Source organism: Lepidothrix coronata, unplaced genomic scaffold (assembly GCF_001604755.1).
Source record: "Lepidothrix coronata isolate B3197 unplaced genomic scaffold, Lepidothrix_coronata-1.0 Scaffold26, whole genome shotgun sequence".
NCBI lineage: Eukaryota > Metazoa > Chordata > Aves > Passeriformes > Pipridae > Lepidothrix > Lepidothrix coronata.
The window spans coordinates 3,155,011-3,299,189 of NW_016690206.1; the positions used below are offsets into that span (position 1 = coordinate 3,155,011).

The 144,179-nt window shown below is 34.4% G+C and overlaps 1 protein-coding gene across 5 annotated transcripts; it reads right to left on the reverse strand.

Annotated features, from left to right (window-relative positions):
- Positions 1–11,631: 11,631 nt before the first annotated feature.
- CDH10 (cadherin 10) lies at positions 11,632–115,275 on the reverse strand. 5 transcript variants are annotated; one of them, XM_017809396.1, is made up of 12 exons: positions 115,180–115,275; positions 66,433–66,811; positions 46,125–46,419; positions 36,662–36,781; positions 35,916–36,083; positions 30,783–30,970; positions 27,759–28,012; positions 24,859–24,995; positions 22,480–22,601; positions 15,721–15,829; positions 13,562–13,813; positions 11,632–12,703 (listed from the first exon to the last, which is right to left on the reverse strand). In XM_017809396.1, exons 2-12 carry the CDS (start codon positions 66,661–66,663, stop codon positions 12,210–12,212), a joined length of 2,370 nt encoding a protein of 789 aa, XP_017664885.1. In that variant the 5' UTR covers positions 66,664–66,811; positions 115,180–115,275; the 3' UTR covers positions 11,632–12,209. The 5 variants fall into 5 exon arrangements, with proteins under 5 accessions (XP_017664885.1, XP_017664883.1, XP_017664882.1 ...); XM_017809394.1 differs by lacking the exon at positions 115,180–115,275 and adding an exon at positions 111,973–112,115; XM_017809393.1 differs by lacking the exon at positions 115,180–115,275 and adding an exon at positions 111,600–111,942.
- Positions 115,276–144,179: the final 28,904 nt, after the last annotated feature.

The following is a 144,179-nucleotide window of genomic DNA, read 5'->3' on the forward strand; positions in this document are numbered from 1 at the left end:
GGGGGGAGGTGGGTGAGGAGTGGGTTAGGCAGATGAAAGACCTATAAATCAAACTAGGAGGATTTGAAGTCCATTAAAAAAAAAAAAGTCTTTTGATTTCCAAGTACAGAGCATTAGATTAGGTTGTGATCTTATTTATTTTCTTTGCTTACTTTAATCAACTGGCACATCAGTTTTACTGAAAAAGACTAGAAATATTTCACCATGTACTGATTTGTTATCCTAAAGCAAAACCTCACTAAATTAATTAAGAGTACAATACCAGTGCTTGGATATGGTAATATAAACATATTATTATTATTGGGTAACTAATTTTTTCTCACATGAAACAGTGTTGAAGTAAATGTTATAATTAGAAAGTTGCTCAACTGGTAATGATGATTAATTTTAATTTGTTGATTTTGTATTTGTCAAATTAGTTTGTCTACAGAAGAGATTTCAAATGTTCTAATTCATAGTTCCTGAGCCATTTCCTATACATCTCTTAGTGAGATAATAGTGTGTATGCCTTGTGTAGTCACAAATTTACATGACATGTTTCTTGAGCTATTCCATCTTTGTGAAATTGATACTTTTAATGATGTGCTGAAATGAGAACTAGATATGCTTCAATAGAGAGAGATTATCAGAGCTCTCTCTATCAGATAGGGATCATATACCTATATTGTGGAAATGTTATGACATATACTACTAATTGTGAAAAATAATTTCTTATATTCCTGTACTCTTTTAAAATGTGTCGTGCTAAAACATGATATGCAGTTAACATGGGATTCGGGAGTTCAGTTTTATACAAGTTCTTGGCAATATCATAATAACTGACATTTAAGCAGCTTTATTTTTTTTCATGTTGTAAAAAAATATCATTGCTACTTACTGAATATTTGGCTTTCTATTTAAGTATACTCAAGAAGATTTAACAGAAATATGCTGATTTTGCATTTTCAGAAAAACAGATTATATCTTGCAGAGACAGTAGAAATATAGAACTTCTTACTGAAAGGCAGAAATATTTGGTCATATAGAATGTGTTATAAACAGCTGTATCTTGAATCTCTCCTGTGTGGCTTAGGGGTGATAATTTTGAAATGTATAAGTTTCAGGAAGAGCAACCGCAAAGATCAAAAAATGGACCAGGTTTATATTATTTTTGACATTCTTTGGAAGCCTTCTGATTAAGATAATAGTAGCCTGTAACAAAATATATTAGAATCAAGTAATAGAAGTGGTGTGGTATTAAGATCTAGATCTGATTCTGAAAAACATTATGAAATATTAATAGTAACATTTTCCCTGAAATACAGTAATAATAGGCAAGAGAAGAGATATGGGTCAACTTCTGCCATAGTAATGCCAGCCAGAGATACAGGTAATCTTCAGTCTTAGTTTTCTGAGAGTAAAACAATTGCTATACTGCTTCTGATTGTATGAATCAGGAAAGGGCCATAGACTTCAGATTTCTATTGTCTTTTCCCTATTCTCGTTGTTCTCCTTATCCACCTGTGATAGATGCCACTAAAGTGAATTAATGATGCTTCTCTTCAAAGGTACACCAGGACATAACAGTAGAATCTATTACAGCTTTTCAAACTCAGTCCCCCTCATGCCTAGAACACAGGTTAATTAGTTCCCATCTCTGTTGAAGAAGACAATTAAAAAATCCACAGTCCAATGTTTTTCTTTTTTAAAACTCTGACTGTTCTTCTGTATTGAAAAACAAACAAGGGAATGGTAGAATTTCAGAATGAATAAACAAGTTGATTCTTACTTTGTACACACTGGTTTCTCAGAAACTATTTTAGTAGAAGGTTTTATTTGTTCATATGTTTTTATATTTGCATGTTCTACTTCCTTGATTGTGCATGACAAAAGCCACTATAGTTACAGAAGAGATGAAGCACTCAGAAGTCATAAAGTGAATGGTCCTGATTAACTCAAATTGGATGCTGCTGAAATTACATAAAAGTTGTCTTCTGACTTAGGGCTCTACTTTCTTTAACATCAGCAGTGGCACCAGAAGGGACAAGGGCTGAAAAACATTCAATTAGGCTTTGAATGACTCTTTCATGCTTGTCAGAACTGAACTGAATCTATTTGGGGTACAGCCACTGCAAGAAATAAAGCTGAAACCAGTGATAGAAGGAAACATCAACCATTTTTGTGAGTGACAAAAGAATATTTTATTGCTACGTTATTTTATTACTTTTTCCTGTAATAACACTGCACAAAAATCAATAAAAAACATTGTTCAGCTTTCACTACTTTTGAAATAGGAAGGAATTATATTCAACCATCAGTGGCTGCATGAATTGATATTAATTCATTTCACAGCATTTGGTTGTTAGGCAAAAACTAGGCTGCTCCCCTCCGCTGTCTGACATTTTCCTTTTAAACATGGATTGCTTTTTCCTTAATATCTTATGTAAGATAATTGCACATTAAATGGCTTAGAAATGCATAAATAGCTGACAGTGACCAGGAGGAGTTATTTTCAGTGGGCTTAAACAGACTTTATCTGCACACATGATTGTTGATTACTATTGCTTTTACTTACATTAATTAAATTAATCAATGTAATCACAGAAATATTTTGTTTTCATCGAAATAAACAAAGCTGATAAATAACTACAAAGTTGAAACTTAACTGTTCAGATTCTTGTAAACTCTGTGAGTTGTTTTGTTTATTTCTTACAAAAAGCTTTGAGAAAGTTTTCCTTTGTTCTTCCTGTTACAATTCTTTAATGCTACTCTCAAATCTGACTTGAGGCACCTTCGGTAAAGATTACTGGCATTCATTTTAATAGTGTTGAGGCATTCTGGAGGAATAGATGGGCTTTGCTTATTTTGTAAAATGCTGTACTTGATGTTGAAAGAACTAACATCCTTCTATAATGACATATCAAGTATGTTTGTCACTCTGGAACTACAAAAATATGAATTTAGAACGCTGATGCACCGAGGACTGTTTGCTTCCTAGCTAAAAAACACCATTTCAGATTGCAAGCATGTTTTACATCTGCAAAAATGTTGTTTCCTGAACAAAATGTATAAGACTACAACACTTTATGTAAGCAATTTCATATTATATATTTGATATTGTTCTGACAGTTCTTAGGAGTAGAGGGAAGGCCTATACTATTGGTGAGACCTATGAATAGAATGACAACAACAAGACAGTTTTATTTGGGGGTTTCTTAATGTGCTGTCAGAAAGGAATAAATAGAGCAAAATTGCTAAATCTATTTTAAGAATACTTGCAATTTATTATTCAATCCTATTTTTACTCTATGAACTGGAATTTTAGGAAACAGAATTTGCTTTTATGTCTCTGCTGATAGCAAGGTTTCCTTTTTTGTTTTATATTTGAAGGTTTGGGGTACTTTTTTTAAATCCTGTAATATAGCAGCAAAGAACTCCAAAGTTTTATTAATATTAAGAGAAGATTCTATTTTTCAGAAAAGAATAATCTGGTAGACCCTTATTTACATGAGACAAAGAAGCAAACAAGTTTTCCTTACATTTCAAATACACTCCAATTTTTAAAAATGTTAAAACTATAAGGGAATCTTGGAACAGTCACATTTGCAAATTTTACTTATGAAATGGTTCCTTACACATTACAATACAGGAAAACTGGAACTTCAGACAAAAAATTTGATTAATTTCATCACATACTAATGGGCATCATACTCAAAAACAGTATTATAGTTAACATAATTAGAGGCAAATTAAAATTGTAAAGGCAACTCAGGATATGTTGTTATTGAGGTTGTACTTTTTTCTTTCTTTTAGGTGTGTGGTTTTTATTTGTTTTGGTTTGGGTTTTTTGTTGGTGGGGGGTTTTTTAATTATTTTTTTTTGTTTGGGTTTTTTGTGGGGTTTTTTTGTTTGTTTTTTTGTTGTTGTTTTGGGTTTTTTGGGGGTTTTTTTGGGTTTTTGTGGGGGGTTTTTGTTTGTTTTGTTTTGTTTGTTTTGGTTCGGGTTTTTTTGTTGTTGTTGTTTGTTTTGGGGGGTTTTTTGTTTGCTTTTTTTTTTTCCCCAGAATGCCTATTGTGCTCAGCACTATAGAAGATGAGTGTTTGGCAACTAATTTAGTCATAAAAATCCTTATGGCCTAAAAGGTGTATTTATATTTCTTTTAAAATAAGAGCTGAAGAATAACTACTAAAGGATAAAGACACCTTCTAGCTGAGATATGTAGCTGTGAATTCACGGTCTTAAGGATTGATGGTTTTGCCACAAGCTTGGAGCTCAGAAATTCAAAACTATACAGGTTATGATTACTAATATTTATTTTATTTAAAGACTCTCTAGTTGAAGTAGAAATAGAAATCTGCTACCTGGGAAGTGTAAGGGGTTTTTTTGGAGCATTTTCACTACCAGTGACAATCTTGATATGAAATGAGGCAAATCTCTACACAAAATAGTCATTATACAGTAGCCTCGAACCATTCCCAAAACAAGTCCAGCTGGTGTGTAACTGAGAAAAATAGAACAAGATGAACTACGATAGGGGAGAGTAGGAGTTATCATAATATTTGGAATATAAGGAAATTTGCAATAAGGAAGAAGGTTTTTTTCTCTCTCTCAGCAGTGCACTAGTATGGAAGAAGGCCAGACTGAGCCCTTAGCTACAAAGGACCGTTTTTTTACAAGAACTGTTTTTCAAATGATATAATTAAAGGTCACAAGAAAACCTTCATGATTTTCTTTTTTTTCTGTTTTCTAGTCTCATTTATACCAAGGCTGTTCAGGTCGCTGTTCTGAGATGTTGATGCAGGAAGGTTTATATGTCTTTGGTGTAATTGTGCACAGGAGTTGTCTGAAGTGTCTCTGCTGGGAGTGTCATTTAAAAAGGTTACTGTGACATTTCTAAACGTGTGTCTTGTTAATAGGAATGAAATGTTTGTTTCCCTTTTCATGCATATATTTTTTGCACACGTGTACATATGTTTATCTAGAACACACATACATACCTGTACATATATATAGAATATCAACGTTAGAAATAATATTTTCTTTAGATTCTATTTTACCTTGAATGAATTGATAAAGAGTAGCAAGGAAACAATGCTTCCCAAACATGAGTAATTTGGAGGAGAGACAGATGGACAACAGTTTCCTTCCAGTAATAGTTTTCATCAGCCTCTGAGTTACGAACAAATTTTACCAACTTCTGTTACTAAATAAAGTGATGTTTATGGCAGCTAAATTAACTATATATCCTTGACTGTGTTTGATGGACTTTTATACAGAGTGAAATATTTTCAATGAAAATTTAAATTTAGTCACATTAAATCTAGTGTTTGTTAGCTGTTATGCCAGCAATGTCTTGAAAATGTACCCACTATGTTTTCTTTGAATAAATTTGTATTTTGACCCCACTTAAATTAAAACACACCTGTAATGAAGGGAAATTTAGCTGAGTACAGGTGAAATAGAGTTTTTCTATCAATGCCATCTAGCATGTTGTCGATCTACTTCTCTTCTGCTTCTGTTAGAACATTTTCTGGAAAATTATCCCCTGATGGTTCAGTAGTAGTTGCAGATATATAGAAAGAATCTCAAGGATTGTTGATCCGTTTGCATTGAGAATTATATGGTGGGATTTGTTTTTGATGGCAGGGGGAATGTCATAAAAATGAGAACATCATTGCACTAGAAGGTTTATTGAGCCTGTCTTTGATGGTGGCCAGCTGTGAGTGGTTAGGAAGAGTGTAAGCATAAAGTAAGCATGTAGTGATACTTACATATAGAAGTTACTTCTATGATCACCGTCAATAAAAAAGTCCAGGGCTTCTTATGATTATAACTTACATGGATGAGCTTTTGAAACATTTCTTTCAACAATTTTGTAATGTATTTAAGCAGTTAGCATCTATAAAATGTTGCAGAAAGTAACTCCACAACCTTAAGTGTCTTTTGTATCTGAAGAATAACTCTTTTTCTTCTTTTTGAACCTGCTATTTGTTGTTTTTACTAGAAGATTCCTGTTTCTATTATTAAAAGCACAGTGAATAGTAGATCCTCCATCTCATCCTTGTTTTCATAGATATCTATCTCTTATCAGCTGGAGAATGCTAGTCTGCCTTATTGTTCCTTATAAAGAAACCATTTTCTCATTTTGATCATCCCTTTTCCTCTTTATCTTTGCTAGATGGAGAATATCTTGTCTGGGGGAGAATATGCTAATGACAGCAATAAAACCTTCTATATAAGGGCATAGTCAGTAGCATAGGATTTTTTTATTCTTTCTAATAATTCTTAATATATTATTTCCTTTATTTACTTAATTCTGAGGCAAGGTTTTCACAAAATTAGCTGTTATGAGTACAAGATCTCATTTGTTAATAACTCTGTCGCATCACACCATCTCTTCACATTCTTTTGAATGGCCTTTTTATTAACTGGTCCTAATAGCAATCATAAATAAGCTGTCTTACCCCATTAGTCATCTCCTTTTCCAGATCAGAAGATCAGATCATGAAGAATTCCACTTCTGTCCTTCCTCTACTAGAACCATTGAATATCTACTCTATTTGATTTTCTGTATTTTGTTGAGGAGAAGACTTTCAGCTTAATTTCTTTAGGAGTGTTGATGACAGACCTTGTCAAACATCTTTGGGAAAGCTAAACAGACTATGAAATCTGAAATTCCCTCCTCTATATGTAAAAGTTATGACTGTCTTAATTCATGGCATGTAAATGTAAGTGGTCAGATCTTCTGACTTTCTGTCCTTGTGAACAAGCAGATTACCACACTATCCAGAAACCAACCAAAATCACAAAAATTCAGAACATCTATAATTGTTTACCATTATGAAATTCATGTGGGGATTTACATAATAGAGATGTACATTATGATGGAGGTATTCTTTATGCACCTATATAAAATACAACAATGTTCCTCTGTAAATTAAAGTTTCTCAACGGTGTTATGCCTTCCAAAACTTTTCAGGCATTACTGATTAGTTGATTTCTTGTGTTTGCTGCACTTTCTGTGATTGTAGAGCTGGAAGTCAAGTTACTTTGTCATCCTATAACCTATCACTTGTTTGGAACATAAAAGGTACTTTCTAGATTTAACTGCTGACTTCCCTCTGTTCTTTTAGTGAATATAATAAATTAGAATTTGTTCTGCTTCCCTCAAGAAGTTTTGCCCAAAGTTTCCACACACGGTACCTAAACATGGGTGAAAATGTATTTAGAAAATTCTTTCCTTCCAATTCTTAATCAATAATCAAAATATTGTTTTGCAAATGTTAATGGAAATGTACAGAATTATTTTTCTAGGTATAAGTTCAAAATATAAATGATCTCTGGTTTGTAGTCAAAAATCAAAGATGGGCTATTTCATATTTCTTTTCAAATAGATTTTTAATTTTCATTGTTCACTAAGGTTGACAATGAATTTTCTCAAAAGTTAAATGTTTTATTTTATTTTTTTTTACAAGAAACTCGTATTCAGAAAAAATGTTGATTTAAAAACTGTCATTTTGATCTCATGGTTGATTATAGTCCTTTAAAATGAAAACAACAATAGCTGTGAAGAAGAAAAAAAAAAGAATTTTAAAAAAGTCTGGCCAGCTTATTGTATTTATGAATTCTGATGTTGTTATTTCTGGATTTTACATCTTCTGTCATGTAGAAATGACTTTTCAGTCAGTTTAATTGTATTAATATAGAATTTAAATAAGGCTCTGAAAAACTGGAGAGACAATAGAGAAACCTACGATATTTTGTTCCCCCAAAAAATTGTATTCACGTCTCCTTATATTTGCTATTACCTCTTTATGTTTGCTATTTACGTAATGGTTTTGGACATAATAGATAACACTGTTATGAATAAATGAAATTGTTTTAGCATCTTGCGCATCTTGCTGTGAACAGATTACTGCTGGATGATTTCTGTGCTGTTCAAGTAATAGTGTTTGAAGGCTTCAGGTAACTTTTATTGTCAGATTTCTAGTTCACTTTTTCGACAAAAAGTAAGGAAACCTAAACTCTATTGTTGATATTCCTATATCGGATGTATTTTACTAAGTAGCTTCCTAAAAGGTTAGTTGATTTTTCTTTTCAGTATTTAATGATGTACCAAAACAGAGTATTTACTTTTTCCCAAATGTTGGACAAACCTAGAGAAACACTATCAAAAAATTTATTTCTGATGAATAAGGGCTAAACAGTCTGAAGCAACTCGGAGCAATGACTGGATTTAATTTTCTCCATCATTCATGATGGTCTTTGTGGGACCCTTCCAACTCAGAATATTCTGTGATTCTGCGATTAGCATAACAAGCAGCTCTGTAGCCAGTAACAAGTGTTTTCATAGTTAACCCAGTAGAATCAAATTATAAGAACAGAGTTGAAGGAGAATAATGTAGCAAATTTGGTTCTCTTTCTTTCAACTTTATGTGACATGTAGAATAAGAAGAATTTTAAAAAATCATTATAAGAATCTCTGATTCAAAGGCAACAAAGTCACACTGGACAATGAGTGAGAGGAATGAGGCGTAAACTCTTGACAGACAGTAACGTAATTGATAAATAGTTTGGCCTGGGAATAGTATTACATATGATTGAAGGACAAATTGTGAAAATGAGATACCTTATAAGAGTGAAAGAGTGAAAAACATCTGCATATACGGATCTGGCACCTGGTGAATATTGACCTGACCATGTGCAGTGTGAGGATTTTGTTGGTTTAGGGGCTTGTTTTATTCTCTTGGGTTTTTTACTCCGCTCAGACAGTTCCTACTATCAACCTTTTCCCTGAAGGCCCTATGAAATACTACTTTTTTCATTGTTGTTTTTAACATAGGATCTTGTACACATCTGCCTCCACAAAATCCATTTAAAAAAAGAATTTTTTTTCTTGCAACAAACTCTAAGAATTCACTGTCTCCTGGGGGTCCAGTGGCTGGAGTAGTTTTGATACAATTACGAATTTTTAAACATTCAGAAGATCTGCTTTGTAAGTAATTTGTAAGTTCCACCTGAAATGCAATATTAATGTATTTTCTTTGTTTTCTGTGGTCCTGTGACATTTTTGTCTTAAGAACATATAGAAAATTCATTCAGAGTAAACAATATCAGGATCTTGTTTACTATATGTTGTTATGCTTTGTAAAGTTTCATACAATCTTATGTAGCTAGGCTGAGGAGGTGCTGCTTGGGAAGCAAGTATCCTGTTTTATATTTCCTCCATTTTAAACTGTCTAGGAGTTTCACTTTCCAATTCCTCACTATTCTGACACTGTAAGAAGCCATTGTGATGGTGCCCTTGATTGCTTTCTTTTCCCTTTTCATGACATATGATACTCATGGCATTTATCTTTTCCTATATGGCCTTACACTTGACTAAGATGTTGTGACTCATCCATGGTGTATTAGACCTTGGAGAACATTGTGGACTATTCTGTTACTGCATGGAATATTAAGGACCAGAATCAGTTGCTCAAGTGATACAGGTCCCAAAATAAATCAGATATGACAATGAATTATGACTTTCTAATGATTTGTCTGCACAGATGACTTCATGTTCCTGTGCACACTTTCACTATGTTGAAGTATTGTGCAGTAAAATGGTATATCTATTTGTACGGTGAAATTCTACATGCAGAGTAACATCTATAGTGCTGAAATGAAATTTGGGTTTTAGCTTTTCCTAAAATGTGCTGGGGAATAAATCTCCAAGGATATGGCAACAAGTAAAAGAAATTTTCATTTATACTATTTATATAATAATGTTACGACTATGTTTATATATTGTTTATACTTTCATAATGTGATTCAGATTCTGCTGAACAGTTATAAAATAACTTCCTTAAACATAGTGGTTGACAAAAATTTCTATGTAGTTTTTATTTGGAAATTAGTACTGTAATGCAAATCAAAATAATAGAGTCTTATTTGACATTTGCTGATAACTCTGAAGAACAAGGGAGCTACTTGCATTTGTTTTTTCTTTCTGGAAACAAAACAGAGATTTTTACAGAGTTATATCTGAAAGTGTTGTCTGAACCTATTTAAGCAAAGTTTTGGTTTCAGTAAAGAGGTAAAAACCCAGCTGCTTTACAGTCTATTTTATTTTCTGACCTACTACATACTCAGTTAAACACTTAGGGTGTCACTGATCTCAATGTTGCTTGTAGATAGAAAATAGTTTTGAAATAGTCTCTTTTGTCTATTTATGATTTTAATGGATGAATATTCTTTGTTTATTTCTTCCTATTACATGTTATTGAAGGAGTAATGGAGATTTGAAAGCAAAAAAAAATTAGGTCCCATTCACTACATAATTATTAAGATCAACCGTTTGTATCACCTGTAAGACTTCTGCAAAGCTTTGTCATGCCGATCATGTAAGGTGTTTCTTAATATTTTCAGAATAATTTTCTAGTAAGAAATATAAAAAATCCTTAGTTAATGAAAATATTATTGAGTGAAATGAGGAAAAATCCATTATATTCACAATTTCTTAATAGATCAAATAGCTTAACTTGATATCAAGTCAATAAAAATTTGATCTCCATTGCACCAAAATAGCTTGCATAATGGTACTGCATTCGGCTTTCAACTTCATTGGGTTTAATCAGTCCATTAAGGAGACTGAAATATCCAACCAAATGAGAATGCAGCATTCCACTTTTCAAAGGACTAATATATTTACAATATATCTTGGTTTTTAAGCCAGTAAGTAAAGAGAAACAGAGGAGGGATTATCCTTCAAATGTGTTTCTCCCACAGTAACTAATACAGACCTTATGACATCCTGCTTTCGCTCTGATATTATTTAATCTCAGCAATCTTTCAAAATTGCAGTGTTTGTTTAGTATAAAATTTATGTAACCAAAAAATTGAAAGAAAAAAGAGAAAAGAGACATTTTAAAATGTTTTTGGATACCTCCTTAGTTTTGTGATAACTAAAATATAATTTTGGTTACAGTTGGCTCATTGGTCAGGTTTCTTTTTACTAGACTTTTCCAAAATATCCTAAATCTCAGTAAATTGAGTGGGGGCTGTGCTAGTTTTATTGACAGTTTCCCAGTCTTCAGACTGACAGCTTTAAAGGAGATTAGGTTATCCTTAGGTGGTTGTAATACAACACACAGTGGTTTGTCACCAAATGATTTGTCTTTGGAAAAATGGAGCTTAAAAATGATTATTTAAACATATTTTTACACTTTACCCATTGCAGTTACAGACCATCTCTAATGATGCAATTATGATTCAAAATGGTGAACTATAGAATAAATAAATTGAGATTTTGAAACTAATTTTATGTATCTGGATAGATTAGTTGTGCAGGCATGTTTTTAAAATAAGGCAATTCAAGTCACGACAAAACAGTAATTCATCCTTCTAGTCTAGAATATGATTAGTTGAGTGCAAAAATAAAAAAAAAAAATCTCTTAAACATTAAACTGTAAGAAGTAGCGCTTTTGAGCAAACAAACAAGTCTATAACTTGATACTCTCTCAGTGAATACAAGCACTTCAGGCCGTGTGGTATGTATGGTGAATACTGCAGCACACAAGTACAAGCAGTTGGCTTTGCTGTTATTGGAGAAATTCCATGTTCTCTTCAAGCTTGAAATTCATGGCCAGAACAGGCAGGCAAGCAGCAACATAGTTGTAAAAACTGGTTTATTTTTTAAAAATAAATACAAAAATATAAATATAAAACATTGGCAGATAGAATTTGATGAAATGAAGTTGCACAAACTTTTTTTTTAAACCAGCTGCATATTACACTTATTAACACCACGTGTACATTTTGTTTTATTTTAATGTACAGAACAGGACATATTGGATTTTTCTTCTTTGCCATCTTAAAAGCTGCACTTGCAGGGATAGGACATGTACCTAACAGAAGCGGCTTGTACATGAGGTTGCTTAAGGGATTATCACCCTGTTCAAATTTCTGAAGGTAAGATATTGTTTATTTTACTTACTAAAATGGACAACACTGACTTTCCATAGCTTTGGCTCTTGGAAGTTGATTAAATAAAATGCTGTATATATTCCAAGTGGCATCCTACTAGAAAGAATGAATGACATTAATGTACAAGTTTAAAACAAATTTTAAAAGGAAACCATTGTGCTGAGTGGCAGGAAAAATTTCCTGAATGTTAAATACTGTTGAGTGCAGAAGGTGTCTGTAAAATTACTTCCACTCAAAGGAAAAAAAAATGAAGCTACTGTAGGTTAAGAAGTGTCTTTGTCACTTTCTCCTCCACCGTACATCTCAGCTAGCTTATTAAACCGAGGGCCCCATTCTTGGAGGTAATCATAGTTTTGGTCTCCTTCAGTAGTACCTGACTCCAAGGAGCTCAAAGATTCAGCTATTGAATCGTTTCCTTCATAGGCATAGGTTGCAAGCGAGTCATACGGCGGTGCGGAAGGATCAGTGTCATGCTCTTTTAGCCTTTGGTTAATGAAATCTCGGACATCTGTGTTGTCTGGTGCCGAAGGAGTCCTGCGTGGTACAAATAATGTTTCAGGGATAATGTCTCGTCGAAGCTTCTTATCTTCAATAGCTGCAGGATTCCTCAGTGTGCCAATATCAAAGGCTTGGGTGTCTTCCTCTCCACCGCCTTCATCATTATAACTCACAATGTTGTCTCTGATGTCCTCTTTAGAGAGGATCAAAGGCTCCTTCTTTCGTTGCCTCTTTAGAGCAGCAAATAGCACCACTATAACTTAAAGAGAGAAACAAAGAATGGGTAACGATTTCTATTTAACAATTTCTTAGCAGTAAATTCACCAGGTACAAGAACTGTGTTTCAGCTACATTTCAGCAACTCATTTCTGTCTGATAACTGGATAAACACCTCTATCCGTATTATGGTAACACAGTAAGGTCTATATCAAAAAGTGCTATTTTGCACACCAATTGTGTGCTCTGCTTTACAGGACTGCAAACTTGTCTGCATGCTCCTTCTGTAACTGTAATGTGCTTTAAATAAGCCAGGCCTATTCTGAAGATATTTTCCCTTTTTCAAGCTCAAAGTACACTGTTAAAAACTGGGTTTGAGGTGAATTATAGGTCATTAAGTGATATTCTGAAAACCACAAAATAGAGGGTTTTTTAATTACAGCACAGAAACCTATAGATAGGCAGTGCTTTAATATAAAAGAATACAGTTTACTGTCTTATTATGTGTGAAATATATACTGTATGTTGACTTTAGATAGTTTATTAAATAGAGACATTTCCTCAAGAAAAAATTCAAATGAAAGACATGAAAGCAGTTTTTGATTATACTATTCCTCCTCTCTGATATTTCTTTTTTTGATCAACTTAACAAAAGAACATAAATGAGCTTCTGTTTGCACACTGATAGTTTTAACAGTCTGAGACTTGAATTCTTATTTACAGTGTCCAATTAACAGAAAAACAGAGTTTGCTTTTGGTTCTTTTCCTTTTCATTTCAAGCTATAGTTAAATTCTTGCAAAATCCATGATCATGGATTTTATCAACCTGCATAGCTTCGTAAAATGAATCAGGCCTGAAATATTTGTTCCTGGGTGGGGGAAGACGCATTTCTTTTCTTACCTAGCAGGATAATGATGCAGAGGAGAATGGCAACGAGTGCCCCTGTGCTGAGGCCGGCAGGGAGGAGCAAGGCCTCAGCACTGCAGGACTGCATGTTCCCCCGGCTGTCGCAGGCACACACTCGGATGGTCAGCGTGCCCGTGCTGCTCTGGATCGGGTAGTCGTTGTCCGATATCACCACTGGTAGAAGGTAAGTACTTATTTCATGTCGACTAAAGCCATTCCGTCTTGTCAAAATTCTGGCAGTGTTATCTAGATTGATTAAAATATATTGTTGTAGACTATATGAACATAAAACATACAATTTGTAGTAGATGCAATCCACCATATTTTACCTCAGCAGTTACACTTTGAAATAGTTCCTGATATCATGGTGATAGCTCTCTTTTTCTAACAACATTCCCATTTGATCAGAAAGCTATTTATAATTTTTTAGGTACATCTGGCCTGCGTGTCTGTGCCTCTGCATCACTTTTGCATGTGATTTGAAAAGAGGATTTCTCAAAGCTTAAAATGTTTTATAGATTAATGCATGTGGTGCGTGACATAGTTATAGTTCAGGGCTGAAGCCCTGAAATGCAGCGGCCAACTGAAAAAAAGTAACCTTCCACTTCACACAGTTCAACAAGCACTCTGCTCTGAAAGATTCTTCCTATGGATCATCTGTGACAACATCTATGGGAATGCTATCTGTCAACTCAGAATAAGATTTGCTACACCAAAACACTTTCAACACACTGTAGAACCATAAATTATGTACCTTAGCACATGGAGTAGATTTTTTTTAATAGAAATTGTCTTAGTAATTCAGAAAATGTGAAAGACAATAGATTTACCTGCACATTTTTGAGAAGTGAACTTACTAAACTGTATCTGTAGCAGACAAATCTTAGTTGTGTGCAGTATACTTCAGCATCAAAAGCTGTTCACTGAGCATCCAGAGGGAAGGAAAGGAAGAGAAGGAATGAATAACAGGGAGACTACTTCTTCTATTGTTAGAGCCACAACACAAGAGTCAGCCAACACCAGAGTTGTTAAATTTTTAGTCCAAAAGAGAGAAAATATATGTTTAGTCTCCACTAAAAGGAAAATTTAATTTTCATTGTATTTTTGGATTGCTTCAGCTCAGTGGTTAGCTATCTTGACAGCCAACTTCAGGCTGAATGAAAAGAACCCATGTGCAAAAAGAAAGAAAATCATTGCAGATAGCAAATATAGAGCAAGATCTATACCTATCTGCACTCAGGACCTAGTCACCAGGATATAATATTTGTTTAAAATATTAAATTTTTTATAGACTTCAAGATGTGAAAGACAAAGTTTTCCTTTATTGCTTCCCTCCATTTGTTTTATGTATTTTTATGCTATTTTTTTTCATTCAACATCAGAAACTATGCATCTGATGGATCTTTAAATACCTCTCCTGCTGGGGATTTTATAAGATACCCAAAGTATTTGATTTCAAGTCTTCACTTCCCTAGTGTTAGAATTCTTTTTTTCTGCTGTTGTTTGCAACCTATTACTTCCTGAAATCATCAGGATTATTCCCATTGCCTTTATGCGTGCAACACATTTGAAGACTGATACCATGTTCCCCTTGATTTATTTCTTCTGTAATCTGGAGTCCTCTCAATTAGTCATACTTATAAAGAAGGCCAAAATGCATAGTCCTCCTTTCCCAACAGAAGCTTCTGAAAATTTTCTCTGATAAAGACAGATTGCCAAAGGATCAAAAGAAAAGCCAAAGTGGCTATGCTCTCAAAACCATTATTTACATTAATGGTCAGAAAGAAGTAAAAGAGAAGGCCAAGGGAATCAGAACTATGTGACCGAAGGCTAAAGTGAAAAATCTCAACTTGCCAGCATTTCTGAAAGCTTTTTTTTTTCTCCTTTAGTCATGCATTTCATGTCTCTTTCACCCCAAGACAACACTTATACTGATTTTCTTTATAATTTGTTTTATCACGTTTTTGCCTCCCTTAAACAGATAAAACTGTAGAAGTCCTAAACCTCAAACATTCAGGTAAAGTATTTTTCTTGCTAGCAGCAATCTTCACAGCTTCTCTACCAACTGATAGACATCAAAAGCAAATACATTTCAGGAATGTAGTGAGACAGCAAAGATAAAACTCCTTCCTTGAAACAGGCGTGAATATTACCTTCATTATCCTGAACAGTGAAGTTAGGGTTAACGGCAGCTAAACTGAAGAAAAATTTTTGTCCACCAAGAGGGTCATCTTTGTCTACTGCACTTATGGTTTGAATAAGCTGTAGGAAAAAAAGCAAGCAAACAAACAACAAAAAACCCCACATACATCTAGATTTTTGATAAAGCTGTCTCATCAAAGAAGATTAAAAATATTAAAATAACAATATTCAGACACATTGATTTAACAATATAGTAACTGAACAAATATCAAAAAAAGTGTACTATATAAGTTTTTCCCACAAGAACATCTTTATCTTTCATGTGGTAGTACATGTACACCTATATTTTTGTACCCACATGTGGACAAAACTTGCTAAAAATAGTTTCAGCTGTAGCCTAAGTAGTTTTTATTCTTTATCTCTGATCCATCATTTTAAGTTCAAATCATAATCTAGGACAGTAATTCGCAGGAAGTTTTTTGGTTTTGTGATAAAAAAGGTATTTTATCAAACACATATTTCTGATACGGAAGTTAAAGTTTCAAATTAAATTTCAAAATTAAAACATTTGTTTCTAAACATGATTTTTCTATTTATTATCATAACAAAACACACCAATATGATTCCTGAGATGAAAAATGCCAGTTAGAGTATATTTCAACTCTTATAAAACATAGTATATTCTGGAGATACACCACCTCAGGGTGGGATGAGAATCAGGTGTCACAATTCTCAGAGTAAGCTACATCAGGTCAGTTCAATACTTCCGCTGAGTGTTTTCTCCAATGCTTACAAAAAATTGTGGGTATTTTTGGGAAAGTAATGGCAAGCCCTTTTATCATCATTTGTTTATCTGTCAAGTGAGTGAATGTGTGGCATTTTTCACTGAAGTTTCTATATCTAAGAGAGGAAAAATATTATTTCCCAAACAAATTACATTTTGGCATATTTATTGCTTAATTTCAGACTGGGACTTTTTTTATATCACAGCAATAAAAAATGAACTTATGGATGGATTTTTTGTGCATGCATGCTTGAATGTTCAGTTATGTTCTTAAGTTTAACTTCCAAAAATAGATTAATCTTTAGTCTAGGTCATTTTTCTTCTTCACTTCTTATCCATCATTTTAAATTGCACTGATTTTTCAACCATGGAATTACATCTAATTTTTAACACTACTCATTCCCTGTGGCATACTCGTTAAACCCTGTTTGTTTTTCCTCTTCCAATTCCTTCAAATACAGCCATTTCTCTTCATATCACAGCTTTTGTCAGGTCTGATCATCTTTAATATCAACAAATGCAATGTACTCCTGTTTGCCTTAACAAATGCATGACTAACTCCCAACTTCTCTATTGTCCATCCAGAAAACAGCAATAAATTTCTTCACAAGGCAAGGATCGTATTTCTTTTAATGTAGCAGCTTCCTTGCTTTCTCAACTGGCATTTTGCCTTTCTCTAAATCTATCTTCATACATGATATACAATACCTTATAAAATGAACAAAACTGATAATCCGAGCATAGAATATTGTTTATTTTCAAGAATGAATATTTTAATTATTTGAGTAGTTATTTAATTATTTGAATATTTTAATTATGTGAGTAATTAGCATATGAATCTTGAGAGATATCAACAAAATTAAATCAAGAAAACACTAGTCCCTTTTACTTCTTGACTAGAGACCATGAATACAGTCAGTTTTTGGTGTTACGCTGATGAAAATAAACTGATTTGCTAAGTGTCCACACTCGTAGTTTAAAAAGAGTATGTAGAATTGAAAGCATTATATTACACAGTTTGCAAATTATTTCCTGAAAATATTGGTTGCTTTTTTAATGTGATATAACCTGTTTTGCATGCGATTTCAAACACCGTTTTTTTCTCTTAGACCTGTCAACCATGGGAAACCCCTGTTACACCCACAGTAAGTTGCTTCTTCTTGCTATCAATGCTGCAAAGCAGTAACTGCAGGAAAGTCAAGGACTGTTTGATAACAGTCAGGAAATTAAGTAGTCATGAGGGTTGTTAGCCGCTAAAAAACTGATTACAAAGTGGAAACAAGTTTTCTGTATAGTCTGCTTATTCCAACAAAATTCATCTTTCTGCTTGTTAGGTCATCTTTGAGCATCAGTTCTATCAACTGTTTAAGTAAACTTTTTTTTTTTAAATACATTATATATTTGCTTTTAAATGCAGCACAAAGAACAGAACAGACAATGTACTATTAAGGAAAAAAAAAAGCAAAACTCTTTAGAAACTGTATATCAATTTGCAGTTCAAAAACTTTCTCTTACCAGAGTAAAAAAAGTAAAACTTTGTGAGTTTTTGAAAAAAGTAAGGCAAAAGGAAAATTCTGATACTAGTAAAACCACTGGAAGATATCAGATCTATGGAAATATACTGAAAAAACTATGGTAAGAATGAATCAGGGGACCTGGAAAAGAAAGAGGAAAAAAAATTTCAAGTAAATTGACCACAAATTGTAGTATGTCAAAAGAAAAGAGGGAGATGCAATAAACACAGATAAAAAAAGGCTTCAAGATCGAAGGATATAAGAAAGTTCTATAAAAACATCTAAAAATAAGAAGGGAAAATTGAATGCTAGAAAATGAAACCACAAGGAATTTAGTTTTGCAACCATTTTTAGAAAGACACCTGGTGAATATAACAAGGAAATTTCTGGAAATATAAAGATACCAAAAGCCATGTTTAAGCAAGGTTTTAGTAAGAAAAACATCCCTGATGAAGATTGTTATGTGGGTCAGATGAGTTGATATGAAGAGGAGCAACATAAAAAGAATTAATTCAAGAAACCTAGTGTGTTTATATAATCTTTGTTGAATTAAGTTATAGGAAAAAAGAATAAATCATTCATATTTTAAAAGGTCTCTGAAAGAGAACTCATTATGAGCTAGACCTCTTTATATAACAAAGGGACATGTGAAAAGAAGAGTGGGCGCGTATAGATTTAGCAAAATGAAGGCTAATAATAGCAAGATTGTAACAAGTGTGCTTGGAGACCCAAACAGATGGAAATACATCTTTCTTCACTACTGTGGAGGGGTTTGAAAGCTGCAGAGAGCCATGTTGTTTACCTACTCCTACCTCTGGTTCACGGAGGTAGTCCTTCAGAAAAGAACACAAAGGACCAGAACGCCACTAGGCACCCTTGTTGGTATGGGTCTACTAACACAAAACTGTATGTGGTTTGGTATATTTTAGGTATATAACCCTCCCATACACACACGGGGAGTTACAATGACCCAGAGTAGAAGACGGTGAATGGCCAAAGGAAAATGGAAGAAAAGTAAGCATTTTCCCATTTAAACATCACAATATAGTTGTGTCAGGTGCAGGTGCCCCCAGTGCTGGCAGTCTGCTGGTGCGGCCCCCATGGGTGGGAGGGAGAGAGCCCCGGGGAAAGCCTGGGCAAGGGAGGGCAAAACACTGCCCAGCAGCCAGGGCTGAGGGAGGGGAACCGGGTGAGAAACAGCCCTACGAGCCCCAAGGGCAGAGCGGGAGGAGGAGAGGAGGGGAGGGGAGACCCCAGCAGGGATGGGCCTGCGGCCCTGAGAGAGATCCCGGTGGGATAGGTGTTTCCCTGCAGACCTGGAGGTGACCCCATGCTGCAGGAGATTTATCCTGAAAGACTGCCATCCACGAGAAATACTCACACTGGAACGGGAAAAAGAATGAGGAGGAAGGAGTGTCAGAGAAGAGAAGGTAGATGAGTCAGTAGTGAAGGGGTGAAAGTGAACCTGGGAAGAAAGTGGGATGAAGGGAAAGCGTTTCTTTTCTTTTGTATTTGTTTTTCACCACCCTACCCTATTTTTAACTGACAGTATATTAATTTTCCCCAAGTCGAATCTGTTTTGCCAGTGATGGAAATTGCTAAGTCTGTCTCTGTCTCAAGCCATTTCCTTTTTCATATTTTCTCCCCCTGTACTGTTGAGGAGGGAGGAAGTGCCTGGATGGGCACCTGGAAGCTGTCCAAGGTCAGCTCCTGCCTTCTTTTCTTTTGGCGTATCATTTGCAAAGAGAGAAGAAGGGCATCTCTTCTGACCATTGCTATAGGGAAAAAAAATATATATAGAAAAATCATACTCAGCTTCCATGCAAAATCTCTCTAAAGCAGGACTGACTTCTGCTTTCTACACTGCTTCCTATCTTTTACACTAGAGGATCTTTGGAGACTGGCTGCTGAGCTGCCAGACGTGTGACAGCTGGGAGCTGACAAAAACCAGTGGGATTCCATCTGTCCAGATGCCCAGCTCCTGGCTCTTCTCACCTGGGGCCGGAGGACAGCTGAACTTCTTTGGTTATGGAGTTGCAGCAGTCTGAGCACGTTGCTGCTTTCTTTCCCTGAACCCCTACTGAGTCAGCTTTGTACAGCTCACATGAATGCCTGTGTCCTCTTTATGCCATCACACTAAGACTGTCCTCATTTTCAGAGGGTCGAAAGAACAGCAACCACCAAAATAGCATTCTGCCAGAAGTGCTGCTTGAGTTTTTTGAGATAGGATATTCACATTGTTTGTAAGGTCACGGTACAATCTGACATCAGCAGTAGTAGCAAGTAGGAAAACATCACAGGCCCTTTGAGCCATTCAGTCTACAAAGTCACATTTCTCTCTTGCTATATATTTGTATGTATGTATATATACATGTATATACCTGCACATCTATAGGTATCATATATAGTGTGTGGGTCTATATGTGTAAGTATGTATATATATATATTATTTAGGCTTCTTTATAAATTAAGTAAATGGAAAACTATAATATTGATTAAAATGTCTTTCTTTTGTAGATAGGAAATATTTAAATGAATACCACAAAATTTGTGACTGATGAATCATCATTATTTTCTGTGATCTAATGGAAGATACAAATTTGATCATGGATCAAAAGCAACTACAGAAACCTGAAAGGGAAGAAAGATAGTATAAATGTGGGAGGAATCAAGTTTAGAGAACCATGTTCAGTTGGGATTGATTAGATTCAGTCTCTCAGGACAGACTGAATTTGAAAATAACAAGTCTTATTTATGATCTACCAGTAAACAAGAAGAATATAATTACATTCAAATAGATTATTCATGTTATTCAGCATTGCATTTTTTCTCTTCCTGTGAATTGCTTTCTTTAAGCCATCATTCGCAATTCAGATTTCATAAGAAATGTTTATATTAATGATCATTTTAGTAAATTTGGTAGGGTTTTTTTTCTGATAAAAAGACACTTTTGAGCTCTATAACAATTTAAATAAACATTTGCGGGTGCATACACTTAATTAGCTTCTCATTTATCAGTCATAAATGATTAGTGTTATTTTATTCAACTTTTTAACTGACAGCCTGTTCTGAATGTAAACAGAAAAACAATGGAATGTAGAAATACCTTTTCTATTTATGTTTAAATTAGATACTGACTTAAATTTAAATTTAAATTTAAATACTGACTTCAATAATCTAGATAGTGGAGAACAGAGTTCCTTAACATACATTTATGTGGAACATAACTGTTCTACTAACATTTTCTGTACCCTCCATTATTAGTATCCTGTATATAACAGATTCTAGAACCTCAGGTGAGTAAAATTTATAGTTTAATGCATTTAGACTTTTTTTTTTTTAACCTAGGATTTTTTTGGGTGAAACTGGAACAGGAAAATTCAATGTTCTTGTTTTCCAATTCTTAACGCTCATGTCATATTGAAAATTATTAAAACATTATTTTAGTATTTATAGAAGAAACTACAACTGTCAAAATTTCTACATTTTTAGCCACTGATTTCCCTTTATCTAACAGCTTGAATTCTCTCACAACTGTCAAACCAGACAAATGCCCTTGCTCAGTACCTTTAGATATTTTATGCATTATAGATTTGGACCTTAAATCTTTTGTTCTTATTTCCAACTGGTGTCACTTTGGAATGAAGAAAGGCAACCTGAATGTGAAATTTGTAATACAACCTGAATGCCATACCTGTGAGACTCAAACAGTTAAGACAAGCTGGCACTTCTCCCACATTCTATTCAAAGGTACTGAAGGAGTTGTACTGAGCTATTACTGCTACAATTTTAAAGGCTTTATTATTGGATGATTGTGTTCTAATGTAATAGGAAAACATTTTTTTAACAGTTCTAATAAACAGCTGTCTATTAGGAATTAGATATTAAGTAGCACAGTCATTTCACTTAAATTGAAGTACACATTGTGTAGCCTCCAAGAGGCAAACCAAAATATTATGTTACCAGTTTAAAAATGTATGGTTGTTTTTTCTTTTCCTTTTCAGAAGTTTTTGGTATGATAATGAAAGATAAATCTAACAATTAAAAAAAGAAAAAAAGTGTGGCAGATGTAATTGTTTATAATCACCATCAGTGTGGATTGAAATATATCTGAATTTTGCTATTTGAGAGTTATTGGAAATATAGATCAAACTTTTTAGTAGTTACATATAGCATTTTACTTTATGAAATTTATGACAAAGAAAAATTATGACCATGTCTCTTGGACACATCTGGTCAGGATTTAACAGTAGTACAAGGTTAGGTAAAGAAAAGTGGTAATTAGCAAACTGATACTGTTGTAATATATTGAGATTTCACTCTAAGCCTCACCTACAGAACTACTTTGCTTTCATTTTCAACATTTCAGAAACTATTTCAGATATGATTTTTCCCGAGCAACAGGCAAGAATGATCTACAGTTGCATGCTGTAGCAAAACTGGATAGTAGGTAGTGTTTATCAGAGGCATACCTGTCCAGCTCTTGCATTTTCACATACAAAAGTATCGTAGAATACAGCGAACTGTGGAGCATTGTCATTAACATCCAGAATTCTTACATAGACAGGAACACGAGTAGCATCTTTGGGGTTGTCTGACAGCAGAAGAGAGAAAAAAAAAAGAGATTATTTTCTTACTAGGAATTTTCTGTTTTCTTCCAAATTTCTTGAACATTATTCTTGCAAGATTGGGTTCGAATCTGCTCAATATTTAGCATACAAACTGGTAACATGTAAGAATCAGGCCTTCTGAAAAATAAGGAAATTATTTGTTTAGAGTAAATAAAGTATTAGTATCTAGTAAGCAATTAAGATTTTACATGAAGATAGGGGCTGCAAATATCAATCTATTCAAATTTAGTATGTTAAAGTATGCCACTACTATCATAACAAATTTGATTATTTGGTGGGCTCAAGGTTTTGTAAGGTTTTTATCTTTAATTTTAAAATTATTTGTGTTCTGGTTTATTTTACGGAGAGAAGATATTATTGACTTTATGCATTATGTTGGGTTTCGCTGGGATATAGTTAATTTAGTTGATGACATGCATACATATTTTGAACATCTTTCAAGCCTGACTTTCCTCTCTTGTGCCTAAAGAAATTCCAACAAAACAGATGAAATTAACCCCCCAAAAGAATCTGCTACAGAACTTATTAAAATAAGAGTTTATATGTTTAAATGTCCTTAAAAAATATGAAGGTAGATTTTCAGACAGCAGCTTAAGAATAGTAACCTCCCCCTTGCCAAATACCAAAACTCTATTATTATTTAGAGTGCTCTTTTATTACTATGGGTTAGGTCAGGAATACAAGTGTCCCTGTTCTCACTTGCCATACGAAGAATAAGAAATAATGCCTAGATGTAAAATAGTGCAGCCATTTCTTGGAATTCTGCTGGATGGTAGCTAAGTACTATATGATTTTGCAACATTAATGGAATGGTATAACTAACAACAGTGAGAGATAATTCCAAATTACTGATTCGCCCCCTCCCCTCTTTTATTCTGCTTCAAATAAAACAGTAAACATTTAGGAGCACCTGGAATTTTATTCACTTGTTATCAATAAGACCTTTGCTAAAGGGTACGATGAGGATCTTTTTGACATCCTGAATTGTTTAAAATGCCAAGTTTATGACAGAGTTTTTCATAGCCTTTTGCATGTTTGTACTAATTTTCAAATAATTTCTAATCTTAACACTGCTTTCCCATTTTGTAATGGGTAAAATTTTTAAAGATTTAAAGACCTAAATCTCTTCCTTAACTTCTTTCTCCAAAACTAACACACCTCTTTGGAGAATGCTAGCTACTCCTAGAATGTAATATGTCCAGACTGTAAATTTGCTGTAAGTTTCATGACAAAGAAATGAGTTGAACACTGAGATATAATTATGTAAGGAGGCAAAGTTTTTGCAATATATAAATCTGAAAAGTATTTGCACAACATTTGACAGCACTCTGAAGGATTGCAAGCTCAGGTCAATGCATCACAAGAAAAAGAAAGACTTTAAAAAAAAATTACACTTGTTTATTTTTTGGGGTTTTCTGGGGTTTTTTTACAGAGTGTTTAATTGGCAGGGCACAATGTTCCATTTAGTTCTCTACAGTGTAGCTCTTACCAGTCACATTTCACTGCTGATCAGTGTTTACTTTTTTTTTTTTTTTTACTGACTTAGAGTTAATCTTAAAAAATAAGTGACTTTGAAAGCAAGTAATTCTTAGTAGTAGCTGATTTCAAAGATCAGAACTTTGTCCCTTAGAAAATATTGTGTCCACTGATTAGACCTAATCTCAATAACGTAGTAGGCTTAGGAGGACCTCTGCTTTTCTCTTTGTGCTGTTAACATGAAAATATCTACAGAGAGATGATTTAAATAGTCCAAGAAATGCTACAGTTTAGGATCAAATTGAACAGAACTTGTAAGATATATTGATTCCAAGAGCTGTAGGTGTAGGTACCACAGGAAGAAATAATGAAAGTACTTTTAAGGAAATGAAGAAAACAATAGAGACAAAAACATAGACTACCGTTCTAAACTCTGGTATTTTAAAAGCAAAATCATGTTACAGTCCTCCAAGAAAAGGAAAAAAACAGATTTACTCCAGTGACATTATTTAATTTGGTACATTTGAGAAATAACTTGGACAGTAAAGGTCAGTGATGGAAGCAGGTGAGGAAAAAAGCAGTGAGGAAACAGCCATTGTTAACTTCCCACAGCTTGATTTCCAGAAGATCTAGTAGAAAGGGGCAGGGAGTAAGGAAGGGAGGTTTTTTTACTCACAAAGTCACAAGTGTAACTCTACAAGCTAAGGAAAACTGAAAGGAAAAAGAAAAACCAAATTGGCTTACTGATCTCAGATGCTATAACACTAAGATTGTGCCATTGTGATATTTCACGGTCAAGTGGCTTAGAAGTATAGATGGACCCGTTTCCAGAATGAATGTTAAATATCCTGTCAAGGTCAGTGTGACGATCCAGAGAAAACCTATATATGATAAAGAAATAAAAAGTATTGTCGAAATTATAGAAAATGGAAAAAAGCATATATTTCACAAGTCAAAATAGATTTTACATTCTATATGTTCCATTACAAAGGTTAGTTTTGAAATGACATATATTTAGTTTCTATAAACACTTCTGAAAATTCTGAATGTTAGCTTCACAGAATAAAGAATGAAAATTGGAAGAATTTCAAAAATATGATTCAGTAGTGTAATATTTGATAATAAGAGCATTTACAGACATATATGAGAATCATAAAAAAGTCAGAATTTCAAAATAATAATTAAAGAATTTTTTTATCTTGAAAGTTGTCTTTGATATACTTTTTTTTCAGATCAAGACTGACAGTAATTCATGAGCTTTTCAGAAGTATTGCTATAAGTTTAGCTTCTACAATTCAGGATATAATAATTCACTAAAGATCAAGTTAAAAAAATCTGTATGCAGAACTTTCATGAAGAGAGGTTAAAGGATCTTTATACTGCTTCTGCAGGCAAAACAACTCCTAACATAATATGATGGTGTCAAACTAGTATCAGAAAATTGCTCTTTTCCCCATTTTTTTCCCTAATATTTAACACTGTTTTCAATTAGGATTGAACCTTTGATGTGGAATTTAATGTAGGATTTTGCCAAATACAGAGCATTTATCAGTGTATGTGGCAGAATAGGGCCAAATTTTTAAAAAAGTTAACTAGTACAATTGTACGGTGCAACAGAAACTGTTGTTCATGTTTCTATAAAATTTTATGAGTGATCTAAACAGTTCATCAAGTGTATCTGGTTTCACTTACAGTACTTAAATAAATTGAGCCAAATAAAAAAATGCTGTGATATGAAAATAATATTTATACAGTTTTGGTGGCTATTGTTTGCTCAATCTATCAGACACAATAGAAGGAAATACGTAAAACAAAAACGAAACTCCAGCAAACAAGTCAACACCAAAATGAATACAAAAACAAAACAAAAGAAAATTAGAACAGTCAAAGAAGACTTCTGAAAGTGCAATAAAAACTTGCTCAAACTATTTTTTTTTACTGTTAGCTCACAATAATAACTCTCAGTTAGAATGAAATAGAAATCTGCTATTTTGTAGAGAAATTATACTTAAGACTATTTGGTTTATATGATAAGCATTTCATTTTACTTCATCCATGGTATTAGTTTTTTTGAAGACAAGAAATTATATCAGCAGCACTCTACCTAACAGTTTTTCAACAGGCAATAATCACTTCTCTAGCTAACAAGATCTTTTCTACATTGCTTCATTAAAACATGAGATAAGCACATATTTTTACGCCATCATATTACTTCTAATGGCTTTCAAATGGTACCAAAATTATTATTTCCAGAAAATACCTTCATATTCATTGAACAGAAATAGAAATTAGTGCAACAGAAAGCTATTTGCACTCAATTTACAGGAAGTCTAAATTACATGTAGCTTTAATAAAGAGAAATTAGTATTTTTAAAAACAGCTAAACAGAAAAAAAAAACAAAAAACAAAACCTGAATCAATGCCACATCCTGAATCTATGTTGTTTGTTTTTTTTTAAATAACAGTGTCAAAGTATTATAGAAACTACTCTAATTTCAACATATGCCAGCCTTCAGACTACATTAGTTTAAATGTTAGCTGTTAACTTCTGGGGTAAACATATTGTACTTTGTATTTGGTATTGATCTTGTAAGAAATAAAAGCTTGTAAAAACTTATCCTAGGTAGTTATTGTTTGAATGAAAATACAAGGTTGCTTTGAAAATTGAGGAACAAAACAAATGTCATTCGAATTAAGTTCTTGTTTTCAAATAGATGACATTAAATGAAATCTGAAATTACTGTACTATGAATAACAATATCACATATATCTTTGATTTTTTTTCTTCAAGAGAACTAAATCTAGGTTCAGTGGTCCCTTTCAACATTTTACAAATTTCTTTGCTCTTGTAACTATTGGTTTTCTCCACCTTATTCTTCTAAATTAAAAATCAAAAGGATGTTAAAAAATATATAAAATAATCTTTAGCTTACTAGTCACTGTAAATAATAGTGGTGAGGGAAATGCCTACAACAGTTCTTCAATTCAAGTTGCGTCAGATACAAAATGAGCAAAAGCTCCAAGTTTGTTCTTTTTCAGTCACAATTAAGATAGTATAATCACTAAAACTGACAGTTGTCTCATGTAATTAGAGTAGATAAAGTTGCAGCGTTAAGTTATTTATATATTCTCAAATTTTAGAGGTGTGCTATTATGTCTTATCTTTTCCATAGACATGAATTGCCATAGGATAAAATAAGATTAATTTTCACTCTCTAATCCACCTGGGCCTTATGAAGAAATATGTGGCAATTGACTATAAAGTCAGTAAATAAGGTTCTTTTATCACAATGTAAGTTTGGTACTTTTTTTGGTATTTCAGACAGCATATATCCTTGGAAAGCCTTGTCTTACATTTTTCTTAAAGCTTAAGCATTATAGAAAAATAAACTAATATCCTCCCCTCCCCCTAAATATAGTTTATAACATACTTTGTGTGTAAGTGAATGGCTGTTCCCCAATGTGTTTGGAGGTTAACAGATTAACATAGTTCTCAGTTCTGTCTATCTACGGGACACTAATAAATAACAAAAAACACTACCACCTTATTCCTGTGAATAATGTGTACATGAAAATTCAAGCTGTATTACTATTTATCTTAATTTCTTTATCACATAATGGATTTACAGAATCTGAAATATTACCTTATTGGACTTGAGGCTGAATCAGGATCCCTTGCCATTACCGTTCCTATTATTGTCCCCAGCTCAATATCTTCATGCACCTCAAAAAGGTAAGAAGATCTGCTGAAAATGGGAGGTTCATCTACATCTTCTACAGAGATTTTCACAATAGCTGTATCTTTGAAAGGCCCAAGATAATAGAAGCGTGGATCCACATGGGTATTCTCAGCTTCTACTTTCAAAGTATAAAGTCGTCTTGTCTCATAATCCAGTGGCTAAAATAAAAATTGTGACAAAGCTTATTAAATTACATTTATATATTGACTGATAATGGAAACTGAAGAGGACTCAAGCCTTATCAGATACTGCCCTGCATTGTGGGAACACCAACACAATTCAAATTTTCCCCACCACAGGAATTACTTTGTCTAGTAAGAAATTTCCATGGTTTTTAGAGGAAGTGTCTCTTCCTAAACATTAGTTGAATTATCTCAGCATCAATGACAAAAAGATTTTCAGTGCAAATAAACCGATTATTTAGGGAACTTTGCAGCTGTTTCACAAGAACATGGATTTGAAAAAATCACAGCATTTAAAATACTTGACATACAGAGTGGAAATAGTAACAGTTCAGAACAAGGTACTTAATACTAATATTTCTCAATAAATACTGTAAACTCTTGGATAATTAAAATGGCCAGAGTATTCTTATTGTCAAACCTATGTAGCTGGTCTTAAATATCAGGAATGTTTCAGATGTCTTTTAAGGAATGTGTGTGTGTCAAAGCTCTCTATATCTAGAGAAACAGTAAGAGCTTAATCTTGTTCCTTTTCATTTAATTTAATGAATCCAACATCAGAGTTTTTTGCAAAATAAAGTTGACATTTTTGTCAGCAGTTCCTTTTTAAAATGGAAGGAGGAACGGCTCAGGGTTATAATTAGAAATCACTTTGGATAGAAAAGAATTCTATTCCTTCAAATTTTTCTAGCTGTCATAGATGAAAAATGTTAGCTAATTAATGATTCTGAGGAAATGAGCAAGATGAGAATTTACCTTTCTGACACAAAGAAGACTTCATTAACTCTAACAAAATCTCAGAGAAATATAGAACTAGTGGTTTTCATTCATCAAAATGGGTGTTTGAAGACTTATTTTCTTCCTAACTGCTTTTAAATACTAATTAATGTTCACAAAAGATGCAAAGTGACAGATTAGACATTTAAATACACTATTCAAGAGCAGAAAGATGCAGTCCAGTGAAAGACTGAGTTTCTTCACTGCCCCAGATTTGTTTTAAAAAAGTGGTTAGAGCACATGGTAGAATATCTGAATACGGTTGAAAAATGCAACACAATGTTACTATTTAACCTAGATCTGAGACTACTGGTGTGTTTATAAAGTGCAGCATGCTGCTGTTAAGGGATGATGGCTTCAAGCCTAGAAGCAAAGAAAAAATGCTAGTCCTGCCTTATTCTAGCTAGCTGGCTTAATTTGCCAGAATGTGCACAATGAATACGTAAACTTGCTACTACAACATACACATCCAATTTGGACATCTCTTCCACCTACACTGCAAAACATGAATATGAAACCTGTGGATTAAACAGGTATTCCAACCCGTTAACAGTAATGAACCAAACTGTTGCCCAAATATAAGAAATTGTGGCAAATCAATTATTTTGTCTGTGAGAACTTGTATAGAAAAAATTGTATAGAAAAGTTCTTTTACAGCAGATGTTAAAATCAGACTTAATAACTTAAGGGCTCAGTAAAGGAACATCAGCTATTTGTTGTTATTCACCACTAAAAAGAGAAATTACAATCAACGGGGATAAATAATAATAATAAAATCCCAGAATATTTTACTAAATCAATGAACTCAGCATTCTCATCTTCTCCCTTGCTAGTTAATGTTGTTGTCTATGGTATTCAATAAACTACTTATTCATCAATAGGAGAAAGCATCCTGAAAAATGCATATTCTGTCAGACTGTTAATGACAAAATCACAAGATCTTGTTCATCAGTATTTCGCAGTGACATTTTTGGAACTGCTGTATTATAACACAATTTTTTTTATGCTTGATTCAGCTACTGGACTGTTTTTTCAAGATTCTATTAGTTCAGTATAATAGTAGACCCCAAACTTTGTTTGGTCATCCTTTCCAGGTAAACTACTACAGTGACTATGAACACAGAAGAATAGAGAGATTGAAGAGTAACACTCTCTTATCTTTGCAGAACTTATCTTTTCCTTGGTTGCCATTATCAAGAGATGTGGAGATATATTTTATATCACTGTTTAATTCATTATTTTATGCTTAAGGAGATTTGTTTGAAGAGCTAGTATAAACAGTGCTTTATGATAGAAATGATGCCTGAACTCTTTAGAAACACATCTCAAAAGCCCAAATACAAGGACCAAGAGATTTCTGGAAAAGAATTTGTTGAGGAGCAGGAGAGCGGCATTTCTAACTGTGAGATAAGCACTTAGAAGATAAGCATCTGAAAGTGTCCTGACAATGCAAGACAGAGGGCACAACTAAAGCTAGCTCTGACACAAGAACACCATCATTATGTACACACTGCTCATGTGGTAACCATCTGATATGCTGGAAACAGGAACCTGAACTTGCAACTCAGCTTTCATGAGTGTGTTCTGGCATACACTGGTCACGCAAGGAGATGAGAATCTCACAGATAAGGAAAACCTATGTCTCCAAGTAGTGAGTGAACTGCTGATCGCTTGCTGAACAAAATAGGTTTCATGAATATGAAAGAAGTCTGCGTTTAAAAACACAGAGATAATTAGTGACTCTGGTCCCTTTTTTCATACTTTGCTGGCAACAATGCTTTACACCTATGCTGTATCTCAGCTATAGTTACCGACTTTTATTTCCAGTTCACCTTAAAAGGAAATAGTCCCTTTCAGTCAGTGATTGAGGATGTTAAGCAGTCAGCACTTCATCTCATGATCTAAGCAATGAGTATTTGTGATATAATATTAACACAAAAATCATTTAGTGAATGCTGTTAATAGACACCTTTCGCACAGTTATGATGCCTTCCTGTGTGTCCTTCTGTGTCACAATATCAAACATGTCAGTCCCATCGCCATCTATAATTCTGTACTCTACTTCTGCATTTTTTCCAGTGTCTGCATCTGTGGCTTTAACGCTGCCAATGGCTGTCCCAACTGGGGAAGACTCGGGAACACGGAGGTGGATGGTACCTGTCGAAGAGACAAAGAGCCACTCAGGACACCCACAAGCCGGTAGACATGCATTAAGTAGCATCGTGTCACACAGTAGCTGATAACATATTTTTGTGTATCTTTTATTCTAGAGACCTTACCATTTAATACCGAGCAGAGGAGCAAAATTTGAGGCAGAAAACTATGCAAAGGAAAGCTTTAGATAGAAGACTGCAAACAAAATTGTAGAAAAAACAAATTCATAGAAAAATAGGCTTGAGAAGGACCTCTATTCTATCTCAAAGAATCAACTGTCTGTACTTCTCTTGCCCTTCTTTTTCTTTCATTCCTGAAACATCATGTGGAAAGACTGCTTTGTGTTCTTGCCAGCTTTCACTCTACTTTTTACCCTTTAATATCTAATCTTTGGGATACATTTTACATCTATTTTATTTTGGAAGCAATACAAAGAACAAAATTCCTTGACTTCGCTGGTCAATTCTAAGCAACAGACTGACATTTCAGCTTTCAAAATTAGATAGTGGGATATCATACTAAATAAATTTGAGTAATATATTAATGCAGGGGTAGACTTTTGAAAATCCACAAGCAGGTGTGCCTATACTTGTTAAAGCAATTAATTCATATTTAAATGGGCTTACGAACATTGCAATTTTAGGGTTTTGCTACTTTTCTTAGCTCAGTTGTATCCCTTTATTTTGGTGTCATACAGCTGATAAAACACATGGGAATAAAACTCTCATCATTCAGATGTGCTGCAGTAAATTGAAATAAACATCTTACCATATATTTTAGTATTCTATGTCCTAGGCTTAGTGTGAAAACTGTAAATAAGATTTGAGATATTTGGTCCCATCTGTCAGAACATATGTTATAAAAACACGTGGGGGACATAATGCACTATGATGAATACTCAGAAAAAAGATTTTAAAATTAATGCAGATATGATTGTCATTTCAAAGATGAAAGTGAAGTCATCAAATCTCTATTGAAAAACATTTTCTTCTATGGCCTTAGTTAAGTTTTCCAAGATTTGCTGTTCTACTTAGGGACTAAATTGAGTGAGTTAGAAATATAGTTTAGTTGACAATAACAATAAAAGTGGAAGTGGAAAAGGCCAGCAACTACAACAGGAAAAAACTGAACAGCCTACCCAAAAGGCAGGACACATATACATTGTCATAAATAAACAGTACAGAGAAGTCCATAAGGGTTGTTATTAGTTTTGTGCAGTCAAGAGGAATCATGGGGAGAGAGCAGTGGCAAGGCTGTATTAGAAAGCCACTGGCGACATGATTTTAACATATCTTCAGGAAAACACAGGTGAAGAGTATTGGTGTATTACAAGTCAGCTACAGAGTGACACTCAGTGAAAAAACCCTATTATTCATCAGGTCATTTGAGACTTTTTATGCTTCTACAGAGCTAACTTACAGAGCTAATTTTCTGTTCTATTATTATGCTACCACTTGACAAGCCTAAAAAAACCTCCTAAAATTAAAATATAAATATGTTCACACAGTTTGCAATTAAATTTTGAATGAAAAATATTGAATTTTAACCTCTTCATATAAATTTATTTAGGCAGCTTTTAATACGAAACTGACATATAGCAGTAGAATGAATATTTTATGGCCATGTACACTTTGTGTTCTATTTACATGTATTTATTTTTGCTCAGTTACACTTTGGTGTTTAATCGAGTGATTTATCCTGCATTTGCTCTAACATTTTTATTACCTTTATCTAATACCTAAATCTGTATACTTTGCTACATTAGTAGAGAATCTCTTTAACCATTTATATAATGGTTAAAAAAGAAAAAAGATTTAAAAAAATGGCCTCAACACCCATTAATATTTAATCAGTACTACGTGAGACTATAGTGAAAGACTGTGGTTTGTTTTTTTTCCAGTTAATATTCATACACTATAATTATTTTTATGGAGTGCGAACTATTCTCCACATTTTTTTTCTGGAGTGCTTAAAACTACACCCCTAAGCTATGCCTTGTGGACATTACTTTGACTCCCAGTGCAATACCCAAGTCATTAATTTAGTCTACAAAGTGGTAAGAGCTCATATCTTGAATTGCTAATAAGGTAGTGGAAACAGAGAGTGAAAATAACCAGAAATTTATAATATGAAAGATAATTTTTAATCTAACCTATCCATTTATAGAAATCTCCACCATAGTATGAGACGCTTCATTTTATTATTTATGTCACTGGAGACATTTATGCATTGACTAAGTATGGGGTGCAGTGAAGCTTTATACACTTTCTCAGAACACATTACACTGAACTAGAATTACGCTTGCAAAACTCTGCCGTCAACCTTATTTCTCTCTTCTATGGAAAAGTAGTTTACTGTTTGCATTTACTTCAGTGGGTGATGTTTTTTCATTTGTCTGTCAGGAAAAGAAATGGGAGGATCAAGGAAAGGAAAACTTTTCCACATACTAAGGAGAGTGGAAATCAGCTGAAAGATTACAGTCTACACACTTTGGACTGCAAATACTTCAGTCAGTCATAAAGAATGAAAAATCAGCCTTATTTTTTTGTTTACCCTTCTTCTGATTCACTCTCGAATAAGCGTATAAAATAAATATTTTCATAGAGTACTACAGGCTATAGTCTCACAGGAGACATGGGCTGCCATAATTTAGTTGCACCGAGTTTCAGTCAGACTCAGGCTTCTAAGACCATAAATCGCTTATCCCTTTATTGTTGGTCAACACTATCTCCTTACTTCTGAGAACACTTGGGAAATATTACAGTTGAAATAGAGATCCAACATGTGAGGTCTTTGAGGACCTTTCTGCAACACAGTCAATTTTATCATGTTTCCTCAAAAGAAGAGCCACTGCTATCTGTATGGTTTTCAGCATATCTTTAGGAGGAGAAAAATATTCTGAAGACCCCTTGCTCCATCTTTTTTTTTTTTTTTTTGAAACTATGATAAAATGAATTATGTGAATTTTCCACAATTGTAATATGAGTTTCTTCTGGGAGACATTTAAGCTAGTTTGAAACATTTTATTGAAACATATAGCTATAATATGCTGAGTCCTGTGAAAACATAATGGGCATTTTAATACTTTTCCTGGTATTTCATAAATCTGATATGAATATTACTGTCTCATGAACCTATTACATCTGGATTTTTATTAATGGAACAGAATAAAAATAATTTAACTTAATCAGTTTCAATTCCAGTAGTCTCATGAAACTCTGTTAAAATCATGAATCATTATAATCTCTATTTGCATTTTGAGATTAAATATAATGATTTTTTAAAAAGTCAATAGCTATTTTTGCTTTTATATATATCTAATAAAGTGAGTCATTTTTATAAATGTTTTAGTTTTCACTACCAGTGAAATATACATTTATATCTAGCAAAGAAATTAGCAGAGAGAAAATAGAGAGAAAAATAAAACAACAAAAAATGCTCATAAGGGGTAAGACTAAAAGTTTTTTTTTAAAGCAAAGGACACATCTGATTTAACCTGACATTAAAGAAAAATGCAGAGATTCTACATCAAGTCCTCGTCTGACTCAAATATGATCTCGGACTTCCAGATAAATCAAGTAAAGATGGTCTAGAAAGTTGATTCCATCATTTTAACTTCTAATTTTACCCACTGTTTAAGAAACAAGAAAAAGAAAAGAATATATATACATGTTTGAACCTTATATGCTGTCTTAAATTTAACTGTTAAAATTTTCTTTTCTGTAAGGCTTTGAACATGACACCTCTTTGAATAATCTTCCTCAACATGTCCAGAGAGGAGCAATACAGCATGCCTCACCTATGCAGTGATGGAAATACCATAATCTTCTATATATCAATGAAAATTGTGAAAATAATAAATATAAAAGTTATACATAGAATACAGAAAATGATAAATTAACAAAAAATTCTGTCCAGAATAGGACCTTTGTGGAAATGCACAAATTCTAATTACTTGATTGTTCAGGTTTTTTTTATTTTGAGTGTGTATATAAAATCACGTGCTGATAAACGTCTTAGCTAAAACCATATATATTAACTGCAATATTAAATTGAACAAAGTTATGTCCTCTATTTCTGCCATGAAGAGCATCATTTGAAGTTGATTCTGTTATTTTGATCCTAAAGAGTGAATCTGTAACTACTGGATTAAGCAGAGTTACATAGAAGAAAAAATGGCTGCTGAGAATACTCTAAATCCTAAGTCCAAATAATCTTGTAAATATTACAACTTTAATTAATGCAAAAGGCTTTAAATATATTTAAAATACTTAACCTTTACAAGTTTGATGTTACATGGTTTAATATTTCTATGTTAAATAGAGACCGAGAACATTTTTATATTTTAGTTTGAGTATACAAAGTCTAGATAGCTGTATTATCAGAAGGTAAAAAGCATTATAAAAAGCTTCACTAAACTTAAGCTTAAAAAATTACCAAAAAAATTTAAATGTATTTTACTTTACTTTTGGAAATTTTCTATTAAGTTTTGTAGCTCTGCAGCTGAAAAAGTACAAATCTGTTTGATTCCCTTCAAGTATTTTTTTTCCCACAGTCTTCATGATTAAATATTTAAGCAGATACTACAATTCAAACATTTCTGCATATCCAGAATTACTACATGTTTTATTCTCTAGTGGGGGAGTGTGTGGGATTTAAGCAATAGGTAAGAAAAGAGAAAAACATTGTTCTAATGCTCTTATGAGTCCACCTACCACCCCTTCCCATACTCCTGGGAAGTATTCCAGGTTTACTGCAGTTATATTTGACCATGTAACTGTTTTCTAACAAACAAATGCTGTGACATTTAATATACTGCTTTAATAATCATAATCAGTACATAAGCCTTTTGTTTATGTGTGCCCCATAATCTAGGTTTACTCTAAATTAAACCAGATGGTGACTGCTTAACTCTTACAGTACAAGGCAACTGTTAAATGCAGCTTACTCTGGGGGAATCGAGGTGGATTGTCGTTGACATCGGTCAAAGTGATGTTCACGGTGGTGGTCCCTGATAATCCACCCATCTGGCCTCCCATGTCCTTTGCCTGGATAACTACTTGGTACTGCTCCCTGTTCTCTCTGTTCATGTTGGGCAAAGCAGTCCTGATGATGCCTGAAATAAATAAAGAATTAAAAAATAAAATTGTTAGTAATATCTTTATGTTTTATGTTCAGCAATCTGCTGCATCTTTTTTTTTTAACTAGTCTTGAAATCTGCCTCTAAAATGTTCATTTAATGTTTCAAAGTACAAATTTCCATCCATAAGTTTTATAATAGTCTTTTCGTACAAGCTATCTCTTGGCTGAAGTCTTAGTTCTACATCACAGCTCCCTTTCCAGTTTCATGCTAAAAATTACTCAATATATTTATGCACAAGGTTTATGAGTAGAAAGAAGATCTCTTATTAATCCAAGTAGAACCATTAAGAAAAAAATAACATTTTCTGCCTATATCAGAAATGCTGTTACTTAGTTTTTACACTATCAATAATATCGCTGTAAAAATTACTTATACTTCATAGTGTCAGCTGCAATAACTCAGAGTTTTTATATGTGCTACAAAAATTATATCTCATGAAAAAAAAACCCAAGAAATAATAATGAGTTATTTTTTATATGACCTGAGATCTTTTGAATGAAAGAAAAAGTTTAAAGTTTATGGTAAATAAAAATAATGAAAATTTTCCTGACCTGTTTCTGGTTCCACAGAGAAATATGGCTGTCCTTGAAGTATGCTGTAAATTATTCTGGCACTGTTTCCGTATGAAGGGTCATCGGCATCAGTTGCTGTAACTTGGACCACAGAAGTACCTTAAAGATTCAAAGTCAAATTAGTTTCAGATGGCACTAGGTGGAGGTCTAAGAGCATCAATTTCCGTTCCAACAGACACCAAAGAGAATTTCAGCTATGTCAACTGGATTTTCCAAATATATTTGTAATCTTATAGCCAACTCCAGGTACATTCTTCCTTATTTCAGGGTCTCCTACACAAATTTAATCTATACTTCCCTAATTCCATAAGTGTAATTAGTATTTAATTAGCAAATGTAAACAGTAGCTATGATTGAGATGAATTCTTACCAAGTTACAATAATTCAATGTAATCACATTCTTCAGAAGACATTTGGGTTTATTACACTAATTTTTCCAGGTTTGGGGTGGTTGGTGGGTTTTTTGGATTTTTTTTTTGTTTGTTTTGTTTTGTTATGTTTAATGATGCCAAGATGATATGAAATTACATATGCAGGAACATGACAGAAAAAGATGATTAAATAGGTCATTGGAACTTGAGAAAAACAAGTCATCAATTCTCCTTGCTTTCCAAGTGTTACTACAGATAGATACTACCAGAAGAAATGTTACCATATGAACTTTGAAATCTGCTGAATATTTAGACTACAGAAAATTAAAAATATAGGAAACAACAAAAAAAAAAAAGGAAAAAAATCATCACACACATGTGACTGGTTAGCCATGGGCTAATCTGATGATCAGAAGACTTCAAAACTTATTTCCCTTTTTATTGCAATTCTTTCAAAATTCTTTTCCCCACCAAATACTTCCAAATGTTACAAAATAAAGCATCCGTAAATCTGAGGCCCTTGTCACAGCTACTTATTCTCTTTCATAGCTTGACTATGCTACATATTTATTCTAATATATATAGAATGGCAAGTAGAAGCAAATGCTAAACTACCTCCATTTATTTGGAATTTCATGACATGATCTGCTTTTTATGTGTAAATTGTTCAATTATGGCACCAATATCAAGGGAACGAGCATGTACCTAACTGCTGAAACACCGATAAGTTCTCAGAAATGTTCAGTTTTCAACTGCTAGAGAACAGAAATACTTGTTTGAGTGAGTCCCAAAACCAACTTGCATTTTATAAACAAGGCAAAATAGGCAGATTCCTGGTTATATTATTCCATATTAAAATTGAATGAATCACAGATTTAAGAAAGCAAAGTCCCAAACGCAAAATAAAACAAAGAAAATATAAAAATTCCTACAGAGTTATAATGAAAATAAGATAAAAGTTATGAGTAGTTTTTACTGTGTTAATGAATGTCTAGTGAATGTCTAGACTATGGTTGAACATGAAAATCTGAATAACTTTTAAGGATAAGAATGTAGGGGTGATAGATCTGTCCTAAAAGCTTTGTCTCTTTATGATTCACGCACGTGAATATATATACCTTCAGCTACACTGCACTCCATTTGTAGATATATGTCTATATAACTGTTCCATTAAAAGATACTGAGGCATTTTTGTTGAATATATTTAAGTTCTGAGGATTGTTGCCTTGATTCTGAAATGTATTTTTGTACCATCCTACTATATAGTAATCTGCAGTGCTAGAATGTATACTTGCTCCTAAAGAATATTTTCTTTGAAATAGCAAAGATGTGTAAAAGAAAGATAAGAGAAATCATGTCCAGTACCTGAAGTGCTTCAAGCTTAAGAAGAAAGGCAAAAAAATATCAAACCACCAAGTACATTGACCAACATAGGATTATCCAAGTAAAGTTTACAACTCCTCCATTTTATATTCATAAAAACAGAACAGTTATAATCAAGGCTGTCCCAACAGCACAAGGCATTAATCAGAAATGTCTACACTGCAAACCCATGAAAGGCAATATTTTGTCTCTGATACATGTAACTGTACCATTTCTTGTTTCCGATTTTCACATTTCCTTCATATGTTCAAACTAGAAGTATTCATGAATAGGCCAATTGTATGAGATTTTTATTTCATGTTAGTTTAAAAAAACATGGAGAATCAACTTTGAAGGATAATTTGGAAGAAAACTAAAGAACAGGTTTCATAGCTCTAAAATATAATAGTTCCATTCGAAATGTAATAAGATGTATGTATAAAATAGTTATTGATGCCTTAGTTATGAGTGTCACAATGAACATTAATACTATTTTAATACACATACACGAAACAGAACAAAGTGTGTCATCTATTCTTCTCTGTAGCTGCAACGAGCATGGCAGCATATATACATCCAATAAAATCTGTCAGACACTTCTGAAAACTGTAGATTTGAAACTGTTTCCTTTACAATCTGTGGGAAGAGGCTTGTACTTTTATCACTATCACACAGTGCAATTTACTTGGAGGGATATGCTCAGGACAATGTACACCCCTTACCCAGAAGCAGTAAGGATGATCTGTACCTTTTAATGTTACCTCAGTTCTTTGGCTTTTACAGGCCATGAGTTAGGTACATGGCAGGGCAAGTGCAAGAGCACCACTACATTGCCATGTGCCATTCAGGGTACAGAACTCACCATTTTGATCTTTGCTCTTGCTCAAAAGTAGAAAAGAGACATGCTTTCTAGGCTTTCACAGAGGAATCAGTGATTCCTATGAAAAACCTGACAGAAACCATTCCAAGAAGCAACCAGGAGTAGTATTACCCATATATCAGTTACATTGTGCACATCAGCTGTCAAACCACTAGCTGGTTTTGCTTTGATTCAGTACACTGAAGATTACTGGTGCTCAAGAATATAAATACATTGTACTGACCTGAAACCTGGACCAATAATGCAAAGGCATTGAAGATGATCAATTATGCCAAGCTTTAAAAACTACATTATGGGTGTCAGTGAGCACTGCTTGGTGTGGGCCTTGGTCTATCTTTTATGTAGACACAAGTTGCTTCTGATGAAGTCGGTCTTTGACCCTCAGATCCTAATCTGAACTCTATAGGAGGACATGAATGACACAGTGATAATATACTGGAGAGCTGGAGATGGACTTTTTACAACGGCATATAGTGATAGGTCTAGGGGGAATGGTTTCAAACTGACAGAGAGTAGATTTAGTTTGGATATTAAGAAGAAATTCATTACTGTCAGGGGGGTGAGACATTGGAACTAGTTGCCCAGAGAAGTTGTGGTGACCCATCCATGGAAGCGTTCAAGGCCAGATTATGTGGGGCTCTGTGCAACCCTGCATCCCTGCCCACGGCAGGGGCAGTTGTAACTAGATGATCTTTAAGGTCCCTTCCAACTCAAGCCATTCTATAGACCTGTGAGTATGGCACCATCTATGTTATTAATAACACCAATGAATTCTGTTCTTTTCTCCTTGCATAATTGCAAATTTTACTATACCATAAATGAGAATTATACAGTGGTAAACCTGGCCCAGAAAGAAACAGTCTTCTGTCAGATTATTGTAGTTCTCAGAAGGCATATTTTAACATGAGTTTAATTATAATGTTTGAATCTCCCTAGGGTCTAGGACTATAATATTAATTAATATATTTGGCCCTTTTTAATATGTTCGGTGCAAGTATCTTCAAACACCACATAAGTATTAATGACTTCGACCTCAGAGCGCATTTATGATGCATATATGTTAATAAAAATCACTGAAGATAATTACTTAGGAAAAGGAATGCACAAAATAACCATTGTAGAGCTGAATTCTAAACTTTGATTTTATCTTTTCTTTGCTCCCAACTGAGTTATGTGATATTTACCTAGAGCAAGTACCCTCCATAGTAAATTATCCATACAAATAACAAGCCCAATTAATAGAAATTTTCTGCTCTTTCTAATGAAAATGAGAGGAAATAATAAGACATGTTCTCCCCTGAAATAAACTATTTAATGCTGCAGAATACAAAAAAACTTGAATGGGCTGCATATTCAGAGAAGTTGATGTCAGAAACCTCTTTGACTACATGGTACTCTTGTAACTTAGAAAATAGTAAGTTTGTGCACAAATCCCTTTCAATTCTTTTAAGATGTCCCTTTCAAGGAAAAATAATGTTTAATCTTGATGGGGGGGTTTCTTCTTTTTTTTATCTATTTTTTTAACTTTTTGTCCTATGTCCTTGCAGCAGGATTTGTGTGCAGAGTGAAATTGAACTTTGTAAAAATCTAAAATTATAAGAATCTGGGGTTTCAAAATCTATCATTATTGATATAGAATTATAAGTCAAAAGTTGCAAAAGGGTTCGGTGAGAGAACTCTATATTAAAAAAAAATCTACATTAATAGGAAACCAGAAGGAAATGATTTAAGATAAATGCCATGGCAGAGAGGACTAAGAATTGGGAATTGGTGAACAGCACTAATGAGGGAGTATATAGGAAGCCTAGGTAAAAAGTTAAACAATAGTATCTCTAACTGCTTTTGAGGAGAAAGAAAAAGTATAATGAGAGGTAGAGATGACAGGCTAGTTGTAGGGCACACAACCTGTACTTCACAGGTAAACTCAGAGGGAGGTTACATCTTCTGAAGCATATATTGATATCCCTAAATTAGAAGCGAAGATACAAGATGGAATAAGGATAAGGAATGATTAGGGAATATATAGGGAATAAAAAAAGTCTAAATCAAAAGTTCTGAAAGTTTTTATAAATATATTAGTAGGCAAAATCCATGGAAAAATCCATATAGAGGAAAATAAACTCATGTGCAGTTCTGAAAAGAAACCATCTAATGAGCAGATAGAGATATGGGACAAATATGATGGACAGAGCAGAAGATTGTCATCAAAACCATAAGAATATTCTGAGTCATAAGCTTTAAAAGTAAGAAAAGTAAAAAATGAAAAGATTAAATATCCAGTAATCAGGAAAAAGACTTCAGGAGAACAAGTCATCTTCTAGGATATTCACCGAGCTGCAAGATCCTGAAGTTGGCCCATTTATGTCTGCCTTTCCTACGTTTAATGAGCAGCAGAAGAAAGATGAGCAGGACAACAAAGAATTTGTGGGCCTTTGTCAATACACTCTACTTGATAATAGAAACAGCTACATGCTCAGGTATCCCTCTGGTTAATACCACATCTGAGTTAAAAATCAAAACTACTGTCTTTTGTCTGAAAAAGTCTGGTGTCTGGCTACAACATGATTTGATACCCTATGGATGGGGGTAGATGTAGTAGATAAAGATTTAATAGTCTGTTTCTTGCTTTCTAGCCATCTTTGTAGTACCTCATAGTAGAGGGTGTTTTAGGATGGAGCAAACCCTGTACAGCAAGGGTGCACAGATCTCAATTATTTGAAGTTTTTGCTACTTGTGCACTTCTTTCTTTTCTTAATGTGATAGGATACCATTTTTATCTTCTTCTATTCGGATGAGTGCATACAGAGTTCATATGAACATCTCATCACCATGGTTGCAGTACAGATGTAGATAAATTGACAAAAACGTGGCAAAACTGCAGAATAGTTGACTTTTTGACACTTCTTAAAGTACAGATAAGATTAAGCCCATTTACAACAGTGATATTCAGTACTGGGATTGAGAGGGCAGGCACCAGATAGCAGAGGTTTTGAGAATACAGTCTCAGAATAACATAAATACAAGGAACAAATACAAGCTGTAAGTTACTAATCATATTACAGACTGACCGGTACTTGAAGTACAACAAAGAAAAAAAGCACCCATATTTATCATCTATAAAACATCATTTATGTGGTGAAAATACATATAAAAGATTATGACAACATCTACAGGAATTGGAACCAATGGAAAAAAAGCACTGTTCCAGCCTTGCCTCCCCCAGTAAAAGGCAAGACATCTGACCAATGTTACCTGTAGCAGGTCCTGTATCATCTTTGGTAGTGAAAGAGCCATGCCTTTTCATTTGCTATCTGCCCCATTTTATTATTACCACTCACCAATACTCTTATATATAAAATGACCTTTCTCTATAAAGTTGATTTAAATAAATAAAAATTTAAAAAAACCACTGTTTGGGTATGTTTATGTGCCTGTCTAGGGGTCCAACCTTCACACCTGATAAAGTGGCTGATAGTAAACTATTGAACTTGGAGGTACAGACAGTAGCAGTAGTGCAAGACATTCTATAAACATTTAGATGTATTTTTAGTGAATAATTCTGTCGTAGTATACTGAATTGGAAAGGACCCATAAGGATCATCAAGTCCAACTTCCTGCTTTTTGCAGGACTAACTAAAACTAAATCACGGACTAAGAGAAGCATTCAAGATACTCTTTGAACTCTGACACTTTCCTGGGGAGCCTGTTCCAGTGACTGACCAATCTCTCAGTGAAGAACCTTTTCCTAACGTCCAGTCTGAGCTTCCCTTGAAGCTCAAATTTCATTCCATTTCCTTGTGTCCTATTGCAAATCAGCAGAGCGGGAAGATCAGCATCTGCCCCTGCCTATTATGCAAGGGCACCTAAGAATGTGGGGTAGTCACAGAAGAGACATGCCTGTGGGACTGGGCAGGAACTGGTCACCGTTCCCCCCTATCCCTTAAGTCCCAACATTCAGTGAATTGGAACAGTCTGAGGGTAGGGAATCCTTCCCATCGTGTTCTGTCTACCTCACAGACAGAGCTGTCTCTGTCCCAGGCAAGGTAGGGTGTATTTCCAGTAATCTAACTCTTGCTCAGACTCCCACCATAGTAATGCCATATTATGTTGACTATGCTGGATGAGATATGGAAAAGTTAAATGTTTCTATATTCTCACAGAGGTGATTACTACAGGAGACATTCAATGCAACAGTATAATTACATCCAAGACTTCAATTTCTCTCTGCATTCCTTACATCAACAAGTCTGACACTTTCTTAGCCCATGACAAACAGGAATGGACTAGTAAAGGGCTACTTGCACTATTATAACTAAAAAAATAAAAATAATGAGAGAGCGAATAGAGCAACGCAGGAATTTCTTATTTTTCTTCTGACAGGGAGGTCCAGTTGTCGTAACAAATATAGTAATTTCTTTTTTCATAAATTTTTCATGTAAATTTTCTCTACTAAAAATGCTTGAATTGTGTGATGTCAGAAAAAATACTGATTTAAAAGGATTTTGTAATTTGTGTGATAATATACTATTATTATACAAATACATGAAGATTTTTTACATATTGACTTTGCAATTTTTGGTTAATTATATTTGTCTCAGAAGTTTTATGCATCTTATTCTTGCAGAACATTTCTCCCCTTCTCCATTCAGTCTTTAGTTTTGAGGTTTCGGAGTAGGGTTTTTTAAGTTGGAAAATTAAACTAGTGTTATGAGGAAATTAATCAAATTTGATTAATACTTTATAAAAACATGTCATCCCCTCATGGACCACAGATGGATATACACCTCTAGGGATAAGCCATAAAGCAAAAATAAATTCTACCTATAAGGTAGGCAGTCAGTCAGTCTAGCAGCTGAATGAGCACATTTTTAAAATCTGGAAAAATGATAATATTTTAACTGAGTTACAATTCTCTAAATTATGGTAATTCTATCGACAGAAAAAGTCTACTTATTTCAGCACAACTATTTGTGAAAGATACAGGGTTAACACTAAATGTACCCAAGCTTTTTTTGTAGGGTTTTTTTTTCAGCCATTGGTGTTTTTTGGATATTTCTCGTATCATCTTATCTCTTTTGTTGTTGTTGTTGTTGTGATGCAGCAAAATTTGTAGTTTCAAAATCTGTATGATCTATGTAGATGTAAAGCTACAGTGGAACCTTACAGCCTGAATATTTTATAATCATTGAAATAATGCCTTGAATATTTGAAAACATTTAAAGAAAAAGATTATATTTATGGAATTCAGACTGAAAAAATTAGGAATCAAAAGAATATTATATAACAGCAAAATATTTAATAAAAACAATAAATCAAGTTCACAGATTTTTCCAATCACATTTTAAACAATGCCTCCTGGAATTTATAGAAAGAACACGAGGAACAAAATGGATATCCTGAGACATGTTTTTTCAACCCTACTGTAATCTTGCTGTATGCTTCTCTAGAAAGTGCAATACTGTTCTTTCAAGATACTTTGCCTAAAGCTATTTATTTTATGGAAATTTAGAGAATTGACTAGTAAATTAGTAAATTGGTATTACATTTTGTTAGATCTTGAAACGATGAACATAGGAGACTTATCAACTGTCTTCTTTATGAGAACAAGTTTGATGAGATTTCAGTACAACCTTATGCAATCATCTGTCAGATTACTTTCTCTTTCTTTTTTTAATTTATTTTCCTTTATAATAAAAACTGCTTGCTAAATGTTGGAACTATTAGAAATTATTCAATCAAAAACTAAAAACAGATTGAAATATCTTATTAGGCATAGAAAACTATTAGTATTATGCTTCCACATATTGCTGTACAACTTTCTTGAAACCATTATCTTTCAATAATTATGTATTTTCTTCCTCTTTTAAGATTTTCCAAAGCCCAGAAAGTAAGTACTAAATCTTCAATACCTGTATATGTAAAGCATCTCAAAACACTGTTTGATCTAGTTCAGGCAGTGGTAGTAATTAAAATGGTAATAATAGCCAAAAAATAAATTTATTGTTTGTTTTCTGAATATTCAGAATTCAATATTATTACAGCTACAGTGCAATACGATGAAAAAATAATACTAATTTTTAAAAGAGACTTAATTTATTTTTAAGTTTTTCAAAATTACTCCTAAAGAATTTTATGCATTAATTAATAACACTCATATTCCAAAGTGTTATTGTTTATAAATTTTACAAGCTGGCATGATCCCGGCCACAGTTTAAGATAGGAACTGCATATACATTGTAAACAGAAGAAAAATTAAACAACTGTTAAAGATTCTTGAAGCTGCCATTCACGAATGGAGTTAAGGAGGAAAGGAAAGCGCAAGATGGTTTGTCTATAGGGTAAAAAAACTGAAAGAAAAGAGAGTAAAGAGGGTGTCTACGTTCAGACGGTGCATCAACAACATGAGTCAATATATAATTTTCCTCAGCCTCAGGGAGAGTGAAAGTGAAGACAGCTCTCCATTCAGTGCTTATTACCACTGGCAACCTCCAGTGAAAATTAAAGAAAAAAATTTATTGAGCTTTCAAAAGGCTAATTTAGTCATCAACAGGTCTTAAGGAGGAGGATGATTCACCATTACCTACTTTCTATTTATATTTATATTCCAAAGCACTGTAAGCTAATAATTTGAATATTCCAAGTAGAAATAGATCTCAGATCATAAAAATCTGTTTCTGGATGCAATTCCAGGAATTGAATAAACAAATCAAAATGGAAAATACTTAACTCATCAGGTAGAATTCCACAAATGACTGACTTTTCAGAGGATGGGGAAACAATTTGTTGAGTAACATAGGACAGTATATGTGTCTCAGTATAAAGCACTCACCTACTACTGACATTTCAGGAACACTTGCAGTGTAAATTTCTTCTGGAAATGTTGGTTCATTGTCATTGATGTCATGGATCTTGATGACAAACTCAGATTCAGGTTCCACTGGTCTCAGAGTTCTTCTATTGATAGCTTGGGCACGCAGGGTGTAAAAGGCTTTCTCTTCCCTGTCAATTCTCCGAGTAGCATGAATGTCACCTGTTTTCTCATCAATTATAAAAAGAGTACCAGCCCCATCTCCTGACAAAATGTATTTGAGGGATCCATCTCCCTTATCCTGGTCAGAATGAAGCTGAAATGGAAGAAGAAAGCATTTTCTTTCAGAACCAATAAAAAGGATGGGATGTTTTCAAAAATATTAATTATACGTGAAATTATTCTCTGTGCAACAAACATGTTTACCACCAACAAAAGAAATTAATTTTCAGTCATCACTGTTTGACTGCCAGTGCTTCCTAACTTAGCTCGAAGAATCTTTTAACTTGACTGTTTTGGTAGATTTTAGTTTTGCAGCAACACCTGTTCTCTACTAAGAAACCTTTGCACCACAGTTCTTAAAGAAGATTTTATGTTAATACTGACCTTTTCCTTCCTAGAAGAGATTCTATTAAAAATTCACAACTTCTGTGCTAGTTGTAAACTCACTAAGTGTATAAAGAACATGGCTGAATACAAGACAATTAAGGAAATTAGAACAACTGGTTTCATGTCATAATAATTTTTTTTAAAATTTCATTACATATAATTTATATTTCTCCTAAATTGAAGAACATTTCATTTTAAGTCATTATCATTTTCTCTCCACCAACTAATGTAAATAGCCTAAAGGAAAAAAAACCTCACAAATTTATTTAGCATTCAGTATTGATTTAATACCCATTATATAAGTAATATAAAGCTTAACTTCACATATAAGACTCACAGTTCTGACTGTTTTAGACAAAAATTATTCAATTGTGTTGTTCAATACAGCAATGGGGATGGCTCATTTGATCTTTTGGATACACTTAGCATGATTTCTTTCATCATCTTGTTGGAAAGTTCCTTCCAATCTCCTTGGTTTCATAATTAACTGAGAGAATCTGGCATTCAGGTTTATTTTAACCACGAAATGTATTCTTGTATGTAAATTTATTTTTGGGTTCAGCAGAAGGATCAAATCAAGTAGAACCTCTAATTATAAAACTGAAGTGCAAATATAAACTTTTAAAAAATCACATTCAAGCAATATCAGAATATTCCAAAAAGTTTAAGACAGAACTAGCACATTTTTTTCCTTTCTAAAAATAGTTATTTGAACATATATTAACAATATCAACTAGATCTGCAGTAAGATTATATTCAGTCATGTAAAAAGGGGTTTTGTTAATTTAAGTTCACATTTCAGATAATAAAAAATGTTACACATGTAACTTAGTATAAATATCCCCCTTGGCATGCAACTATGAAAATATTTCTCTTTTTTGTCTGTAGTGCCCTCATATTGCCTTCCCTACCACCCATTTTAAGTATTAGAAGTAAAATATTCAATTATTAGGGTTTTCAATGTGGCTTTCCTTGCCTTTGTTGCTGGAATCAAACACAGAGAGTGGACTGGTGGGATAAGCCAGAGTCAAACAGTAAAGCCTCTGTCCTACAACATTTTCAAACAGTGAATGTTTCCCATACACTTCCAATATGTGGAACAGAAGGAACTCATGTGGAATCTTGGATCAAAACCTTTACGGCAGAAATTTGAAAATTATCATTGTTCTGAAATTTGATTTTCTACATAAACGTTTTTCTGTTTTCTCCCAGTTCAGAAGTAAACCTCGAGAAACACTTTAAATATTTAGACCTATTAAACTTTGCTTTCATTACATACATGTATGTTTACTTTACAAAATACACGTTTTCTTACTACTTCTTTTCATTCCACAATAAATAAAGAAATGGGAAACTCCATCAAACATGAAGAGTACAAAGGTAGACGTTAAAAAAAAATTTTGCAAATAAATCCTTTTCTTTCTTTTTCTTCTGTTTCTCTTGCTGACTTCAAACTGAAGGTTTCAAGCCATTCTCACTACTCTTTTGGGGAATGAATTTTTACTGTGAACTTTAATCCCTCATGCTCCTCTCTTGATAGCCCACTAAATTTGTGACCTTTCACACTTCTAATTAACATTCTTTTTAAGGGACTGGACAGTATCTTGAAGGTTGTGGCCCCTTTTATAATGTCATTTAGTGTGACTAGTCCTTAAGTGTTTTCTTCTCCACTTCTTCCTAGGATATCATTTTATCTTCAAAAACATTTTGGTCCTAGGAACTCACTGCTGGTCCATGACCATTTGATAAAATACTTTCACAGGAGAGTGATGAAGAGGTTGTTCTTCCTTAGGCATGTGTGACAGAAATACAAAATAAATTTCTGTTTGAGCAAGAAGGATGGAGGATGGGGAGAGGAAAAGAGGAATCTTTAAATGGGCATATTGCAGTTTTCCTATACGCTTTCCAAAGTCAGGTCTAGTATTGTAAATACTTTAAAAAGTTGACAATAGTATATCAATGCTGTAGTGCCTGTCCTTTAACTCAAAATTGGTTAGCGGTCTTGCAAAATCCATTCTAATAAGCTATCTCCAGAATAGCATAACTCCATGCAAACAGTTCCCAACAATAGTATCTGGCTAAATTTAATTTACAAATGATGGATGGAAATTGTTCGGAAGAGTGATATTTAGCAAAACCATGTCACGAACTTGTAAAATAATTAACAATCCCAATAACCATATATTAGTGCCTTAAAATGCTGCCTAGCACTAGAAACCTGAACAATGCTGTCAACAGAACTAAACCAGAAAACTAAGAAAATCTCTACACTAAAAAATATGAAGCTTTTGAACAACTATATTTAGATCCAATTCCACATGTAAATATCCTTTAGCATAATTTTTATTTTTATATGTAAGGTGCTATCAATGTTGATGGCCTTCCATTGCCTCACCTGTAGACATGTGTGAGTCTTAGTAAGCAGATATGGAAATGATTTTTATGCCACACATAAAATCATTAACCTCTTTACCTCTGCTTTATAGTTGAGGGGGGGTGTTGGCGTTTTTTTTTCTGTTTGGGAGTTTTTTGTTTGTTTTCGTTTGGATTTTTTTTGGGGGGTTGTTTGTTTGTTTGTTTTTGTGGCGTGGTCTTTCTATATTTTTTTTCTTCCCGCCTCCCTCCACCCCCCTCCACACATATTAGACACAATTCTGGAAAGGGAGTTGAATGTAAGACTTTGAGATATCCACATAAAAACTTCTAGGGAGCTGAGAGTTGTACATCAGAGTAACATATTTTAAAGGAATACCAACCTGGATAGTTTAAAAGAACACTTTAAGATGTAACACTTTGTACTCTCTAAAAAATGTTAATAATTTACCTTGGATTGGTAATCCAATTTAAATTATACGTATATACATATAACTGTCCACAGTCATTGTATAAAAACTTCAAATTCAGAATGACATTTCAGAAGGTCTTCTTGGGTGATCAGGAAACAGAAAACTACGGATACAAGGAGCAAGGTTTCCAGACATAATTCAAGGAGTGAAAACATGTACTATATATAAGCAAGGGAAGAGAATACCTCTCATTTAATTTTCTTTAGCTCTTAATTCAATTCAGATGCCATTTGAAATGTTACAATCTGCTTAAATATTGCAGAAAGAACTTTTAGATTCGAATATTCCCTTGAGCAAAATTAAAACTCATACAAGTTATCTGTTGATACCAAAACTGTTTTTATTAATTGCTAGGAGATGCAAAGAGAAAGAGGAAAAAATAAGAAAAGGTTAGAAAATGCTAAGATTACTTTTATAAGCAGAGAAAAGATTACCACCAAAAACTACCTTTGTATCCGAGTTGGTCTGTAGGGTGGGGGGGAAGAGAGAGAAGCATTTTTTTGCCTTTTTTTTTTTTCTCTGGTCTTTGCCGCCTTCCATGTGATGTTATCTCTTTAGCTGCACGGGGTCTTAGTTCTCTGGAATGCAGCCAGGATCTGGGCCTCCCTGTTGCTCACTCCGCTCACACCGGGCGGCCCCAGGCCGTGCAGAGGTCTAGGTCTGCACCTCTTGGCCCTCAGAAATATGGTCAAGGTGGAAAAACTCACGCGGGTAGCACAGTGGATCTCAGTCCACTTCAAGACGGCAGAAGTCCAGTCTCTGGTGACGGCAGGCAGCTTATGGCGGCAGAAGAAAAGGTGAGGGCAAGGCGGAGAAGAGATTTTCAGCTGTTATAACCAACTCTCTTTCTCACTCCTCTTTCCCTGCTCTTCCCAAATTTCTGTTCATCTTTTATAGTATTCAAAGGAGGTTGTGTGTGGTTTCTTGGCATGTAACCCTATTCAGATGTTCGCAGAGATATGATAACCATGAACAATACCAGAACCTTTTGGCAGGAAAACTCCAGTGGGAAAATCCTGGTGAGAACTTCTGGTGGAAAACTGACACAGAATTTTTGGTAGGAAGTTTTTGACAGGCAGAAACAATGACGAAACATAATTTTTGGCATCTGTATGTTATCTATCTGTTACACCATTAGAGGAACCAAGGTGGTTAAAGACTGCCCTATGTGCTTGACAGCCTTGTACAGTGAATCGTTACCCAGCTCTGAAATACATGAGCAGTGTGTCAATCAGCACTGCAAAGGTTTTTCATTTTACTCAAGTACTAAAAAAACATTCTGGAAAATATTTCCCTGCTACTTTTAGTGTAAAGTGTTTCCTATAGTTATTTTGGCTGATGGGCATCTGTGATTCATGTCAGCCAAGCTGAGAAATGAAGAGACATCTGTTTCATTTAGCAGTTTTATTGCACAAAATGATCAGCTGTGAAGATGTGGTTTTGTTTTCATATCTGTCACTGATATTTTGCAAACTCCTGTTTTAGTGAATTTCTTGCTGTTCATCTACAGAAATACTTCCCTTTTCAGCTCTTAGGGGTATATATATTTTATGTATATTTTTTCTCACTTTATAGAAAATCAGAATGTCTGTTGGTACTATTTTATATAGCCCTGTGTATCATACAGTAATTGCAATTACTGTGAAAGACATTTTTGCTATTTGGTCTCCTACCTGAAGTGGTTGAGCAAACTTTAAATTCAGAAGGATTTCATGTAAATGAAAAAGAAAGGTTATCTTAAAAAGAAGATAATATTTAAAGAGGGAAACAAAATGGAGTGTTATGTGAATACTTAAAAAAGAAATTGAATTACCAATCCAAAATAGAGGCAAAACCAGATTTTAAAAGTTGGATTTTCTTGTCTTAAACTGCAGGAAAAAACCCCCAAAGTTATTTAATATGTTACCTTCTTCTTCAAGATTAATGCAATTGTAAATAAACTGATTTATTGAAAAGAAGCCACAATCAAATTCAGTTCAATATCTTTTTAGATCTGTAAAAGACTTTTGTAAAAATACTTTCAGAAGACTTCAAATGAACAATATAATAATTCTGCTTCAAAAAACTAGAAAATTACAACACAGGAATTTTATGTTATTTGACTTTCAGCGATTTAAATCAAACCTGTCAAATACAGGATCTGGGGTTTTCCCTCCCTCCTCCTCCATGAATTCTACATGATTCTGAAATCTCCCAAATGAATATAAAAGTGGAGGACTTTTTTCCTAATATCATACAAAGTGCTAATCTTATTTTCACCAAAAAGCGGCACAATGCTACTGTGAAAAACAGAGAGAGGATTGGATTAGTTAGAGCTATTTTGTCATACAAACTAGTTCTGAAATTTAAATTAATTTATGACAATGCCAGCTAAAATCTTTAAAATTTGTCACACCTATTTCTATTCGAACTCCAGATTCAGAAGTTCCTCTGTGATTTTTCAGTGACCGGTATTCAAATAGACAGAGAACTGATAGGACTGTATTAAGAAACTGACCTTTAGTTTGGAAACTTACTGTAGGTATTAATACAGTTCATTTTTTTAATCTTAATTTTATGTTCTATAATGTACACCTTCAAATGCAGGTTATAGTTTTGGAAATCTTTACCAAATGATAGACTATTTCAATATTAACTTATTAAATGCATTCTTACTCTCTTACTTTATAGTAGTCATTTTTAACTGTATAATTTAGAAAAAAATTTTCTACTCTCTTCTGCAATATGTCCATTTTTTTATTTAATCCAAGTATCGAAGTAACAATGAGACCTCAGCACATTCCTGAATTACTGTATCTTTTAGATTTTATTCAGATAAGTCTTGAATGTCTCCTAATTCTGAGGGGAAATTTCTGGGCAAAATGTAATCTATTCTGTCTTTTCTAAGTGATTATATTAGCAACGTGAAGCCGAAACACATTGTGGAAGCATTTGCCTTTTCACTCAGTTTTCTAGTGCATATATAATATTAGCACGTTCATTGGACACTTAGTTGAATAATAATGATTGTCTCTCTAAGCAGATTTGACTTGAAATCAGCTAAAAATAATTGATATAGAATTCCCACAATAGAGATATTTGTTTTAAACATCATGAACTGAACTAATAAATGATGGAGTTGTTCAACATTAACTGCACTTACTTGAAAAGGTTTTCAGACCAGCTCATATCCTGTGTGGTATTCTCTCAGTTGGCAGATTTAACTGTCATGGCTTTAAGCCACATTTTACTCACCAAAGAGGTTCCCTTACTTAAATTTATCCTAAAGGTAACACTTTAAGCAACTCCTTTCAGTGATTCTGTAATTTGCACTAAGTTTTATTGAGACATGTCACACAGTTTTCTCATTCAGTTATGTTGTCAGTTTGCCAATCCTATGCTATCGTATGTTATTTAAGAGGAGACAGGCAGAAAGGAAGAAGGCATATTTCTCAAAGAATGTTTCGTGAGTCTGAGAAAGACAAACAGTGGACAAACTAAAATGCAAGCATAACAAGTAGCGCAAGATGAGTACTCTGAAATTCTTTTGCAACAAGCAGAAATTAAAAACTCCAGTCTGCGGTGCATTTTCAAATTATATTTATTTAACTTGATTCATTAGCCAAAGGAAAGATAAAAGTATTTTCCACAATTTTTATTGATAAGGATTACAGTAGTTCTTCCTGTTCAAAATTTTTGTTTGTTCTTACCAATGTTCTAAAATAGTAATTCTAATTAATAATAGCTTTATATTTAATATTAATTAAATAAAATATTAATTAAAATATTTCAATACTTTTATAATTAATAAAATTATAATTAATAAATTTTAAAGCATTTTTCCCCACATCCTTGGTGCAGTATTATCTATCACAGAAATAGAAATGTTCTTTTTCATAACTTCCTACAAACTTTGATACTGATATCATCTGCACTATTCTCAATTTCCAGAAACTAACTGTAACACAAAGGTATTTTTTCATCATTAGATTTGCATCTTTTCCCCATTATTGTAGCTTATTCTAAAGGGATGATTCATGGTATGGAGAAGGTATATGGTCTCGTCACTGCCAAACTATTTTAGGACTTCAGCTGAGAGAGGTAAGATTTTTTTTTAAAGACATCATATGAGGAGCAGCAAAGAGTCTTACATAGAACCACTAAGTCAACACACCAATACCTGATCTCCTTTCTCAAGCTGATGTTCAGAGGGTTAGAACATGGAAGTTTTAGCTTCACTAGGTTCTTGCAGCTTCTACTTCAGAAGACACACAAACACTGAGCTAAGATGAACTAGAGACTAATTGAATTCCATACACCAAAAAGTTCTTGCATGAGCCAATAAGCATCTTCTCGTCCAAATTTTAATGTAATAAATACAGTCTGCACATCAGGTGATTACAGTAAGTAGAGAACTGTCAGTGGACCTGAAGTGCCCTTACTTTCTGGCAGCTTGACTTAAGAATAGAATTCTTATGTTAAAAAAAAAAAAAAATCCTGACCTATGGCAGTCTTTCTCAGACTTTGCTGAAGTTCTTTTAACATCCAGATTTTTTATGCTTTAGGTTGTTTTGTTGGTTCTTTTCATGAAGTTTTAGCCCTTGTCTTGTGCACTATTAGCTCCTACTTTTTTCTTTTGGCAGTAGAAAGAATTCTACACTATCCCTAGAAAACTTCCTAATTCTCTTTTATGGTACACAGTCTTACACAGAACTTGAAATAGTGTTTCTTGCTCCTTTAATGACTTTGTTTTCTATGACATGTCATTATCTCTTCCTAGGAAATACATCAGTGTTATTGAAATCTCTTCCATTATTCTTAAATGTTAAGCCTTGATTAATCCTATGAAACTCTTTCCAGTGTCACAGCCCTCAGCAGTCCTCTAGCTATTTAATTTATTTTACTTGGCTTTTACTAGACAAAATGCCACTCTTGGCACATAGAGAATGGTGTGTCAAATAACCTGACCTAACTAAAGAGATAATTAAGCAATCAGTTTCCTTATCTTTCAACTGTATTATTTATATAGCAGTCTCATTATCTTTTTGAATGACCTAAGACACCCTACTGATTGCTAGAGGTATTTCCAAGTCCTCTGAGGCATCTTCAGTAGTAACACTGTGTAAAAATGTGGCCATATTTCTGCACAGTAGTTCTTCCAAAGGACAGGTATTTTTCAAAGTACAACATGAATGGAGAGTTCTGTGAAATTTTCCAAGTAGAAAGATTTATATCAATTTACAAAAGTCCTGTAGTTTTTCTAGCTCTGTCACCTCATAAATATATTTATTGCCATATGGCTATGCCCATTTGACCTCTCTTGAAGCTCATATATTCTATTTGTCACATTAATTTCACACTTTACAACTACTTTCACTTCACTAAGATTTTCTTAAATTTTACTAACATGGCCTGGAACACTGTTTTATTCTATCTATCTTTTTGGTTTCCTTCCTCAAAATGGATTGTTTCATGACATTTCTTTAAATTCCTACTTGTTAAAACAGAAAATTAAAAAAATAAAACTCCTTTTTTTCTCCCTGTTTACTTCACCTCTTACACAGTTGCATTAGTCAGTTTTCTCACTTTCAAAATTAAAAATATCAGTATCATTTTAATAATCTATTACTAAGATAGATATTTTCTAACCACAATTACCTAGGTAGTAATAGTTATTAATTATTATATTCACTCCAAAGTAATATTTCTTAAATATTCCTAATTCCTAAATACCCCATTTATAGTGGAATTAACAATCCTAAACATGGAGACTCAGAAATTTGAATTCATGCATATTCTACAGTAAATGTCATACCTCAAAAAAGATATGGAAAATTTGCAATTAGAAGATGAGGTTCTTATTATAGAAGGAAGAAATCTGTATTACTATTTCATGTTTCTGTATATCAAGTATAAATCCTTATGTTGTAAGATATGAACTTCTAAATTATATATAATTACAAAAAAGCATTTCATAGCATAAGGCAGTTTATAAACTAAATGGTAGGGAAAAGAAGTTGCATCTTTACTCAAGTGTTTTTGGACAAGGAAGGGACAAAGTTTTGTGTATACTCATCTCTAATGTATCCTGCAGGCTTCCAATGTTTTCTACAGAGTAGATTTTTTGGTGGTTTTTGATTTGTATTTGTTTGTTTGTTTGTTCTTCTTTTTCTCACCACAGTTTCACCCTGAAATATTTCAAATCATCGAGTCCAACCTCTGTTTCCTGTTTTGTTAATAAATATCGTTTGCTTGAGAATTATTACAAAGAGACAAATATTCTCTGGAAAAAAAATACAAAAAAAGTCAGAGGTCACCAAAATATTGGCAGTGAAGGATGGTATGATTACTCCCAATTTTACACCAAGAGGAAACTTAATATGCTCATGTCTTCTTCCCTCTGCTTTGAGATAAATACTTAGGCAAGTTGAAAGGAAAGGCAAGACTGAAGGAATAAAAGTTCAGAAGCAGAGAGAGGACATACGCTACTGCTTAAATAAAAATGACCCCCAGAAAAGTTAAATTGGTATGGGTCTGTGTTGCATGATAAATAATGCTAAACCCAGACAGCATAACTGGACTGAAGACTACAGACCTAGGAAACAGAAAAAGGCACAGAAGATCTGTGCAAGGCAATACAAAGAAGCAAGGCTTTTCTACAACTTGGATAAGGGGTAAAAAAGTGATGAAAATAATTGCAGTTGAGCACCAAGGCTTTGTTCAGTTGTTACATATTCTTGCAAGTATCCAGAATTTTTTCACACAGAATTTTTACATGCCCAGTCATCTAAGTCTTACAGTGCAGGTAGAAATCTTTGTAACTTCATAGTTTTAAAAAGTACAGTAACATGAATATCCCAGAACATAATCTTCCTTCATTCAGCTCATATTTTCCATCCAGCTGCTTGCATCCAGTCTGTTTGGACATAGCCTTTTTAGTATGTCAAGCCACCTAATCATTCATTAACAATTTTCTAAGGTCTTAGTGCGTTTAGATGTGTAAAGTACCTTTGCACCTGCATTTCAGACAAGTGGATGGTCTGTGAATTGAATCTTTGAAACAAAATTAAGACAGCTTCTGTTCTCAGACTTGAGTGTCGGAACTCATCTAGGGTTGTAGACTTAAAATAACTACAGACCAAAATATTGTCATAAATTCGAGGGCATTTTTGCCCCTCAATGGTCCAGGACTCCTTTAATGCTCTGAAATACATAGCTATTAAAAGACTCAGGAAGCAGAAATAATTGTTTGAGGAAGTAACACTGATGAGTTGGACAATGATGTTTGTTTACTCCTGAAAAGAAATCCCACTCTATCTGCCAGGTACTTCAGATACATTTTATTGCTACTTACTGCCTCAAAAGAGAAGGTATTAGAGATTTTGAAAGAACTTGCCATTAAAAAGTCCTTTTTCTTCACCTTTTAATTATCTTCAAAGGCAAAAACACTCTTATAAATATAAGGAAAACCTCCCAGCAGGAAGTCATTTTAAAAGAGTAAATATCAACTTTAACTTCTTAAAACTCTCTCCCTCATGGATATTTTGTTGCAAGTCACCAATTTTTTTTCAGTATTACTCCCGGCTCTTCCTTGTTATCTGGGTATACAGGATGTTTAAAAGGTCATCTGCACCTGATTTAAAAAAAAAATAAAATCAAGATAGTTAAAAAAAAAAGCCCCAAAGAGGCATCACCCTTTGACTTGCTGCTGAAACTATTGGCTATTTATACATTTATAATTTCAAACAAGGTGTAGGTCACACATTTCTAAAGATCCCTTTTCTATTATGTTTTTCATTCCCTTGAGTGAATGAATGTACTGTGATGAAATAGTCTCTACTTTTCCTGACTTGTGGCTTTGAATATAAATCATTTCAGTTTTATCAGTTCTTTCCTTTTTGGACTATATTTTTGTGACAAGCAGATACAATTTTAAAATTGAAAGATAAATTGAACTGAAAGGAATTGGAGAGTTCAGACTAAACTATTTCCCAGTTTCTTATACTATTTTGAAGCATTATGGCCTTTTAAGTAGAATGCAAAATCACATACAAGCTCTGAATGAAAACTACCCAAGAGAGCTATAGCTCTTCTTCATAAAGGAAGAAAAATGCATCTTATTAATGATTTTACACCTTCTGGAAGGATGCCCATAATTAGACTATCTTCCCTCTAAGTATTCCTGACAGCTGACAGACATTATTGCACTTTGTGCTTACACAGATCAGAATTATCTCTTTCAGAAATTAGTTCCAAAATGTTAGATTATTGCTACTGGGATTACTATCCCAGGAAAAAATAAAAATCAAACATTTTAACATAGTTTTCTCAGAGACTGAGAAAGGCAGTGGCAGGAAACCTATGCCAGTGACTAACAGAACAGTACTGACCACTCAGTCTCATTTACCACTTCTGATAAAATTGATAAATGACTTGCACTCAAATATCAATATGAAAAAGAAATAAAATGGAGAAGTCAAATAATCCTCTTCACTCTTGTATAAAAACTAGCTAGTTTTCATTAAACCATTTAATTAAAGCAAGCCTGCCAGAATTCAAGAAGCATTTGGTCAATGCTCTCAGGCACATGGTGTGATTCTTGGGGTTGTCTTGTGCAGGGCCAGGAGCTGGACTCAATGATCCTTGTAGGTGCCCTACTGCTCTCAAGATTCTAAGGTTCTATGATTAACACATTCTCAGTATTTTGCATTTACCATCCTACCTTGTAGCACTCGATACCATTAGATGTGTAGCTTCCAATTACTTGACAGAAAAAGGAGGATTTGCCCCTACTCATACCTGCATTAGTTTATGAGTAATTTGAAAAGTATTTGCATAACAGAATAGCATTTGAAAGTAATTAGATTAATAGATGTGGAAAAATATGAAGTGAAATCCCCAAATTGTTTTGAAAAGTGTTCACTCATAGATCAAAACTAAGTATGAACATAGTATGTAATTTTACAATACAAAGAACTATTGACACAAGGACAAGGAAATAATAAAAAGACTGTTTCAATATACAAGAGCTGAGCATGTTACCATATAGAGTCATGCCGGGATGTCCCTATGTGGGGTGGCTGGGACTGCCCTGCCCGGACACGGTTGGTTCCAGCAACTCCAGGGGCCCCAGCGCAGGGCACGGCTGAGCCCCTCAGCCACGGGCAGGTGGGCGAAAGCCCCAGGAAAAGCCTGGGCAAGGGAGGGCAAAACGCTGCCTGTGACATATGGCAGCAAATAAGAAATGCATTTTAGTGTTTTACCTCTGAAATTAAACATACCAGTTGTAGTATGCAAAAACTGTGCTTGAAATAGAAAACTTTTAAATGCCTACAAAGAGTCATTTTGGTCAGGAAGAACTATTACGTTCATTTAATTTTCAAATGTTTAACAACTTTGTTTGGCAGAATTTAAAATTTCAATGAGTATTTTACTCTACTTTGCACCTCCTACACGCAGTTTTAGTTTGTTTAAGGTTTAAGGATTTCCTTAAGGGGACAAAAATATTAAACCCACCTTGTGTTTGTCTATTGCAGCTTCTAATTAAAGACCATTAAAAGTGTTAAACTTATTAAGTATAATACTTATGGTCCTATAGAGGCCAAGAAGAAATAAGAACAGATTATAAAATTAGTATTTGCTTGAAAGCTGAGCAAATATTACTTTTAGAAATTATATCTCACTTCTTTCACTGTAAATCCTTCAGTTATTTGACCTTTAAAATTATGCAAAGTATGTCTAAAACTACCCGTGGAAGTGAAAAAGATCCAGTACTAGGCTTAGTGTTTTAACTTCAAGTTGTTGTCTATGAGCACATCTATATGTGTCTACCTAAGATATAGATATGTATACCTAAGCAATTTAGTGTCTCACTGTTCTTTTTTTTTAAATATGTTCTGCCTTGATGATCTTTTTGGAGTCTTGCAATCTCAGAGTGTGGTTTACATCTTCCTAGGACCGTGCTTCACTTTATTTACCAGTGCATCACTTGCCACAAGGGTGACAAAAGGTCCTCTGGCAATTGGCTATGTATGGATATGTGATGTGAGCCTGAAATTGGCACAAACCTCATTACCAGTGAAGATTTGATGCAGCTACAAACCTGGACCCACAGTGCTCCCATCTTTTTGTGATACCAGTTGGTAAAGAAGTCATATCCATTTGGTTAGAACTAGATTAACACTGTTAGCCAGACAGTTTTTTCCTTATCAGTACACATACCAGCACCAGCATGCTCTGAGCTCCTTCCCTTGTGTCCACGTAATACATTAATAAAAATATAGGACATACTACCTCTCAGTTCTGTCAAACCAGATCTTCTTTTCTAAACTAGAGATTAAATGACACCACTGCTAACAAGCCTATTGTTTCATCTTTTTAGTTTTTTTTTTTAATTTTAATTTTGCCTTCCTTCCTTTCTTCCCTCCCTCCTTCCTTCCCTATCTCTTCAAGTCATTTGTCAAGTACCTCTCTTGACAGTTTGAACTTCCAGTATCTTATGAGGCCCCACTGGTTTTATGAAACATGTCTCTTGCAATGCTAGGTGGTTCTGGTTTCCCCAGTCCTATTGACTGTAATAAGTAAGCTCCAAGTGATCTTCCTGTCAGATTTTTTAAAGGACAAACTAGAAGCAGAGAGACACTCAACACATCCAGTATTTCTCCTTAAAGGAACAAATACTGACACTGAACTACCTGAGAATGGCAAAATTGCTTTGGAACATCTACCTTCAGCTCTGTTGGATGTGGCCTGCACATATAAAATGAAGTCTAAAAGGACGGTAATCCATTCCAGTACTATTTCACTGTGAAACACTGGAGTTTCATTGTAGGTCTCTGTGTTTCCTCACGCTTTCTAAGATTTTACCAGTCTTAAGAGGCAACTAGGAGTGCTCACTTAGGTCTTTCATCGGCAGTGTGTTGCACATCTGAGCAAAATTTTCATCAGATAATTTGGATACTGGGGATCATCCCCTTAAGCAGTTGGGTTAAGTATGCCCTCAATATGCCTTACTCAAATGGCTTAACCTCTCTTTCTTTCTGACCAGAGAACACTTGAAAGAGACTTATATGCACAGACATCTGTCCAGGGCTGGGAATCTACAGTCTTTGAACAAATATATCTAGCTTTGAACTCAGGCACACATCACCTGTGGCTCCTTTGGTCTTCACTAAGACTGGTGAATACTCCAAACCCTTTTCATTCCGCAACAACTGTCTGTAAATTCCATCCTCTGCAATTCAGAAAAACCCAGTGTCTTGTAGGGATACATCTGGTACAGTAGCTAACAAATAATTAATTATTTATGAAAATAGAACATTACTATTAAGCCCGGTCAGCTCTTGGTCTCCAGTACCTTATGCCGCTGTTTCATGAAGCAGGTCAGACCCTCCAACATACACTGAGGTTTCCAAAAGAATAGTCCTTTTATAAACAGAAAATATGAACCCTCTGGACACTTCAATTTAGAGTAAATGATGAATCTAAGCAGTTATAGAATAAACTTCCTACTAAGCTGAGTCCCAACAGACTTTGAGAATGAATTTTTTCTCAGCACTCACTGAGAATCAATCAGCCTTCAGGACAATCCTACAGGAAGCTTTAGATACCTCTGATGTTATGGAAAAAACAATATTTCACTCTGACACTTTTGACCTGTGCTGAAATATCTATGAGGCCGCACATGTACACCCAAAAGCAAACTTTCATATGCTTGAAATGAATTGATGCCTTAAATAACCCTCTTCACAGCCTATGTTTTAAGTCTTGTTGAGAAAGAAATAAATTTCTAAATTTTATTGTCTTTCAAGTGTCAATTCCACCCCACTGCAGTATCTGCAATGAGGTGGGGCTTTTGAAGATACACAGCTGTACCGTCATTTTTCCTTCCAGTAGTTACACCAAAAACCCCTCATGAAAACTGTTAAATGACTAGCTGCCCTCTTTCACCTTGACAGATTCATTCATTTATTCACTTTGCAGAATATTCTGATCCCTGTCACACAAATCTGCTCTTGCTGAAAATTCAGCCTCTGCAAACTTCAGTGCCACATAGCTGATCTTCTTCACCTGAAAGGCATTTATACCTCAGTCAGATCTTCACACCAAATATTAAGCCTGCACATGAGCACTTGCAATTCAGAATCCTACTCTTTAGTCTTTTGTAGCACCAAAGGTCTTTACAAAAGAAAGAACTATGGTAGAAATACTCTTCAGGAATCAAAATACAGAAATGTTTAAAAGGGTTTGGTAAGTCTTCATCTTATTACTACAACAACAACACTTCATTGGGATCTTGTTTTGTCTATGTTGCACTTGATGGTGAATCCTTTAAAATCAAAACAACATGCTCTTTTCTATTACCTTCTCCAAAACCAGTCCTTTTGGTAGCTGCTTCTTGAGAAAGAAAAGACCATTCAGAATTCCTGCCCAGGATGGTTTCTGTCTCTCATTTCTCTTAGGAAATTTGCTTAATCTTTCCTTAAAACTGACTGTTTCTCCAACAGCAACAACCCTATACATATCTGATCTTAGCTAATCTTTATCCTTTTATGTTGACAGAACAAGAATCTTCAGGAAAATGCGTCTTTTAAACTCTGTGTCTTTTAACCTTCTGCTCTTTAAACCATCAAAGATAATAACTACACTTACAAGCATGCAATAGGGAATACTGCCAAGATAAACCTTTCTGGTAACAGTTTTAATATGACACATACAAAATTTTATATAAATTTAAGTGCAAAAATATTATAAATTATTTTTTGAGATAATAAAAAACACTACAGTGTAACTGAGAAATTCAGTCTGTCAAAGTACTGAAAAATTTGTGAACAATTGATCCTTTATGCAATAAACCCACCATACTGAAAATTGCTAGAAAAAATTACTACCTATCTCAGAAAACAAAGTGGGGAAAATATCTGCAAAACTCAATGAATTACAAGATCTGGTGAAATAATAAGGAAGTAAAATGAACTTTAATGTGGATAAAGAAATTATTAGTAAGTTTATTTTTAATGACTGTAGACTACGATATGATTGGTACACAGTAGTGCTTCTTTTAGGTAACAACTTCTTTAAAATAAGGTTTAGATTTAAAAGAAAAGTTTTTTTCTAGAGATGTTCAAAGTAAATTGAAGTTTTTCATAATAAGTTTGAAAATGTATAATACTTTGTAATTGCACCGCTTTATTTGAAAAATAATAAATGGGCCTTTGAAACTGAATATTAAGAAAAAGAAATAAAAATTATAAATCAGTTTTCCATAGAGTATACATAGAATTTCTGCAGAAAAAAAGACATAAAGGAGGTATTGACCGTAACTCTAATCCCAGATATTAATAAAGTGGGTTTTCTGATATGAGGTTTAAACTTCCTTTCGAATATTACTGCATTGTTTATCTGCAATTGGGAGAAGCATTTTTTTTCTCACAGTTACTGTCTTCTAGTATATTTTTGCAAAGATACCTCAAGGATAAATTGTGTAATATGTAGACAGGTTTGTTTTTTCACGTGGCTCTTTTTTACAACTTCAACCTGTACTAGAAATACAGTCTGGGGTTCTGTATATTCAAAATTCACTTAGATAATTTTTATTTCTACTCTCAGAATGCTGTGTATTACGTGAAGTAAAGGATAACCATCTTCTTTCTTTACTTTCCCACAATTTCATAAGGATCGTTGACTTGAAGGAATACTTCAGTTGTTATGGGATTACATGTCCCATTCATTCAGTGAACCTTATTTCCATGATATTTTTCTAGCTGAACATTCTCAAGGTGATCTAAACAGTGAACAAATGAATGCACAAATTGCATTGTAAATTGTAGACACTAGTTTCAAGAGTACTGTGATAGTCAACATTTTTCAAGCTTCTCTGACAGATATATTAGATACAGGTTAAGAAACAAGAAAAAATACATCGGTCGTGAGCTCAGAGAGCAAGCAGATATAAACCACAAATCCAAATGAATCTGGTAGTCTCAGCTTTGGAAGTTCTGCTGAAGGAATGCTTGTCCTCTAACTATTATTGTCAAATTTCAAATTCACGCTTAGTGCTTGTTTTTGACTGAAACCTCTCCATCACAAAAATTCTCTCCTAGTCCTCGACCAAAATCATTGAGTTCTAACTTGACCTCTTACTATCTCACATAATTTTCAAACACCATCTCCAAACATGTTGCAGAGAAATTAACAGGAAGGTAGCATTTTATGTCACACACCTATCCAAGTGATTTTATCTCAGGATAAGATCAGATAAAAGGAAACATCCAGAAGAAATGTTTTGACTATGGAGCTGAGATGGCCCTTGGAAAGGTGAGTGCAATATCAGGGAAAAGAGATAGATACTATAAATTTTATGTAGAACAATATTAATCTGCAATTATTTTTTTTTACCTAATAATTTGAGAATTTGGACTATCATGCTAAAACATTAAGTAGTGTAACAATCAACTTTTAATTCTGCATCTCTCTTTTCATTTGCTTTCTTTGAGTAAAACTCTCTCTCAGAAAATACAATGCTATGGTACTCTTTATTTTGTATGTGTTTTCTATTCTTTTCTCCAGCTTGTCAGAAAATTACTATAGGGCAACTTTATATACTTAGGTTAATTTTAAATTTGCTTGCTCAAATTAACAACTGTTTTATTCTAAGCAGAGCAAAATAGATAAAGTGTAGTCTTAACTGCTCCTCGAGTTTCTTTTCAGTTCTGTACTCTTAATCTGTCATTTTACTTATCTTTACTTATCACTTCACATTTGCAAACACTTATTTTCCCTCAGCCAAAGTAGTTCATTTTTATCAACATCTTTCTCTTTTTCTAATGCAGATGAGTTAACCTACATAAATGTTAACCCTTTCCCGTGTAAAGAGTCTTCCTTCACTTATTTATGACTGGAAGAAAATTATGAAGTAACGCTACTCACACTGTGATTTGGAACCATAAATGTTCAAAAATAATGCAATAGAAAAAAAGTAATCATCAGGTTTCTGAAGGAACTTAAATAATTTGAAACTCCAAGTGCTCTAGAAAGCTATTTGTTTCCTAGGACTTCTCTGAGCAATACACTTTTAATACAGTAGCATAGTGTTTTTATGCAGTGCCCCTTCTTGTTTTGTGGGCAAGATCAGTTTTCATCAACTATAAGCCTGATTTGGACTAAGGAGCAAATAAGAAAGGGAAACAAAAAGGCAACATCCTCATTCATAAGCCTGGACTCTTAAATTTTTACCTAGTATTTAAATTTCATAAATTTTAATAAGTGTTTCTTTTCACAAATCCTTCAATGTTCTTGATTCTTTCAAGAAACATTTTATAATAACCTCATACACCAGTACATGCTGGAGCCCAACTGGCTGGATAGCAGTTTTTCAGAGTGACCTTGGAGCCTTTGTGGACAGCAAGCTGATCAGGAGCCAGAAATGTGCCCTCGCAGCAAAGGCCATGAGCACCCTGGGCTCCATTAGATAGAGCATCATCTGGAGATCAAGAGAGATGATCCTTCTTCTCTCCTCTGCCTTGGTGAGGCAAGTCTGTAGTTCTGTGTCAAGGTCTGGGCTCCCCAGGTAAAGAGAGATATGGAACTACTGAAGGGAGTCCAGCAAACAGCCAGTAAATCGACTAAGGGACTAGGATATTTTTCATATGAGGAGATGCTGAGAAAGCTGACACTGTTCAGCCTGGAGAAGAGAAGGCTCAGCAGGAACCTTATTAATGTATATAAATGCATGTTAGGAAGGAGTGAGGGAGACAGGCTCAATTTATTTTCAATGGTGCTCAGTGACATGACAAGAGGCAAGAGGCAATAGGCACAAACTGAAATAGAAGAAATTCCCTTTAAATATAAGAACAAAATTTTACTGAGTAGGTGGTCAAACACTTGAACAGTTTGCCCAGTGAAATTATGGAGTTTCTGCCTGTGGAGCTATTTAAAATCTGACTGGACAAAGTCCTGAGAAAGCTCTAGCTTACCCTACTTTGAGCATGGGTGTTGGGCTAGATGATATCCAGAGATGCCTTGCAATCTCAGCTGCTCTGATTCTGTGATTTTCAAAAAGTCAGTATTTCACTGCAGTATATTTCAAGTTCTAAACAATGTAAGAAATGAAAAACTAGTTTATAGAAAATTGAATTTCTCTGTTTAGCACCAACCATTGGTGTTAACTGGTATCCATTACTGCTGACACCAATTTTCATTTCAAGAAATTTATAATTTTTAATTAATTTCTTGTACTTATTTGCATATTATTATGGCATTGCACGTTATAAGTTTTTCAAAAAATCACATGGCAAAACATAAACATGAACAGAAAATAATTTAAAAGACACTTTCAATGTCCTTTATGTGAACCTCTAGTATGCTGTGCAGTCATATGGGCCATTCTGCTGACTTCTACTGTAGTTTACTTCCTAACCACCTCATTTCTATCACATGTTTGTTAAAAAACTTTACTCATTGGAGTTTATTGAAATTCAGAGAGAGTGAAAGAGGTAGAATATTTTTTCTACAAAAGCAATTGCATTCTTCAAACATGAGCACGGAAAAAGAATGCAATATTTTGTAAGAAACATGAAATATTCGGAGATAGAGTTGAAAAATTATAATGATTTGTAAAATAATATGTTTTGATAAACACAACATACTGAGGGGGCTGCTGGTAGTAAAAATGTGCTGAAGAACATATCTGTCAAAGTTATCTGCATTTGTTTCATTCAAATATTTCTGAATAGCTCTAACTAACAACATTAATTTAATGATTATAGCAGGAGAAACAATATACGTATTGCCTGGAAATCTGCTTTTTACACATTAGAATATAACATAAAATCTAAGGCTCTGCAGAAAGAGAAGCAAACTTTAAAATTATATAGAAAACATAATGAGAAACCTACCTTGCCTACATACTGATAATCAGATCCTGTGTATTCCTCTAAAAGAAAAAACTGATTCCACATCCAGCCTCGCTTCTGGCGGTGAATTGCTTTCCCATCATTCCCTGATGCACGTCCTCCAAAGCTTTTGGTTCTGACATCAGGAGTCCTTCTAAACAGCATTTCTGTATGGCAGGGATGTGGCAGCCACATCCACAGCAGCAGAAGTAATAGGACTTGCTGTATTGTCATAATTCTCCACTGCTGATCCTCTTCAATCAGGTCGGCAATGGAGCCTTACGGTTTTGTTTTTCTTGACTTGTTTTTTGTGTCTCTAGTTGCTGATGCAGACAAGCAGTTTCCAGCAACTCATCTCTGAACTGTACATATTAACCAAATCCTGAAAGTAAACAGAGAAGAGACAATGTAAGTTGAAATGCATTCACTCCGTAATGTCCAATGTCTTTGCTACTGTACTCCGCAGATATAGAACATTATGACATAGAAAGCAACCTGGTTAGGAATATAAACATTTTTCATATAGGGAGAACTCTGTGAATATGTTAGGTAGCTGCTGTCAAAACACTTGATAAGAAAAAGTAAGGGTGCCATTTAAAACCTTTCAATTTAGAAACTTCTAAGTGTTCTTTATTTAGACTGGTTGATATTGCTGAAACTTACACATTAAATAATGCCTCCTTTGCTTCAAATGTTTTCCACCCAATTTGATTTACAAGAGTTCCAGTGTTTTATTAATCTTACTATCAAGAGACCTGAAACTCTCACACAAAGTAGTTTTAGAAATTATGAAATGGTAAAACATCAGTTCTCCAGGGTATTTTAAATGGTAAAAGGGAGCATCATATGCATCAGAAGAACTACAACATGACAAGAAGCAAACTTTTAAACAGAAAAAGTTCTTGAGTTGGTCTTGCAACACGAGGGGATACAATCTTAGACTTAAAATGCAGGAAGTGTTTTTAAAAAAATAAGAGTCTCTTTTCCAGGTATTCTGGATAACTAAACTTAATCTCATTGTGGGAAGTGATATTGCAGAACAAAGGCAAGCCTCTCCCAACTCACCTTTGTTTTGTCTCCACATTTTTTTGCTTTGCTTTACTTTATTTGATTTTTTCCCTTCTTCTAACAGAACCATGAGATGTTATTTCAGCAAGACAAATTTAGTCAGGTTCTTTTCACTTTATTTCCATTCCAACATTTAAAGAACAACACTTTTTGTTAGTGAGATCATTTGGTAATTGTTTCCTTCAGTAAAGCACAAAAACCTATAATTTGTCATCTTAATAAGGTATAGTTCCTGCAAATTATAATCAAGGTGGATTGCATGCCCATAGAAAACAAAATACATGGAAGGTGGTTGCATTTCTTTTTGTATTCTTCCACATGTGGCCCAAAACTTAAGTAGTAAAAAGCTTGGGTTGTTTTTTCTCCTCTTTGCTGATTTTGATAAGTAAATAACATTGTACACGGCAATACCATATGTCCTCTGCTTTCAATAACATTATACTCTAGTTCGTCATATTCTTAAATATCTTTATTTTCCAAAGAAGATGTATGTGAAAATTTCAGAAATTTTTCGTGTGTTTGATATTGATGTGCTACTTTATTTTCAGTAAGCCTGCATTCATTAAAAGATCTTGTGACAAAATGTCAGGAGTTTCAAGTGGACAGACTATGAAATATAGTGATATAGTTAAAAGACTGTGTGTCTGTGTGAAGGTGTGTGTCTATGTGTGTTAATAACCTAACAGATTCTTTTCAGCAACCAGCTGTTGTCTTCAGAGTTATATTCTCCCAGGAGAAAATTTTCCCCTCTCTCCCAATATTTGGAAGACTAAATAACTTCACAAAGCCACTGCTGTTAAAGACTTTAGCCCCAAGGCTGTTCATAGTAACTCACGGATGTCCATTTCCATTTATCTAAACCAACACCAAGTTACGTATCATTTAATTTACTCTTTCTTCCTCTCTCCTAGATTTTTGACATTTACTTGATTTGTGAACTTTGATTACTACATAGAACAATCTGTTCTAATATAAGCTACTAATAACGTGCTGAATTATACCAGCATGTAAAACCTGGAGATGTGGTCCTCTACCTAGGAAACTATTTATCACAGCTTGTATTTGTGTTCTTTTGAGACAAAGGTATACTGAGTGAGAGAGGAGGGCTATGATTTATTCTCAATTAGAAATGTTTCTTCTCAAAGACTATAAGAAATTCAAAGTTGAAATTAGCTCTTCAAGGTATTATCAGTTTCCCTAAAATTTGGAAAACTATTGAGTATTTTATTTGAAAAGGGCATATAGTATTTTCTATTTTCTTTTTATGTGGGTTTGGTTTTTTGTTGGTTTTTTTTTTTTTTGGTCTTTTTTCACTTCCTTGTTGGAGTTAGTACATATATTCCATTATACACACATTATTATTTGATGTAGAAGAGTTGTTAAATGCCTCTTGGGAAATAATGCTTCAATATTAGGGGTTGTTATTGAATTTCCTTCTTGTTAAATTAGGTCAGCAGAATAAAAGCTCAGATGAAATTTGTTAAACTTACAAAAGTAGCTAATGCACACGGACTTGGCAAGCACAGCTGCTTAATGGATGTACGTACCAGCAAGGCCTTTTTCCTCCTTTGAGACTGCTGTTGGAGTTCAGTTTTCTACTTTAAATGTAATGAGTTTTATAGTAGTGTACATTAAATCAGTAACATTTACCTTTAAAAATAAGCTAGCAAACAAGAGAAAATGGACTAAACTAATAAAAAGCACTGAATAAAGTTTGAAGGGAATTAGATGAAGGAAACCTTTTAATATATAACTACAGAAACTAGACAGAAGTCCGAGTTCTGTATTACGCTGCATAGCCGGATTGTGTGCTGGTGTGCCAGGCCTGGAAAAGTCAATGGAGGCAGATACTTTGGGGGGGTTGTTTTTCTGCTTGTTTGTTTTTTTTGGGTTTTTGTTGTTGTGTTTTGGGACTTTGCTTCATAGAATCATAGGATCAGCCAGGTTGGAAAAGACCTCCAAGAACATCAAGTCCAACCGTTGATTCACTACCACCACAGTTACTAGACCATGGCACTAAGTGCCACATCCAATCTCATCTTAAAAACCTCCAGGGACGGAGAATCCACCACTTCCCTGGGCAGCCCATTCCAATGCCTGATTACCCTCTCTGTAAAGAATTTCTTCCTAATATCTAACCTAAACCTCCCCTGGCAGATCTTAAGACCATGCCCTCTTGTCTTACTGATAGCTGCCTGGGAGAAGAGACCAACCCCCACCTGGCTACAGCCTCCTTTAAGTGAGTTATAGAGGGTGATGAGGTCTCCCTTGAGCCTCCTCTTTTCCAGGCTAAACAACCCCAGCTCCCTCAGTCTCTCCTCATAGGACCTGTGTTCGAGTCCCTTCACCAGCCTTGTTGCTCTTCTCTTGACCTGCTCCAGCACCTCAATGTCCTTCCTGAACTGAGGGGCCCAGAACTGGACACAGCACTCCAGGTGTGGCCTCACCAGTGCTGAGTACAGGGGAAGAATCACTTCTCTGGCCCTGTTGGCCACACTGTTCCTGAGCCAGGCCAGGATGCCATTGGCCTTCTTGGCCACCTGGGCACACTGCTGGCTCCTGTTCAGCTTCCTGTCAATCCAACCTCCCAGGTCCCTTTCTGTCTGGCTGCTCTCCAGCCACTCTGTGCCCAGCCTGTAGCACTGCATGGGGTTGTTGTGGCCAAAGTGGAAGACCCAGCACCTGGCCTTGTTGAACCTCACCCTATTGGTATCAGCCCAACTCTCCAGCCTGTCCAGGTCCCTCTGTAGAACCCTCCTGCCTTCCAGCTTATCAACACTCCCCCCCCCCACTTAGTGTCATCTGCAAATTTGCTAATGGTGGACTCAATCCCCTCATCTAAATCATCAGTAAAGATATTAAACAGAACCGGGTCCAAAACTGATCCCTGGGGGACACCACTAATGACCAGTTGCCAACTGGATGCAGCACCGTTCACCACCACTCTCTGGGCCTGGCCCTCCAGCCGAGAGGAGGAGTTCCTAACCCAGCACAGAGTGCCCCAGCCCAAGCCAAGGGCTGCCAGCTTTTTCAGGAGAATGCTATGGGAGATGGTGTCAAGGGCTTTGCTGAAGTCCAGGTAGACCACATCCACAGCCTTCCCCTCATCCACCAGGTGGGTCACCCGATCATAAAAGGAGATCCGTGATCTGGCAGGATCTACCCCTCTTAAACCTGTGCTGTCTGGGTCTGATCCCTTATCCATCCTGTAGGTGCTGTGTGATTGCTTGTTGGTTTTTTTTTTCCCTTTAATTCCTTGGAGAACTATTTGGAAAACTGTCTAATTTTTTTCAGAAAAACTGTCTTAGAAGAGGGTACGAGAATTCAGAAGAATTTTAATAGTTTTGCTGGCTTCAAGTATTTTTTTAAAAATACTTGAAACTGTTTAAAATAGCTTTAAATAGTTTAAAATGAAACTACTTTATCAGTCTTTCTCCTCAAATCTCCCTCTAATTTTTCTTCCAGAAGTCCACTTCTTGAATTTTTCCCAAAATAGAAAAGAAATAAGGGGAAAAAAAAATTAAAGCTTTCTAAAATCTATGATATATATCCAAGGTTCCATATTTCTCTCTAATATCCTTCTAAATTATATTAAACTTACTATGGAGGAACATTTTGCCTAACTGTGCTTCTTTATACGGGTTTTTGGTTTTGTATTATTTTTAATGAATTTTCTTGGAACAATCTCTAGAAGATATATCAATCATCATTGCAACTATGAATAATTTCGCCATGAGCTTTCAGGTAACAATTTTCAAGCCATTAAGCAGTACTTACTTTCCACAAGTTGATCACTTCTATATCTCTCAGAACTTAAAAATAATGTTTTAATGCTGCTCCAACTCTATCCACAGAATCACAGAACCTCAGAATATGCTGACTTGGAAGGGAACCATAAGGATCATCGAGTCCAAGTCCTGACCCTGCAGAGGACCACCCCCAAGAGTCACATCGTGTGCCACAGAGTATCATCCAAATATTTCTTGAACTCTGTCAGGTTTGGTGCTGTGACCACTTCCCTGGGAAGCCTGTTCCAGACTCAACCACCCTCTGGGTGAAGAAGCTTTTTCTAATATCTAACTTAAACCTCCCCTGATTTCAAAGGTAATTTTAACAAAATTTGTGAAATACTATATTTTGCTTCTCAGTCATGCAACCTTCCCCCTCCCAATAATATTAAAACATACTTCATACAGTTTGAAACTCATAAGATTTAACAGCTGTATAAAGGGCCATGAATGCCTTAAATAATGCACATCTCAGAATTCCATTTACTGGTAACACCAGGAGACTGATCTTTTACACTAGGGATGCTATTTCTATATTAAATTATATCCTCTTTTTGTCTGTTTTTTGGCATTAATGTATAGTTGTTTTTGGAATTCATCAGAACTAAATTTAAAGTAGTAACTTTAATATAGACCAAAAGCTTGTGTTTGTTTGTTTTCTGGTTTTTGTTTGTTTGTTTGTTTTGATAAAGAGATTTTAGTAAAACTCTTTTTCTTATGAAGAGAAAATTTGAACAAAAAAAAATTTACTTGGGATAGCTGCCATTTAAGAATTTTTTTGTGTATTTAACCTTGGTCAAACTTGAACTGAATTTTAATTTTTGACATTTCAAAAAGGTTGTGTAAGGAAAGATACTTATGCAATGCTCTTTCTGTTTTCTCCATTTCTGTTTCAGTTGGGAGACATTATCTATTCACAGCTCTAATCTTGTCTTTTGGTCCTTTTTGCTGTTTGTACAAAAGACATATATTTTTGGAACTGAAGATGCTTCCTGAAAAATTAGGTTAAACTACATTGGAATTTTATGAGAATGACATTTAATTTTATTACAATGGAAGGCACCAGAGTGTGTTTTGTTCTTGTTTTATTCTTGCTCTGCAGAATTGATACCAGTAGGGCTATTCTTATATACAACCACTGTGAGAAAGTTTTCTTATTTTCTGCCCCATTTCCCCAAATTTTTGGTCCCTCTCCAGCCACCAGTATAGAGTTACCACCACAGACTACAGACCTTTTGTCGTAGTAAGCCATCAGCTTACAGCCAAACTTCCTACGACTATCAGCCATGAGACGCAATTCCTACCATTTTGGTTCTTCCTTGAAGTAGACAACTTAGTAAGGTACCTCTCTATTTCAATAGAACTCTGATTCCTGGCTTATGATGTCAGAAATGAAATTCAGAACTCTGACTAGGTTTTGAAATAATAGGAACTATTTAACAAACCAGTAAAAATGGAAGTAGGAAGTCAGTTAAGTGCAGAAAAAGCTGCATTTTCAATAAGCCCCAGAAGAACCTTTAACTCAGCTAATTTAGTTGTTTTATTTGCCATCTCTTTATCAAAACCAGAAGTAAAGTTCTAATGCTTTAGAGAATAGTGTGATGAAGCAAGTACTTTAAAAAGACACCTTTACAGAAGACTCTAATTCAAAACACAACAAATATTTCCATCTGTAAGTGTAACCTATTAGTGTAAGTTATCCTTAGGGGAAAAAGAAGACAATACATTTTATGAATATTTTTAGAAGTACTTGAAACAGACAAATTAGCTCTGTCAAATGATCAATTCTTAATGGATTCTAATCTCATTATTCTTTGTATTACAGATTTATGTTCACTGCTTTTTGTATTATATCCCAATGAAGTAATCTGAAGTCATTCATAATTTAATTGCTTAGTTCTGAAATAAGGAGATAATTGGTAAATTGTCAATAAGCTGCTTATTTCATAGCCTGAAGCAGAACCCTTATACACCACAGTGACCACACTTCAAGTTATTAAATTATAACATGATTTGCAAAGTAGTCAGCTATACCTTTGAACTTCAGAATTCAGTCCTCTTTATGAAATCCTGCAAGCCTCGATCTGTTAGGAATTTAAATTAAATATGCATAGTCCAATGCTAAACTAAAAAAACCTCAGCAACTAACATTTCAGGAATTAGGTATTATAATTAGTAATACTAATCATATTTCCCAATCACCAAAAATAATTCTCTCAAAGGAGTGTTTTCCATGTTGTTTTCATAATTCATGGGGAAAAAGACTGAAAATCAAGCCGAGAAAACAAAGACAAAAGAAATGCTGCACGTCACAATTTTTTTAGATTTCCTTTGCCTTTGTTTTCTCGGCTTGATTTTCAGTCTTTTTTGCATTGGTCTCTTTAGCCACCAGTATGCTTGTAGTAAATGTGGATAGAGCCCTTCCCAGGTCTTCGTTTGCAAAGCCTAGTCATAACTGACTGACTACATTATGCCTTATTTTTAAGAATATTTATATACTACAAATCCTATTTGTTATTAAACATCCCTCGACCCCCAAGTTATCATGCAGTACATTGACTTCAAAGTAGAAGGCTAAGGATTCTATCTTTTTTCCAATGGTAGTTCAGTAACTGGATATCCAAAACTGTACTTAGGCAAACAGAAATGCAAAAAAAATTGGAAAAAGTAACTCCAAGCAGATAATAAACTGAAGAGGAAGAAATAATCAAACCTCATCTCCTCGCAGTTCCCTTGCTGTGGAGAACACAGTCCTCCACCCTGTAAAGATTTTTGGATGCTTCACCACAATCCTTCCTTGGTCTTCTTAAGGAAGAATGAAACCCTCAGGCTTAAGATATAGTGCAACATTGAAATGGTGAGCAGAAGAGCACAGAAAAGGCAGAAGATATTTTACTAGGTTATCTTGCATAAAAATTTTGACTGTTTATTAATGAGGCTTTTCTTTATTAATTAGATTACTTGGATACCTAACAATAATTCTTAACTCTCTGCATATGATGAACTCTCTTTTTCTCATAGCAAGACATTGAGAGTAGGACACTATTATGGTGGTTCTCTACATATACACTTAAATTTATCTTTGTCACTAAAATTTTGGAGGAGAGGTTATGAGAGCAGGACTGACAAATGGTAGGTGACTTGTGGACACATGAAATTTATATGAAACTTTATAATTTCTGTACCCTGTGAGGTCCCTATATCATTTCATCGTGTGTGGCACCTTGTCCTCCCTTCTAGATGATTCTTTCCTATCTGATTGCATATACTGAGTTAAGTTTCACAGGTCCTGGTAGCTACCCAGTATTTCTCTGCATAATTTGGATGAACAAATATAGAGTCTGGATAAACACTCTAAGCTGAATTAAAGAAAAAAACTCAAATTAAAAAAAAAAAAAAGAAAGAAAATATCTGAAATTTGCAGGGTATGATTTAAAAAAGAGTGGAAAGATCATTATAGGTTGCATAGCATAACAATAAACTGCTGTCTGAGTTGACACAGGCAGGCAGCCAGAACAACCACAAAACCATGGGTGACATGCAAAGAGTAATTTTATTTCATTACCTCAGTAACCAGAGGATCCCAAAGCAGCACCCAGATTGATTGTTAGGCTTAGTCCATGCTAGAGGGCCTGCTATTTGCACCAGTTTATCAAGGGCTCTTGCATGGGTAGTATACCATCATGCTGTGATCTCCTCTGCTTTTTTATCATCTCTGACCCTTGATCTTCTCTCTCCCAAAACAGGAAGCTCAGGAATGTCCATGAGAGTGCCTCTATGTCTCTCAAAACACCTACGTTATCTCTACACAGAAATTCTACTTCTCAAAACAGACAGAGGATAAACAGCAGTAGGTGTAACACATGGGGTTTCCCACACTGTTATTGTCCAGGCCTTGGCAATTCCAACTGCAAGGTCACTTGAGTGAATCTACCATCCTCCTTGCCATTCTTCTAGTTTTAACCCTCTTCTCCCAACTACCTAGGCACAGTTCTGAAGAAAATAATGGAGAAAAAGAGTAGAATAGCTCTGAACAATCTCAATATGGTGGGATTTTTATCGCTTATCAGAATAAAGAAAAAGAAAAAGAAAAAGAAAAAAGAGGGGAAAGAAGAAATGTGGATAGGATTATGATTCTTAAGAAGTTTAAGGAGTATGAAATAATCTTTCCTCTCAACTCAGCCTCATTTCAAATTCTATGTCCACAATTGAACACACATTTAATTATTTATAACATGTAAATTGTTAGAAATCAGGCTAGCAATAAAATGTTTAGGAACAAGAATGTTATTTTTGAGGCAAGAACTACACCTATTTACGCAGTCTACAGAAAGAATAGTAGACAAAGGTGGTAGGATTGTAGTTTTCAGAAACACTATTGAAAATAAGAAATTATTCTCAATGCACACTACAGATAGTATAACCAATTGACTTCACTCACAACCATGGTGATTTAGGCTAAGCAAGAAAATCTTCCTATATATTTGCAGGATTATTTGGCAGCTGAAATGAGGTGTGGCTGAAGGATTGGAAGAACAGTCTGAGAAAACTGTTTTCAGAAATGGGCTGCCTGAAGCCAGTATGACCAGAGTATTCCTCAAGTTGTTTTCAAGCTCCATCCCGTAGAAATCTATCCCTTCTTTTTCCATGTCATTATTTCTTTTCATTATGTCTTTCTACATCTGGTGCCCCTGCTACCAGTGGCCACCCTATTCTCCTATATATGAGCATCATTCTTTCCAGATCAACTGCACCTTTTCCATTTATCTGACTTCATCTCAAAAGCAGCTGTAGATTTACTTTTGTGGCTTGAAAGCGACTTAAATTCTCTTGCTTGCCAGTCAGTAGAGCATGCTTTTCCACATCAAATGATACAGTCCTAGACACATGGTTCCCCCCCATTTAGATAAGGTGTCACCAGTCCTCTGAGTTTCCTTCCATAAGATTTTGTAGTTGTATTTATCCTTTAAATTGTCTGCTATGCTCTCCCAGATAGTAAATTTAGCTCTTACCTCCTCCACCGTGAATTCATCCCATGTATTTCTACCTAAATGATTATTTCCTTTGTGTTTAGCCCATGTCCATGCTGCCTTCTAAAACATCCAAATTCCATTAGCAGACTTTTTTCTTTTACAAAAAATAGTCCTCTACTTCATATATTTTAGTATTTGATTATGCTTGCTAGCTTCTCACTTTCAATTCCTTCCTTCCTTTTCAAAAACAAACAAAAAAGCAAACCTAAACAAAACCAACCAACCAAAACAAACATAAAATACCTCTCACAATTAAAAAAACCTGTTGCGATATTTAGCATGCATGCTAGGTGAAGGGTAGAAGAGAGTGATGGTGGAGAGAAGGACAATGACCTGTTCTGAAGTGAACCAGTGAACAAGCTCCAGAATGTTGTTTTCTTCCTCTGAAGAAGAAAACGGTAACTTATCAGTGAAATTAAATCTATTTTCATCACTATCTTGTTGTAGTTTAGACAGAAGAATATGCTGAAAAGATTTTGTTAACACCCCATTTTCTTTCGCTTGTTCGTTACATTCCATCTTTGACAGACCATGATTTTTCTGGAAATAAAAATAGCAGAAAATTCTGTCTGAATTTTGCCAAGAACAAAACCAGAGAGATCACTGAGTATCTAGAACTGGTGACTTAATAGTCCTTCTTCTTGTGCTGAACTGTTTTCCTGACCGGGATGAATTATGAAGAATAACGCTGAACAGTTACCAAAAAGACATTCCTTTCCTTCAGGGCAGGTGGATTTTTAAATCTCCTAGCCTTTGCTATCCAATGCTTTCACCTGCCAGCAAACTCTAAGCCTTATTAGAGAAAAGAATAAGCACAGAAGCGTGCCAAATATCTAAAAACTCACTCTAATCTCATCAGGAGTTTATATCTTCAGCTCAGGCTGAAACCTTACAGCTTCAGAGAGCAGAGCCAGTTCACTAAAGCATAAAGAATTGGGGCATTGAGAGACTGTGCCTGCTTAGAAAACTGTGTAATTTAATAAAGTGTTCATTGATGTCTACACAGTGGCTCCTCAAACTTGTGTTAGTGCCTGTGCCTGCAGCATGGATAGTCACATTCCTGCTAATTAGATGATAGCAGAAGGATTACACTCTTTCTTAGCAATCAGGAAGAAATGGAAGCAACCATTTCTCATGAAAACTCACAGTTGAAACTAATGGGAGGATCACATTTTAAGAAATTTTGTTGAAGCATACGATTTGAATTTTCACATTTATTAGAATAAAGCTATAAATACTAAAAAATGCACTACATTATTCACAAATTTCATGAATATTTGGTATTTAAGAAAAATATCGAAGGATATAAAGGTACATTTGCAATACATTTGATTTTTTCCTGTAAATATTTCTTAAAGTGCATAGAATTTCATCTTGTGTTCAATTACTCTATAATAATTTTATAACACTAAGAAGTCCTGGTATGGCTTTTTGTATTGTTCTCAGTTTATATAGCAAAGAAGTCCTTTTATGAGGTGACTGCAGTTTCTTGGACCAGGATGACCTGACATTACAAAAAAAAAAAAAAAAAAGTTAGGAATGTTAACATCATTTATTATACTTGTCTAGTGTGGCTGGATCAAATGATCATAATTTCTTCACCCTTAGTGAGTCAGAATTATAGATTCTGCTTTATAACTTGGCCGTAAGCTGTTATAAATGTCAAAGCATGATAACAAACCTCCTAAAAATATACCATATATATTTATAGTGTATGATAATCTGTAGCCTTTTGTGCCCTACATTATACCAACTACAGTGCATTGGAACAAGATGAAGTACTGTACATCGTGTTTTCAATTTAGGTAATATAACATTTGCTATTACCTCTTCCATGTGAAACTATCTGTTGTATGAGGTATGCATGAAGAGCTAATTAGAAGATCACATCCTGCATTTTCCCAAGTGATTCTTGCTTTAAAATCGTACACATCAGGCGGCAACCAACATCTTTTCAAAATTAGGTTTACAGCAGAATTAACTGTAAAGACCTGTGATTCATATAATAAAAATTCATCTTTTTGCATATTTAAGTAATGAAAATGATGTGTATTGCCTAGTATTGCAAAAGGATATCTGCTCTTAAGTAGCATATGGACATTATAAACTGCTGATGGGCACGAGACAATTAGAAACTTTGGAGGCAAGGAAATTTTCACTTGAGAATGTTTCTGTGTACTATAAAACTCCACCTGTACTATAATTACACTTATACTCAGGAGTGCTTTTTATGTTCAGAAAACATTATTTATACATATACCAACATTGCTGTATAAAAAAATAGAGGTAGACATTGATCAGATAAATTAAATTATGCATGGTCTGACCCTGCAGTCCACACTTGGATCAAGAGTGTTTTGAATGCCTTCTGCAATATCTGTAGAGTTCTATGCTTTATATAATCTCTGTTAGCATCTCAGCTTTCAAGGCAAGAGAGGTTAGGCCAATGTAATAGCAAGCTTAGCTGGAAAAGTCTGTTAAATTTGTGGATTTCAGAAATATTCACTGGGCAAACCTACTGACATTTAAGAACATGTTTGTACAGTACAACTTCTTTTGATATATCTTTCATGGTTGACAGCTATACAGATATATATATATGTTGGTTTGCTGATTTTCTATATGTTATAATTTTTTGATGTTGACCATAGCATCTGAGAAAGCAGTAATAATATAGGACTATTGCAGAGATAGCCTGAAGACCATCACTGAATTTGTGATGAAAGTCAAATAAAGACATGCCTACTTTTCCTGTCCAAATATGATCTATGTAGAACACTTCTTGACAAAATACATACTTAAAAGTTCTTTCAGGAAAAAAAATCAATGTGCAGAAAAACATTTGTAATACCCACCTCAATAATGGGAAGAGGGACTCTTCTCAACAAGAACACTCCTCTGGAGAACTAGATAACTGAATTCTCTGTTTTTTAGTTTGGTTGGCTTGGTTTGGGGTTTTTTCCTTCCCGTAATGTAACACATTTCACACACTGTTATGTATGCTTTTCTGTGAAATACATGGGTGGAAATCAGCAACCACTTTGCACTGGAAACAAACTTGCATGGCTAATTGGTCGAGGTGCCACAATTTGCCTCCAGGTGCCACAAGTGACATTTTTTTCAGAACGATAATTTCACCTTTCTCTCCTGATTTTCAAGGGAAACCAACAAAACACCTTCAAAGACAAACCTGTAACAGAACTTCAAAACTCATCTGGAAGCCAAAAACAATTAACTCAACTGAATTTTTGGTTTTATGGAGCATTATATTCTCTCTCCCTTCCTTTTTAACTTCCATGTCTGCAGAATACAAACTAACTAAACCTCTCATTTCTTTGAGAGCTAAATGTCTCTTGTTATTCTCTAAAATATTATTTTCATAACAATCTATTTCATTGGTGACAACTATATATGCATATATGCATTCTTTATTTACAGACTTAATGTAATGTAGCTTTCTAATTAAAATTAAAATACTTCTTCAACTTCTGTATAAAATCCACTTTTTCTGTTTCAGAACCAAAAAACATCCTGTATGCCTGAAAGAATGTTTTGTTTTGTGGTTTCCTTTTTTTCCAAATACAGCAAGACAGGCTAGTAAAATATTTTGACTTTATTAAAAATGCTATACCTCAACTGTAACTTCTTGAATAATTACAGTTACAGCAACACTAGCAATCTTTATGACATTCATTAGTGCTTCATCTATGAGGCAGAGAAGGAATATAAGCTTTTCTATTACTCTACAGAACACATAATAAAATATTATGCTATTATTCTAGATCATCTGAGAGTGTATAGCAAGTATGTGACAGGCAAGAAGTCAAATTGCATCTTTTGAAGTCTCAGGATACAGTACTGAGTGGTCCTTCATTTATCCTCTTCTGAGAGGCTTCTATTTTGTATCCTGTAGTTATGTACCCCGTTTCAAGCCTGTTTCATGAGGTCATTAATATATGAATAGTAATAGATTTACTATTAGTCAAGTTAAATCATTTGGCTGCTCAGTGTGGTAGACAAGAAAACAATAGTAAACTCCTCTAAAGCTATGCTCTGAAGAGCTATAAATACACTGAAGTTGTTATAGCTGCATAACTCAAGTATTGATATAATTGAGTGTGGACTGATGAGCAACTACAAAATGTAACAACAAACAGAATCTTCCTAATCCATAGGAACACTGTCTTGCTTTGCTGTCCTAAGTGAAGAAACCTGTGTCTCAGATGAAACGTTGAGTCAAACTATGTGGATAAGCGTGAGCAACCTTTGTCTTCAAGAGATGTAAGGCAAATTCAGGACATTTGTAACTAGTGCATGAGCAGCTGCATCCTGAAGGCCTAAGAATGATCCAGGTGTCTGGAGAATCAATAGTTAAACAAGGCAAATATTGATAAATAGGACAAAGTGTAGAGTGAGAAGCAAGAAAAAAGACTGTAGAAAATCAGCGACCTGCATCTCCTTTCCCAGGCCCAAACCTTGCTTAGCAGCAAGTAGCAACATCTATGGTGTAAGGCATGAAGATATTCAAGAGTAATAACATTTTCAAGGAGAGGGGCCAAGTAGTAAAGAATAAAGTCTGACTCGTGATAAAAATTAAAAGGAATTATTGTCCCGTAGTGGTATACGTGCATATTTACTTGTTTCACTTTGGAAAGTAAAGATCTTCCACCATAACTCAAAGTGAATTAATGTAGTGATTTGACTCAAGAAAGCCTGGAATAATCCCATATGATCATAAACTTGTTCTTAGAAGGGCTGTAAAGGAAAGAAAACCAAATGTCTGGGAAATTACCCAGGCCTTGGAATTCATCTGAGATGTTTTCTTGTGGTCTGCAAAGACTGCCTGAAGGAGGAAAGATGGCAGATCTGAGAGAAAAGATCCGAGGTGTTGAATTTAAGTTTTGAATTTATCAGCATGGCCAAGAGTGCATTAAAAAAACCCCAAACAAATGAACAAGCATCTCACCTACAGTTGTAGTATTGCAATTTCTTTTCCTCCAATTTGTCTTACGTCACGGCATTAAGACATGGTTAAATATTGTAAAATACAAACTTTGAAAATTGTTAATAAAAGAAAGCAGGATTATTTAAAAGGTAGGACTTTTATTTTGTTTTTTCCCCCCCAGAATGTTTTCTCTCCAAAATGTAACTTCATTAACTCCAAAATCATTCTCAAAATCAGTACAGATGGCAGCTAATCAGTCAGAGATGTTAACTGAGGCCATTCCTCTCCAGAAGACTGTTCTGATCACCAAGTCTTAGGATCTCTCATCAGCCTCTCACTGAAATTGTTCCACACTGTAGACTTTTTTCATAGCTGATGAAACACAGAAAAAGAGGTAAGATGGCATGACAGCTGCCCAGTAAACATGTAGTTCAAAAAGACCTCAGAAGAAGAAAAATCAAAGTCAGGTAGAATATTATATTACAGTCGTTACTATATTCTGGCAATGTTACATTCTGGCAATCTCTCCCTGCTCTTGCCTTCTGCTTGCAACACCAATTAGTATCTCTAGGAACCACACCAAACAATGGAATAGAACAAGTTTTCCTCAATAATTTCCAAGGCACTAACACATTTTGAAGACATATTTTGAGACTTGCAAGACCTAGTTTTTTATGTAACTCAAAAAGGTCCAGTTACCCACAAATTTCTGGCTAACCACTTTATTCAGGGACTTGAAAACTGAAATGTTCTAAACTTCTGGACACCTGAACAGGTTTCCTTCTGACAGAAACCATTGTCCTTCTTCATTTCCCCATCCCCAGTGACCACTAGTATTGCTCTAAAACAGTCTGAAGCAATCATCTGTATTAAACTGAAAATATAAGATGCATTAGGTACCATAGTATTCTGTTTTTTGTTTTGTGGTTTGTTTGGGCTTTTTTGGTGAAAGAATGCCATAGAGTAACACATGCAGAATAAATTAGCTTTATTTTGTAATGCTCTGTAATAAAAAGAATGAGGTTTCAGCATCATTTGCAGATAACTCAAGAACTTTTGTACACGATTTCTTTACTACAGACAATTAATTCAGACAATAAAAGGAATTCTTAAACTTTTTTTGGCTTTTGGTATTTATAAAATGATTTGGAGGTGAGAACTTAGGTAAGGTTCACTTTGGTGACATGTTACCTTTTTGAAACACAACAGTTTTTGGCTAACCTGACTTCTAAACTGGAACACTGTAATATAGTGAATTGGCAATTGGCAGGTAACATAGAGCCCCTACAGCACCTATAGGTGTATTATCTAAAACAAGCACCTGTTGGAAAGTTTTCATCTATTTCAGTCAAGAGAAAGAAGAAATTCTCTTCCTGGATAAAAATGAATATTGGAGGAAATGAAGAAAATATTCATACAAATAAAATAAGGGCCTGTAATTATTTGCTAAAATTGTCAGGAACTAAGAATAATATAACAAGGTAAAGGAGAAAAAAAAAGTTTGAAAGAATATGGATAGAATTGGAATTTTTGATAGATTTTTTGTGTAAGCTGGTTTCTTCTTCATCTGAATTCTCTGAGACAATTTCATGAAAGGCTTTGGAATTGAGATTATAAAACTGGAGCTCTTCAGACAGTTAAGGCTTTATTGTAAGTGCTATCTGAGAGGTGGTTGAATGGCTGATAAAATTTAAAGTTATCCGTTTCTGGGTACAGTTGCTTGTTTGTTTTGTTTCTGTGCATATAAGTATGTCTGCATATATAAACTTTGCAGCTATAGGGATACTTATTCAGCAGAGTATATAGTAGTTGGAATATTATATGAAGATAGAAAAAAATCTCTTCTGAACAGAAACCAAGAGAAAACTAGAAAAAATAATCAAGACTTTGTTTTACTTTTTGATTTATATTTTATTGTTCATTCTGTTCAATATTGTATTTCAAGGAAACCCACTTGTATTCTGTTTCTCTAAGTCCCCTCCAATCAAGTGTGCTTAATTTGTTCTGCTTTCCTTCCTTCCTCTCCCTCTCCCTCCCTCCCTCCCTTCCACTCTTCCTCCCCTACGACCACACAGTCCCAGAGCCCTACGACATGTCTGTTGGACCTTCATAAAGTAGCAATCAATATTAGCTATTAAACAATCTTTTGCCTAACAGCTCTTTAGTCCAAACTGAAAATGCAAAGCAGCAAGGGGCTCTACTAAGCAGGGTCTTTGCCTCTATGCAAAGTGACAATGAGTCTTGCTATTTTCCTCCAATGATTCTCCTACTACACCCACAGCAGTCAGAAAACAAAATGCAAACAGTGTATATGTTGTCACATTTAGCTAGCAAGCATACAACTAAAACAGGCTGCCTGACAGCTTAAGAATACTATATTACTGCAAGGTAACTGTCATGGTCAAAGTGAAAATGGTTTCATATTTCATAGGTTTATCCAATTCCTTCCCTTGTTAAGCAACAAATAGTTTTAATTAAAATTATGTATTTCCACAAATACTGTCAGCTATAAAATCAATACTGGTGTAGGATTACATTTATCCTAGTAAAACTCAATGATTTATAGCAATGTACCTGTTGTAGAGCGAATTCCGTGGTTTTATATAAGTAATTATTTTATGATGCATGCAATATTTACAACATTTTTTAATTGTCTCTTTTTTTCTCTATTTTGAATCTAAGATGAATAAATTACTATTGCAATTTGAAACTGAATGCTTATAGTTCAGTTGTGATCAAAAGTCAATTAGGAGTCAAAACATATTTCTGTGTGAAAAAAACCCTGTTTATTTGTAATTAATGTGACTGAATAAGAATTGTACAAGAGAAATACAAGCCATTTAGAATACTAGAATAATTTATGCCTGTCTATTACCATCTAGTCTCTGTTTTTTGGGGTTATTTGTGGGGTTTTTTTAGAACAAGGGACTGTTTCATTACAGTACAAACACCTTATAATTTAACTTAAGGGATTTTTTAAACAACAGTAATTTTTTCAAACTGAAAGGAATTACCAGTGGTTAATGATGTATTGATCTTTGAAGTTTAAAAACTACTAGAAGTGTTATAGAGTGTTTTTACAGGGCCTTAATCCTTCCTTGTGCTATATTATATGCAATATTTTTATATAATTTCTGAAGGAGAAATGCTGTCCTAGGCAATATATACACATTTTTCTCTACAGAATATTCTTCTGTAAACTTATCAGATGTCTAGAACAGCAACCGAAATCTCCCTTGTAAAGATTACAAATGGGTAACCATGAGGAGACTGCAAAAAATAATTCTCTAATTCCAATTTTTTGAGTCAATAATGTCCACAAACTGTCAGCTCAGTTATAAACAGACTTCCATTCTCATAAATGAAAAGATAATTATCTATATACCACCCAAATCCCTGTGAAAGCTGCCCTGAAAAAAGGTCTTCTTAGGACAACGGGAGTTTGATATTCTGCGTATTTAAAGGCAAAGCCTTTAAAATCTCCATATGTGAAATATATAGAGATGCATGCAGCAAATAACTGAGCTTTTTGACACTAGCAATTAAGAGCTTGGACAAACACAAAATACTTCTGTAAAACAATTAAGACTTTAAAATTTTTTATCAGCTACAGAAAAAGTAAAGAAATCTCACGCTTAATCCCACTAGAGGCATAACATACTAGAATCCCTCAATTCATTTTTTGCTTTCCCTATTAAACCTTCTTTATGTCACTTTTATATCACTTTTACCCTTCTCTTTCTTTTCCCCATCCCACAGCAGGGGGAGTGAGCGAGCACCTGTGTGGTGCTTTGCTTCTTACAGGGTTAGGTCTTTAATTTTTTTTTTTTCCTTACAGAAAGTTATCTTAAATAAAGGTGCTTCTTGGGGATAGCAGGAACCAGATGATCTGTACGTTTTTACCAGCGGATTTCTTCAAATCTCTTGCACGGAGGGAAACAATATAGAAGATCACAAAAGTATATGTGATGGACACTTCTCAGGTTACAACGCCATCAGGAAAACCTAAATCTTACATCTTCTAGTAACACTATTGTCCAAAAGCTGGCTACAAAATAAGTCCATAAAGATACAGCTAGAAGAGTACACATACTACAATATATTCTGACACTTTCTTCAAAAAATATTATGGGAAGTGTCAATACAGGAAATGTTGACCATCTGTTATCAAAATCACTCCAGGGGAGTAAATCTATTTCCATCCAGAGCATACCATGACTTAACTAGGAGCTAAAGAATTACTGTTTTATCCAATCTGCTTTGATATTTTTACAGGATGGCATCCAGCTTCTCACTTCTGGAAGGCTTTTCAGACAGGATCTCTGTCATACTGCTACAAACATTATTTGTTGCACCTGCCAAGAAAAATGCATCAAACCAATGCTAATGTCAGCATGGGAAGAAGCAATGCTGAGCATTTAAAACTTCCTATTCTCATTTACAGTAAAGCAAGCAATTATAAGAAGGTTAGGACTTTAGACGAACACAGGAGGAAGGTTACTTGAGGTCCTACATCGATTTATTAAGGTCCAATGGATCAATGGTTCTAAACAGAAAGTAAGAGTGATTCTTAACAGGCTGTAAAGGTCATATAAATTAAATAGTAATAAATCCCACTGAGTGTTTTTATTCTTATGACTCATTGTGTTCACTTTTCCAATTTCCATCCAGTGTCACTCTTGAGTTACTTATTCTAGCCTATATTTTGAACATCAATTTTCATTGGCATGTTGACAGTTATCCTTTCTTTTCTCAATGTTTTCTTTTTATCCCTGGTGTTTCTTTTACTCCTTTTCCAAACACTTGTCTGAGAAAGGCAGACTGGCATAAGAATCTAATGATAGTGTCATCTTTATGTTACTACAAGAATGTCAAGGATTTGTTCTCAGTTTAATCGACAAAAAGCCAACTACTTAAGTGACTGAAGTATACTTGCTGAAGATATTCACTGATGCCACTCAGAGCAAAGTGTGATATATATTTAAAATGTATATTATGGTATCGAAAGAAACTATCAGATTTTTTCCTCAGTGATGAGAAGCACAGAACTACAATGTTATGAAATATATATATATAAACATCAGCAAAACTTAGAGGAAAAGTCAGGAAATTATTTCCTCCCTCTTCTGTAAATATTATTTTAAAATAAAAGAGATATTTCATTTGTAATTGCTATTATATGAGTGAAGATTTAAGAACTCAAGTATAATTTCTTCCTGTGCCTATGAACAAACCTTTCAACTACAATCTCTTCATCTTATTACTCAGTGCAACTCTCAGACAGACAGCTTTATGATAATGAAGAAAATAAAAATATCAAAACCACAGAAAGCATAAATACCAAAACCAGTTTTGAAAGTTTTGCACTTTTTTGGTAACTTGTGAGGTCAGACATCAAACGCTACCTGACAGACAATGAGGTCAGCAAGAAGTCATGTCACAGAGCAACCAGATCACAGCAGCAGCACTGCTGCTGTCATTTCTATCCTCCACCCTGACAGGTGCTTTATGTGTCCCTTCTTCTCTTCAATAGGACACCAGCCTCTTCAATACCTCTGTGACTCAGTGTTTTTCCAAATCCTGTTTGATAACCTTCTCCAATTTAATTTCCCCTCCAGGAGCTTTATTTATGCAAATTGCTGAGGTCTGCTACAAATGCTCATCTATACCAAAGTATGCAAGCTTTTCCCACAGTATCAAGATCTGTAACATCATTGTACTCTTTTCATTAGAAGCTCCTTTTATTCCTTATCTTATAGAGAACCTTCTCATAAGGAACAAAACATCAGTTCTATAGAACAATATTCTGGAAATAAATTCATGACCTCGACTGCTTAACCTTCCTCACTTAGGGGCCATTTTTCACTGAGGTATTAAATAAAGATGAATTCTTTCTTACGGGACCTGGAGGGGAATAAGGAAGGAAGAATTAGGTACTAAGTAAAAAGGATTATATAGTAAGATGAAACATGGGTATGCTAAAACAGACATGTAACTTAGGTATAAACAGGAAATAGGAAACCAGTCTAAGGGAGAGGAGGATAAAAAGAACAAGTGACAGCTAGTCAGAAAGGATGAAGAAGGTACTGAATTAGTCATCTATCAGATATCTTTGACATCTGTGTATTAATACAAAAAACACACTGAGTGAACAGAGAAAATTTTACGGTGTTTTGTTGTAAAAGTTGAAAATCATATGATAAGCATAATAGACAGCTGGTGCAGTATCCCATAGGACTGGAAGAATATGATAATATTATGTGCAGGAAAGCCAAGAAGACCAAAGGAGGAAGTAGTTTTTGAAAGAAATTGTATGGCACAAACAAAAGCTTTTGTAGTGCAAAAATGGCATAGGAAATGCAGGAAATAATTAGTGGCTAAGCCACTATCATTTCATTCAAAACATAGGGAAGCAAGCACCTCAAAAATATAAAATACACTGTATTGCTAAATATCAGTGTAAAGGAATAACAGAAAAAGAAAGAGGTAAAATGGACAAAGTCAAGGCACAGAAAGAAAATTCAGAGACATCTAGGATGAAATAATTCTGTAAGAGACTTAGAAACAGAATCAAGATTGAAAATTTTGATTCAATACTCAGTGGAGGAATAATATTTTCCAGATAGAATGAATGAAGTCAGAGAATATAGTGAGTCCTCACAGCAGCATTGCTTCTGAAAGTAGATATAGGACAGGTATCTAATACAACTCTTATTGGCAGCAACATCTCTGCATTGAATGGGAAGGATTAATTGAAGAACCTAGGTAAGAATGACCATGCTTTGCAATCCTGTGAGCTGTGTAGCAATATGAGCTTACAATCAATGGCCATGAGACACTGGAGAAATCCATAAACAATTCCTAGGTGGAAAGTGATGTGAACTCCCCCTGAAGTGGATAGAACAACGTTGGACAATGTATGCAGCTGTAAGCAAGGCAATTATTAAGTTATGGAGTGACTCCTTTAGTGAGAAGACATTCAGAAAATCCAGCAACCCAGTAGCAGTGCATTCTTATGTTGATAAAATAAAACCAACTCAGCATAGGAATCAACAATGCTTAAAGACCACACACTGTTCACTGCAATTTACAGGTTTTTAAAGCCCTGGGCCTAATGAATTTGCCATTACTATAGAACATGAATTGGCTGAAACAGTTTCAGAATAGTCATTCTCTGATTAAAAATATATATTTTCCACTCCAATTCCTCTCTAAATTCTTCCTATGATTGAATAATTATCATGCCTTGTGGACAGAGAAAAACTACTAAATGTCAACCATCTAAATGTTCATGAGGCAAACAGATCACTGAATATTATTTAACAGCATTGTCTGGATTTAAAAAAAGAAACCAATATATAAGGAGGATTACTACCTATGAGGAAAATAAAGTGTATCTTCATATATATATATATATATATGTCTCAGATAAGCATGGGAAGGGTTCAGCTAAAATAATAGATCCATTTGAACACCACACCTTAAGAGAGGTGTGGAGAAATCAGAGTAAAAGGGAAACTGTCATGACTATACTGGCACAAGTGAACAAACTGGTGCCTTAGGTTATTAAAAAACAAAGGCATATGAGACAGGAGAATAAATTATAACTTAGAAATATGAAAGACTTCAGTAAACAGGACAGGGGATTATCTGTTATCCATGTCTACTGAACAGGCAAGAAGTAATGGTTGAGATAATTTGTAGCTGAGAAAAAAAAAAAAAAAGCAAAACACAAAACCAGCCCAGTGAATTAATTTTTTTTTGGTAATTTTTATGATAATTACTTCTACAGACAGAACTAGCACACATTAACATAGTACAATTCATCTCTTAAGACTGTCTTGGAGATTAACTTCCTTTTCCACCTCTATCCATCCTTAATCTTGTAAGTGCTATACCCAAAAGACCAACTCTGAACTTCATTTTATTTAGACTGAAAAAAAAGGAATAAAAGGCTATTATGTAATGTATACTTTCAGATATCTTTCGTTTTTGCACAATAACTGAACAAAGTAGAAGAACCAAGTTTTTTGAGCCAATCTTAATCATACAGTTTTGTGAAATTGAAAATAATAAAATGTTCCGTTAACCTAGATTCAACTTCAGTAGTATTTGCAGGCTGGTTTCCACAGCCCTCTAGGGATATAAACATAATTTGAAAAACTAAATGCCTACTCATATTTTGTTTAGTAGTAGCTCACCGTCCATTTGCTTTTTTAGAGTTGTCACTTTAGACTACTGGATTTTCAGAAGTACCTTATAACATCACTGGAAACAGAAAACAGCCTGAGGGCCTGAACACAAAATGGTTAATGCTTATATACCCACTGTGTCTTCAAGGAAAGGAAGATGGAATGATTCCAAGCGTGCAGAAGAAATGCTGTCTGAAAGAGGAAAGGTAGTATGAAAACTGTAATCACACTGCTATTAAGGATGACCTGTCTCCAATATAATATTTGATTCTTTTAGATATTTCAACCATTTCAAATCACACTTAGCTCTAATGTGATATGTCCTTTATCATCAAACCTAAAATATTATGTTTCCAAAGAGATTGTGGTGGAAAGAAGCAGAGGAAACAAATCAATATAGCTTAATTTACAGAAAAATTCTTAAAAAAAAAAAAGAAAAGAAAAATAATCAACATTTTATTAAATTGGTAAACTACTTCCTAATCAGACTTGAAAGTTTCAAGATTTATTTTATTATGTATTGCATGTTTTTACTTACTCATAAAAATATGATACCTGGCCAGTGGACATGGATGAACCTGAGTGAGGGCAGGTTATTTCAAAACTCTGTGAGCAATTCCCCAGTCTTGTCTACTTAGTTTGTAAATGCCTTATATCTTTGACTGTCTCTAACAGGCCACAACATTGCTAGTCAAAGAATTCAATGCAAAGACTTACCAGAAGTATAAGAAAATTCAAGCACCTAGACTAGACAGTTTACACAGGTCTTAATGCTGGAAGCCCCAACACACTATAGAAAGATGTAATTTTTTGCTTTTCACTCCTGTGTAGTGTTAAATGGGTAAAGTTGCATATCTTCAGATGTTATGTGTACCCTGGGTTATATGTTTCATCTCCCATTAAACAGCTAAGACATCCTGGTTCTTCTCTCCCCCATAAACCAATTTTTCTCAATTATGGCACAAGACATCAAGGCAGATGGAAGGTTTTTGAAGAGGATAACCAAATTCCACCACGGTGTTTACAAGGAAAGAGCCACAGAGATTATATGTAAACCAGCTCAACTAGTAGGACAAATTCCAAGGATGAAATTGAGATAGAGTGCTGTTCTCAAAACCTATAAACTCATAACTGTATAATCTCAAATAAAAAGGAAGACTTGATTTTAAGTTTTATTTAGTATTTATTGGTAATAGCAGTGCTCCCTCTCTAGGCTGAATACTGATTGTTAGTTCAGTTTAAGTTCAAAAGAAAAAAAAAATCAGTTATGATATTATGATTTATTTTATATTTCACTCAATAACCTTCATGTGCTGCCCAACCACCTGTATAACTCAAATTTCTGGCAGGTAATAAGACCACAGACTAAGCAGAGTGGATATAGTTTGGGGGGTGGGGGGTTAGAGGTGGTTGTGTTCCTTAATTATTATATAATAAATGGACAAAAAGCAGCTTTCAGCAATTCTGAAATCTTTGCTGTTATGCAAACAATAAGGCAATGCACATATAGATAAGAGATCAGTGCTTATGCACAAACACTGCTGCAACTCAATAACCCCCATTGCTTCGCATACCTATCAGTACCTAATACGTGATATATGATAAAAAATTACTTATCTTTAATTAAATCTTCATAAATAATAGCCTTTATATACTGAAAATTATCCAGAAACTGTAGCTGTACATCATGAACACTGTTGAGCATTGAATATTTTTAAAAGCACTGGAGTACACTATAAAATCAATGTTTAAAAGTGAGTAAAAGAGTGAACACTAGAAAAAATATATTTGTAAGCATATGCAAAGTATCATAGCATCTCCAGAATTATCTGGATGTGTGTACTGATCCCTGGAGACAGTTTGTTCTTCCAGGTAGATGTAAAAGGACTTATCCCATGATTATTGATGTCTGAAAAATTTTTTACTGTTTCTCCTTGCTACTGTGCCACATTGTCTTTTATGTGATTTCAGGGCATTGTTACCAAAATTAGTTCTATTCAAATTTAACCAATTTTTGTGGATCCTGGTTATATAGCCCATGAAGATTATACCTGGAAGAGATATGACAGTACTTAGTGACACACTAAACCAGAAATTTTATATGCCGAGCCAGAATTCATATATCTTGATATAAAAAATAATTCTATGTTTCAGCTACATAATAAAATTTCTCACAAAGGACTTCAGGCTCTTTTTAGCCTGTCACAGTAAACCAGTCTTTCACAACAACCAGGATTTCAAAGCATTCAATTTTTAATTTGTTATATTACATCATACAGATGAAAGTCAAGCATCTGTGGTTGGCAGGAAACATGAAGTGAGAAGTAATGAACATAAATATGTCCTAAGCAAAGAGCATAACACATAAAAGGAACATCATAAGACGAGCCTCCACACAGCACAGAAAGAAAGTAGGTGATCAAGTTCTGGATAATAGTTGGGCAATATAAACACATTACAAAAATTTTGGTTATAACTTTGTGAACAGAAATATACAAAGGATGACACAACAAACATTGAAATTTTAGGAGTAAAATATGTGCATAAAAAAGCACATAAAGGAAAGTTTGTAATTTGATTTCCCTTATCATTTTATATTATAGTCTTATGTGGAAGATTTAATAATTCTAAAATATTTGGCAGCGGGAGACTTACAACACTGTAGTATTTAAGTGAGATAACTTGTTACTGTTTTATTAAATATATGATTTTATATATTGCTTTAGATGTGAAAATTTCTACTTAATGCATCCTGAAGCAAAAGCACAATTAAGTGCTTCCTAGGTAATAAGAATGATCAGCTACGTTCTCCTTTTGCATTTCTCTGCCAGGACAAGCTCTGATCACGTGTATTCTATGTAAGATTCATTCATTCCAATGTCCTCTTCATTTCATTACTTAAGCAGAATGTGCACTACGGTTCTTAAATCAATTAAACCAACTACCTGACAAATACTTACTGGACATCATTGAAAGGTTATGCAAAAAGACACTGCCTTCTAAANAAGGATGAAGAAGGTACTGAATTAGTCATCTATCAGATATCTTTGACATCTGTGTATTAATACAAAAAACACACTGAGTGAACAGAGAAAATTTTCTGGTGCAGTATCCCATAGGACTGGAAGAATATGATAATATTATGTGCAGGAAAGCCAAGAAGACCAAAGGAGGAAGTAGTTTTTGAAAGAAATTGTATGGCACAAACAAAAGCTTTTGTAGTGCAAAAATGGCATAGGAAATGCAGGAAATAATTAGTGGCTAAGCCACTATCATTTCATTCAAAACATAGGGAAGCAAGCACCTCAAAAATATAAAATACACTGTATTGCTAAATATCAGTGTAAAGGAATAACAGAAAAAGAAAGAGGTAAAATGGACAAAGTCAAGGCACAGAAAGAAAATTCAGAGACATCTAGGATGAAATAATTCTGTAAGAGACTTAGAAACAGAATCAAGATTGAAAATTTTGATTCAATACTCAGTGGAGGAATAATATTTTCCAGACAGAATGAATGAAGTCAGAGAATATAGTGAGTCCTCACAGCAGCATTGCTTCTGAAAGTAGATATAGGACAGGTATCTAATACAACTCTTATTGGCAGCAACATCTCTGCATTGAATGGGAAGGATTAATTGAAGAACCTAGGTAAGAATGACCATGCTTTGCAATCCTGTGAGCTGTGTAGCAATATGAGCTTACAATCAATGGCCATGAGACACTGGAGAAATCCATAAACAATTCCTAGGTGGAAAGTGATGTGAACTCCCCCTGAAGTGGATAGAACAACGTTGGACAATGTATGCAGCTGTAAGCAAGGCAATTATTAAGTTATGGAGTGACTCCTTTAGTGAGAAGACATTCAGAAAATCCAGCAACCCAGTAGCAGTGCATTCTTGTGTTGATAAAATAAAACCAACTCAGCATAGGAATCAACAATGCTTAAAGACCACACACTGTTCACTGCAATTTACAGGTTTTTAAAGCCCTGGGCCTAATGAATTTGCCATTACTATAGAACATGAATTGGCTGAAACAGTTTCAGAATAGTCATTCTCTGATTAAAAATATATATTTTCCACTCCAATTCCTCTCTAAATTCTTCCTATGATTGAATAATTATCATGCCTTGTGGACAGAGAAAAACTACTAAATGTCAACCATCTAAATGTTCATGAGGCAAACAGATCACTGAATATTATTTAACAGCATTGTCTGGATTTAAAAAAAGAAACCAATATATAAGGAGGATTACTACCTATGAGGAAAATAAAGTGTATCTTCATATATATATATATATGTCTCAGATAAGCATGGGAAGGGTTCAGCTAAAATAATAGATCCATTTGAACACCACACCTTAAGAGAGGTGTGGAGAAATCAGAGTAAAAGGGAAACTGTCATGACTATACTGGCACAAGTGAACAAACTGGTGCCTTAGGTTATTAAAAAACAAAGGCATATGAGACAGGAGAATAAATTATAACTTAGAAATATGAAAGACTTCAGTAAACAGGACAGGGGATTATCTGTTATCCATGTCTACTGAACAGGCAAGAAGTAATGGTTGAGATAATTTGTAGCTGAGAAAAAAAAAAAAAAAGCAAAACACAAAACCAGCCCAGTGAATTAATTTTTTTTTGGTAATTTTTATGATAATTACTTCTACAGACAGAACTAGCACACATTAACATAGTACAATTCATCTCTTAAGACTGTCTTGGAGATTAACTTCCTTTTCCACCTCTATCCATCCTTAATCTTGTAAGTGCTATACCCAAAAGACCAACTCTGAACTTCATTTTATTTAGACTGAAAAAAAAGGAATAAAAGGCTATTATGTAATGTATACTTTCAGATATCTTTCGTTTTTGCACAATAACTGAACAAAGTAGAAGAACCAAGTTTTTTGAGCCAATCTTAATCATACAGTTTTGTGAAATTGAAAATAATAAAATGTTCCGTTAACCTAGATTCAACTTCAGTAGTATTTGCAGGCTGGTTTCCACAGCCCTCTAGGGATATAAACATAATTTGAAAAACTAAATGCCTACTCATATTTTGTTTAGTAGTAGCTCACCGTCCATTTGCTTTTTTAGAGTTGTCACTTTAGACTACTGGATTTTCAGAAGTACCTTATAACATCACTGGAAACAGAAAACAGCCTGAGGGCCTGAACACAAAATGGTTAATGCTTATATACCCACTGTGTCTTCAAGGAAAGGAAGATGGAATGATTCCAAGCGTGCAGAAGAAATGCTGTCTGAAAGAGGAAAGGTAGTATGAAAACTGTAATCACACTGCTATTAAGGATGACCTGTCTCCAATATAATATTTGATTCTTTTAGATATTTCAACCATTTCAAATCACACTTAGCTCTAATGTGATATGTCCTTTATCATCAAACCTAAAATATTATGTTTCCAAAGAGATTGTGGTGGAAAGAAGCAGAGGAAACAAATCAATATAGCTTAATTTACAGAAAAATTCTTAAAAAAAAAAAAGAAAAGAAAAATAATCAACATTTTATTAAATTGGTAAACTACTTCCTAATCAGACTTGAAAGTTTCAAGATTTATTTTATTATGTATTGCATGTTTTTACTTACTCATAAAAATATGATACCTGGCCAGTGGACATGGATGAACCTGAGTGAGGGCAGGTTATTTCAAAACTCTGTGAGCAATTCCCCAGTCTTGTCTACTTAGTTTGTAAATGCCTTATATCTTTGACTGTCTCTAACAGGCCACAACATTGCTAGTCAAAGAATTCAATGCAAAGACTTACCAGAAGTATAAGAAAATTCAAGCACCTAGACTAGACAGTCTACACAGGTCTTAATGCTGGAAGCCCCAACACACTATAGAAAGATGTAATTTTTTGCTTTTCACTCCTGTGTAGTGTTAAATGGGTAAAGTTGCATATCTTCAGATGTTATGTGTACCCTGGGTTATATGTTTCATCTCCCATTAAACAGCTAAGACATCCTGGTTCTTCTCTCCCCCATAAACCAATTTTTCTCAATTATGGCACAAGACATCAAGGCAGATGGAAGGTTTTTGAAGAGGATAACCAAATTCCACCACGGTGTTTACAAGGAAAGAGCCACAGAGATTATATGTAAACCAGCTCAACTAGTAGGACAAATTCCAAGGATGAAATTGAGATAGAGTGCTGTTCTCAAAACCTATAAACTCATAACTGTATAATCTCAAATAAAAAGGAAGACTTGATTTTAAGTTTTATTTAGTATTTAGTGGTAATAGCAGTGCTCCCTCTCTAGGCTGAATACTGATTGTTAGTTCAGTTTAAGTTCAAAAGAAAAAAAAAATCAGTTATGATATTATGATTTATTTTATATTTCACTCAATAACCTTCATGTGCTGCCCAACCACCTGTATAACTCAAATTTCTGGCAGGTAATAAGACCACAGACTAAGCAGAGTGGATATAGTTTGGGGGGTGGGGGGTTAGAGGTGGTTGTGTTCCTTAATTATTATATAATAAATGGACAAAAAGCAGCTTTCAGCAATTCTGAAATCTTTGCTGTTATGCAAACAATAAGGCAATGCACATATAGATAAGAGATCAGTGCTTATGCACAAACACTGCTGCAACTCAATAACCCCCATTGCTTCGCATACCTATCAGTACCTAATACGTGATATATGATAAAAAATTACTTATCTTTAATTAAATCTTCATAAATAATAGCCTTTATATACTGAAAATTATCCAGAAACTGTAGCTGTACATCATGAACACTGTTGAGCATTGAATATTTTTAAAAGCACTGGAGTACACTATAAAATCAATGTTTAAAAGTGAGTAAAAGAGTGAACACTAGAAAAAATATATTTGTAAGCATATGCAAAGTATCATAGCATCTCCAGAATTATCTGGATGTGTGTACTGATCCCTGGAGATAGTTTGTTCTTCCAGGTAGATGTAAAAGGACTTATCCCATGATTATTGATGTCTGAAAAATTTTTTACTGTTTCTCCTTGCTACTGTGCCACATTGTCTTTTATGTGATTTCAGGGCATTGTTACCAAAATTAGTTCTATTCAAATTTAACCAATTTTTGTGGATCCTGGTTATATAGCCCATGAAGATTATACCTGGAAGAGATATGACAGTACTTAGTGACACACTAAACCAGAAATTTTATATGCCGAGCCAGAATTCATATATCTTGATATAAAAAATAATTCTATGTTTCAGCTACATAATAAAATTTCTCACAAAGGACTTCAGGCTCTTTTTAGCCTGTCACAGTAAACCAGTCTTTCACAACAACCAGGATTTCAAAGCATTCAATTTTTAATTTGTTATATTACATCATACAGATGAAAGTCAAGCATCTGTGGTTGGCAGGAAACATGAAGTGAGAAGTAATGAACATAAATATGTCCTAAGCAAAGAGCATAACACATAAAAGGAACATCATAAGACGAGCCTCCACACAGCACAGAAAGAAAGTAGGTGATCAAGTTCTGGATAATAGTTGGGCAATATAAACACATTACAAAAATTTTGGTTATAACTTTGTGAACAGAAATATACAAAGGATGACACAACAAACATTGAAATTTTAGGAGTAAAATATGTGCATAAAAAAGCACATAAAGGAAAGTTTGTAATTTGATTTCCCTTATCATTTTATATTATAGTCTTATGTGGAAGATTTAATAATTCTAAAATATTTGGCAGCGGGAGACTTACAACACTGTAGTATTTAAGTGAGATAACTTGTTACTGTTTTATTAAATATATGATTTTATATATTGCTTTAGATGTGAAAATTTCTACTTAATGCATCCTGAAGCAAAAGCACAATTAAGTGCTTCCTAGGTAATAAGAATGATCAGCTACGTTCTCCTTTTGCATTTCTCTGCCAGGACAAGCTCTGATCACGTGTATTCTATGTAAGATTCATTCATTCCAATGTCCTCTTCATTTCATTACTTAAGCAGAATGTGCACTACGGTTCTTAAATCAATTAAACCAACTACCTGACAAATACTTACTGGACATCATTGAAAGGTTATGCAAAAAGACACTGCCTTCTAAAAATTTCCTGAGAAATTAAAATTACCCTTTTAATAAAATCAAGGTGGAAACCAGTGAATTGTCTGAAAAAATGATACATCCTAAACACAGTACTACTAGGCATCAACTGAGACAAATATGTAAGATTGATGGCTAACTGGAAGTTAAAAATAGTTAACCTCAGAAATACAGAGTTGTTTTATTCTTATTTTCTGCTAGAAAATTAGTCTCAAAACAAGGCACAGCTTTGATTAAGGACTAAGTTGCCCAAAGCACGAGTGTGTACATATCTGCACAGCATTAAAAAAAAAAAAATAAAATGTGCTAAAATTTATAAATCTGATCAAATCCTGTCAACACTTATGGAAATTAAATACAAGTTTAAATAATTTTTGAAATGCTTGAGTCTCCCCTGCATGTGAGTTTATCAACATGCCCTGGCCCTCAAACTTCTGCAGTTTTCTTCATACAATCTCCAAGTTTGCGACGCAGAGTAGGAGGTGGCTTTTAATCCTTCCTGGACGCAAACTCTTTCCCTCTAATTATGAAGAAGACATCAGAAATCCACTGACATTGAGGAGCTTCCCCAGTGCTGTCCAGCCCTGAATTTCCTGTTCTTCACATGCATGACTCTTCCACCTGAACAAGCACACAGTACTTCAAGCATGGTCTAATTGACAAGAGCACCTGACTGCTGCTGTTAACCAAAATGCCTTTCAGAGAAAGTACCAAAACACACAGAAAGAGGCAGTGCAGATTAACACTTACTTACTCTCCTTCGGGATTTTTTTTTTAAATGAGTAGGAAGAAAGACTAATATGGTCTTTTCAAAAACTGTGGAGTCCTTGTGGATAGCAATGTAGACTAACAAAGAGAAAGCAGGAGAGCTGATCACTGTCACCATTTCTTTCTCATGTAAATCAGTTGTCAGAAACTCAGAGGAGCTAGAAAAGAGCTGTAGCCTGGTCTAAGACTAGCATAAGGCCAGTGGAATATCTGGAAATATATTTTTTTCTTTGACTGAAAAGAACTTGATTGATTACTCTTGGAGAGGCAGTTCTAGAGACATAAGGGTTTATTTTCTCTGAAAAGGTTTCTGTCCTCATAAGACATCTTGAGGCTATTAAAAAATTGTTAAACTCTTTTTAAATGTGTTAAGGCAGGGAATTTTGCTTCCATTTTTAAGAAACTGCAATTTCTTTTGGTTTTTGTTGCCTCGGTTGGTTAGTTGCCAAGGTCGTGGGTTCAATCCCCTGTATGGGCCATTCACTTAAGACTAGACTCAATGATCTTTGCCGGTCCCTTCCAGCTCAGAATATTCTGTGAATTCCACTGACTATTTGCTTACTAAGAAGGGACAGTTATCTCCATGACAGTGTTTCATAATGCTTTATATTAGAGAAGGTGGATATAAATCCATTGCAGGAAAACATAGTTTTATTTCTGAAGCACATTGACTTCATTACATCAGTCCAATAAGAAATAATTTTAGTTTTGTCTTATTTCTGTATTCAAGCTTCAAAGAGTGTTTAAATTATTTCTACACTGTAAAACTTAGGGAAGGAAAAAATTTCTTTATTTGCAGCTAATGTATACCTAGTCTTCTCTGTCCATCTTCACGAGAAAACAACCAAGTTCACTTTGGTAAAGGAAAGATTTTTTAACCTAATGTCAAAAAGTACATATCAGTGTCACAACTCCTATTTTAGCACTTCTCTTTTCAACTTAAACAGCCCTTCTCAGTTTGCCCTGAGTATTGTAATCTCCAAAGGGTAAAGTCATAGCAGCAAACTCATACAGGCTGTTTCTGCAGGTGTCTGAAAAGACAGTATACCTACTTTTAGGATGTAAGAACAACGGCTGTGATTGTTGGGAAACTGTGCTTTTGTGACCTTTATGTCTTGTTTAGAATTTCTCTAGGCATGCAGGCCCTGAAACATGTCAGTTATATACTACTGCAGTTGTACAGCAGGATGGCTTTTTTTCTTTCACTGCCACAGTCAAGGTACATGTTGCTTAGACTAGGTGGTTGTCACACTAGATCTAAGTAATTTTGACAGTCAGGAGTACACACTAAATACACAAGTTCCACAGATCAGCGATCAACCTTATCTGACAGTCTAACCCCAGAATAAGTTTTAAAAAGCATTATTTTCCTTTTGATCATCTAGACAAGTTAGGTGACAGACACTTTTCAGTCTCTCCTTTATATACAGGATCTAACGGTTTCCAGCATAAATAATGTATTTACTTACCTGCCTAAAATTCTAACTAAATTATGCACTCTGGGATTGAAAGAGAAAAATCTACTATTCAACAGGTATAATTTGCAGAGAGGCCATACAAGGGATTTTACAACAGAGATGAGGAGATTCTAGCAATTCTACTTCTTTCAAAAACATATTCTGAAATGGGCCTCTACATATTTCCAGACTTTCCTGAATATAATCACAAAATAATTAATTTCTTGGTTTTTTTCACCTCTAGATGCTCCACAAATAGGAACAATCACTTTAATTGACCGTGTCTCCTCTTCCCTCTCTAACTTCAATGAAGATTTTGATTGGTTGAATTATTCATCTTTTCAAAACAGTTTCCTAACTATCTACATACTCTTTTTAATCCCTTCATCTTCTTTTATGTCCATCTTTTCCACATAGCACTGTCTGCAAATTCACTTAATCTCATGTCAAATTTATTTCTACTATCTGAATATCACGCTTCTTTTACATATGGCTTTATCCTTCCTTTATTGAAGGATGGTGCAGTGCATTTTCATGTGAATTAAGAGATGCAACCTTTACAACACTTTCTAAATTTCAAAACTCTTCTGTTCAGGAAATTAAGTGAATGCTTATTTGAAGTGCTTCAGGGATGCATATCAATCAATCCATTGTTCCTCCACAATGTCAACTGACAGTTATATTTCTGCTTTTTTGCACTGCATGAACACAATCACATCTCACTGGAGACTTTCTTTTTGGTAATTTATGACATTCTGCATCATCTTTCTGTATCTGTGCTTGATTTTTTGCCTGTCTACTTCCGTTTTTTTCATGTGAAGCATCCTGCCTGCCTACCTGAAGCTTTTATAAGTGAATATGTTTTAAGAAACCCTTAAACCAAAAGTACAAAACACCCCCCAAAACATTCTACATCTCCCCTCTTGAATATTCTTTAAAATATTCTGTGCTCAATTTGCATTAAATGTAACCACATGAAAATTATACTGACATGCTTACAAACGTGTATTAATCCAGAACAAGATGTTAAGTTGCAATTTGGGGAAATAACTTTCTAGAAAACTTTTTAAGATTTCATTTTTGAAGCCTTAAGCTTCACACCTTTCTGTCCATGTTTCTATCAAAACTGTGACATGCATTTAGATTAGTCTTCCTTGTAAGGAACTTCACACCATGTCAATTCACTTGAATGAGCAATTGCAACTCTTTCTTTTGTTAATTCACTTACTTTAATATTGTAGGCAAAGTGTACTATAAGAGGCAGATATAGAAGGAGAGAAAACCATTTGAGTGTGTTACTTGTTAGTAGAATTTTACTGAGATGAGGAGGAAATCATGGCATTATCACATACATGTACGAAACTGTTGAAATTCTGTATCTTCTTACATTAATGTTATGATTCTTCTCTCCATTCTCGCTGATAGACAACAGAGTTTTATCTCTATCTAACCCAGTTAACCTTAAGCAAAGAAATCACACTATCTCTAACCAAAAAGAATGCTTCAGCTGTTGACTGATTCATCACAGTGATGAGCTGGCACAGCATACAACTGTACCTCAGTTAGTGATTGTTTATTAAAAATCACATTCTAGTGACTAAGATTTTAATATATACCATATAATTGAGAGAAAACATATCTTGTATTGCTATTCCTATAATATTTTTATTTTCTGAACAAATTTAGAAAGCGTGTAATACAGAACAAGGCAGTATTGGTCATGTGTACAGAAAGCAGTGAAAGCATCTGACATTACAAAAATATCCAGTTGGAACACTACTTCTATTTCAAAGGTGAGATCTTAAACAGTGTTTTACTAATTTTGATTGATAGTATTTCCTCCCTCAGCTGGGAGGAATAATAACTCACAAAGGAATAATTTGCAATAGATTTTCAATGATGAGCATATTTTCATGTTATTTGAAGCAGACTATAATATATGTCTTTCAAAAAGAAAAAAAAAAATCAACCTTTCTTTTGAAGGAATGAGAACCCCTGACTTAAAAATTTAAGTATAAGCAGGAGTGACACCTTTTTTTTTTTTTTCCAACTCTTTACAGGGAGTAGTATTTTTGCATCTAGGAACTTTAATCAGAATGGAAGTTAGGGCTAAGGAATCAAATACGGACTATGACATAGAAAACTCCTTCAGAAATTGAGCAAGAATGTGATCTGTACTGATTACAGACAACTACAGGCATTATCTTAAAAAAACCCAAGGTATTAAATTAGTATTCACTTAGCACAAAACCAAAATCACTCATTTTGCTGAATCCCAGTGAAAATATCAGGAAAATATACAGCATTCTTGTGCTGTTACTACTTTTTTGAATGCAGGCTGGTATGAATTTTCCTGAGCTAAAACCAGAAAGTAAAATGAAAAACAAGAATGCTACCACAGATCTTAGCTTTCTGTTAAACATTTCAGGATGCTGAAGTGGATATTGCCTTGAGCTAGCTAAGTATTAAAGTATTCTACAGAGATATAATGCACTAATACAATAAAAATCTATTGACAATTGCCTTGAATCAGTTAAGGATTTAAGAGTTCTACAGGGATCTAATGCGACAGACTAAAAATCTATTTCTATGTGGTAATGACAGTCAATTTTTGTGAGGTTTCTCAAATTAATATTTATAGGCCCTTGCAAAGAAAAAAAAACCAAAAAGAGTTTTGTCCTGTGAATGATTTGGTTTCCCATTTTACATTCACTATTAAAATTCATACCTACATATCTATTGCCAAAGCAAGGAATTTTGCTGGTAGGCATAGAAACTGTGTGCTAGAAAAGACTATCCTTGTTTCATATAATTATCCTCTTGCCACAAGATGGCACTAAAAGATTAAAAATATCTGCATTCCTAGGGCTCCCATCTGAAAAAAATGAACAAACTTTTCAGGGAATTGCACAAGAAGTGTCTTAAGTATTTGACTTTCCATTTGGTTAGCAAGTTATGAATACCATTCTACTTACTTTGACCAAGCACTGAAATGCAGAGACTTACCATAGAGTTGATGAATATGGAGAGAAAAATTGTTTTACTAAAGCTTAAGTGTCCTGCAAATTGCAAAGAACAAGCAGTGGACATTCAGAATGACATATTTCCTTTTTAGGACAGAGAAGTAAGGACATAATCAGTAGATATATTAATAAAAAACTAAACAAACATAAGAAAAAACATCAAAAAGTTATAGTCTTCCCTAAGGAAAATTTATCAAAGTTCAACAATCTATGTATTAGGAATTACGTTTTACTCCACTCAATCTTCCATCCCAATTGCAATTAAAAAAAAAAAAAAAGAAACTGATCTCAAATTTAGTGAACTCTTTAAAAATCTGTATGGTAAATAATGTGAAGAATATTGAAGAAACTATATTTCTAGTTTATAGGATATCAGCTGGTCAAGTGAATGCTTTTCTATTCCCACAGCAAAACCTCATCCTTCACAAAGAGTAGTACTACATGACACAAACAGCTCAGAGTGGACTAACCACATAAAACCAAATTGAAACAAAAACCCAAAGCTTCATGTGGGACAAAAAAAAATTCAAAACACAATCACTTCCCTGGAAATTACTTCGTGTCACACATTTAATTTATCTATTAAATATCCAGCAAAGCAACTATTAAAAACAGTGTCAGAATTGTCCTGATCTTCATTGCCAATATTTTTGATTGTACAGAAGAATATTAAACTACCCTCAAACATTTTTTTCTTCACATCACTTCATTTTAGCTCACATATTTTAAAGCACTAATAGATTACTTGGAAGTCAGGGCTTGATTAAACATTAGAATCATTTAGATGAATTTTGTTTACTTAGAATTGACTTTAATTCTTTATTCTTTTTTTCAATCATCATACCATTATTACACTACAATTTTTTAATGCTATTTTCCTGATAACTAATAGCCCAGTTTCAAGAAGGATTTTAATATACTAGAGTTAGAAATGGACTCCAACCAGCATACCCAGAATAACAAGGAACCAGTCACATCACTAAAATCTAAAATGACCCAATAGTCACAGATACCTCTAAGACAAGACTGTCTGGGTGCTTTTCCAGAGATTGAGCTTGAACCATTTAACTGGCAGCTGTGGGTCTGATCCACCTAGGCTGCTTTTACGCCATTAGACCTGACTTTCACAGTCTGTTCAAGGGGCAAAACAACCTTAGGCCATACATACATAAGCATTTACTGGTTGGATCTCGATGGCTGCAGTCATGGAGAAAGGAACGAGCAGGTATTTTCTCTCCTGAATGTGCATAACCCAAAATTTAACAAGAACTTACTGCTGCATTAACACAGGGCTTTTGATCCTGTAATTTAGAAGGCTGAACTACTTTGAGCTTTACCATTTGTGTTTAACTTCAGCTAAGTGATTGTTGTTAGAAGTGAAAACTTAAAAGCTCACTTGTGCATGACTGTTTGTAAATTCAGTTCTAAAACACAATACAACAAACATCATTTAAACTTCTGAATGTGGTGAAATGCAATTATACTGTTACTTTTTTTTTTTTAAACCCAAACTTCTCATTTCAGAACTTAAATTATTTCTCCTTCTTTGTCACAAAATTTTAGGTATGCAGTTTGGAATATCTCAAGCCTAGTGACCTTTCTTAGTCACATTGTAGATTCCTAAATTTTCTTGAAGATTTATGCCCATCAAAACTTTAAAGGGATTATTACTATAATGCACTATACCTTAGGTCTTCTTTTGTTTCTAATTCTCATTATTCTGACCTCAAAAGAAAGCTAGAGGAAACCAAGACACAATAAAGATATATTCACAAACAGCACAAGTATTTCAGAGTGGTTCAGATGCCTTACTAACCAAGGATAGAAAGAAGAAATGTATGATTTTGTCTTATTTTTCCATCCTGCACGTATATTCCACATATATACATAAATTTTAGAGAAGATGTCAGTTTGTTCTGACCATCAGAATGATTAAAGACTGTCTAAATAATATAAACAAAGTAAAACATTTTCACCTGAAGAAAGATTTTCTCAAATTAATTAGTCAAATCAGGGTACTACTTCATTTGAAAACACTTAAGAAGGGAAATTTGAAGTTATTGTATAAGCTAGATAAAAAGAATGTATTTTATAAAAGAGTACTATTACAGGGGAAAATCCATTTGAGTATGTATCTGTACACATGTCATTCAGTCACAGCTAGAAGAAAAAAAGTAGATCAAGTCACACATAACACTTTTGCCTTAACTTCTGAATCAGAAGCTTAATAAAATGCCCCTAAGTATTAAGTCATGGAGAGAAGCAATTGTATCTAATATACCTGGGGCTCTGTTCACCCATTTTAATCAAGATGTCAGCTTCAGTAATATCTTCACCATGAGCAGCATGCTCTTACTCAAGGGAAAGGGCACATCTCAGCACACTAATGACAGAAAAAACTTTGTCCAACAAAGGAGAAAAAAATCACACTTCCCAAAATGGTTCTCACAATAGTGTTCTACATCCTGCTCTTTTATAGACACTACAGATTTCTGCCAAAAGCCTATGGAAACTATCCCAAAGGGAAATAGTATTAGAAGACAAAAAAACTATTTAAAACTTGGCCATGGGAAGTTGGGAGCAGTAGTGTATTTAGGGAACTTGGATATAACATGCTTAAGCAGATCTTAAACTATATTTCATGTTATAATGAAATGTTTTACTTCTCTAACCTTAGAAGGAAATTGTTTCTTTTGGGTGCAAAATAATTAGGTGTACACCAGTAATTAATTCAAAAATCGAGGTCTACAGTATTATTTACCATTTAATACAATACTATTTTAATTAAACGTTGCTTTTGCTTTGTTTTTTTTAGCAGAAAGTTATGACAGCAGGCTAGTAGCTCTGGATAGCCTATGTCACAGGATCAAAATTATGATGCAAGAAAAAATAATAATAGCAGACAACAGTATTGACATGTAAACATCTTTTCTGTACTAAATGAAATAAAAAAATTAGAAGATATCTGTACTCATAATGAACATATGATCTATAACATGATGTAAACTTTTGGTGAAGGGTTATTTGCATAATTTGCTATTAAAATTTATGTACAGGTGGAGAGGAAATAAGACCTGAATTACTGTCATTCTCTTGCTTCAATTCATCATGTTTGGGGATTTTTTTGTTTTAAACACATTTTGCCCATTTTTTTCTTTATATTCTTTCTATTTTTCTTGGATTTTCTTTTGCAATTATTTTTAAAATCTGACAATCCAGATCACCTTCTAAATAACCCCTACATTAAAAAACAACTAACAGTAACTTAAGAGTTAAATCTTATCAATCTGATTAGCATATGCAAACTTCTAGTAAATGTATTACTTATAATTTTCATAATGGAGAGAATCAATGACATTTTTTTAGAGTCACAGGAAACATTGGATTGGAAGGGACCTGAAAGACCTCCAGTTCCAACCCTCACTTGCCATAAGCAGTGATGCCACCCACTAGGCAGGTGGCTCAGAGGCCCATCCAACCTGGCCTTGAACACTTCAAGGGATAGGGCATCCATAACTTCTCTGGGCAACTTGTTCCAACGCCTCACAAGCTTTTGAATAAAGAATTTCTTCTTAACATCTAATCTAAATGTCTACTTTTAACTAATTTTCAAGTAACACACAAATAGAATCAATGTGCATTTATGTTTCCCAGTTCCACTCCCCGTGAAAAAGACATCAGGAAAATGGCAGGTCACTATTTGTAAGAGAAAGGAGTTTTAAACAATTACGGGATAATTTTTCTTAGAATCCTTAGAAGCACAATAAACTTGATCCTTGTCCCTCTATCCTGAATATTACTTCCAAACAGTTACACATACCTTGGATTCTTACATCTTTTCTCACCTTCATTTAAAAACTCAAAAATTTTCTCCATGTATTTTGCCTTATGTGTAAGATATGAAACATGGTCAAAACTCTCTTTGATTCCAGCGGAAGTAAGACTTGGCTGTGATACTTAGAGGAACCAGTGACAGAATGCACAGCATCTAAGTTTCCTAGACACAGGTTTATCTGTTTTATTTGTGTTTGCTATTGGGGCAGCATTCATTAAACAAGTGTAAATATCCTTTGAACTACTGAAGTGTGGTAGACACATGTACCCAATAAGACTTCAGTTATATATATATATTTTATGGTAGTTTAGAGTAAAAAAAATAATAGTCCTCTTCAACATTGCATTTTGAGCCTTGCTCGTAGTGCTTCAAATTACATTGGTATCCATTCTTTGTGTCCTAAAAATCTGGATATTATAGGATTGTAGAGTTCATGAGGTTTGCACTCATCTTTGAGGATTGTGATCTGATCTAGCTAAGTGACGGTATGTTCATGTTCTTTATGTTGTAATGCAAAGCACTGCAATAGGATGACACAATAAAACCAATCTCTAATGTGATAAGTGATGGAATATCAACAATAAAATCACAAAACATACATCTTTCATACAGGTATCTCATATCATACACGGTTCTTCATGAGAAAATATTCTGAGAGGTTTTTTTATTTTTGTAAAACACAGAAGAACACAGTTACAGTTTTTGAGCAACAGAACTCTGGAAACAGCTATTTACAAATAATGTTTTGAATCATTGCCTTTTCATAAACACACACACATGCCCTCTTCCCTACATGATTCCTTACTCTTTGAATATGATTCAACATTCACTTTGATTTACAATTAAGAGATGTTGTAATGAAGTTATAAATAAAAACATTATGTAAAGAATTATGTACACGTGGGAATAATATTAAAAAGGACACCTGCCATGTTGCTTTTCATTGTACCCAGTTAACTTCCTAAATCTCTGTATTCCCCTGATGCAGCCTGTTGGTACAGATATTAGCAGACTTGAGTTTGCATCCCAGAGCAGATGTCCTGTGACAGTACAAGCTGGGGAGAACCTCTGAGGTGTTGCTAGAACCTTATGTCTCCTGCTGGACACACTTCTTTAACAAACAAGTGATAAACATTATCTATTTCATATACGTTCATAAAAGTAAGAAACAGTAGTGGGAGCTTACAGAAAAAGTCAAGTAATAAAATGCTGAGATAAATTAAGAAAAAAAACTTTTACAGTATTCTGATTGCTAGAATGCAATCCCTATACCAGCTAAAGGTTGTCCCTGTTTTACCTCTGCTGTACACATACACACACACACATATTTGAGGTAATTGTCTCTGACATTTAATAATCAGGAAGATTGCATGTAAAAAGAAATGTGTATAAAGCTTCACCTGGCAGATTTTTGGCAGATCCTCCACATGTTAAAAAATAGACTGATAAACCAATAAAGAGAATATATAAGCTCAGTAGCCTTTGGTTGGGTGGTGTTCTGGCTTCCCACCAGATGAAAACAGAGCAAGGAAAAGAGCAGTGCTCAGGTCCAGTTGATTTTTTTTCTTCTGTGTGCAGTAACGCAGCCTGATAACACATTTAGCTCCCTAGAGATGATGATTTTTCCTATTGCTCTGCTGTAAAGTTGTTAACCCACAGAAACAGACATGTTAGAGAATTCACCACGCCAAGGATTCAAAGCTGAAGAGCTGTAAATCCAGGGAGCTAAAACCAAGCAACTTTTAACATAGGAGTACCTCTTGGCCTGAAGAGAGATTTGGGGAACATTTAGAGCTCACATTACCACTGTTTCTTCTTTTTATTTTTTTTTTTTTTGGCTTTCAAGTTTTTCCAGAAATTGGACAATAGAGGAAGTATGGGGTTTTTATCAAAAAGCACGTGTTGATATTAGTAGATCTGAAGGTACAGGATGTGCAGTGTGAGTGTTGTTTAGTCAATCAATATTTCAGTGAACTGTACCTCTACTTTCTACGGTCTTTTATTGATAGTTCCAAACTATTTGGAGAAATTGAAAGCATGTTATGATGGGGCATCCTTATGTGCAGTGAAGTCTCTCTTCATAATGTTCTACTTAGGCATATTTTAAACTGCTCATAAGAAAACAGCTTATATTCTTTTAATTTCAATTTTCCTCCTTTACAATAAATGATACATTGAATAGTATGTTATTAAAAAGCTCATACCAGAATGTTTCTTAAACCCTTATTTTTTTCCCAAATAATCAGTGTTTTGCTTCCATTTCTGTCTGCCACATAATACTGAAGAATTAACTATACAGTAGATTTTTTTCAATTTATGATGGACATAATGTGACGTTAAAGTACCTTGGTGTTTACGAACTTGATTTCAAGTGATAATAATTAATCAATTAAAATAATGTTATCATAACCCTACATTCATCCTATTACTACTATTCAACAGTATTTCAATCTTCATTTGACCCCCCTGTACTAGTGCTGCAACCCAGTGGTGTGATAGGGTACAACATTATTCTTCTTTGACCTGCAATCTGCCTGTAAATATGGTTAACAGACCTAGCAACTAAGTCACCTGCATAGAATTATCCAGATGAGACAGGCTCTATTTCATTCACATGTTTCCTTGGGAAATCACATTGAGATCAGGAAATTATTCTCTCAGAATCAGAGGCAGATATTATTTTCAAATTACATTTTCTTACTTTTCCATTTAATTATTTAACAAGAAAAAACCTTATATTACTCAGCTGAAATTTGTATACTGCTTTGCATGTATAAATGTGTATTTTATGAATATGTCCCTACATTTAATTATGTGCTCATTTGCTGCCATATAACATTATTTTTGTGTGTTTTTCAACTGCAACTAGGCACAGAAAAGAACAGTAACCACAGTGTCTACTGTGAGCACATTTCAGGATTTCATCAGTTTCTTCACAGATCCTTTGTCTACTGAGAACATGCAAGTACGAACTTTTAGTCTATCTACACTCATTTACTCTGAACCAAAACCAACAAAACTGTTTAAGAATATGTAAGGTCCTACATATATACTCTTTAAGATGTATTTTGCTATTTTCTTTTCCGTGAACTGTTACAAAGCATTATGAATATAAAAGGGTTGGCAAGGCAAGCAGCCAACACATATTTTCCAATGCTATCCAAAGTAACAAAAAATCAAATAATCAGAACCAGTTTCAAGCTTAAATATATGCCTTATAGTCAGCACTCTTCAGACGTTTCAAAGTTCCTACTTGAGTGTACAAAATTGTCTTGACACCACACATAAAAAACCAGAGAGAAATCTAACCTAAAATTAACAGAAGCTGCTAAAGAAATGACCTCACCTCTTCATTCAAACTTTTATGTAACAAAGTATATAAAAATATGAGAAGACTCTCTCAGGCACAAATTTGATTAACAGTTTATAATCAAGAAGTATTCCTCTCTTGACATAAACCCATATTGACTCCACAAAGCTGTTTTTCAACTCCTGAGGAAGACAGCTTATGTTTCCTTCTTGCTTTTCTTAGTTCCCTAAGTTCCTTCTTTCTTTTCCTCCTCTGAAACAGCACAGATTACTATTAAATTCAAAAAGTAAACAATTAACAGAAAAGTTTGAGTAATTGGAAAAATCTCAATAAATGCTTGTACCAGACTCATAATATCCCCAATAAACAGCATATTTAAAAAGGATTTAGAGATTCAGAAGTATGTTCCAGTCTCCCACTCTCTGCTTTTCCCCTCCAGTAATGTCACCATGTATATTTAAAGCCTACTAGCTTTAAAAAAAAAACAAAACAAAACAAAAAAAACAAACAAACAAAAAAAAAAACCACACAATTTTCTACAAACCTCATCCTGTGCACATGCACACCCATATATGCATATACACAAACATGCACAACAAGTTGTATAACTCAAAAAATACCTTAAAAGCAATGGGAATGCAGTTGGGATAATACAGATGCTTTTACTGAAATGAAAGATGAAGATTATAGGCAACAGCAATGATAGGTCAGTTTTAAAATGCTGGTTGCTACTTGTCACTGACTGCACGTGCAGATGCATTCTCCTAAGCCGAAGGACTGCTAGAGTTCTACAGCTGCAAGTAGTCTCATGTACAGTATTAGCCTATTGAAAATTCCTAACACAGCTGACAATGCCATCAATAGTTAGTAGTTGGAAGCATGGATTTAGACTTGTATTGTGCTGCATTAATTTAACACCACATCAAATATGGATTTTATTGCAGCAGTGACAATAAATGCTCACACAGGTGTAGACTAAATTTTTCCTCCCTCCACCTTTTCCTTTCTTCCCCCTCCTTTTCCCTTCTCCCTCCACTCCCTCTTTACTGAAATGTCAAACCAGGCGATATTTTCCCCATTTGCGTGCATATAGCTCTGTACAGATATTTGAAATATTGCCTGTATTCACTCTGCTATCCCTCTCCACAGGGATTTCCTTCATAAGAAGCATTTGCTGCGAGTGTGAGTGTGGATAATTTTTCTGAAATTCAGTTCAGGGCAGAACGAATAACAGTGAAAGCTGCAACAGACTTGCACAGGTATACAGTAAGCGAGGGCACATATGTGTACGTTTCATGCTATGTTCATAACTGTTACACTACAAAAAACTGTGCTTTTTTCAATTCAATCACTATTGTTCCCCCCACACTGAATTTGCAAGAACTGAATACAGATGGAAACTGCTACTTAAAAGAGAGCCTGCTTACTAGGAGAAAAAAAAAAACATAAAATGCTTAGTGTTTCAATCTTGAATACATATGATATTGGTTTAATTTGAGGAGCGAATGCACAGCAGTTATTTCCTATCCCTTGTGTCATTACTTCTGACACATATTTATAAAATGTAAAAAGTTGTATATAGTAGAACAAATATATGAATTACATTAAACACCATGCTGTAGCTCGTGCTATAATAATTATAATAATATCAATAGAAAGAAAATAAGAAAGGTTCCTACCTTTTATTCTGCTTCTGAGAAAGTCCACCCCAACCAAATGAAAAACGAGCTATTAGAGTCCTTTTTTTGGGTCTGTTTTCTCCTGTTATTTTTTAAGACTGATCCTACTTGGATCTAACTCAGGCTTTTTCTCCCAGCATCACTTAACTCTGGACAGTCGGGAACCGAAGCTAAGGGGGAGCTCTCCCTCCGACTGGCTTTCATTCAGAGCTCCAGATTGGGGGGGGGGGAAGGAACACCACCACACACACACACAGCGTGCCCAGATAATACACACACACACACACATACACGCACACACACACGCTGTCACTCTCCCTCCGAGGAGGGGAGCGGGAGAGAGAGGCGCTGCTGACAGAGCCGCAGCACTTACCCTGGGAAGGTTGGAGATCGGGGAAGTGCAGGCTTTTCCGAGCACACAGTGATTTGCAAGTGAATGCGGTGGGAGGGTACAGCAAACGGAAAGCTTTTTTTGTTAAAGCCTGTCGCCCTCCCTTCACTGCCAGAATGGTTCTCTGGTTTTGAAGTCTAAGCCTCATCTGCTTAGCTTGTCGTACTAATGAATACTGAAAACACCTCCGCTTTTTGTGATGTGTATTTCTTAATTAAATATAACCACTTTACTGTATCACCAGTGATCTTACAGCAATGTTTATTAAAATATATATGTACATATTTTAAAAAATAGCATGCTGCTAAGTTAAATGAAATGCTTGGAGGGCTCAGAAGAAACCAGAGAGTAATTTTGTTTGTTGAACTGCTTTTCCTATTAAATTAGAAACATTTTGTGATTCTGAGATTTTTCATCATACTTCACTATTTTGCCTCATGATTAATACAAAACAAGGTTCATATAAAATTAGGTATTTTCACATTTCCAGAGGTTATAAAAAAAATTCAGCATCACTACTAATTCCCCATAATATTTGCCCCTTTTGATACTTGTGATACCTCTTTTTATTTCAGTCACTGTATTTGGAATTCACATTTTGCAATGTGTTTCTTTTCATCAAGTTAATCTGAGTGGGTTTCATGTTTCTAATACAGCAAATTGGACTTAGTACAATCCTCCTTGGATCATATCAAGTTCAATCCTTTCATTGTGATACTGTAGAGGGTTATGTGTACATTAGTTAGAAGAGATTTAACAAATAGTCACATAAGATTAAACCAATGGATGTCAGTATTGCTCTATCTAAGAAGTGTCATAAGGGACTTTCTCTGGTTGTAGAAAAGTCTTCCAAAAAAAGAAAAAAACCTAACCAAATTCTCTTAAAATAGAAGCTGGAAAATGTATTTGGGAGTGAGGAAGAAAGTAACAGTGAAAACTATTTCATTGTTAGAAAATCTAATACAGAAATAGACTACTGGCTGTTGTTAGGCTGCTCTGTGTTACCTATTCTGCTTGTTCTCAGCTTCTGTCAGGAGAAAAGACAACAAAAAGAGAAAGGCAAGATCCTTATCATGACTGGTATCACTTCCTAATGTAACCACCTGCTGTTGCTTTCCCTTATTTGTAATAATTAGGAGGAACAGAAATGACCCATCACCTAAGCACAACCTTTTGGCAGATGAGCAAGTCAGCATTTAAGTAACATGCTATACTAGCATATGAAGACATCATCTAGAGATAGAAACATGTAAAGCAGCAAAAACCCAAGAGGAAGGGCAGGGGGAGTATTGTTTTACTACCATATATGAAAAGATTTTTTTCTGAAAAAATTATCTACTGTCACAGCTTTTTAATCTTTCGAGGAAAGCAATTAAATTCGTTGGCTTTCACTGTACTTGGGCACATAAATTCACAGTGCCATGTATAAAATTTCTGTAAAAAAAAATTCTTTCCTTCTCCCTTTCTCATTGTTGTATCAATATAAAAATCAGAACTGCCGTATGTCCGTCTGCTCCTGGTTTCCAAAGACTTTCATTCTCAGTCAGTTCAGAGGAAAGGAGAAGGCTGCAGAATCTCTCTCGAGCTTCCTAGTCTCTGACAGAATTTGATATTGCGCTATGTAAAGATACATTCACAACTCCCAGTAATCAATTTGGAACTGACAATATTGAGTCATCTATGCTCTCTTCCAAGTTTACCCATTTATTTGTGCAAAACTGGAAATGTAAGATTTTTTTATTTTGAACAAAGCCTATCACATTGGTCTGAAGGTAAAGTCCTTCATGGTACTTTCTTTTCTGAAAGTACCAACTGTGCTTTTGTCTCCTAAAATATTAGAACTAGGCTTTGAATCCATAGTGGAAAGCTGACGATTGTCTTAGAATAAAATGTTCACTTTCATTTTGGTATTACCAACAAATTAAATTATGATGAAGGGAGACATAAATATGTGGAAATATATGGAAACTTGAAACATGGCTTCAAAGTAGCTTTTTAAAGCTGGACTGCTTTTTGGACAATGAACAGAATATTAAGTGTTAAATATCAAGTTAAAAAATTCAGTTCCTTTTAACATTTTCTCTTCTGTCATTTAAGTTGCAACCAGGAAGTAGGTAATAAATGACAATTTTTGTATAAACACAAAAGTCTATCCTACACAAGCACGCGCACACACACACACACACAGAGGGAGAGGGAGACAGAACTATGCCACATTCTGAAGTCAAAGAATATAAATGGTCTAGTGGAATTATTCTGGAACAAGAAAGTCAGAGACCATGAATGTGTGCTTGCTCCCTTTTCTGCAAAGCATTTTGGTATATTTCTTTTAGGGTTTTATTCAGCTAGAGTGAACCTACCTTATCTTAGATGTATATTAATTTATTCTGGCATAGTTACTACAAGTCACACTTGCACCCTTAAACTGGACTGACTTTGGGAGTTAAGGTTTAACTCTAGAAAAGTCATACTTTGTAATGAAGTCTTGTTTCTGTTGATATGGTCAGTTGCTTAAAATCCAGTATCTATGTACACTGAATAGTATAGATGCACATGGGCATCTAAGGCAAAACAGTTATTCAACCATATACTTACTCATACACATGACAGTAACTTTAAAACAAGGTGGCATCATAACCTATTTTTTAACACTGCTTAATAATTCCCATTAGAAGAATCCTTTTATAGTTGCTTATAAATTTACCAAACAAATTATTTAGGATTAAATTTTCTACACTGATGGTCTGCCTAGGGCAGAAATAATTTAAAAACGTTTCAGCCAAAATGATACTGAAATTTCAGAGAATCAGGAAAAATTATAAAGCTGAAATTTTCTCACAACAATAAAACAACATTCATGCTTTGAAGGCAGAATGTGAAACTCCACGGGGTACAGCTGGCCTTTGAATCAGAGAAGCTTACCAATGGTGACAGATTAGGTCAAGGAGCATTAAAATAAAGAAAGAGTGGTAGGAGCAGAAGGAGCGGAGGCTGGGGGATGCATTCTTCTTGACCAGCAAAGAGAAAAAAAAAGCAACAACATATTTCTGATAAAGAAGCAAGAAGGAAGAAACAGTGGTGGAACAGGGGGAAGGAGGCTGAACAAGGAAACTTGCAGTGGGGAGAGAGGGAAGGGCAAAAAAAGAAGCACGCAAGATAAAATTTCAGAAAGAGAGATAAAGACCTTACCAGGGACTGTAACATTGCTTTTTTCCATCTCTGTCTTCAAGGTAGGCAGTTTTATCCTCTGAAGTGATATATCTAGTATAACACCCACTCAGACTGCAGTGGAGACACTTTTCTTGCTTTTCATTTCTGGTTGCAATACTGGCAGAGATCCAATAAGCCAACAGTTGCATTTTTAGGAAGATGAAAAGGTATATGAAAGATGAGAAAGAAAATATGTGGAATTAGACCCAGTATTTTCCTAAGCATTGCTATTGGCAAATCTTTGTCAAACTACTGAAATTCTCTCCACTCAATGTTGGCTCACATGGAGTATGAGAGCACATTAGTAGCTTCGTGAGCTCATGAAATAGTGATCAATGTGGTGCTTGTAAAGACTCCAAACCTAGCAATGAGTTGTATGTAACCTGATGATGCTATTTCTCCATAGTTCTATTGCATGTTTGATATATTTTTAACCTCTGTAAAACTGTACATAGAAACCTAGGAATAAAACTCAAGTACTCCAAAATTAGCAAAGGCCAGAATTGCTTGTTAATGGTAAAAAAAGTTAAAAAAAATTAAAAATATTATAATGCATAAATGAAAATAAGTCAATTCATTGCACACATCTCCTAATCACTTTCCATCTCCATTCATAAACTCCAAAAGCACCCTTCCTTAACGTACTGGATGAGCTGGTCTATGGGTAAATCACAGCATGGAAAGAGTTGTCTAGAAAATATTGGCTTTTGTAGTGTTGAAGCCAGAAAAATTGCCATAAACTACACTGAATAATGACATTGAAGCAGAATTTTTATTAAAGAAAATATGTGCCTTTAATACAATAATATACCAAAATATCTTTGTTCTTGTGCACCTCATGTTAGCTGCAGGATAAGAAAATAATTTTAACATTTCCCTAAGTTCTGCATGTTTGAATCTGAAGTCTTAGTAGCGTTACAATGATTGCATGCACATCAGCATATGAAATGTTTACTATTTATTCTTGAAATGACCATGAATGTACTAAGTACTTAGGTATGAAATATAGTTGGAGGGCACTAGTTAGTGGTATATGTCAGGGATCAATATTGGGTACAATGCTGTCGAACATTTTCATTAATGGTCTGAGTGTACCCTCAGCCAGTCTGCTGCTGACATCAAACTGGGAGGAGTGGCTGATGTGCCAGAAGGTCATACTGCCATCCAGAGAGACCTCAACAGGCTGGAGAAATGGCTGACAGGAACCTCATGAAGTTCAACAACGTGAAGTGCAAAGTCATGCATCTGGGGAGGAACAGCCCCAGGCACCAATATATGCTGAGGGCTGACCAGCCGGAAAGCAGCTTGGCGGAAAAGGACCTGGTGGTTCTGCGGGACACCAGGCTGAACATGAGCCAGCAATGTGCCCTTTCTCCAAACAGGCTGAACATGAGCCAGCAATGTGCCCTTTCTCCAAACAGGCTGATGGCTGCATTAGGCAAAATACTGCCAGCAGGTCAAGGGAGGAGATTCTTCCTCTCTGCTCAACACTGATGAGGCCATGCCTGGAGTCCTGTGTCCAGTTTTCCAGTACAAAAGAGACATGGACATACTGGAGAGAGTCCAGCAAAGAATGATTAAGGGACCGGAGCACCTCACATATGAGGAAAGGCTGAGAGAGCTGAAGTTCTTCACACTAGAGGAGAGAAGGTGCAGGCGGATCTTGTCAATGCACACAAATACCGGAAGGGAGGGTGCAAAGAGGACAGAGCCAGGCTCTTTTCTGAGTTGCCCAGTAACAGAACCAGAGACAATGGGTACAAAACAAAATGCAAGAGGTTCTCTGAACATCTAGAAACACTTTTGTAGTGTGAGGGTGATTGAGCACTGGCACAGGTTGTGCAGATGGTTGTGAGTCTCCATCCTTGAAGATATTCAAAGCTGTCTAAACACAGTCCTGGGAAACTGAGTCTAGGTGGTTTTTCCTGAGCTGGACTGAATCGGACAAGACAACCTCCAGAGGTCTCTACAACCACAACCATTCAGTGATTCTGTGAGAACACACAGACAAAAGTATGGGAAAAGAATGACATTAAATAGTAGAGAGAAGTGGTGGTAATAAAGGAGCAGAGGTTCCCATGTCAAACAGTCTAAGTAAAGTGGAGGAATACATAGATAGTACTAGGAATAAAAGGCTGCTCATAAAGGAAGGAGGTGCAAAATATTTCACAGTACATGCATTAAGAAATAAAAAAATCCAACAGAAGAGTACCCAGTCCAAAATGTTACTCTTCTAAAAGTAAATCACCTCTCCATTCAGTTCAGTAGTGTTCGTACCAGCTACTGCTCTAAAAATACCACCATTCCCTTCAATTCTCCATGTAGTCTCAGCAATGTCTTGCAATGCCCCAACTTCTATTATAAATCCCCTTTTATCTACTGTGATAGGTAAAAAAACCAAGAAAGTTATTTGACTTCTTTGAGTTTCTGGCATCTCATTCTAACCAAAACACATACCCTTGATTGCAGTTATTTAAAGCCATAAGTAAGTAGCTGCCTCCAAAGAATCAAATAGCCATTCTTTCATTTGTTGCAGTTATTCCATAGTGCACACATCCTGGCATCTGCTAAAACTCTTCTATTTTTATAAATCACCTGCCCTCCTACTCTTCTATCTTAGAGTGTATATTTTCTGTTGATACAAGTGAATTTTAGTACAATAAACTAAAAAAATTTACAGTTACCTAGAAAACATCCATAAACATGGGTTTATGTTCCATTTAAAAAGAGAATATAATTCATACAGAAGACTACATGCAGAAAAGATTAAATTACTACGAAGAATGTCAATAAAACATCTGTATTGTATAAAAAGTTTGTTTATGGTTTACTTAATGATTATGGAAAAAAATTTATAACAACCATAGAGACAAATCTTTATGGATTATTGGAGAAAGTCTTCAAATCACCCATCACTTCTATAGAATTTAGAACAGACAGACTACTTTTATGAAATAATGCTGTATTAATACAAGCAAGCAGATGTCTTTTGATAGAAGAGATACCCTCTGATTTAGACAAAAATTATTTCTGTATAATTATATGAAAATAAATATGACAAAAGATATCTTTACTTGACTTCACTAAAATTGTTCTGTGGATTTCCCCTTTTCAAGTCAGCTGGTTGTTTGTTATTTTTCTGTTAGCACTGGTTTGTGCATTGTTGAGGTTAACTTGGAAATATAAGATGTTACATGGTGTAAACACAACACTGCAATGCAAGATGTCCTTAGTAATAGTTATGTGAAGGTTACCAGATCCCTCTTTTCCTTGATCTTTCTATTTCTTAGTTTCCATTCAGTGGCAACCACACCAGAAATGTTAAAAACAATTCCAAAAGCTTGTTGTTTGATTCCCACCTAGCATTAATATGTCTCTCTGCATTCATAAGTAGATGATATTTTTATATTTGGGCTTATTCAGATATTTGCCTTAGTTGCATGGTTTTGATTTAGCTATCATATACCAATGTTTTATACATCTATCTATCTCTTCAGGTTTATAAGAAGGTTTAGAGTCATTCCATTACACTTAAATAAGAGTGTGATGTATACGCAATGGCAAATAAATGAACAAATACACAAGAAATCCTTCCTCCCTTGATAACATATCTGGAAGAACACAGATTAAATGTATCAATTTTGCATTTGGCAAGTGTGATGGTTGTATGTTAAGAACAGCTAAACCGCTAAACAGCTTTAGATCAATTGCTTACACTTGAAAGAAGCTATATTTCCACGGAGAACAAAATCAAGTTAAGCATACATTTTCAGTCTAAATAATACCAGGAATTACATTCGTAGACAAAAACAAACAGTAAACCATAACCTTGTTCAGAAAAAAAGACAAAAATACAAAGAAATGCTCCCTTTCAATAGCTTCATAACATTTGAATTCAGAGACTTAGGGATATTTTAAGCTCCTTATTCATTGAATTGTTCATATACAATTAGCAGGATCCACTTTGACTTTTTTTAGCTTTAACAGATTATGAAAAGTGCTACTCTAGTGCTACTCTTGGCTCTACTTGCCAAGAGATACACCTTCAAGTTAGGCTAGCATATGAGAAGTGAAATAAAGAAAGGATCTGTTCTTATGCTCTCCCTGATATAATTCAAGCTTCCAATGTACAAAGCAGTACTGTTGAGAATTTTTCTTTTATTTCCAAAGAGCCTGTCTCAAAGAGAATGACAAATAGAGGCCACAAGTTAGACAAAGAAAAAATGCAACAAAAACAATCTTCCCAGCTCCAAATCTTTCTTAACAGGTCTTAAATGATTTGCAGTTACCAAGTCCAGCTGCAACCAGCAGGTCTGGAAGTTCAATTTGTATTCTTTCCTGATTCTTCTGTTTGCACCTACAGATTCTCCCAACAGGAATCAGCCATGTGCTTGTACTCCACCTTTACTTTGAAACACCTCCTTAGTAGAGCTTATACCAGGGACTGGATGAGAATTCTGATTGACAATACAAAACTATGTAACAGCAGAGGTAATTTTTTTTCCTTTTTTTGTTAGAACTGGTTCAGATATCTGTTCTTTTACATATTCTATTTAAAAGAACATGTAGAGGGGAATGACTTCAAACTGAGAGTAGGTTTAGATTAGATATTAGGAAAAAATTCTTAACTGTAAGGATGGTGAGGTGCTGGAACAGGTTGTCCAGAGAGGCTGTGGATGCCCAGTCCCTTGAAGTGTACAGGACCAGGTTGGATGGAGGTCTTTGCAACCTGGTCACATGGAGTGACCTAGCCCATGGCACGGGGTTTGGAACTAGATGATTTTTAAGGTCCTTTCCCAAGCTGAACCACTCTATGATTTTATGATTCTTGATTTGCAAGCCTAAGCATATTTAGTCTCTTCTTTGATATCTATAGTTGCACAAGGAAAAACTTCATAGTTAGAGAGAAGGAACTTGTCTAACACCAGAAAAGTGATGTGGTATTGAATGTTTTATATTCTACTAAAAATAACAGTAATGATAAGTCCCTATGGAAGATCAACCTGGGCTTTTCCAAATAATTAAAAAAAATATTTCTATCCATTCTAGACAGTCTGGACAATAATCTAGTTTACTTTTGAGAATAGGCAGAGGGGGACTTCACTGTATAATTTCTTACTACCAAAACTCAAAGAGAAAACCAGATGTTTCAGTTCATATACTTAAAATACATGCATTTAAACACTACAGAAGTGATAAGACAGAACCTAGGGTCTTTAACAAAAAGTAAATCAGATTGACAAAATGCAAATAAAAAACTTCCAGATTCTGCTTATAGCTATTACATACAAGTCCAATATCATACATAGTCCAAGATCCAGATGTAAGAACTGAGACATTGGTAGTAAACTGACATAGCTTCACCTCCTGATGAAGTCTAGATAGCTAAAAGAAGAAATAGATAAAAACTTAACTAGAATATGATATGAACAGCAAATGATTCTCTCTTAATTTTGGGAAGAAAAGGTTGAATCCTTTCCATTATTGCTGTCACTGTTGAAAGTTCAATTTTATATTTCAGACTCACATATTGTATGCTATCAGTGGTGTTAGCATGAATTCCAGAACTGTCATGATTAAAGTCAAAAAAATTTGGCAAAAATTCATACAACAGCAATTTGCGCAAAAATCAAGAATAAATGAAATTAGGACGTTGTAGAACTTCAACAAATTTTTTTTAAAAATCATTTTACTCTAGTACCTGAAAATGGCATGCACATCTCTTAGGACACAATATGACAGTAGTGATTGTCTTATTGACAGTGTCAGAATTCTCCTAGACCTCACAAGATCTGACCCAATGATTAACAAAAGGGTTAAAGAGGAGGACTGCTACATATTAAAACTAGTTTTTAATTTCTTCAGTGTGAAATCTTATTCTGAGAAATGTGATGTTCATAATGTGGAGGCAGTCAAGATGCTCCGTAACTGCTGTTTTCAATGGAATATATAATTATTACTAGAAATTTTTATCTATGTTTAAAGCATACATCTAGGAGGTAGAAAGTATCAGTAATAATTGATTTCTTATGTTTTAATAATAAGTATATCAAAACCAAATCAGCTAATATTTCATAGAAATGTGTTTCTCTTCTACTAGAAGTCAAATACAGGTTTTATACATTTGAATTCATTAAACTCCAATATTCTGTCATATTGAAAACTATTTCTTGGTCTGATATTTTAGCTGTCCCTCATTGGAATTCTTGGACCAGACCTTCCATCTACATCCCACCAAATGTTCCCACTTTGACCTATTCTGCATTTTCAACCCAGGATAATATCTTCAGTGTTTACTGACTTCATCATCAGAAGCTTTTGAGTTGCTTGTATTTTGACAGAGACCTCAAGAAGCTAGTACACAACAGTGTGAGGCTCCAAATGCAATCAGATAGTCTGCAAAGAAACAAGGCAGACAATGGGTGAAAAGAAATAATGTAAAATTGGTTCACAATTTCAACTGGGACTGAAATTAAAAATTTCTGTTGCCTAGACTGATCCAATTTGGCAATATAGTGGCTTCATCCTTACCTAAAAGGCTGCAGTGTTCTTCCTTTCTACTTGGACTGTCATGTGATCAGGCTTTTTCACATGTAATGACAAATTTCTCCTCAGAAGGATATCCTTAAGGCCATTACTGTCCCTGATAGCTTTCAAGAAACTGAAACATCAAGAGATGTTAAATGCTCTGCTCCCTGACACTTATGTTAGACCATGGCAGTATGAGGAAGAGTCTTATTGGTCCCATTAGGCTGATGGAACTGTCCTCTACAAATGCCTCTCTTTGTTTTCTTGTGCACTAATAGGATAACTAATCCTAGAAAAGTTGTGCTTGCAATAGAGACTAATTAGAAGTGTTTCTAACTCAAGATTTGAAGATAATATGTCAGAATAAATAGAAAAAAATAAAAGCATCAATAAAAAATAAGTACAAGGGCAGGAAACTTGGAAAGGTAGTGAACACTGTAAAGAGAAGAGTAATATATAGCTTAACTAACACATTTTAGACTAGATGTAAAAGAAAATAAAAGGTGAGGAAAAATTAAAGTGCCACTGTAAAACAAATAAAATTATAACTTGTATAGATGGATGTTAAAAGACATGTAACAGCTGCAGAAGGAAGTTTTAGTATTTTTGTAGTAAAAGAACAAGGCACTGAAATAAATAACGTTAGCATCTGAGTTCCCAGTCACAAAGCTGAATCTCTTCTCTGTATGATTTATGTTGAATTAAGGTGAAAATGCCCAACAACAGGCTTCCATAAAATAGAAGGATTATACTTTAAAAAAAAACAAAACCAAAAAACAACAAAACAAAACAAAACAAACAAACAAACAAAAAGAAACCTAGCAGATAATTTACTTAAAGTCTGTATACGTGCTAAAACAATGCAACTGGTGCATATAGTACTTTTTTTTCTTTTTCCCCCCCCATATATTAGCATGTCTTGAACTTCCTCAACTTTGCTACAGGAATAGCAATATCTTTCTCTGAGGAAAGGCTAAAAAGACAAGGTCAAATCACTCATAGTAGTTTGCAAAACCATCATCAATATCTGCAAGCAGATTTGTTTGTTTTCTAACCTCTGTATTCACATTTTGAGTGGGTTTTTTTGGAAAATTTAGTGAAATCATCATCTCTATTCTAAATCCAATACCAGAGACAGATCAGTCAGGAGACTTGTAGGGATTTAGGTTTTAAATAGCACCCTAGATTAGAGTTCATGCTTTTAATATTTCAGTGGGATACAAAAGACACACAGAACTGCAGGCTGCAGAAGAACGACTCTCCTCACCTGGCGGGAAAGACTTCAGAGTGCAGGTATGTGCTCTACTCTAACCCCAAGGGCAAGTCACTTGAAGTCAACAAATGTTTCTATGTTTGGATGGCACAGTTGCTCCTCCTGAAACCTTGAAATCTGATCTTTCTGTATGGTGAAAAGAAAAACACTGAAGTGTCACCAAAAGAAACACTCATTTTCAAGTCCATCTGTCCTTTATTGATTCCAGCTAAAAGATCAGCACTTATGTTGTGTGCAGAACTATTACCATTAAGCTCTGAAAAAGATGTGTTAATCATTAGACAAGTTTTAGCCAAATAACAACATACTTAATTGCAACTCCAAATCATGTGATAGCTACAGGTAAGTCTCCTTTTAGAAATTAATGTTTCTGGAGTAGGGAAATATATACATAACTGAGGAAATGCCTATGCAGGTACCTTATACTAAAATTAAGTCTGTACTTAATATAAGAAGTCTTCACTATTTAATGTCCAATTAGTGGTTTAAATAAAATCACTTTGTTACTTGGACAACTGCCCAACAAATAAGTAGCCACATCATAAATATGCACACATAAAATCAGTACTCATTAGGGTAGCAACCTTGTCAACAGACTCAACAGAAAAGGAAAGGAGAATTGCTTAGGTGACAGCATAACCTCTGATGCCAAAATAAAAATGAAAAGACAAACATTAGCACAGAAAAGCACCTAGGAAGTCACATGAGTTTAAAATCAATCAATCAGTTACATTTGATTGTCCCAAAATCAAATGAAAGCTAATGCATGTAGTGTGTTGCTTCCTTGTTGGTTTTCATGGTTTAGTCAAAATAAGACAAGCGAAATTTCTTGCTGATAGTATAACAAACCACAGTTAAACTGATACTTTAAAGTCACCATATATTACTTTTGTGTATAGCTTTATGCTTCTTTGTATAAAATTGCATATTTCTGGCATTAACAAATATAAAAGTGCTAGTTTTGTGTTTTGTTAGATATTTTGGTAGCAACAGATGTAAATTATTTTCATCGCTACTTGCAACTTAGAAATTGTTAAGTTGATATTATTCTAAATCTAGCTGTAAAACTTTTCTGAGGTTNCATATTGTTACCACAATGCTACTAGCAACATATATGTTGCCACACATATTTTGAAAAATATACTGATACATATACTGAATAAAATTAAATAGATACCTTTCTAGGAACATATTCCTCTTTAACAAGATGTTTTTATGCAGGAGTCAGGAAGTGACCTAAAAGTCGTAGGAAAAGAATTTACCTTCAAACCCTGACCCTTCATCATTTCAGCACAATATGGCCTTTATTAACATAATAATATAATAGTATAAAATTCTAAACAATGATTCATAGTTCAATCATTTAATACTTTCTCTTTTTTTGTTCAAAAAATGTCACAACATAGCATAAAATGAATTCTTCATACAGCTTGCTAAAAGATCATAATATTCTAGCCTCAGGAAAATAAGATTACAAAAGGAAAAAAAAAAAACACAAACCAAACCAAACCAAAACCCACCAAAACAAACAAACAAAAAAATCAAGGAAGACTCAAAAGAGTCAAAACTCTTGTATAGCTTATATTTAAACCGCACATGAGACAAGAAGCTTGAGTATATTGTCTTGTCAGATCATTTATTGTGCTACATTCTGATCCCCAAAAAGCAAATATTCAAGAGTTCCAACTTCTGGCATTTTTTAATTATGCTTCTGTGCAGTATAACATGAAGTTATAAGGTATAATGAAGGCCTACGGGAGACTATTAGCATAGTTTTTTTAGGACCTAGCAAATAATTTTTAATATTCATTTTGTCATAAATGCCATATGCAGAATTAGCAATTAAGAGACACAGAAGAAAGAATATAACCCTGAAAAACAGAGTATCATAATTTAACATTTTTAATATAATATTGCCCTTGATTATTTTTTTATTTTAAGTACAAAAAAAAAAAAAAAGGAAATTTCTTTAAGATGTCTCAGGTCTATTAGGTCTCAGGACAGTTAAATTGTATGGAAAATAAAAACGCACAGTACACTCAGAGAGAATACCATGACAGCCTCCTAGGTTTCATTGTGAAGAAAAGAACACTCCTGAATTTTTGAAAAATTGGCATAACTTAAATGAGTTAAAAAATGTAATATTTAATGCTAAACTGTGAAGACTACAGGATGATGCACGGGACATCACTCACTATTAATAGGTACTTGGAAGAAGCTGATAACTGCAGAAAATCTCTTCTATAGGTATTATACAGTAGCTTAAAAGCTATAAAAGCTGTCTAGTCCAACAGCAATTACACATAGTAAGTTCTAGAGATAATAACCTCTATTCCATCTCCATCATAAATGCCTCTTTGGAGTTTTGGCCAATCACTTATCTGTGTTCATCACTATGATGGAGAGATTAATTACAGAATGAATATATTTCACCTTCAATTTATAAATTACTCATGCAAAGCTTACAGTTTCCTTGCATTTCTCCCGCATAATTAATCATTTAATTCTCAGCTAACAATTTTGTTTTCCACCGAAACTCAGGCAACGCCAGCTAATTTTTCTTGAAAAATGTATGATAATATGTGGGGGTTTTTTTCTGATTGTGTAAGTCTAGCTTTTAAATAATTGAAATTCTGTTACCGGCCAAAAAATATTGGCAGAAATATAATGGGAAATAATATCTCAGTTGACATTAAAGAACATGAAATAATTTCAGTAAGAACTACCAAATAATAATTGTATTTATTTAATTTTTATTCGTTGGTTTTCCCAAGACCTGTAAAAAGTATCATACTAACGTTCATACCATTCTATTAGAAAGCAACTGGATGTTAACCATAAGAGCTATAAAAAGAATTTATTTACAGTGACTATATGCTTTCTACAAAAGGTATTAAAACCATTATATTTTTATAAGATTATTTTGCTATTTTTGCTTTATCAGGGTCTGGAAGAACAATTCCAAGGTTTTCAGTAAATTTGGCAAACTTGAAAGATGACCACTCCCATTGAAACATCAAAAGATTTTCCCCAGAACAATCTTTTACTCCACGGTGAGAACCAAGACAGAGAGAGATGGAAATAGCGCTTGCAGAGAGTAGCAGTTACATTTTCACTGTGTCAAGTAATATTTAAATAGAAAATAGTGGCCAAAAGGAAAAAAAAAATCAACCCAAAACATTATAGCCTACAGAGTTGAGGTCGCTGCAAATGGATTAGACAAACCTTCTATGGACCACCAGAAAAGCAAAAAAAAAAACAGAGTAAGACAGCAGTTGTGTTCATTAAAGACATACTGTTTTTCTCAAAATGACATTCTTTCTGGGTCAAGCTTACAGAAAGTCAGGTTTTCTGGTGAATGCAATATGCTTTGTTGGTGTAACCTTCACATCATACAGGCAAGATACAATTTTGTTATTTTATAAAAGCATGTTATATTTAAAAGTTATTTTGGATTTAAATCCTTATTTCTCACTTTAAGTGCAGGAATAAGAGAGAGAAATTAATCTTATTAAAATAGCCAGAATATTGAAAGCAACACTCTTATATAACAGTCATATTCTGAAGTTTCAATCCTTTTAGAATAAGTATTTTTTTTTGTTTTCAAGGTATAAATTAGAAATGTCCCTTCAGATTCTGACAAAATAACAACTGAGAAGCAAGAACATTGTGCTTTATTACAAGATGACTGGTATTGCTACAGTTAGCCTCTGTCATATGACAGAGATACTACATTTAGGTCATGTACCTAGTGACTTTCCTTCAGATATGCTGTGAATATACAAGTAAGTGAATAGCCATATCAAGATGTGCTTTGTTTCATTGTTTAGCTTTCTGTGCATCTTTAATGTGGAATATTTTTAAAAATAAACTCCTTTACTTTGAATGGAAGCATTCAGAAAAGAACTTGAACATACTGCAATGGAAAGCCAATTTAAAAAGCACTTCCTTTAAACAGTAATATATGTACCCTTAATTTCAAAATACATTCATCTCAGACTTATTTGTAAACTCTGAAAATTGAATTTAGCTTTATTTTCAAGCTAGAAATCATCCTTTACAATTCTTTGTTTTTGAAATAAGACAACCTAATCCTTAAAAAAAGACTATTTCATTATCTACTTACCTTGAGTATGCATTAGTTCATTTCTGAAGAACCAGCATCCAGTTTCTGCTTCATAACTGCTGTTGGATTTCTATTTTCCTGTGAAAAAGAATAGAAAAGAGGCATAAAGAGGGAAACTGCACTACAATAGAAGTAGTTGTTAAAAGATAGGAGTGTCAAACAAATTTAGGGAAAACCTTCATCTAAGTCATACATTGAATTTAAAAAAAAAAAAAAAAAAAAATAGAGCACTTCTAATCTAACCAGCTTTACAGAAATCATTCAGTTTCTCTTGAGCAATGCATAAGCAAATCAATTAGTAACCAGGGAATACAAGCTTAATTCTTGTATGTCATTCAGGAAAACAGCATAGTGTTTCTAATTTATTTGCTGTTACTTTTTTTCATGTGAATCAGAACTGAGAGAGTTTCTGCATGGCAAAAGAACTTTTAAACTTAAAAAAATTATTTGGGTTAAACTGTTACTGTTGTGTCATTTTCTGTAACAATAATTTTCTAATTGGGGGCCCCTGGTGGTCTAGTGGTTAGGGTGCAGCACTTTCACCGCTGCGACCCGGGTTCGATTCCCAGCCCCCCGGGCAGATGGAGCTCGTCAGCCCTGTAAGGCAATCCATCTAAGAGAAGGTCACTCTAAACAAACCTACGTCCTGAGGACCTCACTGCCACTGTCCAAGCTTGCTCGGCCCCGGCAGATGAACCTCAGGATTAAAGGGTGGGCTCAGTTCAGCGCAAGCTGTGTCTCACCTAAAAAATCCACTGCGCAGGCTCGAAGGGTTAATGACCTTTCCCAAATCTTCGCTCGCGAAGACTGGCCATACAATTCTCTAATTATTATTCCCAGAGCCCTCTAATTATTATTCCCAGAGCCCTAAGTTACTAGGTAGCCATATACAATATCTCCAGGTACGTACAATAGGTTAGGTCTAGGTTATGTATGCCCCAAAGCCTTTTCCTCCGTTTCAGAAAAAAGTCTGTTCATATGGAAGGGTGTTCTGCAGAAAACCAATACAGACAACAAATCTTTATTTTCGGGTTAGGAGGATGTATAATGTGGGTTTTCTTCTGTCAAGATGGAAAAGGAAGCAGTTGTATGTAAGAGTAACGCTGATTTTTTTTAACACTTAATAAGTTTTTTCCGTATAATTCTCTTACCATTTAATTGATAAAGAGGGGATTAAAGAAGTATTAGCTCAAGATGATTATGCAACAGTAACTAATTTCTAGTGTAAAAAACTGAGCCAAATCAGGATGCAGTATAGAACTGAAGTACACACTGTACTGCATCCTCAGATGTCCTATCATCTTGAGATGTAAAGACTCACAGCTTTTAAACAACAAAAAATACAGCTTTGATTAAAGTAAATCTTGTGAGTGAATCACAAGGTGGTCAAACAGTAAACCAGTATGCATAAGGTAAAATAGTTTCCAAATAAACTACACTTTTTAATCTAAGAAAAACACAGCTAGCTGCATATACAATTACCTTAAACTGCTCAGAGGTGATATTCCATCATTTTTGAGGGTATCTCTCTTCTCTTTTTGTGTCATTTAGATACATATGAACACACTAAATTTTGTGCTGTATATATTTTTGGCAGTTTACAGAAGAAATCACAGTAATGGACAAGCTCCTACACAGATTTTGTTTAATAAGATAATAAAAAAATATGTGCGTACAGTAAGACAGTTGTATATATGACATACATACACAATCTATGAAATTTCATATAAAAATATTACTAAATATATAATAAAACATCCCTCTGAATGTCAGCATATTTTGGGAAGGAGGAGTAGGAAGCTGTATGATTTGAATGTTAGATTAAAATAAACATATAAATTCCTAAAGGAATTAGAGATACCAAAAAAAAGTGATTAATACTAAACATTTTTATAATGAAAAAACATAAGCCTATGCATCAAAAACAAAGGAAACAGGGAGAAACCTAGCAGACATTGACAGTGGGAGTGTGTACCTCTGATTGTGTCACAAGATATGCTGACCAAGATATGACATTTGTATCATTTCTCCTGAATGAGCATTTTCTGGTATCTAAGGAAGGGTGAGTGCACACTAAATCTTTAGCACAATTTAGCTTAAAGAGTCAGCCAACAAGAAGAAACAAATGCACTGGAAATTAGCCTCCTACAAGCTCATAAGTCTTCCAATAACTCAGAGAACTATTACAAAAAGCCCACCTGTTTTTATTTATTTGATCCTCAAAAATATATTTTCTTATTTCTATTGTTTATGTCAGTGCAATATCTAGAAGGTCTCCAGTTCAGTGGCTTTCTGAAAACAAGTTCTACCACTAATATATTATTGTTGTCCTGTAAACACCTTATTTTGTTTGAGTTCTGAGGTTAGGTACCAAAGGGAATTAATGACTAAAAGAATGAACTATATTCTTTCCCTTGACAGATGCATAACTTTGCTTACAGAGTTAAGCAAAGTTAATTAACAAGTTAAGAGATCTGGAGTATTTATCTCAGTCTACTTTAGTAGACTGAGCCATTAGTTACAAAAACCTTTCCTGCTATTACAACTGAGATGAAGTAGGGAAGTAAATTTGTCAGTTTACTTCCATAATTTAAAGAAAACTTATTCCAGAAATAAATACATCACTTTGTCTCGGAAAAAAAAATCTACAAAACACAGCTGGCAGGAGGCATTATTATTATCCATTCAGTAATGACTGAAAAAAAAATCAGTTATTTGGCAGCCCAGGAGACATCTGCAAACTGATAATACTAGCATGAAAATTTATCATTCAAGTTGAATTTTTGGTAAATATATAATAGTAATATAATAGTTAACTAACAGCTAGAGAGGTTAGGACACTGGTACACATCACAAGCCATTACTTGGCACTAACCATTGCCTGGATTTGTCTACATACTGTTAGGTTACAATCCAGAGTGGACAGGTTGATTTTAAAGTGGCATTAAGGATCATGTGTAATGAAACATAATATTTGAACCTTGGTTACATTATTAAAAATTATCAAAAGTATATTTCACCTCTCCCCCAGGCAAAACTTGGTTTAATTAAGTTGAAGGTAAAATCTTTGATTGCGACATAATTTATCAAAAATCATGAAGTCCTTATCTGTGGAAGCAGAAACTTCTTCACTAGGACAGCAAGCACTTTTTCTTTCTGTTATGTTGAACTTCCACCTGAACATGAGGGCAAACTTCTTTACTGTGTGGGTGGCAGAGCACTAAAACAGATTACCCAGAGAGGTTGTGGAAGATATTAAAAAATTGTCCAGATGCAATTCTGTGCCATGTGCTCTAGGTTGACCCTGCTTGAGCAGGGAGGTTGAACTAGATGACCCACTGTGGTCCCTTCCAACCTTATGCATTCTATGAATCTGTGATTATGTTTGTTTGTTTGTTGTTTTGGGGTTTTATTTGTTTTTGAATGTTAAAATTATTCCATTTAAAATATATGCAATTTCAGCATGATGTCTTCATTTATTTTTTTGTTACTTAGAGGTGTGCTCCCTAAAAGTCCAATACTGTACATATTAATAACCGTCTGGTTACTTTAGCTCTCTAAGAATATTTACTACTTACATGGAATAAGAATACTCACAGCTATCTATTGTTTTGATAGTCAATACTTATTGACTATCAAAGCATATTGATGCTTATATATTGATATATATATATCAAACATATATATCAAATGTCTATTGACTATCTTCTGCATCCGAGGTACACAGTTGCTTATCTCTACTTGGACAAGTCATTGGTTTCTGTATTTGAAGCTACCCAGAAAGGCTGCTGTCAGTGTCCAGCTTCTTTTTCAAACCAGCAGTACACTCTAGGGTATTTAAAGTCCCTTGAGACACATATTCTAGAATTTAGAGAAAAACAATACAGGATGGAAATAAAACTGATGCGAAGAAGTTATTAATATATTTAATAATGCAGAATCTCTTGGTCTGTAACCAAAGGAGAAAATATTTACACTGTTACTGACACCTTTTCTTCTCTCATTCTTTTTAGAAATGAGTAATTTCTTCATTAACAAAAGTTACAATGGATTTCAGTATTAGGTAGCATAAAAAAATGAATTAATTAACTTGCTTCTGACTTAAGTTAGGAGGCTACACAGAGTAGTTAATTCCTTGCCTAATTTATCTTGGAAAGGTGTTGTAAAAGTGTTTAATTGTCTTGTTAACCTTGTGCATTTGGAAGACACATTAAATAATGCTGTTTAACGAGTACACTTTTATACACTTTTATATATAGTGCATTACATAAAAATTGTATGTATTACTTTGGAGAAAATTATTTCAAGAAAGACTGCAATTATATCATATTTTGTCCCTTTCAAAGCAACTGTTTGCAAGAAAATCACACCATGCATTTTATATCTTCATGATCTACATACATGGCCAATTTTTTGAGTCATTAACCATTAACATTTCAGTCTCTCACATCTAGGAGAACTAAAAACTGCTGAAACTGAAAACTAATTACTGGAAAGCAAAGGAAGGAACATTAATAAGTAGGAGAAGTCTTGTGATTTTTTTTTTGCCCAATAAAAAATCTCCAAAATTAAGTACCTATACTTATCTCAAACCATTCAATAAAGATAATTTAAGATTTGGTTTGTAACTGAAACTGTGATATTTTATTAGCCAACCAAATGCTAGCTTTGAATAAACCTAATCTAAAGTTATGTTAAAAAAAAAAAAAAGCATTTTAGATATTTCAAAGTGTCTGAGGCAAGGGATAGAATTAAAAGCTTTTAAGTAACAAAATTAATGTGATATTTGTTCATTATTATGATACAATAAACTGAAAACTAGAAATGTACGGCAAATAACCAGGGGAGAGAGAACAGAAGGAGGACTAACAGATGCAAAAGTCTTTCAAATAAATGTTAATGTTAGCTTTTAACCTTAGTAGAGAGATAACATTCACAGAAATGGATATCTCAGTTCAGTAACAGGCACTTACAAGACCACATGTGGAATCTGTGTCCAGGTTTGGACCCCTGTACAAGGAAGATAATGCGCTGGAGTGATTCTAGCAAAGGACCACAAGGGTGGGGAAAAGTTTGCCTTTGAGAAAGTGTAAGGGTGATTTAATTGCTATATACATCTACCTTGAAGGGAGACGTGGTGGGTTTACCATAACTAATGGTCAGATGCCCATCCAGCCACTCTCTCACTCCCCCTTTACAACAGATCCGGGAGAAAAAAGGATGAAAAGGCTCATGAGTTGAAACAAAGACAGGGACATCTCTTACCAATTACCATCAAAGGGAAAAAAGAAAACTAAATAATTTCTAAATAAAAGAGATTTGAGTACTATGTGTCCGTACTGGGCAGCTGCAGCCACTCCACACAGGGTTTACCACCTTGTGAGTAAACCCATCTCCAAATTCTCCATCCCTTAAAGCCCTATCACTTAGGTGCTGCACAACATGATGTTGTTGGACTTGTTGTGAGCACAGATTGGACTGATAGACCCCTAGATGACTTGCAAACAAGCAAGTTTCAGGTCAATATATTTATTTACAAGTTGTACAGATCAATTTTGAAATACCTGCTTGGGGCTCTTAATAATGCTGGAAATTATTATACGAAATGAATCACTGGATGGTCAACACATTTCTGACCTCTGGCAAACTCAGAGTCTGGGAATAATGTAAAGTGTCACTAAGGTTTTTAGAGAGCCCAAAATTATTCTCATTTGCATACGTAAAACTTAAACTGAAGAATCAGTAGGAAACATATATGACAGATTTTACACCACTAGCTATTTTTGTGTAAAAGGGAATATAATAAAATAATAATAAATACATTACTTGTTTCAAGATCTGTGACATTTCAAGAAACTCGAAAGATTAGCAGGCCTGTAGGAGAGAGCTTTAGCTTCTTCCTAGTCCAGATATATTTGAGATTCCTTGTGAACTTTTGACTCACACTGCTTCAGCACAACTTTTCCTTTTTTTTTCCCAGCAGCTTGAGGGTAATGGCCATTAATTTGTCCTATGGCCTCAAACATAGCCGCCCTGCTGATACACATTTTTCATATGAATGTTTCACTTCTATCTAAACTAAGAGCTATTGTGTTGTTTTCTGGAAAAACTATGCAGAGACTATGTACAATACCTTTCTCTGTTCATGGGAAAAAGAAAACCCTTTATAATTAAGAAGTTTTATATTTCATGGGGTTTTTTGTAGCTTACAAAAAAAAAAAAAAGAAAGAAAAAATGAAAACAAACAAACACACAAAACGCCAAAAAACCCCACAACACAAAAAAACCTTGTCAAAAGACCCAATGACAATCCACAAGCACTCCACATTAAAGGTTAAATTGAAATACCAAAAAGCACAGTTTAAGTGGTTAAATGGTTACAGAAGGTAGCTAGACATGATAACACGGCAATTGTGATTATGCCATGGAAAGGAAGCCTTACAATTAAGCTAAGTTTCTCAAAGTTATAGTAGAAAAATAAGAAACTAAAAGTGCAGTCACAATCTAATCTGGTCATCCTTAAAGCCCAAGTAGAAATCAGATTTTACATGTGTTTCACATGCGAAAAGAAAAAGAAAAGAAGTACCTAGTCCATAAAGACATTTTGGAAATAAGAAGACTAAACTAAACAAATCTCAATGGTTCTGACAATCTAGGCAGTATTAAACTTCTGAACACTGCTCACAATTAATTCCCATCTTTCTAATTTGATTACCTTTGCAAATTCAACTTGCATCTTAATTAAGTTCTGGCAATGAGAATCCAGAATTTTCTCATGATAAGCCAGGCAAGACTTTACTTAATGAAATGTCACAGTGACATTGGTAATATTGATCTTGTTGCCCAACTACCTTATGGAATGTTAGTTTTAAAGAAGAAAAGTTAAAGGATCAGACCAGTTGAAAATGTTACGAGAGGAAATTGACTGAACTCGTGTATGTCAGGTTCCAATAATTATTAAGTATTCTAGTGATATTTTAGTTTTAGAGAATTGCAAAGTCTAATTTCTATCTTCCTAAGTGTTATAAGTCCTCATTCCCCTCACAAAGATATTAATTGTCTTTATTGGCAAGTTAGTTTTTCTGCTGTAAGAATGAAGATATTAGCTGCTTCTCCCTTTTTAAATGCTTCTCTCCCTCTAAAATACTGTATCCATCTCAATATTTCCCTCAAGATTTCCTTCTTCTTATGGTTTTTTTCCTTCCCATTTCTTTTAGATCACAACCCTTCCTCATCTCATCCAGTGAAAACAGTAAAATCTTTTCACTCTTTTTGCATTCTTTTTGTACCTCACATTTAAGTTTCCACAGTTCTGAAAAAAGCCTAACTTCCTTTTGGCTCACCTCATAGATGCTTTCAGTTCTCTGTTGTTCCACTTCTCTTCCATCTGATTAGGTTGCTCTTGGTTTCAGGCCATGTTTCCCCCGTAACAGCCCTGAAAGTTCAATTCTCAGTAGTCTGGCTCCTTTCCCCACACTTCAAGAGCTGAAGTTAAACAGAGTTTCAAACCACCATTGTTTTTCCTAGTTTTATAGTGATGATTTTCCAGTCAAAACATTTCAGATATTTTTCTCACTTTAAGGTCCTGGAATTAAATTAATTACATTTTTATAATAAAATTTGTGAAACTGTTAGATCTTTCATGTAATAGGCAGTATAATGACCTTTCCCAAATCTTCGCTCGTGAAGACTGGCCATTATTCAGACAATTTACATGCTTCTACCTATTTTGGTTAGGATCTTACATACTTATTCAGTGCTGACTGTCGATGCACAATGCACATACTTCAAATATTTTTCTCCAAAATTATCTATAGGCCTTTAATGTTCTGCCAACATTAAAGCTTAGACACCATCTTTGCTGAAATACTCTTGTTTTCTTCTTTTGAGGCAGATAAGATGAATCTACATAATTAAATTTTAAAAAAAATTCATTTACTTTTTAATCCCCTTGTATTCAGAAGATCTGGCTAGGAAAAAAAAAAAACTTTTCAGCTGAGTTTTAAAATTAATCTAAGGTGACAAAGAGAAGACTGTTAGGCAGCAGGAAATGTAAAACAGTGGGTTCTTTTACTAATGACACAGTGCAAGAGACCAGTACTGCATGAATCTCTGTAAACTGGTGTGGAGGAGGTGGTTCACAATTGCAATTAATAATCAAGTGTTTTGTAATTAAGTTTATAGTACATATTTAACAGAAAACAGTATGGCAGCAACCCACTGAGTTAGTAATGGTTTCTAAATATATAAACAACTTCTCTTGACAATATATTTTAGAACTCTTAAAGAACCCAATAAATTAGCATGTTCATCTAATATTATGACAAAGTTTTTCAATGGTACTTAGAACTTTTTTGAAGAAATTAAAAAAAAAGATACTCCTCATGTACTTACACAAATTTACTTTTTTTTTTTTTTTTTTTTTTTACAATAGACCTAACTCACAGACCAGAAAATTACAAGAAACAAAACAAACCAAGGTTATTTTACTTGGTTTTACTGTGGTTGTCTTTAATTAGAAATTAGGCCTAATTCTTTTCCTTTCCATCATAAATCAATATAAAATGCAATTCAGTTAAAAGAAAAAGCAATAACTGTTTTATAAATTGCCATAAATTAACAAAATATTTCCATAATCTATTTTACTATATATGCTTCTGTATATTTTCTCAAAATAAACTCTGGATATATGGCAACTCTGCACAAACTAAGAATACTTGGAATTGGTGCATGGTACTTTGAAAGCATGTTATGACTATAATTCCTTGATATGATGATCAAAATATTATTTCTGAATTGTGAGAGATTGCTATAGTATTACGAATCACGTTTTTTAAACATACTAGCTAAAAAGCCACAAGTTATCTGCTGGTGACCCATGAAGACATATCCACAGATTTAGGTAATGAGCTAATGTGGGTGTTTTTGAAGAAGTCTCCACTTAGTGTTTTCTTACAGAAATACCACACTTGATGCTGTCAGGTTTTTTTATTCTATGAAGTACCCTACACTGCTAAGAAAAAGGAAAATATAAAGCTAACAAGTCAGTCTTCTATATCAAGCCTTACAAAATTATTAAATCTCAAGTAATAATTAATATCTGTCCCTGACTACATGCAGAAGTAAAACCTCGAAACTGTTGGCTTATAAGATTTTTGATTATAATTTCCAGTACACGCATCCATGTATATATAGAAGTATTTATCTAACATGCACACTAATGCCTGTATTTCATAGGACTGCATAGATTTCATATGACAGCATAAATCATGTCTGATACATGATAACAAGAAACTAACAGTAATAATTTGAATTATGAATAAAAAATTTGCTCCAACTTTCTTTCCTCTATACTCTATGGACTTAAAATATTTACAAGAAAATTGTCCCTATCCTCATAAAATTCTTTTGCATTGCAGGGCAGTCATTTAAAAAGTTTAAAGTGGAAAGATCAGTTAAAAATAAAATAGAAATTTTTAATTTGTTTTTCACACCGAGAGACTATTGTAGCTTGCAAAACAAAACCTTCAAAAGCTAGAAATATTCGTGTCAACACTATCTATATTCAGTTAAGTTTCTTACAAACTGGTAAACTGTTTCTAAGTGACACAATGAAATTGTCTACATAAAATCTACTTCTTTCCCTTGATAGATAATATACTGCAAAGAAGCAAGAAGTTAAGTGTGAATAACGTCCTTCTTCAACACTGGTCATTCAGTGCCTTCATAAACGGATTTTTTTTTTTTTAATTGAGTGTCTGCAGTACTTCCTCTGCAGTAGAAACAAAAATGAACCATTTCTTAAAGACAGCATTCATGTGTCATCTTCTTGTCTTAGTCCCTCTGCATTCTACAGCTTCTTTGATAAATAAAGGCACTTGTGCTTGACTGAATAGAGGGTGCAATTGAAGTTGCTTTGAATTCTAAGTTTTGAACAGTGCAGCTTAAACAGTCTCTTGCATTAACATGCCAAATAACACATTGCATTAACATGAATTAGGCTATCTAGATGTTAAAGTGGTCTGCATTAGACAAATGCAGTTGGATAATGAGGAAGAATCAAACTGATTAATAAGACACAGTTTAGTCTTGCACCACTCAAATGACACCCTGGAGATCCATTACCATCTGGCCTGTCATCTTTTTCCCTGAAAGATGAGGAATACCTGTTTACTTACTAGCTGTTCATAGCTTGGGAAAGACAATGTGTTGCTACTGCTGAGAGTAGCTACTACCGTCCTTCTGGACACCGGCCGTACAATTAAACTTATATGGTGTCCTGACAGTTCCTCCCCTTGCACCTCTTTCCCTATTGCACACAGGAAAGACATGCAGGTTGCTCCTAATGCCAAGGAAAAGGAAAATGGTAAGTGCTTCCACCATATGGGTGGATGAAAAAATAAAGGAAAAAGAAATGGGAACAGAAATCTAGCCCCTGCAATTGCCAGTTTTGCACTGCACCAGTGCATGGCTGTGGAGATCTCATATGCCTGAGAGATTTCAGCACACAGTAACAAAACATACAAACAAGAATCATTATCATAGTGTCTGAAGGAAGAGATGTGACCCTTATGTTTAAAGTAATGGAGTCTAAGCTGACACAAATAAACAAACAAAAAGAAAAATTAGTACAACGGTACAAAAAGTTTCTTAAAGTTGCTTAATTTTGCTTTTCAACTTAGAGTACAATTTATTATTAAATAAATACATCAAATTTGGAGATTTAAGTACTTCCTCCTGCCTTAGATATTGCAAAACTCTGCAAATTTAAAGGAAAGTATAAAGAATCATGTCATTTACACATTTCAAATCCTCTTTTTTTTTTATATGTAATTCCTTTACTTCTAGCTCATTTTCCAGTGTAAATAGCTTGTCTAATAGTTCATTAATTTATTTTGTAGGATCCTCTGTTTCCTTTACTATTCATCACATCTTCAATTGTATATAACTTGAAAAGAAATTAATTACATTCCCGAGCAGACATTTATATTTTCATCATTTTATCTTATCTATGTATGAAGAATTCACAGAAGAACATTTTTTTCTTAGAAAAGTTTTTTAAATATCAAGAATTACTATATATTAATATTGATCTCTTTTTATTTTCACTTTTTTAATGAAAACTATGAAAAATATTTATGAGGGTAAGCAAGTCCTTAGGTCTGACATTCAACATATATTTCATGCAATCCCCTACAGAGGCAGGCAAGAGGTTCATATATTTACAATAATAGGACAGGCAATTGTGATAGAATGGTGATAACTTGCTGTATTATGGTCTGTTCAGTGTAGACATAGTCACAGGATCAGGTGTCCTCAGTCAGAAAATGAAACAGACCATTCATATTCAGAGAAAGGGAGTAACCACTGAACTAGCTGATATGAATTTAACAACCAAACTGCCCTACCATATATTTTCAGCTTGAAGGATGCTAATAGTCCTAAATTTATAAAGATTTGGAGGTGGGAGGAAATGAAGGACACTGCAACATACAGTGAATCGACAAAAACCCTCCACTTCAAAAGTATATTATGATGTTCACATACCATCATTATTTGGTTGATCATAGTGAAAATAACTTCTCAGTGAAATAGTTGAATACAGTTAGAAATCTTAGATTAAAAATTTAGCTAGGAATTATGTGCCTGATTTTTCAGCTGAAATATCAATGCATTAATGTTACACTAAATATGGGGTATAGGTAAAGTTTTCCTGTGTGTTTAAGAGAAATGAGAATGATTAAATAGTATCTTACCTTGGATAAGAGACAGTTATATTCCAGAATTTTACAGAATATTCTCTAGCAAATAATGCATCTACATATGGTTTCTTTTACATAAAAAAGTCATGCTCAGTAACCTGGTAAATATGTCTTACAATAATTGCTAATCTACTAAGTATCATTAGTACTAAATAAATAGACCTCAAACATTGGCATGATTAGCCTCAAATGATCTCTCAAATTAAGAAGCTGAATTTGGTTTGGTTTTCCCCTCTGTATTAATAAATTCTGTAAAAGTGTTAGGCAGTTCCAGTTATCTTTACAAACTACGCAACCCAGTACATAAACTGTTACAGTAAGCATAGTTCAAAACATCTTTGAAGCAAAAAGCTACAGCTGAAATTAGACTTCAGAATTCTTTTCTACCTTATAATATATTCTGTGTAGAAAGAATTTGGTTTAGGCTGATTGAATGTCCCATTACCAATTCACACTGCAGATATATTTTGCAACTGAGTCTGCAGAAGTGCTGTGTGCTGTTGAATGCAAAGTGGTGTTACAGGCTTTAAGAAATTTAAATTAGAATATAATAACACAAATATATAAAAAGTTCAGTTTTAGATTTAAAAACTCCATTTCTTTCACCAAAATGTCCCGCTCTCCTTAGAAAAAAAAAAAAAAAAAGGAATGAAGAGAAAAGAAACTCAGATCTTGATTATATTCTCTTGAAAATAAGTTAAAATATTAAGACACTGATAGCAAATGCAAGAAGCTCGTAGAATGTACTGGGTTGGAAGGGACCCACAAAGATCACTGAAATCCAACTCTGGCCCTGCACAGAACTGCCCCAAAGTCACAGTGTGTGCCCAAGAGTATTGTCCAAATGCTTCTTGAACTCTGTCAGGTTTTGAGCTGTGATCACTTCCCTGGGGAGCCTGTTCCAGTGTCCAAACATCCTCCAGGTAAAGAACCTTTTTCTAATATCCAACCTAAACCTCCCCTGATACAGCTTCATGCCATTCCCTCAGTTTCTGTCGCTGGTCACCAGAGAGAAGAGTGATACCACTGGAGATTTTTCCAGTTTTGGACACAGTGGTCCTCATCAGCCGTTGATACAGATCCATTGATTACTGCAGCCCAGAAGAATACTTGGAGATATAAAGAAAAGGTAAGACACTACTGTATTTCCCAGGGGATCCATGCTTAACAAAGAGAAAAACATACATTGTAGTCTCCCAGCTCTGACCAAAACATGAGATCTTCAGTGATGCAAAGATTTAGTGATTAGTCACCATTTCCCAGGAAATGCAAAAGCCTTTTCACATTATTGATGCTAGTCAGACAATCCTCAGAAATAAAATGTCTTCTTGACACACCACAGTGCTAGTAGTTATACTAAATTAGATCATATCTATGCAATTACGAACACCAACAGTTATGTGCCACGTAGCTCAACAAAAGTATACTCTATACTGTATAAATAAGGCATACCTTGATTATCCTAAAAGGAATATGTGTCAATTTAAATTATTCAATTTTTAGAGGGTTGGGGAGAAAAAATTACTTGAGAATAGTATAATCGGATTAGTAAAAAAAAACCCTTTCTGACAATATATAATCAAAGTTGACATAAAATATTGATTTTTCAAGAATTGGTAGTTTATTTTTTCACAGAAGTTGGAGATAATTTAAGTAAAAAGTATTAAAAATATTTTTACATTTAAAACATTCCTACATTTAAAGCTTCCTAATGTTAAGAATGAAGCTAAAATCCTTTTCCTTGCCGTATTACAGTACATATGAATTAATTCTGTTGTAGATATTTCTGTATATGTTATAGTTCAGTGCTGTGTATTATCTTACTTACCTGCTTACCGTATGAGAGCTGTAAGATTAATATCAGTGTAATGTACAAATAAAATACAGGTTACTCTGAATGAAAGTGCACAGACACTACTTTGGAACCATGACTGATTTGTGCAAACTGTACTTCACCGCATATTTTGGTTTTTTGTTTTGTTTTGTTTGTTTCTTTGTTTAAACACATGTAACTAATAGTCAGCAGTAAATGGTTTTGGCAAATAAAATGAGCTTCATTCTCCTATGACTATATTTTATTTCTGAAACTGACGATAGAAAATTAACTGCTTTCTAAACTTGTTTTTATGTGATATGAAGGTTTCTGTTACATAAATTTACTGAGGACAATATCTAGAGCAAAAATATACAGGTGAAATAATCTAGGCCTGTGGAAGCAATTGATCTGGTATAAGGGAAACGGATGTAAAGAACTAGAGATCATCATGTTAATCTGTATTAGACTGAATATAGTTCTGTGAAGGAATCTAAGATATATTTCAGGGGAGGGACAATCACTATTATTGTCCCCATCCATTTCTTTTAGATTGCATAATATCATTTGACTTTCTCTCTTTCAAATAAGTATGCAATATATGTACTGTATATGTAATATATGCACTGAAATACAAGAGGAGAGAGAAAATAATTCTAAACAAAAAATCAAAATATTTTTAACAAGTATATATTCTTCATTGTTAGTAATACAAAGTTTCTAAATTTGTCTAAATTTGACTTGAAATATATCATAGTAGCTCTAAAACACAGGAAAAAATGCCGCTACCATCTATGTCAGTTCAGATGACTCTGCAATTCACTTCAGTACTTTATGAATGTGTAATACAACATGTGATAACAAACTCTTTTAATTTCTTTCTCCAAAGCCCATTCCGACTTAAAGTGTTGAAGAAAGATCAGTGAAAATACCACTATGTTGATAAACTGAAAGGGTGTTTTCTGGTTTTGATTGTTAATTCTTTGATCTTTTATATTTCTCTTTTTTCTTTTTTAAAATAGGTACTTAAACAGATTAATTAGTTGGAAGAATTAATGATTATACTGATATCTAAGGCTGTTTTGCTCTGAAGGAAAAAAATATTTGTTAAATGAGAAATTGAATGGAAATAGAGTTACAAAAAAAAGAAAGTAAATTGGCAAATACTATTAAAATATTGCCCTTTATTTGATGCTCACATATAGAAATTAATTTATTTTAAAAATATTTTCACATTCAAGATTTCCTTTGGTCCAAGTTAAAATTATCTAAACAGGACTAGCCAAGTAAAATTTAAACTTTACACTTAGCTAGTGACCTCTACAACAACTTAAGGCTTCTACATGAAACTTGCTGGGCTCCTGGGAATTTTACAAGCAGTAAGAGAGAACAGCATTTTGTTTTCTTTGGAAAAAAAAAAATCAAATTATTATGTGTTTTAGATTAACCTTGGCTGGATGCCTGATTCCCACCCTGCCGCTCTATCACTCCACTTCCCAACCAGACAGGGGAGGGAGTAAGATGGAAAACAAGTTGTGGGTATGGATAAGGCAGTTTATTAAAGCAGAAGCCAGGAGGAAGCTTGTGTGTGCAAAAGTGAAACGAAAGATAGCAGGGTTTATTCTCTACTTCCCATGAGCAGCGATGGTTGGCCGCTCCCGCACACGTAATGGCTCCTCATCTGGCAGCCATTGCAGACAGTGAATACCTTCCTTCCTGCTCCTTGCCTTAGCTTTTATATCTGAGCTGACATCATATGGTACAGAATATCCCTTTGGTCAGTTTGGGTCAACTGGTCTACTTGTGTCCCGTCCCAAGATCTTGCCCTTGACTGAGGAAGGAACGTTACAGTGCAGATGCTGTGCTCAGTAGCCAAAACACTTGTGTGTTATCAACACCCTTCTAGCTGCCAATGTAAAGCACTGCACTGTGCTTTCCCATAGGGAAATGAACACCATCTGAGTCAGACCCAATACATCATATTTCTAAATTTTCTCCTTTGATATCTGAATAATTTGTCCAAATGTTTCATTCCAATATCTTATCATCAAGAAAAAATTATGATGACAAATATGATCTAAATAATACATATGAACTCTTAAGTATGGTAGAGTAGGTAAGAAAGACCTTGAGATTTCCATAGGAGCTGCTATTTAAGAAAACAAATTTTCAATTTAATCAAAGCATTTAACAATATTCTACTCTATTCAGAACAATGAAAAGGGCTCTCATGAAGATAGCCATTTACTCAGCTCAATTTATCACTTAAGAAATCATTCCTAATCCAATCCACACTCAAATTATTGCTTGATGAATCACATCATGCCTTAGCCATGCTAGCAAAAAGCCCTTCCCAGAAGCAGAGTATATGTCACTCACATTCTGTTCTCACATTTTATCCTTTACATTGTGAAGGATAAGAATGTCAGCCTGGACAAGGCAGAGGAGAGGGATATGGTTTCTCACAGAAAGCTAATATAGGCAGTTACCCATGCACTGCTACAAAGAGAAACAACATAGACAGTGTGTTCAAGGGAGGCACCAGAATCGTAATGCACACACAGTCTTTCCAAGGACATACAGATCATTATCAAATATTCCAGATTTTCTTACATGTCCCCTGGGGTGCATGTACATAGAGGTAAGTTCAATTACTGATTATGAAAACAAAACAAATTTTTTTTTTCAAAAAAATTACCTTCAGAGTCTTACTTTGCCTTTGATCCTAAAAGAAACATGTATCTTTTCTTCTCTATGCATAATGATTCTGCACTTAGCGCACAATACCATCATGTAATGCTAGAGGCTTGGGAAAGAAAGGCTGGAAAACTGTCTGATGGAAAGGCACCTGGAGGAATTTGTTGACAGCCAGATAAACACGAGCCAGCAGTGTGTCCAGGTGGCCAAGAAGGCCAACAGCATGGCCTGTGTCAGCAACAGCGTAGCCAGCAGAACCAGGGCAGTCATCGTCTCCCAATACTTGGCACTGGTGAGGCCTCACCTCGAATCCTGTGTTCAGTTCTGCGCCCCTCTCTACAAGAAAGACATTGAGGTGTTTGAGCATGTCCAGAGAAGGGCAATGGAGTTGGTGAAGGCTCTGGAGCACAAATCTGATAAGGAGCAGCTGGAGGAACTGGGGTTTTTTAGCCTGGAGAAAAGCAAACTCAGAGGCAACCTTACTGCTGTCTACAAGTATCTGAAAGAAGGTTGTAACCAGCCACATGGGAGTTGATTTTTTCTCCCAAGTAACAAGCAGTAGGGCAAGAGGAAATGACCTTAAGTTGTACCAGAGAAGGTTTAGATTGAATATTGGGAAAAATTTCTTCACTGAATGGGTAGTTAGGCATTGGAGCAGGTTGTCCAGGGAAGTGGTGGAGTCACCATTCCTGGAGATATTTAACAGATGTGTAGACATGATACTTAGAAACAAGGTTTAGTAGTGGACTTGGCAGTGTTGGGTTAACAGCTGGATTCGAT

What these genes read in the sequence shown, in the direction of transcription:
- CDH10 (XM_017809396.1), bottom strand. Translation starts at nt 66,663, where the DNA reads ATGACAATACAGCAAGTCCTATTACTTCTGCTGCTGTGGATGTGGCTG. An exon ending in ATTATCAGTATGTAGGCAAG is followed by an intron (nt 46,420 to 66,432) that starts GTAGGTTTCTCA and finishes CTTCCATTTCAG; the next exon opens with CTTCATTCTGACCAGGATAA. An exon ending in CACTGTTCAGGATAATGAAG is followed by an intron (nt 13,814 to 15,720) that starts GTAATATTCACG and finishes TAATCAATCTAG; the next exon opens with ATAACACTGCCAGAATTTTG.